The following is a 144,179-nucleotide window of genomic DNA, read 5'->3' as shown; positions in this document are numbered from 1 at the left end:
AGGATTCTAATTTCAGGCCAGTAAACATGGATTTTGTCAGCTGAAATGACCTATCAAGCCACTTCCATCCTACTAATGAAGCTAATATTAGCTTCGAGAGTTCTTTGGAAATTCTCCCCTTGGCCATCCAACTTGTTTTAAAAAGGGAATGGGTCTGCTCACAAGGACTTAATATATGGTATTATGCTAAAAGACTGAGGCTAAAAGGTAAGACCCAGTGGAAACCAACAAAGATGTGTCAATACTGGCAAGCCAGTGTGTAGCTTGCTCGCTAGTTAGCAGACAGAAATGAGTTACATAAAGTGTGACAATATATTTCCGAATGTTACATTAGCCAGTATCCATTCAGGTATCCAGTTCAGATTTTGGGTAGAAGAAAGGCATCCTACTGCACCACCTTTGATTAATTTAATGCAGTTTTTCTCCACCTCTTTCTCAAGCTGAGTTTGCTCCTCTGCACATTCCCCTCGTTCATCCATTGACCCTGTATTCCCTGAGACACTACTCTCGCACACCTGGCTACGTGCTCCTGTAAATGTGTGTGATCCACCTTTTTCTTGTCATTGATGATGACACTGCCCTTTTCCACAATGCTGCCCTAGTTTTGGACCTTAGCCTTCTCACCCTTGCACCTGCTAGGCAATATTCGTCTTTATGATGACAGTGCCAAAAGTCTCCACTTCCTGCTTTGTCATGCCTTTTTTTTTGCAAGTTAACCCATTTGCTATTTCTAGTTTAAAACCTTCTTTAGTTGAGCACATTTTACCTCTTGTTTCTAAATATGAGGCTTTGCAATTCATGGGAACTACAAACCCTGCATCAGGTGAAAATAGAAACGTACATTGCACACACACAATTACTTTGTTTCTGACGAACTGCGTGATTTGACTTTATTGTATCTGTATTGTTGCATACATGAATATAAGTTATAAGTCAGAAATACCTGTGTCAGTGTTTCAAATTAAAATGACCTAAATAATGAAGTCTTCTGTTGGATGCTTGCTAAACATTTCTCACAACATAAAGAATATCTAAGAAAAATAGTCAGGATCTTGTAATCTGTCATACTGATCATACAATAATGCCATTACAGTAGTACAAGTGTTTTTGAGTCTTCTCTCTGTCATTCAAGCTGGTTCTGTGTGCGTTTGGGCTTTGGCACGAGCGCATTTTGTGGCAGCGAGCGCGTGGGAGATGGAGAGACAGAGCAGGGGACTGTTGTTGTTAGCATCTGGTTAGCTAGCTTCGCCATTTGGCATTAGACGCTGTTTCTAGAACAAGGAGGAGGGAGAGTCCTCTTCTGAGAAGCTCTGCCTCAGATAACTACAGCTCAGGTGAGGTAAAGGACTCTGAGTGTTTAGCGTCTAAACACTAGTTTACTATCTAAAGTTACTAGTTTAGTTAACTTTAGAAAGTTACTGTTTGTCTCAGTTATCTTAGTGGGTCTCAAACGGTTTGGTCACCATTTATGTAAACACATATTTCCGAGGCACACCTTTATAATATTATTATAGTTGTAAAAATAAATAAAAACAGTTATGAAATCATTCCAAAGTATACTATAGGACAACAAAACAAAAACAGTTTAAAAGGGGAGTGATTAGTAAGATATGTATAATAAATTCTAACCACGTAATTTAAGATAAGGAAAACGTAAAAGTGGTTTATTACTGCTGCTTCACAAGCGCGGGAGAGAGGAGGGGGACAGGAGGGAGAGAGGGGGGAGAGAGGAGAGGCTGACATAGATTCAGGAACCCAAATAAAAATAACCAACATTTTTAATTATATGTTATTGGATGTGGTCACATTGTTATGCTTTTTTGATTGATGGAAAGTATACAGTTCGGTTTCTTATGGGTGATGTATGCATAGATCTAGTCTCTTAATTTGCCCTCAAAGTGCACCAGATAGCATTTAACTCCAAAACTATAAAAGACCATATATATATATATATATATATATATATATATATATATATATTCAAATGTACAATTGTCGGGCTGGGCTGAGCCCCCGATGTTACTACATCCAAGCAACGCCCCTGGAGGCAGTCATCAACAGAAACGTGTTTACTAGCCCTAAAATCTGTTTACTTCCCTAAATAGTGACCCCATGCAACTCTGTGATTAATGATGTTGGAATTTGTATTTTGCAGAAGTACGAAAATATTTAACTTCCACAAAAAGTCTGATAGAAAAGCTTAATTGTTGTTCATAGAATACAAATCATTTGAATAGTTCTTACTAAGGTTAATTTCCCAACAGCTAACATTGGTTTCTTCTTGAAGGCCATGCACATTTTTAGATAAACACTGCAAAAACTCTAAGAAAATGTGGGCAGCAGAAACAAGTTTTCAACACAACTTTTGACATATCTTCATCATCTAAGTTGATATGGCAATTGTTTTATTCTTATTTAAACATTTACCAGTAGCTGAGCAAAATTTCATTTAATTGAATTTATGTTTTTCTTTTGGTCTTCAAAAACAAGCCCCTGTTAGAAATATCTGAGTCTTTTTCGGCTATACCCTCCAACTTGTTCACCTCAAACTTTGTTTGCCAGATGTAAGGTTTCAAAGCTTTAGTAAAAACTGAAAAACATCAACGCTTATGTTACATTTTTAATTGAGTTCATTATTATGTAAATATAAATGAACACCTAGCAGATTAATAAATGATCACATTTATACAGTAGCTTGTTTTGGTAGGCACAGAAAATGGCCCATCTTGATTTGTATTTTTACATTATCATAGCACCAGATGCAGTAGAGGGGACTTATTGCAGAAGTCTGTCTGTATTTAGTTTAGTTTAGTTTTAGTGTATTTAAGTAGAGGTGTTGCTTTGCAGTAGTCCTTACTCTCCAGGATCATCAGAGACAATATTACACCTTACACTACACTCTCACCTCATACACTTTGATGCACTCAATTTCCTTTTACCTTCTCCAAACTTGTCTTGCATATTTTTCACCTCCTGCGATAAATATTTCATCTATAAATACATCAGCTCAGACAGGTTAAACAGAAAGAAAATTTTCAAATATGCCTGGACAGGAAGGGAAACACTCCTACTCATCCCATCGCTGTCATGTAAAAAGCTTTAAGCTAAATATAAGTGGAATGAAACGATGTCTACGAAGAGGGCAAAGTGGGTGAAGCAGAGCATCACGTGGGTCCTTTTGACAGCTGTGAACATGTCAGGTGCATTTAAAAAATGTATCCCTGTTAGTGCTTGAGACATAAATGTGAAGTCACACGTTACAGATTTAGCTTTCACTGTAATGTATGTGTTGCATTGGCATGTAGTAGTTATATATTATCTATCCACCCCTCAGGGATTTCAGGGGAATCTCAATGCTGATATTTCAAACCAAAACAGACTTACAGCCATTTACAATGATGATGAGGTTTTCTAACTAGTTTGAAATAGATTAAATTGACTGATGTGAGACATTGTGTTACCAGGTGATGTTATACTACAGTAGAAATCAATTTGACTTGGCTCATTGCCTTTGTCTAAATGTCCTATACATGTCGGAGCATTTATACACCACACATTTACGGACATTTTGTAAACTTGTGAGTGCACATTTACATTATGAATTATGCATTCTTCACAACAAAGCAACAAAGCAAGAATGACACATACAGTATTCTGACCCAACTACGTTACAGATATTAAATATGTCTAAAATAATAACCTTGACATTAAAGCTGGTCTACCAACCGGTATAAAAGGAGATATTAAACACGTATTATGATCACTCAGTGGTGGTGAAATGCAGTTGCCAGTGCCATTGACATTTTACATCAAGCTCATCACATGCATCCAACGAACCATGAGAGCATCAAATGAGGAGTGTTAAATGGTCCACGTCAATCACACCCTCCAGTTATTAACTGACTGTAAATATTTACTCAAAGAATTGCGCCTTAAGTAAACAAAGGGGAATTCTCAGAGCAAATGAAATAGCTATCAGTATACGTTATGCATGACACTTGCAGAGGTAATCTGCAGAAACACCCAGGCGCATGCAGAATGTCCCTGCAAGCCGTCTCCGAGCAGTATACGGTAAATATGACTGATACCAACATAAGCCAACTTTTTTTCATTTTTCCTTTTCATGTGGATTCACACTATAATGGTGAACAGACGCACGCTTCTGGGCCCCAGGGTGATTACGTATTTCCTTTGCCATTTGTTTATAGCTCATCTGAGTCCTTAATGTATTTCAGTTTAAATGATGCTTGATTACATTTGGTACATTGTTACAACCTTAGCATTATAGATTAGATGATGATTGAATCATGAAACAATAATTTGAACCATGTATAAATTGTGTTGCTGCAGTAATTAGGGATATGATACATTAGCAAAATGCACTACACTCAATATACACACTCTATAACAGCATCAGTACAATTCAATACAGAAAAACGCCGATACATACGTTGGTAATATATGTTATACAGTGGAGGAATAGAAACACACCATTCAGTATGTGCTTTCAAATTTATCATTTTCATTATCAGCTCTGTAGAAAGTCACACATATGAACAGAAGTTTTAAGGTGTGCAAGTGGTAAGGTTCAAAATAGACATTAATGATAGGTTTACTTTGACATTGTGTCTAAAATATTAAGCTACATTTAACAATCACTGACACATGATAGAGGCATATGACTTGTGTAGGCAGAGCTGTAAAGAGTAGCCCTGAGCATAAAGACAACATGATAGTCAGCATGTGCATGATTCCTGCTGCAGCCCCCTCTCGGCTGGCTGAGGCCAAGGCTAGTGGGGCAGGAAGCTCTGTACAGTCTGAAGTCTGATGGCTGTCGGCACAAAGGAGAGTCTGAAGTGCTCTGTGCAGCAGGCGGGTGGAAGGTGCTTTGTAGCTGGATCACACACACCAGGGGGTGGCAGGTGTGAAACAAGTGGTTCTGAACTCAGTGGTGATGACACACACTTCCCCCTGTGTACCTCTTGGCAGACTTTAAATAAAAGAGAAAAACAACTCTGGTGTTTCTGACATCAACATATTGGTCTGACCAGGGTTTTTACTGCAGGAGAGACACAGGATTTGGACTGGACACTACAACAAACAGTGTTCAGGATTTGTGAAGTAAAATGGGCTCTGTTACTCTCTAGATCCAGCTTTCCTCTCACACACAAAATAAGAAGAAGAAGAAGAAGAAGACTTTTGACTTTTACAAAAACACTTTATTACAGGTTTACATCAAGTACAACAAAAATCTATTTACCTAGAATAGGTAAATAAAAAGCTAAGCCTTAAAAACTTGTGTAAAGTGCAAATCATCATTAACCACAGAACATACAATGTCTTTATAACACCACCGTTGTTTAAAAGCTTCCAAGTCCCCGATGTGTTTATAAAAACGATGCTCTAGCCAGAGTCTGGCTCTGATGTTGCACAGCCAGATCGCTTTTGCTTCTTGTCCCTTTCTGTTTTCCACTCTGTTCTTCCTACTTAGGTATATAGCCATTTTAGCTTCACCAGAGAGGTAGTTTAGGAGCTGCCACTTTTCTTTGCTTGTCTTTCTGTATGGAGCCCCCATGATAAACACGCTCTCGGTAAAAGCTATACTAAAAAGACTAAAAACCAATGTTAAAAGAGAGAAGAAACCCGTGAGTCTCTGGCACTCTGTAAAAACATGGAAAACAGTCTCTCTAAAACCACAAAATGGACAGTTGTTACTGACAGCAGGATTGATGACAGAGATAAAAGAATTGGAGGCGATAGCGCCGTGTAAAATTCTCCACTGGAGGTCGGCAGTACGTTTCTTTAAGGGGGGTTTGTACAGAATCCTCCACTGTGGGCCTGGTCCGTTTCCGGCACCTAGTCTAGTGCTCCACACAGTGGAGGCCCTGTCCTTCAGTCCATTTTTGTTAATAGTTTTTACAATGTTCATGTAAATAGTCTTTTTGTCAGCTTTGTGTATGGTCATTTTCTCTGGGTTTGCAACCTTGAGCAGGGGGCCCGTCAGCTCTCCGAGCCCTGGGCTCAGGTATATCTCCGGGAAAGGGTCTGTTGGGTCTGGTTTGGCTCTGCCCTGTCCGTAGCTCCTTAACAGTCTCTGCTCCTCAGCGCAGAGGCTCCGGCTCCAGAGTTGCAGGATCCTCTGGGCCACCCGGACAGAGTGTAGACCCAGCAGAGAGCCCAAGGCCCGGGCATCGCTCAGCTCCGGCCCCGCTGCTTCCACCACCTGCTGAAGGCTCAGGGTCCCAGATCTGCGCAGCACCACCGCCAGTCCTGGTGTCTCGCTGCAGCTAACGTCCAGCCTGGCTCCATGAATCAGAGGCTCTTTTAACAACCAGTGCAGAGAGTCAGTCTTTGGACACCTTCTATGGTTAAAAAGGGCCCAAGACTTAAAAACACCTTGATAAAAGGGAGGTAACCCACTTAACTTTAAAATGGTTAAATCAGTTAAAAACAGAGCAGCATCCAGCCCCAGGTTACTCACGCGTCTTAGAATGCAGCTGCTCGCATCTCTCCACACCAAATCAGCCGGGCCGGTAAGATACCTTTGCAGAAACTGCACTCTAAAAGTGGCTGTTCGGCTGGCCAGGTGGACAAGGCCCTGTCCCCCCTCCTCTCTAGGTAAAAACAGCACCCCCTGTGGCACCCAGTGTAGCCCATCCCAAAAGAAATCTACCAATCTCTTTTGTATTTGGGCCAGTAGGCCTGAGGGAGGGTCTACACAGGTAAGGCGGTGCCACAGTTGGGATGCCACAAGGTTGTTTAAAACCAACACTCTACCTTTAAAAGACATCTGCGGGAGCAGCCACTTCCATTTGGACAGTTTTTCCTCAATCTTCTCTGTGACGTTCTCCCAGTTCTTCTGGACTATATTTGTGTTCCCTACAAACACCCCCAGGTACTTTATGCCATCTCTTTTCCATGTCATTCCCTGGGGAAGAACTGGGAGACCGCCACGCCACTCACCGACCGAGGGCCTCACTCTTCTTCCAATTGACCCTCGCTGCCGATGCTGAACCAAAATCTGTCACAATATTGGTTAAAATGTCTGCATCCCTCTGGTCACTAATAAAAACAACAATGTCGTCCGCATACGCAGATAAAACCGTGCTTCCATTAAAACCAGGTAAAAACAGCCCTTGCAATTTAGAGCGTATTTTGCAGAGGAGGGGTTCTAGGGAGAGTGCATAGAGCATCCCAGACAGAGCACAGCCCTGCCGGACCCCTCTACACACTCTAAAAGGAGCACACAGCCCACCGTTGAACTTCAGCACACTCTCAATCTTATTGTACAAGACTTTGATCTTAGCTATGAAACCAGCGCTGAACCCAAACTTCTTCATTACTTTCCAGAGGAAGCTGTGCTCAACGCGGTCAAAAGCCTTTTCCTGATCTAGAGAAATCAGACCAGTATCAATGCCCAATGAGCTGGAGACCTCCAAAACATCTCGAATCAGGTGAACATTGTCCACCATGGACCTGCCGGGCACACAGTAGGTCTGGTCCCGATGGATGACCTGCTCAATAGCTCTCCCCAACCTGGTGGCCAAAGCCTTGGACAGAAGCTTGTAATCCACACACAGCAAAGACACAGGGCGCCAGTTTTTGATGTCCTGCAAGTTCCCTTTTTTTGGCAGCAGCGTGATCACCGCTCTGCTGCAGGACATTGGCATAGAGCCAGAGGCCAGACTCTCATTAAAAACGTCTAACAGGTCATGAGACAAGATGTCCCAATACGCTTTAAAAAACTCAACCGAGAGGCCGTCGATACCAGGAGCCCGCCGTCCCTGCATGCCTTGCAGTGCGGCCTGCAACTCCTGCGTTGTCAACGGCCCTGCGAGCTGTGAGTTGGCCTCTTCAGAGACCTGAGGTAGTTCTGCACAAAACTCCTCTGAGAGCGTTTCGTCCTCATTATACTCACTCGTGTAAAGGGTAGAATAAAAACTCACAGCTCGCCTCCTGATCTGGCTTGGCTCTGTTAGTTCCTGCCCTGTGTCTGACAGCAGTGAGTGGATTACTCGCCTCTGTCCATTCTTTTTCTCCAGGCCGAAGAAGAAACTAGTGGGAGCATCCATCTCGTTTATGTTTAAAAACCGGGACCTGACCAGTGCACCCTGAACTTTAACGTCCAGCAGGCTGGCTAGAGCCATCTTTTTCTCTTTGAGGATTTCAATATATCCTCGATCTCCTGTGGACTCGCTTATTGTTTCTAGTTCCACTATATCACTCTCCAGGTCTTTCATAGATCTGATGTTGTCCTGTGTGACATTGAGGGTGTGCTGTTGACAGAGCATTCTTATCTCAGTCTTACCATGGTCCCACCACTGCCTAAGACTGCTAAACTCTCCCTTCCTCTGTCTAAAAACACTCCAGAAATAAGTGAGGGCCTCTTTAAAATGTTTATCAAATGTTAAAACCGAATTAAAATGCCAATAAGCACTTCTCGGTAAAACATTTCTAATAAAAACATTACATAGAAGCAAAGAGTGATCTGTAAAACCAGCAGGGAGTATACTGCACATTTTAAAAGTATTAAAATGATGCTTAAAGCAATAAATGCGATCTAGTCTGGCTGATGAAATCCTATTCTCTCGGATGTGGGACCAGGTGTACTGCCTATCGTCTGTGTGCATCTTTCTCCATACATCCACCAGGCCGTGGGAGTGGACCAGCTGCCTCAGAGCATGCTGGGATGCTGGATGCGGCTCTGCATGGTTGCGATCTAAAGATGCGTTCTCCGTACAATTAAAATCCACCCAAGAATAAAAAATCCTCCGTGGCACAGCCGTTTAAAACATCATTCACTTTTTGTAAAAACAGCTTCCTCTCTGCACCGTTTGTTGGAGCATACACATTTATAAAAACAGCCGTAAAAAGGTCAAACCGTGCTTTTATTAAAAGCAACCTCCCCTTGATAAACTGCTCGACCTCCAGTGAGACAGGATTAAAAGACTTGGAGAGAAGGAAGCCCACCCCTCCACTGAGAGAGGTGTTGTGGCTTAAAATGACTTCCCCCTCCCACTCTTTTTTCCAGTCATTCTCGTTACCAACGTCGCTGTGCGTCTCCTGTAAAAAAAGCACGTCGACATGTTTTATACTTGCTGTTTGATAAATTAAAGCCCTCTTTCTTAGCTCTCTGGCTCCATTGACGTTCAGGCTTCCCACTCTAAAAGTGTCCATTGTGAGTAAGGTAGTGCATACAATAATAAAAACAAATAAGTTAAATAAAACACACATAAGGGGTTTTAACTTCATTGCTGCTTATTTGTTTTCGTACTTTATGCACCAGTTTTTTTAGTCTCCAAGCTTCCTGTTCTGTGAAGACAGACTCCTCTTTTCGACTAAGATGGAACTTGGCCGAAGAACAAAAGACGACCAAATCAGGGAAATACTCTTCCACAACTACCCCATGCTGGTTCTTTGTCTGGAGTAGATAGTTTTTTATCATTTCCGCTGTGTACATTTTTTCCTTTTGACTGTCACTGAACCCTATCACGTCACTGCCGTCTGACACACACTCATCCCCACTCTCATCTGTCTGCCCTTGCTCTCTTCCTTTCTTTCCCTCGCTCACCACTTTGCTGCTCTTTCTAAGAGTAGGTGCGTTGTTCCTCGTGCTTCTGCGTTTATTAGCAGTCTTTTTTTTTGTTGCTATTGCTGTTGCCACCTCTTCATCCTCCATCTCAGCAATCTCCACCTGCTCACCCCATGTTTTCCTCTCCTCTCCTGTTTTCACCATATTTTCCTCCTGTGTTTGGCAGACTTCACCCGTCTCTACCATTTTTTCGATTATCTCAGTTTTTTCTTGTGTTTTTTTCACCATTTTAATTTTTTTTTTTCTTTTTCTCCCCCCACCTGATTTTCTTCACCTCTACACAAAACCACAACCTCCCTTTCGTGAACATCCTTACCATCACCCACAGCCTGTGCAACACCCCCGCATGCCCCGTCAGACACAGCAACAGCCGGCTGCTCCGGCGCAGCGGCGCTATCAGCAGCCGCGGCCGCCTCCGGAGGGGAGCCCCCCACCGCCACAGCGGCCACCGTCGCTGGAGACACCCCTCCCTCAGCAGCCGCCTCCGGAGGGGAGCCCCCCACCACCACAGCAGCCGCGTTAACGGCCACCGTCGCTGGAGACACCCCTCCCTCAGCAGCCGCCGCCGCCTCCGGAGGGGAGCCCTCAACCACCACAGCGGCCGCACCAGCGGACACCGCCGCTGGAGACACCCCACCTTCAGCAACAGCAGCCGCCCGCTGCTCCACTACAACCGGCCCGGCCGCAGCCGGCCCCGGCGCGGAGGCAGAAGTGACATCCGGACCAGGCGGAGCAGAGTCCCCGCGCCCCGGACAGGCACTCACGGTGTGCCCCTCTTCCCCGCAACCAAAACACTTCATAACCGATGAGGTTGCAAAAATCACGTAGTCATAATCATCTACTTTAACGTGAAAACGGAGGTTGAGCTCCGCGTTCCGATTGTTAAGTATCATATAGACTTGTCTGCGATGAGACACCACGTGCTTCAGTAACTGAGACTTACACCCAGACAGCATCTTCTTCACGGAGAAACAAGTTTCCCGTGTCTGGATAGCTCTCTACTGAGGAACTCATCAGTTATGAAGGGAGGGACGTTGGATAGAACCACTTTGGTTGCAGGGAGCGTCAGCGGCTGCACCCGCACAAACATTTCACTCACCGTGATGCCTGTCTCGATAACGCGGTTCACTTTCTCCACCTGGTCCAGAAAGATCACGACCGCACTGTTCATCCGCGCCAGGGACTTAATGCTGCTGTGTCCGACCTTCTCCCCCACAGCCAGCCCGATATCCTCCACAGTGCATGGGAAGCCGGCCGATATTTTGATGCCGTGCTTCCGCGTGAGTCTGGCAAAGTCTCCATTCACCATGGCGTCAGACGCCGGCCGGCGAGACACCGGCAGGAGAAGCCCACAAAACACCCCAAAAACAGCACCAAAAGACCCAAAAATTAAGCAAAGTAAACTATCACCGATGAACTATATTAAACTAACACCCATAAACAAGTACAAACGTAAACAATTTAACTCTTAAACGTCGCTCTTTTCTTTCGCTCACACTCCAAAATCTCCCAGCATGCACCGGAAGAAGAAGAAGAAGAAGAAAAGAAGAACATACATGAACAACCACAGAGGATACACATTAACAAACACAGAAGATATACATGTACAAACACATCTGTTGTTAAAATTCATTATTTTACTCAAAGAGTGTGTTGTGGTGAATTGGGATTGGTTCAAATTTGACTCATGATGAGCTGATCATATGCAGCTGCGGAGTTCATTAATGTATAGCCAGTCTTCCTGACTGAACTCACACTTTAGTTTTTTATAATGTTTTTATAATTGTATAACATTAATCCCTATCAATCAAAAAAATGCATTAATAAAACAATCATAACGTGTTTTTTTTTACACACACATCTTTCACAGTGAAACATGGCAGGGAGTAAAGGAAGAGTCATCAACATGTGGAGTACAGAACAATTTACTATCATTTAACACGCTAAAGGCAGCAGGTTAACATGAATAAACAATAACAATTACAATCAGTAAACACAAGTTTTCCAATGTCCATAATATAACCATCATAAGACATTAAACACCATCTATAGAAAACAAGGACGAGATCAATTATTATTTTCTAGCACAAATGAAAACATGTTTTTCGGACGATCAATGCAGGAATTGAAGTGTTTTTGTACCCACATTAAATTGAATGTGTTTGCAATATCAGTGAATGCATGTGAAAGGAGCCCTGTGCCCCTCGCCTCTTTTAAAGCACTGAGATGATACAAAGGAATGATTCTGCAACTGCATTCAAATAACATGTAGCCTTTCATTCACAGCTCCAAATGGAAAACTCTTATTGTTACAGTGTCATTTAATGCAAAAGTGCTTGGGCTTGTTTTTTTTTACCGATTCAATGCTTGACCTGACCTCTGATTTTTTTTTTTTTTTAAATAGGGAATTATTTCTGGATAATGTGTTGTGAATACTGAGAAATTACAACCTGTTATGAACTAAGGTGGTGGTTTTGAAAGGGATGGGAAAGAAAGAAATCCTCATCAGTGAGCTTGAATAAAGCACTTACTGATGCAGACAGATAGTATATTCATGGTCTTAGAAATTAGGAATACGGGATAGATCATATGCAGTGGTGTAAATGTACTAAAATACTATTTTGAGGGACTTGTACTTTAACATTTTTTCTTCTCTTGTCTCCCACTACAGTTTTCTGCTGAACTGTAGTGGGAGACCAGAGAAGAAAAACTGTATATGTGTATATTTCTTTTTACATATTTTTATTCTCTTGGATGGTGAGAAACATTATTTCGATCCCCCAGTCTGTATCACACAAATAACAGTAAGTAAATATGAGTAAATATTTTCACTCATTCTGTAGAAATGTTTAACAATGAAAAAATGCTCATCTAATAATAAACGGTGGATTATTATATGATATAAGAATAAGAATGATAATATTGGGAGTTTCTGGACACGGCAGCACAACATTAACATTTTTGGAATTGGTTTGACAAAGTTTCCTCGGCCTGATGCAGCTGCACATCACGTGAGTTGCTTTAATTATCAAATTATTCTCTCTACTCCTCTGAGTCCCGCTCACAACGGGGTCCCAAAGTCCCAGCTAGGCTGCTAGTCAGTCTGTATCTCTCTGTTCTTTAAAAAAGGATTTCTCTTCAATAAGGAAACAGTCCTTCATAGTGTACTGGGTATATCAGCCTTCTCCATCTTGCACACATCTATAGTAGTCATTCATTTTACATGTCTATAGGGTTATTTTATATGAAGTGTTGGAGCACCCGTCGATAACCTGGCTGTGGTTGGTGATTATTTTGTAATGCTCATATTTAAGTTTTCAAGAGCAGATCTAGGATTCAATATTGTGTGTGTGGCTTTAAAAAATGACCTTGTATTATTTATGTGAAGTCAAATGCATTTATTGAGACAGACAGACCTACAAATATATCATTTCTGCACAATTTTTTTCATCAACAAAACCTTCTCAAACCTGTTACATTGCATGTATCAGGACTCTGCATTACAGCTAGCTTTTGAAGCTTTATTTTCCATATAATTTCTAATTTCTAGAGTACACCACCTATGCTGTTCAAGGTTTACTACCTCTGTAACCTCTTTTAAGGTGAACGATAAATCAGCAACTAATGAATGTCTTTGAATGTACTGTATAGTATATAATCTTTAGGGAAATTACCAACAGAACTTTTAATTACCCTGTCATTCTCATTTATTCTTACGGGGAGCCAATTAATACATGTAATTGTACTTGTAAAGCTTCTTATTAAAAAGCTTTTAAAAGGCATCCTTCCGTAGAGGGTATAAGAGAGCTCTCCATATCGGCTGTAATTATATTCCTAAATAAAAGACTGTTTAAAGAAAACTCTTACATTAATACATCTTTGGCAGGGAAACTCATAAGGCCGGATAAATAATAAGCTAATCCTTCATGTTCATACCATCTTTTTGTAGTTGTTTTTTTATTAATTATACGGCAAAAAAAAAAAATCCTGTAATCATGTTTCAAATCTAATGGTTGTCATTTTTTAAAATTTTGTATTCACCCAACCTTAACTTGAGCAAAAACGTATGAAATAGGGATACAACCATGGATGTATAAAGAGAACTGGATACAGCGTCAGAGGTGGGGCCCTTTCAGAGGGTTGCTCAGTGGCTATAAAAGCGTTCGGACTTGGTAGTTGATTTAGCTCAAAAGGAAAATATACGCTTTTTTATGGACGTCTCTTTTCCAATGTAAGTCAATAGGAAAAAGTGTTCCTGAGGGGATGAACATCCAGTCTATGGGATATACAAGTAAGTCATCTATATTCTGTAGATTTAAGCAATGTGGGTTACAAAATGTGTAAAATTGTTGTTTATTCCGTTCTGCGTATATCCCTACACATATATCTTACATATACCCATTGCTACATTCAGACGCTGCATTATATGTGTTTTGGTTATACTTCACATCTTTATTTTCTCCTCACAGAAAGACATTTATTACAAATATTCTTCTAACTTTTTTTTGTTGATCTGCTGGTTCATTCTTGATTTAAGAACCCTTTTCAACAAGCCCAGGTCCCAGAATACATCTTGTTTTCAGTCCTACCTATTCAGCTGAATGTTCTGATTAGATGGTGAGAGTGGAAACCTGCAGAGTTTGGATGACCAGGAGTGGATCCTAAAACCTTTTCCACTCGTCCTTCAGGAAGTAATTTGGAGCAGAAAACATGGAGGAATTAAAAGCTAGAGAGGACAGAACAAGAGTAAGTCAAGGCAATTAGGCACATTTTCCACTCCATCATTAAACATGGATGTCAGTTATTGGTAAAGCGGCCCTATTGAATCTGTTGTAGCCCAAATCCACAATATGCCTCATAGCCCATCAAAACTATGCCCATTCAGTGGATAAATAAATAATTGCACTGTGCTGCTATGTGTGCAGCAGCAGCCTCCGTTTGGTTGATGCAGAATAAACATTGTTGTTACTCTTGCTAACAGAAACTAACGAGCTACATTTGAAGAAATGTTGCTTTTGCTTATTAAAGAAAGGGAAGGGGGCATGTGATTAGCTGAAGGTGAGAGGGCCATGAGTGTCAAAAAAAGACACAATATTAAATATAAACAGACAAGTACTGTAGATTTTGAAACAAAAAACAGTAAAGAATTAACTCCAAGATGCATTTATGATATTATAAAAAAAGTGAAGATGAAATATGTTTCATAATAATGTTTTCATTATGTTTTCAAAGCTTTTTCAAATCCTTTTACAAGATTTCCTTGATTAATTTCTTTAATTTATGATGTTATTGGTTCATATTATCCTCAAGGTTATTTTTTTCTAACCTTGGTTTGTCTGTCAGCTGGATTTTGGAAAAACTTGAGCTGCAAATAACTTAGTGGAATGATGAAGCAAGGGCCAAGAGGTAAGCCGCTACATTTTTGAGCACATCCAAATCACGGGGTGGATACACAAACTCAATTTTACCTTTTGGGCATTCCTGCTGCAGCATGTGGTATCGGAATAGTCCAAAAATGCGAAGTCCCTTCTCAAGTGGAAACAAAAACTCAGACCAGTTATCAGCGTTGATGTGTTTGAACGCTATATGCAATAAAACCCAATCCCTTCTGCTTTGTGGCACCCGTAATATATATAGAGTACATTAGGGCTTAAGGCTCATGAGGTCTAAGCAAAAGTCTTTGTTCTTCAAGTGCAGTTTTTATTTATTTATGCTAAAAGGAACACTTTGCACACTGTTTATGAAATGATGACATTGAAACATCTGCGGATCTAGTAGAACATATTAAGTGTTGCACTTAACATCACCTTATTTTTGAGCCTCTTTCAGTTGCGTCCGAAATGCAGTTTTTGTCTTTATATAATTACTATCCAAAGCTCCCTATCTTGACAAAATCAGTGCTCTTACGCCTCAGTTATCTGAAGAACAAAAAAAATCTGAATACAAAAATGAGTACACGGAGCAAAAGCCAAGGTGCCATAACCAAAAATGTCCTTGTGGAAGTACATACACTTAAGGTAAAAGAACACTGGCAGCCATTAAGTGCTGGGGAAAATACAAAAACATAAAAAGTCCTGCCAACTCTTTGAAAAAATAATGGAGCTATCAGCTGTAATGACATGGCCTCTGCAGTGGGAGACTGGGAATATTCAATCTGAAGGCTATAAAAGAGGATTGTCAACCCTGTTAACACCCGACCCCTAAAAGCAATGTCTGGTTACATGTTAGGACTTACCAGTGGAAGCACTTCCTCTGTGCACTCCATCTACCCCAAGGAGATCGAGTGTGAAGATAATGCACCAAGAAAGATGTCATAGTCACAGCTTAGCCTCCCCTCATACCAATGTAGTCGTACTCTTGAGGCATCAACAAGGTGTAGGGACACGAAAGCGATAAATCTAATACACCCTGACTGAAAGCTCACAAAGTCACATGCTGTTAGGGGATTTTTTCCCTATTTCTTCTTCTTTTTACAGCGGTTGAATAAGTGGTGCATGGTTCCGTCAGACTCAAGAAGAACAGATTTTCATAGTCTATGTTTTTTCCACCTTGAGCGTGATAAAAAGTCGCCTGGAAACTGTACTCACTGTCAATGATTATTGACGCTGTCAAAATTGCACCAAAGGCTCCCCGCGGTGGAGCACGCTTGCATCCCCATCCCCGACGACCTTGTGTGAATGAAGAGTGCAACATATCATAAGTATGGATTGTAATATGTATTAGACAGGGTTATTTCATGCGGTCACATGGGAAATGGAGATGTCATTCACTGTTGTCAGGCTTTGATGTAAACAGATATTTTACATGCCTGTCAGATTGGGGCAGATGTCAGATTGGGGAGGACGTCAGCAGGCTGCGAGGGTGCAGTCGCCTCAGGATCACATCTTTAATATGAATTTTCCTACAAATACATTCGCGTTTGTACGAAAGAGTCAGTCAGGAACAATGACATCAGTCAATAGCAATGACAAAATATTGTATCATAATTTAATTCAGCCATTTACTCCTCCATTGTTAAGCATGGATGAGGCTGGGTGTTGCTTGCATGGTGATTGTGTCCCTCACATTACCAATTAGGGCTATGTACTTTAAGGGTGACAGTAATGAATGACTTGCTCTTTATGGACAGCAGGGCACCCAGATAAGTGATGTCGTTCCCAATAAATGATTCTGTTTAAGATGTGCACTCTCACATCACCAGGGCACCAACAACCTCCTGCTGATTAACAACAGCCATCAGTTACAGCTAACACTTCTGTTCGTAACTTAAGATAATGAGTTGAATGTTCCTTTTTTTTGGGATAAATCACTTGGATGGACTTTTGTTGTTACATTAAAACCATTCTGAGAGTGACTGCTTGGCATCTCAGTTAACAAATCTTCAGAGGCATTTGTCGACTAGTCATTCACCACCTGCCCTTTTTAATGTTAAATGTAAAATACTAACGGGGGAATTCACGAAAAAGGGATTTCAGCCGCTGATGGCACCATCATTTGCAATCTGCACTGTCTCAAGGTCACAAGAAATATTGATAATAATTGTAGTTATGATATAACAGCCCAAGCTAGAGTGGCAGCCAGGTGCAATTTGCCCTTTTTTGTGTCTGATTACAATAATTCATGTGGCAAGAGAGACACCCTTTTTTCAGGAGTATAACCCAGCATAAATGTGCTTCAGTTACCACCAACTCTCTGAAGGCGCTAAATGTCTGGCTATTAGCACTATTTTACTGTTTGTGCTTTTTCAGTTGCAGTAGGGGTTGCGTTTGACAATTTTGTGGGTATTGTTTTTTTCCTATTTAAAAGGATTTAGCCCCACAGTACTTATGTGTATTTCCCTTTTTGTGTATTGAATACAAACATATTCTGTACCATATTATTGGTAATTATCTGAAGCCTCTGATAAATGTAAGAAAGTTCCTCCGTATGAGGAAAAGGTTTTTGTACTATTAAAAAACCTCCCCTTACTTATTACTTCTCGAGTGCTAAAGGGCTTTGTCACTTTAACCTAAACACATTTTGGGCTTTGCTGACATGGCAGATGCTGTCCTTCTTGGCGAGACTTTAAAAAGTATTAATATGATCTTTTAGCAACTTGAGGGCAGCAGATAAAGCTAACGTGTTAGCAAACATTTTCCTATGTATGTTATTTAAATTCAAGAATCTGACTTCTCTGTGATCGTAAGTTCAATATCCACTCTTCTTTTATATCTGAGAGCTATAAAGCTTTTACAGCCAACAGCGACTATAACAACACCCTCAACACTTTCCTCACCTCTGGAACTACACTTAAGAGCCAGTATGAGTACACACCCCACTGCACTGATTCCAGCCTCAGAGGCACACACACGGGAGTAACAGCCTCCTTCAAAATACACACTGGAGGTCATGAATATGGAAATTGAAGCCACCTTGGAGTTTAAATATGAAAACCTCGATCAGCCAACATCGGAATTTCTCACATGTTTTCCAACTGAAATCTGCATGTTAATAAATGCTGTTGAGAACATGCACAATATGATTTCACTTGTAAAATGTGCCATCCTTCAGCCTTGCAATTACTCTCCAATTCCTTGCATTTCCACTTTTCTAAAGCACTATTTTTATCACATTGTGATAGACAATAAAGTTTCCTGAATGTGAATTGACACAGTTTTGTCACACGTAGAGGTTTGATGAATTTGAACGTATCATCAAAAGAACAAGCACTATCAGGGCACACCGAGGGAGCCAAGAAATTATTTCAATGTGCAGAGTTTAATATTCATTGCACCCACATTGTACATGGATAGGGCTCGGTTCAGTGATGTGTGATGCCATGTTTCCTCTAAGCCGCTGGTGTCCAGTCCTGTGCCCCGGAAGATATGCGGGTTTAAATTCCAGCCAAATTCAACAGCAGCTGGATTGTTTCTCTCTGTCTGGTTGAAGGCATGTTGATTGGTAAAATTAGTGGGGGAAGTTTGATTGAAAACCTGCACATGGCACCACTGGCAGAATAGTGTGAATTATGTCCTGCATAGCAAACACTCTCCCATCAGCCAGACAGGGTGTCGGGGAATGTTGTTACATTACACTCATGTCCATCATTCTCAAGTGCTATGAAAACATGCAACACACAATATGTGTTGATGATAAATTTACCTATTAAGACAGTGTGACAAAAACCCAGATCTTTTTTAATTTATCTTGGTAGATGTCAGACTAACAGACTGCCATGTGAAATTAATAATGCATTTATTTGATTTAGTTTTTAGAAATGATGGGATATAAAAAGAAACCATATGTGTTTAACACAATCTGTAATGTTTTTGACAATTTACAATGTTTATACTTTGTATAATTTGTCATTTTAAGTTTTTCACTGCTGGTAGGCGTCAGGTCACGGTGGTTGTTCAATATAAATATTCATAAGTGTTGTGGTTTTTTATTACTTTAGTTTAGTTTTTGGCATTATATATATCTTAAACGTAATGGCACTCTTACTGTTGATCCAGTTACATTTCAAAAGTAACTGGTACTGTACTAAACCTGGACTGAACTCTGTCTGAACACCAGCCTGAATAATTGAGAGTGATTTGGACTGAAGGTCTTCTTCACTCAGAACATGTCTGACTGTAACGTAATAGTGTTTAAGGACTGATAGGATGTGATGGATGCTATCTTTAATTGAGAGTTTATCTGTGTCCTTCTTTGCTCCGCAGAATGACCTAGAAATGACAACTCCCTTCACTTCATTCAACCCCTGTGAATCCCAGAGAACTCAAAAGTATATTTTTTTTAAATGTTGTTCAGTTGAGCTTTCGATAAATATTTTCAGCAAAGTTCAATTCCTGTTGATTCACTCAATTTCGCACGACTATTAGATGACATAGTCATATACCTCATGTTTGATCAGTTTAATATAAACATTTGCTAACATTAAACTTAAAATTATGTAATCAGTTTGTGAGATTTATTCCATCCTGTGTTGTGACAACAATTTTCGTTTGAAGAACTAACATCATTATGATTATTTATTTTCAGCACTTTTCATGAACATACAACCAAAAGAGAACATTTCACGCACATTTTCAGGTAAATATTTCAGTCATGTCTCCATGCTTTAATGTTGAAAAAGCTCTTTATTTTTCTCATACAGCTGCTTAGATATGTGTCGTAAATGTTCGCCCCTTAGCCTATCCCATACAATGTGTTGGAGCACTAGCGAATAGGAATGTGATGTCAGTTGTGTCCCTTTGTTACAGCAGTAAACAAAGAGTCCATTCGGGGTGTGGGAGAGAAAGTCCCTCTGGAGGGAGATTTGGAATTTCAGCCTTTGTAGATCATTTACATGCACAAAAACCTATATAACACATTACAGGAAAGAGAAACCCCCCTAAGGCATAATAGGGACTCTCCAAGATTATTTACAAGAGGTTAATGACACATGAATCAGGGTAAAAGCCCCCATGTATACCGTTTTTTTAATTCTATTCATCCCGATTTAATTGAAAACAATGGATTTGAAGATGTTCTCTGAAGAACAGAAGATGTGTTGAAGAAGTCCTCCTTTAGCCAAAGAAGGCTTGTCAAGCTATTTAATATCTTTCTTAATATAACACAAAAACACTTTCAGATGTCCACACACAATAAGCACACAATGCATTGAGAAAGGACTTTTGTCCGAGTAATTAATAAACCGCTTATACATTTTAATTGCAGGATATTATTTTTCTGCTGATATGAAAACCAAGCCTTATTAATTTTGGCTTTACATTTTGGATTAGGTCATTTGAATTAACAGGGTATTGTTGTTGGGTATTGCTGTGATGCTAAGAGTCAAAGATAATGGAAAAACTTGACACATATAGCTCTGCCAAGATCTTTGGAGTTATGATTTCAATTGCTATGCACAACTTGATTTTCAAGGTCTGGAGTCTTTCTTGAATGAATGCTTGGAATCTGGCTCCGGGGGTTAACAAGGAGGCTCGAAACACTGTTTAACAATTCAGCCCATGCTCACCCCACGTGACGGCGCATGCAATAGGGCCTGCACTTGTTTATATCACTGGATAAAGCATCCCACTGGCCGCAAATTAAGCATTCAGGCTCAGCAGCCTTGTTGTGCTCCAATATGACGTGTTCAGAGTACTAAATCCGACTCTACGCCCTAGGTACACTACAATCTTGTTTGGGAGCTTCATCAGTTCTAAAGTTGTCATATCCTTTGAAATTACTTCAATACACTTACTATAATCTTGATATAGAAACAAAGTCATCCCTGTCTTTAAATGGAAACACTTTCTAGGGTTTTGTTTGAGAGTCATTACAATTTAAAGGCCGAGCTTTGGCACACAATAAGAAAAAAAAGTACAATAAAAATATCTTCTTCTAGAGTATTGTCAGCTTTTCAATTTGCAGAAAAAGACAAGGCCATTTTTTTTTTTAGTGTTGTACAAGGTTGAAACCTGTATAAACAAAAGTTGAGAAAAGTCAAGTTTGCCACATCCCCAGACATATGTATTACCTAACCCTGCTTTTACCAATAATCCTATTTCTGAGATTAAAATTGAACAAAACCCTGCAACTAATTCATAATATTTATATGAAATCTGCAGAATAACCACTTATCCACACTGAGCCCTAAAAGTCAGCTTGCCAGTGCGAACATGTCAGTGGAGTAAAGCAGATCAATAACATGAGAAGATTCACATTTCCGGCAGCCATTATTGCAACAAGCCAGAACTTAATTATTAGAGAACAATCAAAAGTCAAAAATCATCAGCTTTTGAGTTTGTTATATGAGCCAATTAACTTAAAGGGGCCCTTCTATGCTAATTGTCAGGTTTCATAATTGCATTTTTTACCTTTATGTGACATGTTTACATAAAGTTCAAAAAGTTCTTTATCTTTCTCATTCGTGGTGTGCTGCAGCATCTCTTTTCATCCTCTGTCTGCAACCAGAGCACAGTCTGCTCTGATTGGTTAGCTGGGCAGCACTGTTTTGATTGGTCAACTTCTTAGAGATGTCCCACCCCTTAGCCTATCACGTAAAATGTGTTGGAGTGCTACCCAATAGCAGCGAGACTGTGATGTACGTAAAGTGATGACATTATGTCGCAGAAGTAAACAAAGGAGTCCAGTGGATGTGTTTCAGGCAGATTGCAGGAGCGTTTGGGTGAGAAACTCCCTCTGGAGGGAACATTAAGATTGAGGCCTTCTTAGACAAGACACAAAAAGACATAAAAGGGCCTCCTTAAGCATCCTATAATATCTGTTGGAATGATAAACTATAAAGAATGTCTACTTCAAATACATTGAAAACATTTGCTTCAGTTTTGTATTGAGTCCACTGACTTCTGAATTCAAAGCGACATTGTATGACACAAAATGACCCTGCACATATGTCGGAGATGTTAGAGAGAGTTCTTATTAGAGCAATTATTAGATGTTATCTCGTAGTGACGGCAGGGGAAAAGCCGGATCACACACTTTCGAGACAATTCCTCTGACAACATATTACATGCATAATTAAGCACGAGATCTCAGTTGAGCACCGAGAGGTGAGTCTCTGAGGATGACATGCAAGAAAAGACACATGTCCTTATTTATATATTTTAAGCTCTCTCACTTATAGGCTATTTGGCACTGCGAGACGACGTGGATGGCGGACGACCAAACTGCCTTTCCTTTTTATAATGACTCCTTACTTCAATTAAAATGCCTACATTTTACACAGATCAATACAGAGGAGTCTATAGAAATGTCAATACCTGCTGCACAGACTGCAGCTGCAGAGGAGCTGAAGATAGTACAGCATCCCCCATGTGTGTTGGGTTAACAAGTTCCCCCCTTTGAACTCAATGCAGGCTTTCTTTTGTGAAATACCAAAGCATTGATTAATCCATCTGTACTGATCTGAATTTTCTCTGAGTTGTGATGCATCCCTTTGAAATATTCAAAGCAGAGCTCTTGGAATAACTATTATATGGATGTTTGCTCTCCTAGGGGCAAGCAATAAAAGTGGCTGCTTACAGATGAAGTATCAGCAAGGAAAAGTGAGAAGATTGATTGAAACCAATTCAATCATTCATTGAGATCAAAAATAGCAGAGTCATTCACTACAGAGTAGTTGCAGGTTGTTTAATTCTATCTTTATTTATTTATTTATTTAACCTTCATTTAACCATGAGAAGTCTTATTGAGAAACAGAAGAAATTCCTAGCTATGATAGACAGCAGCACAGTTACAGACAACAAATTCAAAGCAAGAACATATCATATCACAATCAGAAACGTCATCACACAAAGAATGTACACACAGAACTGCCTGCTTCACGTCATTAAGAAGCACTTTAAATCTCTTAAAAGAGACCAGCTTCATGAGTTTCAGCTCATATTGCAGCTGGTTCAAAGCTAATGGAGCAGCATCTAATGTCGTTTTCCCCAGAACAGTACTACGGACATTTGGGACAGTTAGTAAAAACAAGTCCTTAGAGCGAAGGTAATGAGTTCCTGTACATTTCCGAAAGGATATAAAACTTTGGTTAAACACCAAGAATAGTCTTATAAATAAGGATATGCCAATGCTTAAGTCTGATGGCCAGGGCACACCATCTAACCACAGCATAAGCACCACAATAAGGAACTGCACAGGTATATCTGAAACTGTATATCATGAAGGGATATTTTGAATTATTTTCAGATAAATAATCTCATACTCATAGGCTGAATGAGTTCTTCTTGCTTATATGTTGCAATCTAAAAGCCCATTGATAAATGCATTGTAACAAAAGATGGGATATAAACTAAACCTTGAACATAAAATGTTTACAGTGACAGAACTGTGTCTGCAGTTATGTTGTTGTTTAAAGGGGCCCTGTTGTGCTCATTTTCAAATTTGATATGTATATGTTCAAGAAGGTCTTTATTTTTCTCATACTGCCTGGGCTGCAGCACCTCTTTTCACCCTCTGTCTGAAACCAGAGCCAAGTCTGCTCTGATTGGTTAGCTTGCCGGCTCTGTTGTGTTTGGTCAACCGGTTAGAGATTTCCCACAACATAGCCTTTCACCGAAAATGTGTTCCAGTGCAAGCTAATAAAAGTGCGAGTGGTACATAGTGATGCCATTATGTTATAAAATTAAACAAAGAAGACCAATGGAGACATTTCAGGCAGGAGGAGAATGTGTTAGAAAGAAACTCCCTCTGGAGGGGACTTCTGTATATTAGCCATTGCAGACCTTTTACATGCACACAGAAAATCCTATAATACACTACAGGAAACAGGAAACCTTAAAAAATAATACTACGGCCCCATTTACAAAAGGACTACATTTAAATAAATGATCTTACCTGCAAAACACTACAGATGGTCTGTGTTTTAATTTCCATATTTGTTTTAATTCTATGCCAGTCATGGTCACTCATCTACATATAATTGCTGTAATCAGACAATATTATGTGCTAAGTTATATACAACAACAAGCAATGTTCTGTTTACATCCATACAACAATATCATATCCTGTGACTCATGCTGGGGAAATGTAATCATTATTCTAATAGGTCTGTTGCTTAAATTTATTATATCTGAAAATATATTAATTTACGAGGTATGGGGGTTTAATGAGCAACTATATCTTTATTTATTTGTCTCTCTTTGCTGTCACACTGGAAAGCAGAATGATATTTAAAGTAAAACACAAATTAATTGAAATACTCAGGATTAGGGGTGTTGTGTTTGTACGAAAAAGCATTATGTAAGCCTGCAGGGTGAAGAAATATTCAGAAAATATGTTTTAGAGGTAGCAGGCAGCTTGTGCTTGACAAGACAATGTTGTGACTCTGTTAAGGTACCAAAAACACACCCCGGAGATTAAGCTAAGATAAAGATGAAAGCTTGTATCTACTTCTTGTCAAAAAAACAGGCAGAAGATAAAAAAACGAAGCATGGAAACAAAAAGTCAGATTCTACCAGGCAAGGATTAAGCAAACACAGGAGTCCGAGGTTAAAGCAGAGAGCAGCAAAGAGGGAGTAGGAAGGTCTGCCATGACAGGAGAGTTAGAAAAGAGTATACATTTGTAAAATAATGGCATGAATCATTCAGTCATCATTAACTAAAAATACGCACACAGTCTTAAGAAGTTAAACTTTGGACGACCGTATGAACTAAACACCAGCCGTTTCTCTTACATGGTAATACAGATTGCAGTTTAGTTTTGTGGGAACATAATCTTGTAGGAGACACTACTCTGGCTACCAATACCAATCCATTTTCGTAAAAATATTTAAATTGGACCTATTTAGTGTTTTTCTAGACAAATTAGTTAGGTTTAGGTGTTTTTTTAAATGTCTCAAAAGATGAAATTTGCCCAAGTGCTCCAGTGCAAATGACGAACCTATATCACCAAACATTTTATGTCTATACGTCTCAGCATCTGAAGGAAAATGCTGCAGGTCAGAAATATCTCAGTGTCCGCGCTGCTGACCGGATCATTTGTAACCCTTGAGGGCAGAGCTACCTGCACCTCCTCACACCCCAGGCGTCCATGTCCTCAGCTGCTTTATTCTTTAATTTTGCTTTAAAATATGCAACAGTGTTAAAACCCTCAGCTGTTATCAGTCAGGCTGTGCAGAAATGTAAGGTGTGTTTGACTTTTCTGGAGAGATTCTGCAACAGGGGTGAGCGTGTCAGCTGGCCTCACAGTGTTATCTCTGGCACACTGCCAGCATGATACAGTGTTCTGCACTCGGCTGGTTTCATCACATTAGAGGCCGACACACTCGTGGCACGATAGGAGAAATTAGTGGTTCCACCCAGCACCCGACTGTCACACTGAGGACTACTCTGCTATTAGCAGTGGACACAATGCTGCTCAGTGACTTCAAGTAAACTCCTCACTATGAATTACACCTCTGAATCTTCTGCATTCGTTTATCCTCTTCAACAAACCCCCCGCTGTGAATAAGTCAGCATTCTGTTGGTGCTCCAGCTTGAATTCTTGCAGACTGGAGCATGTTGACCTCGCTCTTACGCTTCACTTCTTATCCATGGTAACTGTTATTCCTATGCTTTATGCATGGATTACAATGGGTCATTCTGACACTGCCACTGCCGATAAAAGAGGAAGAACAGGAATACAATTCACTGAATAGGATGTCGCTGACAAAGAGTTATAAAAGGGAATACAAAACAATTGGACATGATTTATGCACACACGTTTTCACAACCTCTTATTATAATAATAAATAGCAGAACTTATCTTGTTGTGTTTCTTTTACATACATTTGTACAAAACATAACATTTTTAGTTCAGTTTTCAAGGATTTGTCAAACTAATGAAAACCCATTCAGTTAAACCACAGATAGACAATCCACTGAAGACCCAACAAAAACACATAGATAACATTCTAAATAAATATTTAAGCATCAATAATATATAGTTTTTTGCAAGAATAAATTTAATGGAGCATTTTAATGGGGCGTTCAGATTATTGACATCAATCAATGCCATGATCAAATATTGTTTTACGTTTATTTTATACTGCATTTATATAACCAAATACCAAACAAAACATATGGCTTAGCAACTGTTTTAGTTTTCTTACTCAATGCAGACAAACTTATGGAGTCATGTTTCTGAATGTGTATGATTTTAAATGTCACCACTGTGATGATAAGTTTACACAGAGGGTTATAAGTGGATGTGATTGTTATATTGATGATGTAAAACTATAATCCAAGGATTCTAATTAAAAACTGTAATTAGGTTTTTTAATGAAGTCTCCGTTGACAAAGAGCAAATAATGAGTCTGTGTACTGCACCACCTTAAGAGCCTCAAGGGGCAGCATTGGTTGCAGTATGAAATGATAATGAACAGACTCATTCAAAGTCATGAACATAAGAGACAAAATAGGGAAAAAAATCAAGTGCATTTTGAGGACAGCAAGACCAATGCTAAAAATAAAACTGCACGTTATCCTCTGTAGTCCCACATTTCATCCGGTGACTATAAATGACAAAAAAATATATCAGTGATTTGTAAGTGAGAAACCTATTACAGGATTTAAGAGTTGATGCAGTATTACGTCAATCAATAACCTGGTGCCTCAAAATATAGAAATTGTCTTAAAATAATCCATACAATACAATATAAACTTACGTAGAAAAATATAAATTAAAGATATTCTTCCATTTAGTGCAGCAGTCTTCCCAGCAGCAGTAAAAATGCTCATACCAAGAGTTTTATAGTGTAATTTATTTAACAGTGTAATTTTCATTTCTACTGACCCAACAATAATCATTATCTAAACAGTAAAATGTGACAATCCCACAAAATCTGTTTCTTTTCTCTCCTCCAAATAGCATATTAAAGTTAAGCTTTCCAATTCCGGCGCAATCCCTAAATTTATTCTCATTATATTGTAGTCATTACTCTCTCAGCTGACACCACGACTTCTGCTATGAGACATGGTAGCACATTGAACTCTGTGCGGGTGGAATTTTCTCCATTTTCGAGCAAAAAGATGACAAAACAGATCACGAATGCTCAGCAGATAAATCTTCATATGTACATTGTTGTATGACTCAGACTTGAATTCATGCATATTGTTGCAGATAATGCACATTAAAACAACATTTCCAAAACACTACACTATGCAGGATGAATTCAACATTGCAGGTAATACAGCAGTAGAATTGTGAGCAATGTATTGAAACATGAATTTGATATAACGCTGCCTATCTCAAATGACAAAGTACATTTGCTGATTATCATGTGAATGTCATAATTCTCTGTAAAAACAAGAGAAACAAAGGTTAAAAAAGAAGAAAAGAGTAGTTCCCTTTGGGCAAAAACAATTCCAATATGGTATGCGCCACATCTGTTTCTCCGATTCCAGATGTACACCACAGATATATGAAACTATGCTTGTAAGACAACACAATAATAATCAGTACAGAAGGTGTCTGGGATCTCAACTTCTGCTCATCAACACCCTGTTAAGGATTCACTTGTGGCGACATCTGGTCTGCTAACGACAGAAGCTCTCTCATCATGGCAGTTCGCTGGGTGAACAATGGCAGGAAGCAATATAATACAGGAAGCAATTTGAGAACTATTTTGTTAGAGGCATCGCATGTGTGATGTTATTGAAGGTTACAGATTGTTTTCTTTGTTTTGTGGGTTTGTTAAACCAATGAAAACTCATCAAAAGTCAAACCTTTAAAGTTAGGTTTCAGTTGGACCAGTTTGTTGAATTTAATTGATAAGTGCATGAGGCAGAAAGCATATTTACAAGCTATTTATATGGTGGCTGAGGAGAAAACATGTTACAAAGCAAAAGACTCTTGATAAATGCAAATAAAATCAAATAAAAAAAACATGTGCAAAACAAATGCTAATTAAGAATCATCATCACCACCTTGATTACACATGCACAGCATTTACAAAACATTCACCAACTTGACGGAACATGAACAACATTATTAAAAAAAGATGCATAAACAAAACAATTCAAATTTAAACACTACAAGAAAACACAACTGAAACAAGGACACAAAACCGAGGCACACTGTTGTTTGGACGTTATTATTGGAGACACTTACAGTTATGAAACAGACTATCTCTGCGAGAGTGACATTTGGCCAACTTTATCCCAATTTAATCAACAATCGCTCCCTTCCCAGCTGTGGGAATCAGTTTTTAGTGTCACCGTTACTGTTGTCTTTTGAGATTCTTACCGATTTCTTTTATTTGCATATTTTTGTATTTGCAGCGTTTCGTTTATGCATCGCTTTTACTACACCTTGCACATGTTCCATCATGTTGGTAAATGTTTGTGAAATGCTGCGTATACCTATGTTGTCAAGTTAATGAAGATGTTTCTAAATTTGCATGTGTTTTGGCACATTTGTGTTTTTATATTTGCATAATTTTTGCAAGTGCAGTGCGTTTCTCCTAATAACATATTTTGCACAATGTATCCTACTCTAAATAGAGTGTATATGCATGTACATATATTTTGAATATATTTGGAAGTGACTTCACTTTTTTTCTGATTAGCTTAGTAAGCCTTGACATGATTAAAGGTGCATTATCAAAGGAGTTCACAGAGAGTTTCACATGACAAACTACAATTGCTGCAAAACGAATCAAGCGCCCCCTTTGCAACATGGGCTGTTTAAGCTGTCAGGAACTGGCCCACTCTTTTGGTCTGCTCCTTATGCTTACACTCAGGTGGCAATTCACAGAGAAGCTCTCCTTCAACAGTTCAATCACGTGGTTTCAGGAGGACTTTGAGGAAGTGTTGGTGAGCGGATGGATCTACTTTATGTTGAGTTTCCTTGTATCGCTGCTTCTTTTAAGTGTTTGCTGCTTGTGCTAACTTCTGAGTCTTTGGCCTGCTGAATGTTTGTTTGTTTGTTTGTTTGCTTAGCATCATGCTAACTACGCTGTTGGTGTTGCTTGCTGTTGTACTTCTTGCTTGCATATGCTTGCAGGTAAAATCCTTGTTGTCTGCCTGCTGTTAATATCCGCTCATGCTACTTCTATCCAACGCATGTGCCCGCTTTGCACTGCTTTATTGTGCTGTGTTTATTTTCCTTATGATGGTAGTTTTGGCATGTTCATTGTGCTGCTTTCATGCTGTTTACTGTCATAGTGGTGACAATTAATTATCATGTTTCAATGTTCTGAGGGTTCTGAGCTGGTTCTGTTTTGCAGCATATTGTGTTCTTGGTTGTTGTTTTTTATTGGGTTCATTCCTATAGAGACTGCCAGGTCTCTATTAATATTGTATGTTTGCTGTAGGGATGTGATCCTCACTGTGTTGTTTTGCCCAAATCCCTTTCACATATATTTTAATGTGAAACTCAAAGTAGCTTTTGTCATACATATATTCATTGACATTTACTTAATATTTCCTACATATCATCTCTTTCAACACAGGAAATTGTAAAATGTAAATCATTTTTTATCAATATTTCACTCACTCACTATTGTATTGCTTTGTAGTTTGGCTTTCTCTTCTCCCATGTCAGATCTGGTGCTTTGTTTGGGTAAAATCTAAGAACGGCCACCACCATCTCTTCCAGAGAAAGTATTTTATTGTTAAAAACCCAAGCTAATTTGAGCACCAGTATCCAGACTGCTTCATTTGAGGAAGGTATTTTGTTATTGTATCTTCTGTGTGGCATTTCATTACATACACAATGTGGGGAGAATTGCATGGAGTACAAACATATAAAGACACTTCTTTTGAATGATCATTAATTCAGAAAATGTTCTATAGGTTTTTATATTGCTGTCATGTAGGACTCAAACGGTAAAAGATCTTAAGCCATCTGGCAATGTATTTGCATAACAAAGTGTTATTTTAAATGGTGGTACAGTGATTACAGGCAGTGTGGCGGGTTTTGCATGTGCATGCACACCCACAAACGTGGGACTAACAGCTAATGGCTAACCCTGGTGATTATTACTGTAGGTCATCTCAGTCTAAACTGGTCAACATTGGAAATTCTCTCCATGTTTATGATCTTCAGTCATTGAAAGGCTTTTTTGTTGGAGATGGTATTAAAAAAACTCTTTTGTGGTAAAACAATAAGTAAGACAAGACATTCAGCTGTCATAGGAAGCATAGCTACAATAAGAACACCATTATGTCTTTCTTCTCATTATGAGACTCTCTCCTGCAGAGAAATGTAGTGGATGCCAGCCTTCCAGTCTGGGACATAAAGTGAGAGTAAAATGTTTAATTGAATACACCCTCCTGCTTCACTGATCACAGCAACGAGTCAACTTTAACTTGTCCTTATCACGCCATTTCTACATCAAATCTGACACCTCGGGAGACTGGGATTTAAAAGCTGTCTCTCTTAGACCTTTAGATGTGCTAAAATGTATGTATTGTAAGTCCTACTGTTCTTGACTATTTATAGTTTAAGAAGGAAATTACAAAAACGTTTAATCCTTTGGGTTCATCAGAGATGGGCATCCACTTATAGTTTGTTAATACATTAAACGCTTTTCCATTCTTTTTTTTATGGTAATAAATGTTTTTTTAATAATGAAAATGTCTGAAAATGCACGTTAACATGAATCCCACATATTATTAACCGAGATCAATCAGAATCACTGTCCCCTCACATGTGTGTTTAATGTTTAAACACGATAAATGTATGAATATGTCCATCATTTGTATTTCAACAGTTTGTAGTAGTTATAAAAAACAAAGTACATTTTAGGTCGTCCTATGCGTCAATGAATGCTCGGTTACATATGCAACTTAATTTATACATATTTAAGAGGCTGGGGGTCCTTGGATTGAAAAACTGTATAATGTATTTGTTTTTTATAGTTTATAGTTTTTTTGTTTTTTTTAAACACACAAAAGGTTATCTTGTAGCATATTAACAAATGATAAGTTGACTTTACTATAGCCAAACTGTACCTTGGCCATTATCACTGTCAATAGTCAAAAGATAATTGTCACATTTTAAGTTTGTCCGTGAAAGGTGATCTTTAAAAACCTTAATAAATGACTAAATAACTTGCATGTCTGTCTGGAGGATTGAGCACAATAATCAACCAATCTTCATAACCAGCTATTTCAAAATAAATCATTGATAAAGATTAATAATGAGATTACTCAATGTCGCTTCAAGTGACTCATTCCATCAGTAATATTGAAGTTGTCACGAAATGTTAGTGACCTACAAAAAAGTAAAATAAGACCTTTTTAACAATGTGTCAATCATGACTCTGTATAGAGAACTACATGTAGCCAGTTTCAAATTTTAGCCTTCATATAATGTTGTATTCCTCTTGACGTGAGCATTTTAATTATGTTTAACTTATTTGAATTCCTCCAATGTACCCAAAGCCCTCGAAGTGTGGGCTGCATGACAATGTTAGCATGACTAGTACAATAGTTTTAAAACCATTAGATTATATAAACCTATACAATGTTTAATGGTGAAGTTCCCAACATATCTATGAGCAGGCTGTGGAAAACAGCCCTTCCCATCCCTGTACCAGGGATCTGTTGCCCTTAGGCTGTTAGAGTATCTGTCGATGCAACAAACTGGATGGCTGACACCATTTATCTGAAAGACAAAATCGAAAGGGGAGAAAGAAATGAAAGAATGTGAACGTCTCCAACCTGCCATTGTGCATACTGATAATTCACATTTTACTGAAAATATTGCCTTAATTATTCCAGCATTTGGCTGACCGAAGAAAAACCAAGCAGTTGGTTACTGCCATTAAATCAACACAAACATTAAGATAAAAACTGGTTTATTTATCAGGTCTGACCTGCTTCTCTCACATCATTTATTTATTTAAATATGTGTTGTGATTAATGGCCTAGAGAACACATACACAAAATCATAGATCACAAAGCAAATAGGAAACTCCACTCAGGGAATTGGAAATAATAGTTCTGTTTACTATAAATAACTAAATATAGAATGCAAGCACACAATGAAATTAACTGAGAATTATAATTGAATGCTGTTGTTATTGTGTAGGGCGTCTTGTCTATTAGTGCATTAATTGTTTTGTTTATTTGTGTATTTACATAAGGTTCAACTCAAACGTGCCATTGGATACACTGAGCTACTCGTTTGTGAGGAAAACTAAATGCAGAGCTTAGCTTAAATTCAGTGCAGGTACTACACTGTGAAGCTCCTGCATGCATTTCTGAGTTTCTGCCCTATAAAATAGTGAAATCTTTTTGGTCTTCTCACTTGGGTCTGGTTGTCCTGAAGACAAGGTTATAACTCAAAGGGGATTGCACATTTGCCATCTGTGCTCTAGAACAACCTCTCCCTTGATATTAAACTGATAACACTAGCTTTGTATATGTTTTGCTTTTACTCTGACAGTCTTTGGTGAAGCATTTCGCAATCTTGCACAATAACGGGAGGTTCTATGAAGGCTAGCATTTGTCTAACAGGGCTAAAATCCTGTTATTGTGGTGTAATTGACCATACAAACAAAACATGTATCGTATCAATTTTGTACTGCACAATTTTGTACTGCACAATTTTGTACTGCACAAATTGTTACAGAGGTGCATAGGGCAACACAAATGTAGATTAAACCAATGCAGAAAAGGGAATTGTAAAGTTCTCATTTAAAGTCTATGCTTTGGTCATTCTCATGGTAATACAGCAATATGCAAACATGCACACACCACAATGACTCTCTTAAATCCCAATACAAAAAACCTAAAAGGTAATACCCAAATTGCATTCCCCCTATGAAGCAGAAATCCAGGACTTGTGAGGCAGGTGTAAGTTGCATTATGATTCACATATACGTATGGGAGATTCTTAAGCTAAATTAGAACACATGTTAAAACATTTTATTGGAAAGGTGAAAAGCATCCATCTCCACAATACATCATCCTTTTGATCAATTGTTTGGAAATTGAGCGAGAATTAATATCTTTTACAAATCATGTTTTCTTGATAGGCCTTTTTAATGAAAAAATCATGTCAACCTTTAAACGATCATATACAGTGGGGCAAAAAAGTATTTAGTCAGCCAACAATTGTGCAAGTTCTCCCATTTAAAAAGATGAGAGAGGCCTGTCATTTTTATCATAGGTATACCTCAACTATGAGAGACAAAATGAGAAAAAGAAATCCAGAAAATCACATTGTAGGATTTTTAATGAATTAATTGGTAAATTATTGTGGAAAATTAGTATTTGGTCAATAACAAAAGTTCATCTCAATACTTTGTTATATACCCTTTGTTGGCAATGACAGAGGTCAAACGTTTTCTGTAAGTCTTCACAAGGTTTTCACACACTGTTGCTGGTATTTTGGCCCATTCCTCCATGCAGATCTCCTCTAAAGCAGTGATGTTTTGGGGCTGTCGCTGGGCAACACGGACTTTCAACTCCCTCCAAAGATTTTCTATGGGGTTGAGATCTGGAGACTGGCTAGGCCACTCCCGGACCTTGAAATGCTTCTTACGAAGCCACTCCTTCGTTGCCCTGGCGGTGTGTTTGGGATCATTGTCATGCTGAAAGACCCAGCCACGCTTCATCTTCAGTGCCCTTGCTGATGGAAGGAGGTTTTCACTCAAAATCTCACGATACATGGCCCCATTCATTCTTTCCTTTACACGGATCAGTCGTCCTGGTCCCTTTGCAGAAAAACAGCCCCAAAGCATGATGTTTCCACCCCCATGCTTCACAGTAGGTATGGTGTTCTTTGGATGCAACTCTGCATTCTTTCTCCTCCAAACACGACGAGTTGAGTTTTTACCAAAAAGTTCTATTTTGGTTTCATCTGACCATATGACATTCTCCCAATCCTCTTCTGGATCATCCAAATGCCCTCTAGCAAACTTCAGACGGGCCTGGACATGTACTGGCTTAAGCAGGGGGACACGTCTGGAACTGCAGGATTTAAGTCCCTGGCGGCGTAGTGTGTTACTGATGGTAGCCTCTGTTACTTTGGTCCCAGCTCTCTGCAGGTCATTCACTAGGTCCCCCCGTGTGGTTCTGGATTTTTGCTCACCGTTCTTGTGATCATTTTGACCCCACGGGGTGAGATCTTGCATGGAGCCCCAGATCGAGGGAGATTAGCAGTGGTCTTGTATGTCTTCCATTTTCTAATAATTGCTCCACAGTTGATTTCTTCACACCAAGCTGCTTACCTATTGCAGATTCAGTTTTCCCAGCCTGGTGCAGGTCTACAATTTTGTCTCTGGTCTCCTTTGACAGCTCTTTGGTCTTGGCCATAGTAGAGTTTGGAGTATGACTGTTTGAGGTTGTGGACAGGTGTCTTTTATACTGATAACGAGTTCAAAAAGGTGCCATTAATACAGGTAACAAGTGGAGGACAGATGAGCCTCTTAAAGAAGAAGTTACAGGTCTGTGAGAGCCAGAAATCTTGCTTGTTTGTAGGTGACCAAATACTTATTTTACCGAGGAATTTACCAATTAATTCATTAAAAATCCTACAGTGTGATTTTCTGGATTTTTTTTCTCATTTTGTCTCTCATAGTTGAAGTGTACCTATGATAAAAATGACAGGCCTCTCTCATCTTTTTAAATGGGAGAACTTGCACAATTGGTGGCTGACTAAATACTTTTTTGCCCCACTGTATATATATATCCTGTAATACCCATAAATAAATAATAAATACCCACTCATTATTATATATATATATCCTGTAATACCCATAAAGTTAGGAATGTAACCAGAGTAAAGTATATATATGTATATTTTTTATTTTTATTATTATATATATGTATATCCTGTAATACCCATAAAGTTATGAATGTACAGAGTAACCGTCTACCCCCCCCCCCCCTACACAGGCGTATAGCTATTCAGCTTTTGTCAGTAAAGAATTGTCTCAGTTACTTTGTACAGTATGAATAGCTGTCTAGCCGTGGTACTGGTTGACATAATTTTCTTGGTTTTTTAAATATATATATCCTGTACACTATATTATGTTGTGCTGAAATCGGCGTGAAAAAACAATATACCACCCTCCTAATGTTCTTCAAAAGGTTAAAAATAACATAGAAATGATGGCTGGCTTCCTGCCAGAGTCTGTGTCTGCGTGTCAGTTTTTCCTGTCACTGCCAAAGATCCCTCAGCATTTGATTTGCCTTGTGGCAAGTTTTAATTTGCCACCACATACGCTCACATGAAATACGGCTCTTCAAGTCAGGGAAAGCGACTTATTGCAAAGGACTAAGTCTTCTGAATTTGGCAAACAGGACCAGCCTCGTTGGTGATGACTGATGGATGAGAGTGCTAATGAAAAGGGTCATCATAAATCATGACATTCATTTATATAAATCTTACTGTAAAACACAGAAATCTACAAATTGTTATTAAAAAATGAAGTTTGGTATTAGTTGTTTTTTAATTAAATAAGAACTCAAGTATTGAGTTAAAGTTGAGAGGCGGCTTCTACAGCCAGATTATTTTAGGTCGCAAGTAGCATAATAGCCTCGCTAGTAACATTTGTGGTCAGACTAAAGTTAACCAGTACAGAGATATCGTACAATGCGTTACGCCTCTTTTATGCACATAGTCTAACGGTTAAACAGAACTTCACCCATGCAGAAATCTTCTCCCGCTGTCAATGGTTTCTGCATTCGTATCCTTATATCCTATCCTGATCAACTCTTTTCAATTCAACTCTTTTCAGAAATAAAGCTACAATGTATAACCTTGATTTGATTTCAACGTCAGAATAACACAAGACTGTTACCTTGAGTATGCCTTTGTTTTGCCGATCACAAAGACTCTATCTTTCTTTTTGTGTTCAAGTTTTCTCTTGCCATCTCAGTAAGCCCGGTTTGGGACTGCAAACCATATTTTGAACAGAGAAGTGCATGCATAAGCCAGTTTTTTTAACTTAGGATGGATGTGTCAGTGTACAACAGGAACTCAGTTATCTTTATATTGGGAATAAGAGCTTTGTTCAGTATTTCCTTTTTAAAATCTGTCTTATCACAAACACATCCTGGCAAGAACTCTCTTTGGTGCATCTTAATTGGACTCATGGATTTACAGTGGATTTTACATTTCCGTCTCTGTAGAGCAGGGTTTAGGCTCGGTATCAACACAGGCAGCTGGACATATTCTCTCAATTTAACGTAACAAACCATCACAGTGCCTACGGGAAATGATTTTGACAGCATTGACTGTTGGCCTGATGTTGCATTGCCAAAAGTATTAGGTGACCTCTTCTGATGGAAAAACATTGTCCGAAGCTGCAAATGCTGCGTACCTGATCAACTCCTTCATTAGGACACTTATCCTTATTGTGAACTCCCCCTAGCTATAAACTGATAAGCATCTGTTGGGAAACGACAATCCTAGAGATAAAAAAATAGCCATTAAATATTTTGTTTTCTATTTTCTGTGGTTTTGTATAAACCAATTTGGCAAACTCCTTTTTCATTTAACCTTTATTTTCAGTTTTATTTTGAATATTCTTGTTTAAATAAGTAAAGACAAAATCTTCCTTGTCCTTGCTGGAACGAATGACTTTTATCTCTGGATAGTATGCCTTTGTCCAATGTCTTCAAGTTGTATTTAATAAAGGTCAGTAGTGCAGAGCAATGTGAGAAACAACACCCGAGCTGTACGGAGTCAGAGCAGAAACTCTTCCCCGTCAGCAGGTCAATGGAGCAGAGCCACAGTGTGCAAGAAAAAGGAAAACTCAGTTATAATAAATTAGTGATGAACATAGTACAATACTCAACGTTAAGCAAGAAACTCTTCCTTTGTCCCATTGTTTTTCTGAAGCACGGTCTGAAAGCAGGCAGGCAAACAACCATTTTATTTTTATTTCATTTTTAGTGTTGAAAATATTTCTTCCTCAATCATAGCTGCACTAATTAAAGACCAAAATGATGCTGAAAATGTCGTTTATCAAATAATAATTGGACATCTTTCTTATGGAATATGCATGCAGTAGTGTTCCCAAAATATACAAATTAAAATAATTATAAAAACATCCTCATTTACTCCACAATTTACACTTGTTTTTTTGCGTAGTTGCCATGCTTTACATTATGGCAAATAATTATTTTAACGTGCCGTACAGAGAATATTGCAAGGAGTTGCAATCAAATATGATGACTTAATTAAATTCTTTAAATAAAAATACAATTGTCCTTGACAGTTCATCCTCAAATTAAAGGTAGTTTGCACCTATTTCATATAAAATGCAATGGATTACAGTAGTGTCCGAAAGCATGTGTGTTTTAATAGTTTAAGCTTTTTACTTTTTAATATTTTGCATAGTTCTTTATATCCCATGGCCGACGTGCAAACACGCTACAACTGCTAAAAATACATCCTTCAGGAGAAACGAAGTTGGCCAGCTGTCACTGGAACCGTATACATGATAGTGCTCCGATGTGCCTCGTATTTTGGGGTCCCTGTTTTCGTTGTTTTAAGCTTACATTTTTTATTTGCAACATTTTGTTTATGCAGCGCTTTCCGTAAACCCTGCGCATATTTTGTGAAGTTGGTGAATGTTTTCTAAATGCTGCGCATTTTGGAAATGTTTTTGATTGCACCTGTCGGCCACAGTACTTATACAGCATCAAAGTTGTCTCCTCCTCTGTGTGACTAGGCAATCAGATACACTTCATAAATACTTTTATACTCATTACTACTGCTGACTTTCAGCCTGGGTCATGTACTTTACAGAGGGTGGGTAGGAAGCAGTGCTGTGAGCGTTCAATATGGTGCTACTGTTATTTTGGTTTAGCAGGCGAAGGCTTATGATGCATTGTACACTGGAAAAAAATGGGGCACAGGCTCCTTCCTCTTGCTTTCACCCATATAAAAATGCCATGGTGTTGACAACCCAGCTCTCAAGAAGGGAAATGATCAGACGCATAAAAACAATGAACATCAAAGACCAACACGCTGCCAACTGATGACAAGCCGTATATGTCCTTGTGTAAACTCTGCAATCACTAAAAAACGCTGGGGAGAACACTTCAGGCCAGGATGTTCTTTCAACAAACACAAACCTCATTCACTGTGCAGTTTTTTCCAATACTCTTACGCTTTAATACAATGAGACTATTAGGTTAACTTATTTAAAGTTTTCCATCGTTGTAAGGTTGCTAGGGTGACACAAAGACATCCAAATACTGAATGGAGTGTTGCATACAGCAATATACACACACTGGTTGTTTCTGGGTGCTCTCTCCCTAGCTATTAGAATATCCGCCCCTACCGCTGCAGGGAATGAGTTCATTCTTTTTCAAGGAGGTCAATATGAAGACAATTTTAGCCAATGATATATCCTCTGTGGCGCAGCCCAGCATTTCTCAACTGTCATCACCATCCCTGCTCAATAACTTTGAAAGATTGTCTGGGACAAGGTCGGTCCTCAGTCACCGTGTCCCACTAGTTTCCAGGCGATCTTCCTGCAGTCACAGGGAGCCGTAAGGAGGTAGAAACAATCAAACACATGCTCGACATGTTGTTGTGGCAGGCAAACTAGATTTGGATAAACAGAGCAGTTCCCTGCAGCGTGTGGAGCGACAAAGACATCACACTCATAGAGGGGGAAGGATAAGCAGTATGTTGAGGCTTATGATATCTATATTTGATTATAGATTTATTTTTTAACTGTCCTCATTTCAGAACTTTCTTTAAAGAGGCCCTTTCATGCTGTTTGGGGTTTTTCCTTTCCTGTAGTGTGTAATGTTGGTTTTAGTGCATGTAAATGGTCTGCAAAGACTAAAATCCCAAAGTTAACGGCACAGGGAGTTTCTGTCTTACACAGTGCTCCAACACAATGTGACAGGCTAAGGGGCGGGGCATTTCCGACACATCATCAATCACAACAGAGGCAGGACGTATGAGAAAAGTAAAGCAATATAGAAGGGAAATAGAGATATGAACTTGAACATTAGCATGTCCTCTTTTAAGATTTTTTTAACTTTCATTTCCTCTTATAATGTTCAGATACTGTGATCTGTGTGGAAAAATAGGAAACTTTATCCATGACACGCATATTTCCCCTCTTCCTAATACAAGCTCTATTTGTGACCTAACATGAAACTGTCAGCAAAGCTTCTGACAGGAGATATGACTGTGAATACATATCTGATATACTGCAACTCAAAAGATATATTTATGCTGAGTTTAAATGAAGGAAACACCAATGACGTTCTGCTCACACTTAACATTAAACTGTGTCATTACTTTGCTGGATACAATATATCGTCTGATTCAGTAAACAGACAGCTCTGTCTCCATTTAGCAGGGACTAAAAGGACTTGGAAAGGATTGTCAAAAGTGTGACTATAGAAAACGGTAGCAAACTTCAGTTTTGTCATTTCCAGAATGCACTCTTCTACCGAAGGCAGTGAAGTGTATCAGTGCATCATACAGTACAACAAGACTCAAGAGAGTTTATTAAAGTTCTGCAGATTTCAAGTGTGTGTGTGTGTGTGTGTGTGTGTGTGTGTGTGTGTGTGTGTGTGTGTGTGTGTGTGTGTGTGTGTGTGTGTGTGTGTGTGTGTGTGTGTGTGTGTGTGTGTGTGTGTGTGTGTGTGTGTGTGTGTGTGTGTGTGTGTGTGTGTGTGTGTGTGTGTGTGTGTGTGTGTGTGTGTGTGTGTGTGTGTGTGTGTGCGTGCGTGCGTGCGTGCGTGCGTGCGTGCGTGCGTGCGTGCGTGCGTGCGTGCGTGCGTGCGTGCGTGCGTGCGTGTTGACTCAAATCAGAAAACCCTGACATGAAGTATTCACCATATTCCCAATTTAACACCCCTACAGTAGGACTTCAGCAACTCATAGACTAAGATTCTGACCATGGTGTTTACCTCTGTATTTCAATGTATTACTATGCAAATATTCAATATGCTTTATCACATTTTGCTTATCTGTAAGTGACTCTGCATTATGAAGAATGATGCTGCATTTGTATGTGTTAATGTATTTATCTTAGAGTTGTACTTAATATTGTCCATAGTATCATTTCTCTTGAACTCTTTTTCAAAATTGTATTTGTTCTCTATCACCTTGCAGTACTTCCCTCATCATGCAAACTCTATAATTGTGACAGCTCTTTGTAGAAGTTCTGGTGGCTAGACTATCCTTTCACTGCTGGTGTTTACATTTTATTTCTTGTTATCATATTCTTTATTTTTGTGTGTGTCATTGTTTGTTTTGGCAACATGGGGGTACTGAAGGAAAAATATGGATATGACTAAGGGATTTGTTAACTGGTAGCCGGTGATATCTGCAAAAATGTCTATAGTAATCCATAAAGTAGATATTTCAGTCTGAACCAAAGTGACCTTGACATTAATATTCCTCATGCTGGCAGCAATGGCTTAGAGGGGCGATGAACTATTTTTGCATATCATCATATTTGTTTTCCTTTTGAATGGTTTATGAACATGTTCTAAAAGATCCACTCATACGCTTTTGATTTTGGTTTACAATGCAACAATAGCAGATGGTGAACATGCCCTTCACACGGCTAAAAAACAATTTCCACCACCGAGCCACAAACACCTCATGAATGTTCCCTCGGCAACACGGGTTTGTTTTTTTTAATTACCAACACTCCCCGTTTCTTTTTTTTTTCATACCAACCATATTAAAATTATTTGCATTTTAAAAGATCATTGTGAAATGGTAGAATAGAAATACCATTTCACAGCATGAAAGACTGGCAAGGATATGAGCAATTGTGAATCCATTATCAGGGGAATTTCTTTTAATCCTACAACAAAACTCAAAACAGGCCCGTCACTCCACTCTGGTTTTAACAAACATGGATTAGCCACAATATAAAAGGGAATAAAAGAGGTTAGATTGAAAGAAAATATTTCAATGATTTAAATCAATGGGACTGTGGACCCGAATAGCACAGTGAGTACAAAGCAAAACATCCAATTTCTCAGAGGTGGCTTGATGTGGCCAGTGTGTAGCGAGGACTGTACTCGGGGATAATGATGCCGCCTTTAACTCTATTAGACTGATCCATAGGAACATAGCTTGCATATAGTGATTTTTCTTCAGCATGATATATGTGTGTTCATTCCAAATGATACTGCAAAATGTTCACAGGAGGCCTTAAAACGTCCATATTGTATCTTGTAATCACATTATAATTGCGGATGTGTCTGGAAATGTATAGAAATACCCATTGATTTTAAAAAGCAGTGATTCGGCTCTTCAGTTCATATGCTGGTGGTTGAATAATTGCTATTGGATCGTTAATAGTTTTCTCGCTGCAACCGCAAAGAATAGTGTACACACAGGTAGGTGGTAATTGTAAAGATTTGGAGTTGGTGTTGTAGTATAAAAATATAAATCATAGAAAGTGTGTTGCTTTTTATGGAGGAACATTGACAGGAAAGAAATACACACACACACACACACACACACACACACACACACACACACACACACACACACACACACACACACACACACACACACACACTCTTTATATCCCTGTCTATAAACTGCCTCATTCTTGTGATAAGGAATGGCAGGCCTGTGATATTAGCCTCAGCTGTTTGATGTTTTATTGGAAAAGACTTGTAAAGACTCACACATTATAAAGGATTTTTTTATCTTTTAATGTTCATCCTCGGTTCATGGTTCATCATACTTTAAAAATAAATAAATATATAATTATATTTAATAATAAAATAATATGTGTTTAACAATTAATACTGTTATTGGAGTAGAGCCATATTATCTTAAAGGCGCTCTATGATGCTCATTTTCATTTTCAGGTTCATATTTGTATTTTGAACCCCTACTGTGACATGTTTACATGTTTTAATGTTCAAAACGGTCTTTATTTTTCTCATACTGCCTGTGCTGCAGCACTTCTTATCACCCTCTGACTGAAACCAGACTGAAAAACTGAAACGTTGACTGTAAATAAATGTTTTGTCAAGAAATTTCACATAACTGTATTAGGCTAGTTGAAAGCAACAATAATATAAGTTGAACCTAATGTGTTTTTATTCAAACGCAATATTATTGCTTTGAACTACCTACTGTAATTCTGTTATGTAAGCTCTATAGAGCTCCTGCAGATGATGTCATATATGCTGGTCACGTGACGAGATACGACAGGGGCAGCCATTTTGGCAGTCATCGCGGCAGTAAATTGACAGGCACTGGCAGACTGTCAAGGATGGTGGATAACTGCTGTGCACCAGGTTGCACAAATAGGCGTGGGAAAAAGAAAGGTGTATCGTATTATCGCATTCCTAAAGACGCGGAGAGGAGGGAGAAGTGGATTGGAGCGATTAAAAGAGCCAGGAGCCTTCAGAAAAAGACTGAAAGATGGGACCCCCCGGCCGTTGGCTTTCGCTTATGCAGTGATCACTTCATATCAGGTGGGTGAAGGAATACAGTACAATGCTACAAAAAGTTTCTGGTCAGTTTAATTAAATTTAATTAGTTTAATTTAAGAAGTAGCACCCAGTTATTATAGCTAACGGACACTGTGATGTCCCTGTCCCCGGATGACACTTCCGTAGCTAGCCAAGCTAATAAACAAACAATGCTAACGTGACACTGCCTATCAAACTGGAATAATTTAATACTTACCCTTGCAGTGATGATGCCGAAGTTTTTGGATGTAAGACTCCACAGTTGAATGTTGTTTACGAAGCCGGACTGACACCATTTGTAAGCCTCCAAGCTTTTGTACGCTCTGAGGGAGTCTCCTGAGTACACTGATGGAAAGCTTACAAGATAGCTGTGGATGTCTGCGTAGCGCAAGTCGGGTACATCGTCTTCAGAGCAGGAGGTTATGCTCTTGAAAAGCACACCGGGTGAATTATATGGGTCGCTTATATTTAATCTCTCTAATTTTGTACTATAAAGCCGAATTTCACTTGAATTAAAATGAGAAGTATACTCGCTCGGTAAGAAAACACTGGCACCGGTGGTCATGTTGACTGCCAAAATGGTGGCTCCCAACCAAAAGTCACGTGACCGCAGGAGCTCTAATACATTCGATTAAAGTCAACGTTTTATTTTTTTCTGTGCAGTGCCCAGTCTGCTCTGATTGGTTAGCTGGCTGTCTCTGTTGTGATTGGTTAAAGACTTAAAGATGTCCTGCACCATAGCATATCACTTACAGTTAAGTAAACAAAGGAGTCCAATCCAGGGAGAGAAACTCCCTCTTGAGGGAACTTTGGGATTTTAGCCTTTGCAGACCATTTACCTTCACAGACAACCTGTACAACACACTACAGGAAAGGGAAAACCCCAAAAGCACAATAGGGCCTATTTAAAAAGAAAGATTGGTAAAATATCCATTTTATATTAAATGCGTACCTGATGCCTTCATTTCTCATGAGATTTTATGTTCTATAATAAAGAAAACCAAGGTACGTGATCTGGCTGTATTTCTACTAATGTATTTATGTCACATGGTTTCACATGAGTTCGATTTATTATTGTTTTTTATTAGATGAGTAAAACCTGGGAGTTTGTTTATGTTAGACATAAGAGCAGTGATGTATGGATTCAGGATGTTTGTTAAATTCAGATACCCGCACACCCAGAGGTCTCTGCGCTTAAATAAAACCAGATACCTTTGTCGATATGGTTTTATTGTTCCTGTTTATATTTCCTACAGTCCCTGTTGCACACTTTCTGGTCACCCTTTGGCAATCAAAACTCAATACTGCAAAAGCTAATTGTTAAATATAACATGGGTGTGGCAAAACATAAAAAATACTGTTACGACAGACCACTGCCCAGCTGAGGTTTACTGAAACGCAACCTAAAGCACAAGCCTTCCTCCAACATAATGGAAATCTGCGTTTTTTTCCCTGACATTGTGGGCAAAATGCAGGTGCATTCATTATCCTGTAATTACCCTGCTGTTAGTCTTCTGGTATATTATTCATTACATGCATTCCCCACACAGCGCAGTGACAGGAAAGGTAAAAAGAATGAGCTCCATAGATAGGATCAAGTACACCAACCTGCACTGCCACCATTAATGATACAGCCAGGAAGTAACCTGCTCTCAAGGCCACTGCTCACACACACACACACACACACACACACACACACACACACACACACACACACACACACACACACACACACACACACACACACACACACACATTGAAACTTGGCAAAAATAATCCTCATGTAGGCTTGTCTAATATCAGACGTGACAAAAAAGAAGAATCTCTAAAATCCTTTGTTCCCATCACCCTGAGAATATAAAATTCCAGTCCATTATCGTGGGTACAGGTGGCACTTCATCCTTCGACGTTTTTCATTTTGGTGCGGGAAAGCGCGAACAGCTGTAAAATGTAATGTTTCCGTAAATGATGTTTCGCGCTTGATAGTGAACCCGACGCTTGTTGACTGATAATGTTTCAGGGGGGTTGAAAGCAGGCCAACTTAGAGGGATTTGGGAGGATGTAGGGGGGGAGACGGGACAGTGAATCACTCTGCAGGGATCGCTGCACAAGAGGAGCAGCTTCACCTAAATGCAAGCAAAGCTGGGGGAGCTGGATACCCGTGAATAAGGCAAGAATACGGCGACGTTGCATTGATCCACCAGTCATCCCCGCAGAGAGCAAAGCACACATCACCCAGAAGTCTCATGGCGATATGACACATCATTACATTGAACGGAAGAAAATGAGATTAAGGGTCCAATTGGAAAATGTGAAGAGCCATAGCGAGATGTGATATATATGCGATGGGTAAAGATTTCCATAACATGTATGTATAATGCAGAGTAGTCCTCCCTTATATAGGCAGATGGAAGGTAAAGCTGTTGAGGATGGGGTGGTGATTTGCTTAACTGGAGTCTTTTTTCACTTTTTTATTTCATTTTATTATATTAGAAATATGCTGCCTATTTACACATCCAGCAACACGAAACAACATCAACATTAATTTGGACTCATGTTTGTGTCCATCTGATTAATGTCAGTCCATTTCATTAACTCTGTCTCTGGCGTCCACCATCTCCAGTGCGAAATGTCTTATTTGAGATTACATTTTTTGAATTTTCCCAAAAACATAACATTTGGGCAGTGAGATGCAATACAAAGAATGGAGTAGCAAAAAAAAACATGACTGTAAGAACATCCTAATTAAATTTCAGCAAGTCATGGCAGTCATAAAACCCAAGGAGAAAACAAAACAACAATTATTCTTGCAAAAACAAATTAAGAAAAAAAATAAGGTGTGTGGAATGATTAATACAAATGGATACAGGGGTCATCATCGTCATAGACAGAGTTTGCATCTCAATGCATCCATAAAATGATACCACTCAGGCATTTATGTCTGACTTTCTTCATCTTGATCAGCTTCCCATCTTGAATGTGTGTGGGGGAAGGGCAACTTTCCAGTAACTTTATTATAGTCACCTGACTGAAAAGTCTTACAAAGGCATACAAGTTTTCTTTGTAGGCAGGCAGTTAGGGGTCTGGTTAGGGAAGATCGAATAAAACTGCAATACGTGAGGGCTTAAAAAGCTTACAACTACTTAGAATACAGTGTTTCCTTTACCAATTTCCTAAAATAAGTAAGAAAGGGGCAGGACAAGAACATGTGTGAGAACATTACTGCCTCTATGGTAAATGTTTTTCTCTAGCCTGTTGCTTAATGTATATCAGAGGGTTATTGCTTAAAACTCCCTGCTACATCTGGATTTGATGCAAAGGAGAGAGGTGAGACCAAAACATCACAGGCTCAAGCTGTAAAACCAAAATAAGGAGCTTAAAGAAGCTAGATTAGAAGATTTGGCAAAGTTGGATGATATTTATTTTTGGAATCATCATTATAACATGTATCACTTCCACCCATTGTCCACATACAGTGGGGCAAAAAAGTATTTAGTCAGCCACCAATTGTGCAAGTTCTCCCATTTACAAAGATGAGAGAGGCCTGTAATTTTTATCATAGGTATACCTCAACTATGAGAGACAAAATGAGAAAAAAAAATCCAGGAAATCACATTGTCTGATTTTTAAAGAATTTATTTTCAAATGATTGTGGAAAATAAGTATTTGGTCAATAACAAAAGTTCATCTCAATACTTTGTTATATACCCTTTGTTGGCAATGACAGAGGTCAAACGTTTTCTGTAAGTCTTCACAAGGTTTTCACACACTGTTGCTGGTATTTTGGCCCATTCCTCCATGCAGATCTCCTCTAAAGCAGTGATGTTTTGGGGCTGTCGCTGGGCAACACAGACTTTCAACTCCCTCCAAAGATTTTCTATGGGGTTGAGATCTGGAGACTGGCTAGGCCACTCCAGGACCTTGAAATGCTTCTTACGAAGCCACTCCTTCGTTGCCCTGGCGGTGTGTTTGGGATCATTGTCATGCTGAAAGACCCAGCCACGCTTCATCTTCAGTGCCCTTGCTGATGGAAGGAGGTTTTCACTCAAAATCTCACGATACATGGCCCCATTCATTCTTTCCTTTACACGGATCAGTCGTCCTGGTCCCTTTGCAGAAAAACAGCCCCAAAGCATGATGTTTCCACCCCCATGCTTCACAGTAGGTATGGTGTTCTTTGGATGCAACTCTGCATTCTTTCTCCTCCAAACACGACAAGTTGAGTTTTTACCAAAAAGTTCTATTTTGGTTTCATCTGACCATATGACATTCTCCCAATCCTCTTCTGGATCATCCAAATGCCCTCTAGCAAACTTCAGACGGGCCTGGACATGTACTGGCTTAAGCAGGGGGACACGTCTGGAACTGCAGGATTTAAGTCCCTGGCGGCGTAGTGTGTTACTGATGGTAGCCTCTGTTACTTTGGTCCCAGCTCTCTGCAGGTCATTCACTAGGTCCCCCCATGTGGTTCTGGGATTTTTGCTCACCGTTCTTGTGATCATTTTGACCCCACGGGGTGAGATCTTGCGTGGAGCCCCAGATCGAGGGAGATTAGCAGTGGTCTTGTATGTCTTCCATTTTCTAATAATTGCTCCCACAGTTGATTTCTTCACACCAAGCTGCTTACCTATTGCAGATTCAGTTTTCCCAGCCTGGTGCAGGTCTACAATTTTGTCTCTGGTCTCCTTTGACAGCTCTTTGGTCTTGGCCATAGTGGAGTTTGGAGTATGACTGTTTGAGGTTGTGGACAGGTGTTTTTTATACTGATAACGAGTTCAAAAAGGTGCCATTAATACAGGTAACGAGTGGAGGACAGAGGAGCCTCTTAAAGAAGAAGTTACAGGTCTGTGAGAGCCAGAAATCTTGCTTGTTTGTAGGTGACCAAATACTTATTTTACCGAGGAGTTTACCAATTAATTCATTAAAAATCCTACAATGTGATTTCCTGGATTTTTTTTTTCTCATTTCGTCTCTCATTGTTGAGGTATACCTATGATAAAAATTACAGGCCTCTCTCATCTTTTTAAATGGGAGAATTTGCACAATTGGTGGCTGACTAAATACTTTTTTGCCCCACTGTATATATTTCTTTATTTGCCATAGCTATGATTTGTCCCTCAAATAAATAATTCAAGACATGTTCATGGAAGGCTATCGTCCAATATCATTATTACGGTATGTTACATGTGTCAAAAGCCGTAGTATATATTCTCTAATTGCAGTCCCTCCAATAATGCATTATTCTTAAACCAGAGAGAAATGGTGATGCCTTTAGCTTTTTCATACTGCGTTTTTTCCTGTTCATATCCCTGTTAAACTGCAAAAGTTTCACAATTTTGTTCCCTGCTTTGTCCACAGCAAGTCTTTGGTCTGACAAAATAATTCAGACTGCTCATCAGAACATCCCAGTATTGAAAAGATTAATACATCACATTCCACTTTTCAATGCATTTTGTATGAAGTACTGCTTTGGGTTTAATATCTTAGCAGTTCTTGGTGTTTTCACTTACTTGAGATCTTTCGCAAAGCATACTCCGAACGAGAACAATGTTCCACATAATGACCAATTAAATGGCCATCTTTGTTTACCCCTTCCAAGCTTGTCTCAGGATTACATTCAGAATTGATTTTGCTGCAGGCGATCCTGAGCTGTCCAAAGCAGTCCTCGGCTGTACCTTTCCCCTTCAACCTGAGGTCCCACTTGGGGTTTGATTCTGGCCCTCATCTTGTACCTCGCTCTAGCAGAATTTCTGCAATACAGCAACATTTATATTTCAACGGCTGAATATGAATTATGCACAATAAGCAGTGAGAAGGAATTTAATGATGCCTCGCTGCTACAGGCTTCCTCGACAAACGAAGAGTGATTCCCCCTGTCTTAGGTGTGGAATGGAGGTGCTGATTTGAACAAATCTTTGACCTCATCCTTCTTGTTGCTCTAGGTTTGCAGTCAGAGCACAGGTTTAGAGGAGGGAGAGATGGGAATGAGGGTACCTCACCCTGTCAGAATATTGATCCGCTCTGACTTCTAATGTAATGATTCTTTGTCAGTAAAGAAATGATCGGACAAGCTGAATTTCAGACGTATCGCCAGCGAATTTAATTAAGACTCGTCTGTCATCTCCTTTTGACCTCGTCATTTATAGCCCGCTGCAGCCAATGAGAGTTTTCTTTTTTTCTTTCATCCAAAGAGCAAAACCCTTCTTCCACAGAAATTGAATGAGTTATCCTCTGTCGCTCTGTATAACCTTGATTTCTTAGGCAGATAAAATGTCTGCTTTGAAATCAAATATTATTCTGTAACGGCAACAGGATAAACAAGTTATCGTATGCACAGAACGATTCCCCGAGTCTTGAAAAGCTCTGCACTTTCATCTGTAAGCCTCGTAAACAACAAGCAGACGGTTTGGGCTGCCTGCACAAACATTTGATTTAAGCTTCGGGACAAATTTACGCTTTAAAACATTCATGAAACTCCCTTCCATTGGATACAGTAGTGTTGATCATAACAGAGGGATGCTGTGCCTCAACATAAGTAATTATATCCCAGATGAATCTTTTGCAAAAGCATTTTCTATTTGAACTTGTAATCTCAAATTAGTTGTTATTCTATCTCTAAACCTCATTGTGGGATGTATCAATATCTCTGATTGCATATCTCAGGGTCATTATAAATCTAAGTCATCTAGCAAAAGCTTGCTTTTCATCTGCATTGATATTTGCATTGAAGTAGTTAAATAACGTATATTTTCATTTCTTTTGTTGTTCACTTATGAAATAACAAATGGTTTTGGGATGTAAATGGCAATATTGTTTGTGGACTTTCTCTGCCAAGTAAATTATTTGGACCACTAAGTAAGTCCTTTGTTACAAAACCTTGAAAGAAGGACTAAGTAACTTTAGTTAAATAAACTAGACTGCTGCTACAGATAGTTCCACTTCTTCCAGTGTAAAATCATTTGAAGCTTGCAAAGGTTTGCTTTCAAAGGCACTTATATTGTAATTGATTATTTCCATATAATGTAATGAATAATTATTATCTATGTTGATTGACCGTTACCCCTTTTTTTTACTTTTCTTTCTCCAACCGATTTCAAATAAAAAATACACATGAATAAGTCCCATACATGCATACAAATACAACAAAAGATGACTATGTTAGAAATAGTTGAAAAATGCAAAGATTAATGGCAAAGGCCATTTCTGGTTGACAATACTTAGCTGAATGACCACATAATATGAATTGCACCGCGGCTGCTCACAAGTGTCTTCTTCTGAGTTTATCCTCAGCTTTAATTTCCTGTTGAACCGTAAAAGTGAATTGTTCCTGCTGTGTTGAATAAACATACATGTTAACCCCTTGAAAGACCTGGCAACCTTGTTTTGCGTTTTTTAGCTCTCCTGCCAACATGATCATTTCAGTGTTTCACAGTTAATCAAACGCTGACATGATCCATGCAGATTAAAGCAAACGTCTTCTCCATATTACTCATCAATCTTACATATTCCGAGGTTAACACGGCAAGGGAGGGCGTCCTCGTTGTGAACCGTTGCTACACGCTAAGAGGTTAACATGGTATCATTCCTGCATGAGCCATTTTCAGATACAGTATATTATTAACTATGATGACACAAATATGCAGGACCAAACAGCAGGAAATGGATATCTGTTGGAGGATTCATGGGGTTTGATTCCCTGCCAAATCGAAGACTTAAAATTAGAAGCCCCTGCCGGTGAGTCAGTGCTAAAATAGAAAGGTGAAATGTTGGCCCGGTGTCCTGCTTGGGGTGTGTTGGTTCAACTGTGGTGCCACAGAGATGGATATTAATTTCTGGTCATGTCATTGGAGAGCTATTATTTACAATTATATATCATGCCCTACAGGGTGAATACATGCATAAAAAAGGCATTTTTATCTCTGACAATACCACTGTCCTTGTTCCACAGACTTCAAGTGTTGCTATTTTCAAAAAGTAGGTCAGAAAATAAAAAAAATTGAAGGTGTGATGTTGAAGTGTCCTTTATTTTTTCAGGAGCTGAAATGGTTTTCAAAATGTTTTCGTTTGTCTGTGCATTGCCTCCGGCATTTAAGGCTTCCATTGGATTCAAGTCACAACACTGTAAATGCCTTTGGACACCCGCTCAGTGGTGAGCTATATTCAGTCCACTGCAGACTGACTTTCTCAAAATGAATCTTGTCTAAATTAAGTGAAAGATTCTCTTCGCTGTATATCTTGTTTGCAAATCACTCAAACAACTGCAGAATATTTAGCCTGCTGGATTATTCATAGAACGTATTCCATATATATCTGTAGTGGAGTTTTTACCAGCTATTGAGCATAAAACTTCATTCCGTACAGTGACTGCTCTGTCTTTCTTTTCATGGCATGCTGTTATTTTGTCTCTTCTGCACAGCCTCCTCATCTTACTATCTGCTGTGATTTCATATGCTGTCAATTTCCTATTCAATTAAATGATAAGCCTTTTTTCACTATTCAAATGAAGGTAGAGTGTCCAAACAATTTTCAGGAACAGAGGTTACTCTACTACAGTTTAAGGTCTTTTGTTCAAAAAGATTTAACTTTAAAGCCCTCTAAAAATGTCCCAGTTGCTTTTGCCTTTCTTTCAAACTGTATGCCTGCACAATGTGTGTGCACCTGAGGTAATATGGATCCACTTCTTCCTTCTTGATTGCAAACAAAGTCTTTGAGAGCTGGTTTCTGCTGTACGAAACACAAATTGGTGTTTCCAGCAGACGAGAGATGGTCTGATTTGTTAAAGAAATTAACATATTGCTTGTTGTTTGACAGCTCGCTGAAAATACCTGCATACAGCAGTAATCCCAAGAAGGTTCATTACTGTAAACTAGCTCAAACCTTATCCCCAATGGGACACGTGTCAGAAATGCACACAACTGCTTGATATTTGTAGCTGTACTGTCTTTATATTTCTTTCACTAGCAGTTTTTTGACCGTTTTTTCTCACTGTTCACATCTGCGCTGCAACATATGATCCTAAATAATGAAAGCCATACTCTTAGTATGACCAAGCATGAACCGTATGAGTCCTCCTCCTGTAAGACACTAATGATGTTTTCAAGCACTCACCATAGTTTTCACATTAGCATTGGTCCGCACTGTTTTGCTTAGGAGTTGGATTGCTCAGGGCGAAAACCTGACAGGACTTTGAGTCCTGCATCATTTATGTATTGTCAGCATCAGGATGCAATGTTTGCAACTGACTCAGTCCGCTGAACACACATATTGACATGATGCCACACACTAAAAGATTGAATCAGTGCAAGCGCCCGTTCCATGTCGTTTCAATGAAAACAAATCAGTTTTTTTGCATTTTTAATTAAAGGTGCATTTCAAATTGAAGTCTTACAACGTCAGCTGAGACTGAAAACAAAGAAATTAGGTTAATTGGGGGGCAGTGATGTTAGTGTTGTGCACATTCAGGAAACACAGTATGTTCTGTTGGCCAGGAAGCTTTTTCAGTGTGCATCCCTGTACATTTATGTTTGCGAAAGCCAGTTTGAGCTGCAGGCCATGAGAGTCTAAACATCTGTTTTTAAAATAAAATGATTTTCAACATCTTCTTCATCTAAGGCTGGAAGTCAGATTTAGATTTTTGGAAGGGATTAGGTCAAAGGATGCAACAGCAATGACATCAAGGATCTGTCCTGCATTTCATCTTAGTCTGCAGTACGTTTGAGTTTAAATTAAGCCTGATCTAAATATGTGAACTTATTCAGCCTTTGTTATGACTTCATCTTTACATCATATGGTAATTGATCATTTATACAAAATATACTTGTTCCTTTGCACCATATTTGCTGTATTTCACAATCTCTACGTTTTGCAAATCTTTTTTTTAAATCTAGAAATACAATCCACTTTCAATGGTAATTTCAAGTTTGTAAAATGCATGGTTGAATAAATGGTTGAATAAAGTGGAATATCGTTGTGTTATACTGTTGTGTCCCTCATACAGGGCAATTAATAATATAGCAATTCAGGATAAATTAATTTCCAGTAGAGGATCCCAATAGGAATTGACAAACATATGTTGAGGATTATTTTCTAGATCTGAGAGCAGAATAGTAAGTCTTTATCCACCAATGTTTAAACTATAAAACATTCAACAATTCCACATTTAAGATGGAGAAATAAAAATGTCAGACCATGTCTGGTGTGAGAAATACTGTGTGTCAGATGTCGAGTTTTTAAACCTCCCGCAGCCTAAAATCATGATTTGATCTTATTTGCATTCAAGCCCAAAATACTTTTCTTCCCTCTTTGATTTATGCCTGCCACATGCAGGGTCAAGTGTACTCCCTCAAATATTATCTCCAGGCTGACAGAGGTAGTGATGCTGCCGAAGTGGATAGTTTATCATTTAATAAAATTAAGGTGTGGGATTATTGTCAAAAGGAAATTGGAACCGTTTTCCCGACCAAGTGAAAAAGTGAACACAACTCAACTCAAACCTGATGAAAATACCCAGCTGTCAGCATTCTTGACCAGCTTAGATTTAATATGAGGCATATAATAATAATAATAATAATAATAATAATAATAATAATAATAATAATAATAATTATGAATACAAAAATGATGGTATGATGATAATAATGATAAGAATAATAATTAAATCAGTAAAAATAATAAATTCCAAGTAATATTCACCATTTCAAACAATTGTGTCTCTTAACAATCTCAATATTGTAACCCACTATGCTTCTCCTTGCTATGCACCTGTAACATGATTTTGTTTTGCACATTTTAAACTAAAAAAGTTTCAAACATACTGTCACTTCAATGTAAAATACGTCTGACTTACATCACTGGCCAATGACAACTGAAATCTACATTTTATATTTTGCCAATACTTTATTTACTGTGCTGCACATTTTGGATGCCTTGCCTCTTGATGCCCTGCAATTAGCAAAAAATTATCTTGGAATGCACACACTTATGACACATTTCCCCACACACAATGCCCTCATTAGTGCCAGACAGTGGGCCACTGGCTGCTGATTCCCTCAAGTGTGAAAGTTTCTTTCCTTTGTAAAGCAACACACTCTCTTCTTTATTCTACCTACGCAGTAAGTGTTCTTCCTCCGCCCATACACTGTCTTTTGATTCCTTTTAAGCTATAATACCTACTCTTAGAAATACACTATGTTTAAATCTCTTCAAAAAGTAGCACTTTGTTTGAAGAATTTAATTGTTCTCAATCATGACATGACTTCTCTCTTCCACATACAACCAGCATACTTTATTCACCAACATCTACTGACAGCAAGCCTTACCATTCTGAGCACATACTTTATGCCACTTTCTTCCAGGTGTCTTGTTTCTGTAAATCTCTCAGTTTGGTAAAGGATTTACTGTTGTAGGTGCTTTTCAGAGCAGTCAGTTAAAGTGAATGAGTGTGGAAACCCATGAACTGAGGCAGGCTCACTGCAAGCAGAATCAGTAAGCATTTTATCCACTATCCTAATGCTGGTTGGAGGAAAAGAGCACAGAACCAACCTTTACAACAGGATCAATTAGGTTTATTATACAGTGAATGGAGTTGTCACAGAAAAATACTTTAGTGACTGGCAACTGTGTCTTGCCCCTTTTAGTCACTTTAAACCCATGCAGTTGTAGTGACAGTAAGTGTACAGCACAATTTGATGGAACTTAAGGGCAAAACTCTCTATGGTGAATAACAGCAGGAAGCTAGTGCTAGTGATGGAGATTTTATTTTTATTTTTAGTGATCGATAGGCCTCTAAATGTCCTGCATCGCCCACTTACTATGTTTCAGTTAATATCAAATACAATGGTAGATGGACCCTTATAATAAGTGTCTTTTTAAAAGTAAGCCATTTATGTAAGAAAAAAAAAATCTCTGTTAACACAAATGTGGCCAGAGGGGGACTGAAACTAAAGATTATTCTCTTTATTGAATACTCAACAGATTACCTTCTTGGTTAATCATATAAAATAAACTGCGATTTTTTTTGAAATTCTTGATTTTGTCACTCCAAGCTGTGTGTGTGTGTGTTTTGCCATTATTGCATAAAAAAGCGTTTGAGGGATTTATCAGAATATAATTCATAATGTTCTTGTCACTCCAATACTCAACATATTTAGTTAAATATGGTGTAAAATAGAGATTAACAAATGCAAGCCATCACAACAATACTTAAGACAATAACTCAGACCTTATTTCAGTGTCATTTCAAACAAGCCTAATAAAAAATCCATAATGATCGTCCTTTGTCATTGCCAATATCCAGTGCTGCTCACTTAAAGTTTTTCAATTTATGATTATCTTTTGTAATTTCACTGTGGTTTTTGAAGTTGTTCGACATTTCTCAGCCACCTTTTTAACAAGAGGCACTTTTCAGAACCATAAAAAGTTAATTCAAACCTTTAAACTTCTTTAATTATTAATAAAAGTGCCGTTAGTACAGTGAAGTTAGTCTGAGGCTGACATAGAAGCAGGGGCCAGGTGCTGTACAGTAATCCCTCATTCCCCACTGCAAAGCTATGAGTATTCAGAGCATGATAATTGTCCTCAAAATTCATGCATGACTTCACATCATAACACAAACAATCCCCAGCGTCACTTCTTGGGCAAACACGCTCCTTGTGAGGTGAGAGATTAGAGCAGTTGTGTCGGTGGCTTGTGGGGGGGAGGAGGTCGATAAATTGATCATTTGAGTGTAAGGAGTCAGCTGAACATCGTGAAGGACCTCTAGCGTCGGGAGCCTATTAATTGTTTTGTTTATGTAGCTCCAATCACAACATACCACACCTCTCCCACAGAAAATTAATGATTACTGGCAAAAGGTTAATATCCACTCAGCTGAAAATGAATCAACAGCGAATTAATGAGATCATTACCTGCATGGATTGATAACAAAATTAGTCTTCTTTCAATGCAGGACTGTCTTGGATGTGGAGGTATTGACTTGAGGAATAATGTATGCGTTGGTGAAGCCCTTGACCAGATGGCCTTTGCTGACTGCTGGAGGTCGCAGGCAATGGAAGACCTTTTAAGGGGGAAATTAAACGTCCTTCAGACTCCTTTAAACCAACTATCATGCTGTGGTCTTTGGTATTAAAGAGGCCTTGTTATCCTTTTTGGGATTTTCCCTTTCCTGTAGTGTGTTATATAGATGTTTGTGCATGTAAATTGTCTTTAAAGGCTAAAATCCCGAAGTTGACGCCAGAGGGAGTTTCTCTCCCACAGCCAACCACCCTCCCCCCAACACTGCATGAAACACTTCCATTAAACTCCTTTGTTTACATCTGAAACATATTAACCTCACTTGTTAACACTGGTGCTTCTATCAAATAGTGTTCCAGCACATTTTAAATGATAGGGTAAGGGGCGGGACGACTCTAATCAGTTGACCAATCAGAGCAGACTCTGCTCTGGTTTCAGACAGAGGGCGAAAGAGATGCTGCAGCACAGGCAGCAGGAAAACAATTCTGCACATTAAAGCATGTAAACAAGTCAAAGTAGAGGCACAACATACAAATATTAACCTAAACATGTTTTTTAAGCTCTACTGTAAATAACATGTTCGATTAGTATTGACGAAGAAATCAAGATTTTTTCTTCCTGTCTTGAAGAGCTAAACTATCAGCAGGTCCCCACAGTAATTTCAGGAGTGATTCACACGCATGAAATATGTCTCTGCTGAAATATGTTGCTGGGTTATTAATTGGCAGGGAGTCAGACAGTACTTAGAGAAGACTCCAGAGATGAGTTGATTCATCTTTCAATTCTTCATTTGAGCAGCACTTCAAAGTTAACCAGTCAAAGTGAGTCTGCAACAGAACTGCAAAAAAAAAATCAATATAAGTACCAGTCTGTAGCTTGAGAGAGCTTTGCAGTTTTCACAAAATCATAAACATAAACTAAATGTTTGCAAAGGGACAGCTGGATACCTGTGTTGTTATATAAACATCCCAATTAGGAATGTGGGTTATTTTTAGAGACACTGGGTGGTTTACATTAAATGTAATAGGCAAAAAGACTTCTAACATAGCTGCTACAACCAGATCCTGTAGACACACTCTCCTCAACATCAGGAAGATACGTCCCCCACTGTCCCAGGAGGCAACGCAGGTCCTGGTCCGGGCTCTAGTCATCTCACGCCTCGACTACTGCAACATCATCCCGGCTGGTCTACCTGCAAATGCCATCCGACTTCTGCGGCTAATTCAGAATGCTGAGTTCCTGACTGTTCTTTAACCTCCCCAAGTTCTCACACACCACACCTCTCCTTCGCTCCCTTCACTGGCTGCCAGTGGCTTCAAGACACTGGTACTGGCCTACCGAGATGTGGAGGACCAAATGAAATGTAATATAAAAACAAAAATCATTTCTGTGTTGATTTTGGGGAAAGAAATGCTCCATTTTTGTTTATTATTCTGTTAATTTTTTATTATTTTCCTACAACTTAGTGCTGATAAGTTCAGTTTACTGTATTTTAAAGTATCATAAAAGTTGGGAGGGACTTTGAAATCGACATGTTTTGGATACAGCTGCGCTACATTGTTTAATGTTTCATATTTAGACAACCACATTTAGTGAACTTTGTTTTTTAGCAGTGCACTCCAAATTAAAATGCAATGAGAAATAGATGTCCAATATAATCCAAAGTTACAAAGTTAAACAAACTGAGCTTTTATCATTTGAAAGATTTATGTGCAATATAAATTGTGTACTCTGTTGACTGCAAGCATTGATCTCTAGGTAAAACACAGTGGCTTATCATAGTAAACAGCCTTCAAAGAAAGAAAAGCTTGCGTATCAAATGCAATTAAAGTTAAATAAAAATGTTTTTCTATAAAGTTAAAAAGAAAAATCAAACTGGGTGAGAGCTTCAATAACCCTCCATTATATAACCTTTTTTTTTTCTTTCTCTTGCAAAAGTAGATTTTGTCTTCAAGGAAATCTACTGTCTTTGTTATGGTAATAACTATATTTATGGAAACCTTGTTTTTAGAAAGCAACTGCTTCTATAACTTATTTTTGATCTAGCTTTTTCATTAAAAAATATATATAGCACCACCAATATAAAGCCTGACTCAAACTCCATGTTAACTATTGGAAGCTGCATTAGCCAGAAACTTCATTACAATGTGATGGCATTCCTTTCACATTTTGGATTGGTTCATTCTCCGATATTTGCCACAAAGAGACACAAAGATAATTAAAGCTGTCCTCGATAATTTTTCCACTATTATTTTCGGCCAATAATGCTCAAATTAATCGAGTTGATGAAGTTAATTCCACTAATAATACATTCGGTTCATTGAGGATTTGTTTTGAAGGATTCCATTTATGCAAATGTTCACATTTCTTTCAGTATTCAGCGAATGCCTGCTGAGATCCTCATTTCTTAGAGGAAATGTCCCAATTCTTTCTTCACAGACTGCTGATGTTTTTGCAAATCAATAATCACTCATTAACTCACTGATCCCCGGAACTGCTCAGCTTCCATACCACTGATCATACTCAGTTTGTTTATCAACACATGCACCTCAATGTTAATGCTGCATTTGGGCTGTTTTTGTCCTTTTCTTTGACACTGAGGATGCTTGTTTGTCCTCTGGCTTGGATTTTCCTACTCTGCAGCTCATAAATACACCACCGTCCTTCAGCCAAACCTGAGCGTCTTCATTAACATCGAGGTTTGGCTTCTGAATCCGACTAAATCTAACTGAGACTTAGTTGCCCCAGACCAACACGTATCGCCCTCTGAGGGCTCACCATTATCAGATTTAAAATAAACAAGAAGAAACATATTTTACGTTTTTCAGTCCTGCAATTATTCTCTAAATGTTTCTAATTTCCCTTTTTACAATAGTTTCCACATTCAGCACACACTAAAACTCCATGGCTGGTGCCAAGCTTTCTCAGTTCACCAGAGTTTCTGTTTCTGCAGTGTTTTTCTCAAGACCTTGAAAAAAAGAAAAAAAAAACTAAGTACACTCATGCTTTCTATTCTGCAGTATGAAGGCCTTCCACTCAACGTGACAGAGGACCACCTTTTAGAAGAGCTCTTCTGCCGGTCGAGTGCTGGGCTTTATGACAAGCCCCAGTTATGGCCTGCAGCCAAAAACACTAAATTCTTCTCCTTGAGGCCTTGTGTCTTCCAGGTTTCTGCTGATCCTCCTTCTCATCCTCCTTCATAGCCTATGTGCGCCACTTGGTGCCAAGTACGGTAGATACATACCAGGTATGGATTCTTAGCTGTCAAAAAGGATCAAACATTTGCAGGACACTGTCTCAGAGGAACAGACTAAGGTACCTAGGAGCTATAGCAGTAGGAATGATGCATTCCTCCCTACAGAGAATAGGGGAAACATGTCTTTGGAAAGCTTTAGATGCCTGTTTCTAAGTCACATTCATCTATATTCAAAGGTAAGAATTACCTCAAGACTTCTTGAGAGGATAAGGAACTGAATTGTCATCTTCTTCCTAGAGAGACATTTCTTTTCAGTGGGCTGAATTAGGGCTGGGCGATAAATCGATTTGATCGATTAACACGAGTGTGTAGTTTACGTCGACTTGTTTGAATGAAAACCGGTTTTCTCTTCAACATCCGCCAACGCTCCCCTCTGGCTCCCGTAATTCCTAATAGGCTCAGCCCTCCCCCTGCGCCACGCGTGCGTTTGCCATAGAGATACACTAAACAACATAGCAGCGAGTAGGGAAGAACTCGTTCCCAAGAAAGGCAAAGTGTCATCCGTAATTTGGAATTGGTTTGCGTTTACGGCGACAGACTTAGATCAAACAACACCCCGCTGCAAAGTGCAGGATTTCCCACACATAGACTTTACTTGGGCGGGCCGCCCAGGTATATTAACGGCCGCCCAAGTATATTTCGGGACCCATTTATTTATTTTATTTTTTTATCCGTCTGCGAGCATGACGCCATCCGCGATCGATTAACTAGTGGACAATGATTTCTTCGCTCTATGCCTCCTGTCTATACCTGTTTGCTCTGCTATCGTGTGATGGGTCTACTAACAAGCGACAAAACAGAAAGACTCCCGTCATGCGCTGCCACCCGCCGTAAGTATATTTCAGATCTGTGGGAAACACTGAAGTGTGTTTGAAGTCTGTTGCTAGCAAAGGCAGCAGTAGGCAAATTTACTGCAGCACCTCAAACAGAGGCATCCTACCAAATGGGAGAAATGTTGTGCCCAACGGAATGAAAAATACGGCGGCACCACAAGCAAGATTTAAATCGTAAATCGGGATTTTTTTTAGGCCATATCGCCCAGCCCTGAATCTTAATCCATGGATAAAATAATGAACATCCAACAAAGGATTTATTTTCTCTGCACTGCAGCTTTTACAACATGTAGTTATCTGTTTGTTTTCTTCCTCATGAGTGTCAAATTCATCTTATTTTCAAGCAGTCGCCTAAAAACAATGATCATGAATTAAATCACGTAGACGAGTGATGGGACGACATAAAAATTGTGTTTTGTTATTCCTTGCTAAGGCTATGAATCCATTTGGTGTAGTGAACAGTGGTTTGAAAGTGTTCCCTTTTTTTATACGTATCTGTTTCTTTCACTACCACTAAAGTCTCAATGATGAAACTATGCCAAAAGTTCGACAAAAAGTGCCATCTTTAACCATTTGTCAGTAGTGAAAAGTAACTAAGTACATTTTCTCAAGTACTTTTTTGAGTTACTTTTACTTTCCTTAAACATTTCGATTTGATGCTATTTTATACTTCTACTCAAATATTGTAATTTTCTTTTACTACAATAATGTCACACGATTACATTGTTGTTATTGTTAAACTCAACAAATCAATTATGACATACTTTTAGATTAAGATATCTGGCAGTATTAAAAGTAGTTACAAGTTAAAATCAGCTTCAACATTAAAATGATTGAAACACTATTTGGACAGAATAATCAGGATAAAGTGATATATTATTTGGAAAATTGAGTTATTTTACTTTTGATACTTAAGTATACTTATGTTTTTGTATAGTTTTGTACATTTACTTAAGTAACATTATACACTGTCTGGCCAAAATACAGGTCACACACTGATATTTCATTGGACCGCCTTTAGCATTGATCACGGCAGGCATTCGCTGTGGCATCGTTTCCACGAGCTTCTGCAATGTAACAACATTTATATCTGTCTTGCATTAATTTTTCACCAAGATCTTGTATTGATGACGGGAGATTCGGACCACTGCGCAAAGTCTTCTCCAGCACATCCCAAAGATTCTCTATCGGGTTCAGGTCTGGACTCTGTGGGGGCCCATCCATGTGTGAAAATGATGTCTCGTGCTCCCTGAACCACTCTTTCACAATTTGAGCCCGATGGATCCTGGTATTGTCATCTTGGAACATGCCCGTGCCATCAGGGAAGAACAAATCCATTGATGGAATACCCTGGTCATTCAGTATATTCAGGTAGTCAGCTGACCGCATTCTTTGGGCACATAACGTTGCTGAACCTAGACCAGACCAACTGCAGCAACCCCAGATCATAGCACTACCCCCCACAGGCTTGTGACCTTTTTTTTGGCCGGGCAGTGTAGATGCTAAACTTTTACTTGTAACAGAGAATTTTTCACTGGGGTAATGTTACTTTAAAATAACTGAGTATTTCTTTCAGTCATCTATGTCTATTATGCATGAACTGAACTCAAAGTGTGTGTGTGTGTGTGTGTGTGTGTGTGTGTGTGTGTGTGTGTGTGTGTGTGTGTGTGTGTGTGTGTGTGTGTGTGTGTGTGTGTGTGTGTGTGTGTGTGTGTGTGTGTGTGTGTGTGTGTGTGTGTTGGTGTGTCATGTTGTTGTTGTTGTGAGTATGAATAAGGAAGGAGGAGACTACTGGGTTAATATTATTCAGATGCAACCGGATTACAGCACATTATCATAGCACAGTTTGAGGAGCCAATACGATTTTCTGCTGATTTCATTATTATACATTAATTATGTATGTCTAATTTATTGGTCTACATTATCAACAGGTTTATCTTTCAGTGATTAGTGTTTAATTGGTGATTAAAAACTGTGGCGCTGCATGCAAACCATTCTTTGCTTTTAAAATTATGTTTGCTCAAGCAGGCCTCTCTTTTATAACATCCCAAAGTCCAAGCACTAACTGAACACACAGCAAGTCATTATTTAAAAGAACAGAGGGAAGTGAATTTATAGTAAACAACACAAGAAGGGTAAACATACCGTAGGAGGGAATTCTAAGTGTGCTGGACTTCTGCAATCTGTATTTCTGCAAAATTGCTGGTAATCAAGTTAATATTTGTACAATGCCCACACGCAAAAACGTACTACCACTACCCATTTTCACCAACAGGGTTTACTAGGCAATGCATGAGCAAAAGGCTGCAAAAACAAAACCCAGCAAATAAAATTAAAAAAAAAACGCTGCAGGGAGCTCTAAACACAAAGGAAGCCGGGACACCAAAAAGTGATGCACACAGCTGGGACAGGAGTGCTTGTTGTAGTTGTTGGAGTTGGCCCACTGTCACTGTTACCAGAGTTAGTCTGTTTCATAATTATGAGAGTTTTGTCAGTTTATTTGAATGTATTAATACCATAACTCCTATAACATTAGGTTAGCTACATTAGCTAGCCAACTTAAAGCAGATCTGTATTAATATTGACAGGAATCATACACTACCACTGTTAAAATAAGCCAATACATCTTGGCTAGCTTTATAATCCCATCAACAAGTGCTGCGGTCCCAGCTGTATGCAGTTGGGGAACCATTTTCTAACATTTGTTGTCAAGTTGGTGAAGTTGTTTTTTGCATGTGTTTGTTTTGGTACATTTGTATTCTTATATTTGCATAATTCTTTTGCCCCTGTCGGCCACCATACATTTTTGTTATTTCTGGACACATTTCTAATTGTAAATGATTCTGATCAAGGAGTTCAAATATTTTTGTTAGAGCATTGAAGGCAATTGTTAATAACACTAAATTAAACTAATTTGAGTTGCTGTAAAGCCTTTACGCAGGCCTGTGACTGAGACAAGGCAGGAGTTGGAGAGCAGAGTTGGGCAGTGATGGAAAATCCTACCAACAGAGGAGAGAATAGCTTTAGAGGGAAGATGTATGGCAGGATGCTCTTCCTCTCCTGAGGTGGTTGAAGAGGACTACACTGATTCAGGAAGCAGCAGATGAAATGATTACTTCTGGTACTGACTCTTGTCTGTGGAAATTGCAGGAACTGTTGTTCTGAGGATAAAGGAAACACTTGGTGATTGAAGACACTCCGAAATATAATTTCAGTTCAGTTGTTGTGGATAGCAGCTGCACACCTAGTTTACTCATCAGCTTCAGATAAGCAATATGGTGGAATAGCATGTATATCCACCAAGCAAGACATTTGATGGTAGAGGGATGAGGAGACTTGTCTGGGTTGTAAATCTAATTATCTTCAGTCCCAAATGTGATTGTGCTTAGCAACCATTAAATACATTGTGCTCACTTCCTGACCCCCATTAACACCCATACAACTGAACACAAAGATTGAAAAATAAAGAAAATACAAAACTTTAGAGAGCAATGCAAGGATTGTCCTTAATCCTTATTGTGTTGATCCATAACATGTTGGTGCATGGGTAAGAGCTAAATTCAATGAGTGACTAAGCCACCTTGGGAAAATTTCCATGCAGATACAATAGCGGAAATGAATGATTTCATTATGGAGGAGAAAGAGGTGCGCGGTGGGAGAGTGTACAGTTGCATCTTGTTTCCGGCTTATTTCATTATGTGGATATTTGTTTTGCAATGATTCACAGCTGTTGTTTTTGTTATCTTAATGAATTTTTAAAACAGGATTCTGTGTTTTAGGATTTTGGATGGCATTTAATAATGCACATTAAGGGCTAATTCTGAGTGGATTAGAGGAAAGTTGCTCCTCAGATTTAAGATTTAAAGACAAACCGATTAGTCGCGTATAATACCGCTGTCAGAATATAACATTTTTAGTATAGCATTATCCTGACCACAACAAAAGCAATGTATCAATGTGATATCCATAGAACAAAAGCATTTCAATCAAATGTATCTTTCACTTTTTTGTTGTGTGTTTTATCTCTTTTTTTTGGCAAGCTTATCAACCCTTTGCTTAGCCCAAAGTGCTAATCATAGCATAGCATCAGCCAAGGTCTGACAACGTTAACATCCTGCTCCATATACTGTCATTTATAGGTTATTTGTTTTTAGTTTATTTCCAGGCTGATTTTGAACTAGTCATTGATATGCATTTTGCCTTAAGTGATACTCATTGCCTTTTTCTACATAAAAACCCGTGGAGCTAACACTTGCAGGGTTTTTCACATCAATAATTAGCATTAGCAATTCTATGCTACACCAGCTTTCAAAAGGAATACTGCATTTATGAGAAGAACCTTAAAAACGCTAAGTTATACTGAGTTATTTTGAGTGTAGATCTATCTGTTCCCATTTTATAGCCAAACCATACCCAATTGTTTGGTGCAAACCGAGCACATTTGCTGTACCCTTTCATTATGCCCCACAGTGGCATAGAATTGTAGATCATATAACAGAAAAGTGCACTTTAAAACACCTTTCATACACAGATCACAGGCTTTCAACCAAGAATAAACACATGCTGCAAACTGCCAACCTTTTCACGGTGCATTCAGGTAGGTTTTTTTCACGCCATAAATAACTGTTTCAGCTCTTTTCCAAATTGCCTGTAATGACTAACAAACACAAATTTGTACTTCATGTTCACTCGATGGCACTTAAGTAGCGACAGTTTGATGAGCAGGCGATGCTCATCTATCATTACAATCTTTTTTACTTGATGCTGATGAACCACATAGACCCGCACCGGGAGGAACACATGAAGGACAGCTTAGCATGCCTTTCATGCGTCACAAGATGCATCACAGTGCTCCGCCTGTACCTAAAACAAGCAAAAGAAAAAGGTATGTGTGTGCGTGTGTATTTCTGTTAATGAGAGGTTGGATCCAAGTTTGAGCTTCAGAGAGGAATTCCCTCCCGCGTGTGATCGTGGAAATGCAAATGACAGCAGGAGTGCATATTCATATGAAAATGGAGTCCTCATCTGTCCTAATAACTCTGTAGGGTGCTTTCTGTGAATGTCTTTGAGCATCTCTACACTGAGTAGGAGGGACTGTCTGGTTTTGAAGGTGGATTATACATGTTACAAAGCTTGGGGGATAAAATGTGAATAAATAAATAATGATAAAGGCATTTCCTTAATGTTTGATTAGCATGTCTTGCTTGCAGTTATGTTTATATGCCTCTCCATATCTGCTGAGAGGGTGTGTAGAGAAAAAAGGGAGCAGGTAGAACGGCTGTCAAGAAATCACCAGAAACTGCTGCACATAAAAGCCTTAAAGTGGAAGTTGTGACTCTGGGATAGTGAGACTCAGAGGTAAGTGTTCAGGCTTGGCGCTACAAAGGGCAGTATAGTGCTTACTTTGATTGAATCAGTTGCTCTGTGTAAGTAGCTGCTGGTGCCGGCCTCCCCAGGGTGACAGAGAGGTCCGCGGAGAGTGAACCAATCCAGCCATCCGTGGCCAGAGAACAGGGAGGATTAACAGAGCAATGCATCATAGCTGTAGCAACCAGTGATGTGTAGCAGACTGTATTTATTGACTCATTGGCTGTATTGATTGTCTCAATTGATGAAAAGTCCAGAGACAACACACAGATGCACAGCGAGTTATGCAAAATATAATGAATAAAGAAAAATATAATGGGTCATGTGATTATTTTCCATTGCATGAGTAAAGGAGCATTTCACAGCAAAACCCTGTTATTTTCCACACACATCTGCCCAGTTAGTCCAAGTAAACCTCTGATTACAGCACATTTCCCTGCCACACATCATCTCATTAACTACATACAGTAATGGCTTGGTAATTTACCGGGGCATGTATGTAGCTATTCTTTTCTCTGACATTGACATTGTTCCAACAGCAGCGGTTCATTTAACACCCCATTAATCTCTACCGACAGAAGACCGTGTCACAGCAGATGTTTGTTAACAAACTTCTGCTCGATCCCCTTCGTGTTGTTCTTCACCCTCATTGACATGTATGACTGCGTCAAGAGGGTCACGACTCAAACGGTCGAGGACTTTGAATGTTAACTGTTATTTCGGGTACCTTTTGGCAACAGGAATTTGTTTTTGTCAAGATGCAGGATTGTTTAATCCACAGCCAACACTTTGCTATTTGCACGACATGGATTCATTTGTCGAATTATGCCAAAATCACTGATACTGCACCACATCTGAGTGCGTGGTCATCAGTATGCTAATGTTCAACGCTGTAGAGAAACAATCCAATTATTGAATGAGGGCCACTGTCCATCAGCTCTCTTATTGAATCTCTGTGCAATTAATGAGTGCAGAGCAACTAGAACACTGACACTGAGTAAATTAACACTTTGGTAAACTTATACAGACAAAAACACGATTGTCTCCACTCAGAAAACTAAAAAGATGAGCAAAAGTCAGAGGATTATTGTACTATACGTCTATCACTTTCCTCTTTACTCTCTCTTCTGAAGCAGCAGAACAGTGTGAAAAGACATTATACAGAGCACTGCATGGCCTTAGCCGCTTAAATAGAATATCTTCTTGTACCGAATGCTGGTGAGTGGGTGTGAGGGAAACAAATGGAAGGAAAGTAAAGGGAGAAGAAACAGGCAGATTTCAGCCTTAGGGCTCATGAGGTAAGGACACTTAACTTATCGCATGCATTGCCATAGTCAACGTGATTTCAGCTCTATGCCTTTAAAAACAAAAGGAATAAATCATCTCCTTTTCACAAATATAAATATATTTTATGTTTAGTATGTACAATAATGATTTGCCATCATCAACGACATTAGTATTGAAGGGAAAAGCATGTCAGTAAACTCTTGCTAATGGATACAGACACTGCAAAGACAGCCATGATTGATTGGCGTTGCTCAAGCACTCTCTCTGAAGAACGAAAGCGAGACAATAGAAGTTTTATCGAAGAAGGCTGGTGGTGTGGCTGCGCCGTGCCATGCCGTAGTCTACTAGTCCTGAGAGCTACGAGACCCACTGTCCTCCTCCAGCTCCCATTCAAAATTCTGTCCGGTCATTTGGTAGAACATCATGTTAAAGGGTTTGTAGAACTTGTGCAGCCGGCGAATCACGTCCGGGTCTATTTTAGGGTGAGTTCTCCCTTTCGACTTGCCGAGGCATCGGGGAGTGCTGCTGTCCTCTGGCTTCTTCAGACACGGAAATCCTTTAGTTTTATTGAAGTAAAAGTGTTTGTCTGTGACGATGCGTTTGAGTCCCAGGAAGTCCTGCACTTTGCCCATCTCACCTGCAGGATCCACGATGAGTCTTTCCCCGCTGACAAAGTGCATTTGGGAGAGAGGGAAATACTGCATCCAGCTCTCCAAGTGGAGTGCATATATTCCGATACGCAGTGCACTCCACGAAGCGTCTATGAGACCCAGCGTCCGGTTCTTAAAAGCCAGAACCTCGAAGTTGGAGATCTCGGGTTTCTTGGACAAAGTCTGTGTGTAGTCCGAAATGGCTCTGGTGACGGGATTACGCACCACTATAATAAGCTTGATGTCCCTGGCCATGGTGTGGATGCGCTTGGGGGCATGGTTAGTCACAAAGTAACTGGGTGTCTTCTCCATAGTGATCTGGCCCTCCAGTGTTGAAGGCATCAGGTCTCTGGGAACACAAACAGGAGAATAGAGAGAAAGAAAAATCAGCTTAGCAAAGTATTATCCTCAACACCTCTCCCAGCGCAAATGAAATACCCAAGGACATGGCACAAGCAAATTTGGTACATTTATTAAGCAGTACATTATTTGAAATTCCAAGTGAAAATAGCTTTTATTATCACTGGACATTATGTTGCAGGGGAAAACATACAGCTAATTACACCCATGGAGTAATATGCAAGAGATAAAAGAAAGAAGATGAAACGGCAGGCAAGCAAGTATGCTCATTGCTTAATTGACTCCATCTGTGTTACTCCAGGAGCTGTTTTGGAACTTTAATAATGAGTTCGCTGCATATCATTAATACTGGGGTGCCTGGGGTATTGTTTTGTCATACATTTATTATGTATGCAAGGCTCACACTCTGTGCAGGCAGTTTTATTTCTTATGCACTTCCCCCTGCACTGGATAAAGGCTCCTCTCTGTGATATGTTTAAGGTTAGGGGGCTGTTCATTGAAGGAAGCAGTGATTAATTATCAGATTCACGGTTACAATTTGTAGTACAATAGAAATGTCCCCGACTTGGGAAATGTATATCAGGAGGAAAGGAAAGCAATTTGACATCGCCACAAATATAGTGTTCATTTTTTGGGTTTGTGGGGATGAGTTGCAGGATACAATGCAAAGTATATCATAGGCACAGAAGAAGCAAGTCTTGTTTCAACTCTCTATTTCTGTATCAATAATAAAGGATAGCATTCGCTTCAAGCAAATCCTTATCAAATGTTTACACTCATGTTAATTCCAATCCGTGCTGTTTTCTTTGTTTGTAGGCTATGTGATTCAGTGCTAAATTGGTACATTAAATCCTCTGCGAGACACGTTGTTTGTTTCACTCCACACAAATACGAGCGCAGGAGCTTCACAATAAAATATAAAGTGAAACTATAATCCGAGCTAGACATCGTTTTTTGCTCCCCAAATTAGGTGATGTTTGCATGGAAATTAATGTATAATCAGCAAAGCCAAAAATCCAAATGGTTCAACGTGGAGACTTACAGAGTTAGATCAGAAGAATTCTGTATAATTTCTGGGATAAAAGCTTTTTTCCTTCTCGCTGCAATATTTTTTTTCCATTACGCTGCCCTGCACCACAAACCTACAGTTGTAACGATATAGTCACATCAATCATTTGCATCTTGGACATATTCTAAATTAACTGTTCTCCAGCAGAGAATCCAATTTACTCTGCAAAACATAAGAGCTGTTATGCACATATCGACCACCCTCTCACACACACACACACCCACATACACCCATGGATACTGGGCTGAAAGTCTCACAAGTGGCCTGGTAATTGCATCTCAGTAACAGCATTGCCTTCCTGATGGGTAATTTCCCTCTGGATTATGTTTGTCTCTTGACAGCATAGAACTGTGGTTACTTCTGGGCCTGTAATGGGATATTAAACATATCAACTGATAGCTCAGTCACGAAAAAGAGTATTCGTTTTCATTATATTTCACACTTCTTCCCTTACGGTAATGAATGGCTAAAGATTTTTGTAACCTTTCAAGGACTTTACCATCTAACTCAACTCCAAAGACAGTAGATGGTCCAAGAATGCAGCACCATGATGTATAGTTGTAAAAAAAATATAATCCACAGGAAATCACCTTGGAACAAACAATATCCCTTTGTATGGACCTGAGCTGCAGCATCTCACCGGTAAATGTGTTGTGCATCTTTGGAGCATATCCAATCGACAGGACAGATGTACAATGTTCAAGGTTACCTTTTCCAAGGCGTGCACATAACAAGCTATCGTCCTCTTGGGCGCAAACGCTAATCATAATGCATTCAATTATAAGACAAAGGAAACTGCACAGGCCAAATACTTTGTTGTTTGATGTTACAAAGGCTCCATTTTGATTGGGAATCAGTCATGGATCATGTACGTCTCAAATGTCAGTGGGACGATGAGGCGGGACGGAAATCAAAATGCTGATAAACAAGCTAATTTCGCCGTGCGTGGCAAATGACTCCTCTGGCCTTGCAGTCTAGTGGAACTAGAGTAAACAAGAGCAAACCGTTAACACTCTCTTCTTCTTTTTTTCTCATCAGCGGCACAGCTCAGCACAGGTCATTCAGGTGGGTAGGTAAATAAAATCCATAGCGCTAAAGAGGCCCTGCGAAACCATCTGCTGTTTACTGCCTCAGACCGAGGACATAGCACATAACATTAAACTGTCCAAGGCTTTATTTATATAGAGGTGCGAAGATAAAGGCACATATACTTTATGCATGCAGACCTTTAATGATCTCTACATCGGGATACATGTGAGAATTATCTATGTGGCTTTCCAATATATAGTTGATGTAAGAAAATAATACGGACAGACTATAGCTGCTCATAAATCTGGGATATTTAACTCAACAAAATGACTGTCATTTATCTCTGATACTGAGTCTCAATACTGTTCTTAACAGAGGAAAAAAAAATCCTTGCGACCCCAATACATTTAATATATCATCAACCATACACTAGCTGGATTAATAAAAACTATATAGGAGAAAGTTAATCAGAATCTGATCTGGTTTATGGCCAGGTAGATAACATATAAGAGGATTTTGCTTCTGGTGTAAATGGTGCTTACACAGACACAGCGAGAGGTAAAGGTTATAGAAAGTAGCATATAATAGAACAATAATGCAATTATAAACACTATTTAAAAGACTACTATATATACACACAAATAGAACTAAGCACAATTATGACAAATACTATAATTTAAAGTGGATAGCCCTGCTGAATAAAAATAAATAAAAGGGGTAGACGATGAAAACATTTTTTAAGCTACATGTATTCTAGTTGTTCTTGGGTTGTGTACATGAAATTCATCTGGAAGATACCCAGTTGCCTCTTAAGGTGTATTCATCATTCATAACATGCAGTATTGCAAATCCCAGCTAATCTTCATGTTTTTAATGACCGAAACTTGTCTTTGTAGATAATCACAACTCTTACTGCCTTTACACCCACAATGCAACAGCGCTTTGGAACATGGCCCAACATTTAACTCCATGTTTCATTATGTTCCGTCAAGCTAGTGTACAGGGAATATTCCGAGTCATGATGAGGTGAGGGATCATGTTAATTCACATTTGCAGATACTAATAGGTCCAAGCTGTTTCTGGAGATGGAGAGTTTCTCCAGAGAAGCCGAGTTGTTTCTAATAAACTCTGGCACAGAAATAAAAGCTCCCCCAGACTCTCATTTGGATTGATCAGGGCTCTGCTGCAGAGTATCAATCCGCCAAGCTTCCTCCATGTCATGTCAAATACAATCAATTATTCTAAAATAGTCCACTCATAATAAGCTCCGTAATCCTCGGAGAGCATGTTTGGGAGACGGTGCAAGTGATGTGGGCAGACTAATGCGATCCATTAAATAACTCACCAAAAAAATTAAATAATATTATGATTTTGAGGTGTGAATTATACACTTGAAAGTTCTTATTTTTCTGTGTTTTCTGTCAATATAGGGCCAGAGAGTAATCTCTCTGTTGGGACAGTGCAGGAATCCTTGCCCTTTGCAAAACGTTTTATATAAACGAGCAGATGACGGAGAACTACAGTCAATTTTATCTGGCATTTCCTCAGTAAACCAGCACCTTAACTGTCAGTGCAGGCAGACAATAGAACGGATAACGAAAAAGGCAATTATATTGAGGTGTTTCTCAGAGCCGATTTCAAATATCAATCGAGGGTTTGAGCGTCTATTCATCAACAACAGTCAGTCAGGACATTTCAAGTGAGAGATACTGTGGTCAGTTTTCAATGAATAATCCCATTATTACACCCTGAGTGACATGATTGTGATTACAGCAAAAAGAACAAAGGCATCGGTTTACTGAGAGGTGGAGAAAAGAAAAAAATGATTGGTCAAATGAGTCATTCTTCACTCGGCTCTCAACAAGTGAATGCGTACATGTTTGGCACACACAAAAAAACAAGCCTACAGGCCGGAGCAAAGGGTCTTAGTGGGTCTGTTATGGAGTGGGAGGCTTTGTTTTGTCATGGTGAAGGTGCAGCTTTAAGGAGAAAAAACAAATACAGAGTATGCTGCCATTCTCAGCGATTGCATCAGGCTCAAGTAATGGTGGAGAGTTTGGTTTGTTTTTGTTTTTCTCATCCTGAATCCGACCTTTCCACCTGAGAGTAGAGGAAGGAGCCTTCGCTTGCCTTGAAGCTATCCACAGGATCTCGTTATGTAATAATACATAGACCTACTGCAGGAAGAATTTATTTTTTCATGAATATTCTCTTGTATGTAGAGCAATACATACTTCATGCATTTGATAAAATCATATGTCTGTAGTGGAGTCCTGAAGGGGCAGTATGCAGAAACGTGTCTCCGTCTTCACTTTATGTAATGAAGTAATGAATCACTTCAATGATTTTAAAACCCTTTTATCCAATTAGTGTATTTCATGACACATTTATTCCTTTACCAGAAAACTATTTATTTTATGATTCCTGCTTAATCATTTATGATGCTCTATTCCTTTCTTTGCTCGCATCCAATCTGATATGTTTTCCAAAGTAAACAACAAAATACCCTCTGACGCCAATTTATTCACATATAGCTAAAACCAGTGCATCAGTAAACAATCCCACATTGATCACATTACTTCTGGAATTGCTTCTATGATCCGACACAAATATAATTTCCACAAGAGGTTAGCGTCAGGCAAATGTAAACACAGGTTGTTTTAGAGGCTGAAAAATGTAAATTTCCAATCCCTTTTTTACTATGAGTGAGGGGATCCTTTATAAACGCTATTTTTTATGTCAAAGCTAGAAGTTATGATTTCTCTTGAGGGATTTTTCTTTCTCTTTTGGCTCTTCTCACTGGTGTAGAGTGGGCGGGCTGAATTGGACAAATGCGATGTCACTTTTTACCACTCATGATTAAGAAAATATATGAATCAGATCTCAGTTGGTGAGTGAGTGTGGTAATTGTTCATTAAATCAGAAAAAGGTACATCAGAATGAGTCCTGATTAAACATATTTTGTGAGTTTTGAGCAATAAACTCTAAAGGTTGGTAATTATTATTGTTTAAAGAAAAACTTTTGGGGGGTTTTTACCTTTCCTGTAGTGTGTTACATACAGTAGGATTTGGTGTATGTAAATGGACTGCAAAGGCTGAAATCCCAAAGCTCAGGGCCAAGGGAGGTTCTCTCCAAAACGCTCACACCCTGTTCGAAAGTAACATCACTGTGTAACACTTTCGCTTCTATTGGCTAGGTAACACATTGGGTTTGAACTCTCTAAATGGTCGACAAATCACAACAGAGCTGGCCAGCTAACCAATCAGAGCAGACTGCACTCTGGTTTCAGACAGAGGGTGAAAAGATGTGGAGAAAAAAACAACTTTTTAAACATTTAAGCATGTAAACATGTCACAGTAGAGGCACAAAATACAAATATGAACCTGAAAATGGGCATAATTTGTCCTTACCACTAGCTTCAATGGAACAGACAGAAAGGCTTTTCAGATCATTTAAATGATATCCCTACTGTTTAGCACATTATCTAACATGCTGATTCCTGCTGTCGTTCAGTGTGCCACAGAGTGCTGTGCTTTCTACCACCTCCAGCGTAGAGTTCCTTGATGGATCACAAATTACACATTAATTAAATTCATTTTTCTAAAGCTAAATGGATATGAAAAAAATCATCTACAGTATTATTACTTCTTAGTTTCTCCTCAGCAAAGCTAGTTTTAGCCATTTGTAAATCATATTTGTTTAAGGGCAGGAAGATTAATACATGAGACTAATTAAAACACAACACATCCTCCCCACTATAAATAAGCCCATTATAATTGTCCTTCTGCAGGACTCTTCAACAGAAGAATTGAGGACACATGGCAGCTGGTCCTGATCAAAACCTTATTCGCTGCTCTCTTCTGAGATTCCCCAAAGACCGTCCCACTACCAACAGTGGGCTAGCCAGGTACTGAGATCTGATGCTGTTTCAGATGCCCTTTGGACAAAAACATCATGAAATAAAGCATGGAGACAAGGGAAATTATGGCGATGTTTTGGATGCTGTACCAGCCTGTATAATTGATCCATAACAGTTTATATGAACGCAAAGTTAGTCTGTTTTTAACTGTATTAAAATCCGGAGAGAAGATGGAAACGATCTTATCTCACATCACAAACTCGGAGGATATTGCTTTTTCAACTTCTTGTTTTAGCATGTTTGACTGTAAAAAAGAAAGGCACAGATGTCTGTTCACAGGCCTAGAAATAAATACCTAATATTATCTAAACCCGAAAATAAAATTATTACATAAAGGCTCATTTGCACTGTAATAACACCGCCTGCCACTCGTCTGAAGAATGATTTTCTTCTTTTATTCTACTTTGCTTGTTTGTTTATTTGCCTTTTTGATGAGCTGATGAGAGCTTATTCAATTTGATCACAATTGCCCTCAATATTCAGTGTTATTGATGTTGCCACTACAAGATGAAGCATTGTGGATGTGCTAGTCCCGTCTATGCAGCTGCAGCGAACACCCTCAGAAGACATGTCAGTGTAATTTATTGATTTGAGTTAAACACACAGAGAAAACAGAACATATCGGCCAGTATGTTAAATGCATATGCAGAATAATAACATGCTGGTCTATAGAAAAATGGCATCTTAATCGTTTACAGTTTTTTTTTAAATGACAATTACCATCAATATCTTATGATTTTAATGATGTTCACTGTCACCTGTAATAAACCCACAATAATTTATCATTCCTCCTTTTTATTCATCTTCAAACAGCCCTCTCACAATGTGTTTTTAGCTCAAAGAAAATCACAAAACGGCCAACTGTAATTGGAAGTCACACCTGAATACGTCAGAGTCAAAGGCTAGAATTTACATCCTGGAAATGTTGCAGATCCGGTTCAGTTAAGCAGAACCAATTAATATGACACTTTGAATATGATAGATTTCCTTGTCTGAGAAAAAACTGCTACAACTTCAGGATCCAATCATTTCACTGGAGTTGACCACAGAGGAAACTTTGCTCTTTCTCTTGTACTTTTCTTTTCAGGCTCATTTACTACATGACTATGTTAAAAAAAGAGGTATCTTTCTCCCTTTTCACTATATAAAGTGTGAGCATTACAAAGTGATGTCACTATGTTACTACAATAAACAAAATATTCCAACTGGGTGTTTCAGGCAGGGGTGGAGTGTGTTGGAGAGAAACTCCCTCTGGTGATGAAATTGAGATTTTAGACTTTGAGGACCATTTACATGCAAATAAACCTAATACACACTACAGGAAAGGGAAAACCCCCCAAAGCATAATCAGGCCTCTTTCAAAGTATGTTTATTATTCTGTGTAATTGCTTTAAGTTCTCCTCATCTGCACTTTTCATGTAGTGGCAGGAATGCAGACATATTCATGAGGCATATTTTATGAAGTGGGTTCAGCTGAGGTGATTGGCTAAAGCTAAGTGTGACAAATTATTAAGTGTAATCTCAGTATGAAAGCGTTCCTGGCAATTTCCGAATCGCACAATGTGCACCAAGCCTGCAGTGATACAGCATCTGACAAGATGACATGTTTGAAGGGCATCAATTACTGTGGGGATAAACAAGTAGCTGCAGAAGATAAAAACTGCCTTCCATCGCAGCAAAGCCATATGGCTGAAGCCATCATCAAGAACAAATGGAATAAAACCCGTCATTAAAGACACAGCATCTGTGTCTGATTTCATTATGTGCAACAGAGAGCAGAACATATTTTTTTGTTTAATTTTGAATATGGTATAATATAGGATACCTGATTCTGCCTGTATTCTGCCCTCAGGTAAAGCAAAGAAAGGTTACCTGTCTTTTTACCTTTTTTTTTTTTATATATCTGAGAGGTTATTTGTTGGCAGCACTATCAGTTAAACACCTGAACATGAACCTTTCCAGGAAATCACCTCTCAGACTCTCTTTTTTTCTCAGTTTTCTTTCATTTCATTTTGGAGCTGTAGGTCAGTGTGACACTACGAAGGAGGAGGCTGCACAAACTCTTTTCGTTCCCTGCGCCAGACATTTGATCATATATCCAGTAATACAGACATAACTTGATTCAGAGAATTCGGCACTTTCCCCTTTTGTAGAAATGTGAGGTAACTCACAAAATGTCAAGATGAATATCAGGGAAATTTATGCCAGGCAAACGAGGTACTTTTGCCATTTCTCATATTGCAAAAATGGGTAATGTGTGCCATAAAACTTGGTGGGAAATGTCAGCGTCGGACTCTTTCTGCCAAGAGAATAGCAATACTACTGCTGGGTCTACATATTTTATCAACCATAAAGCATTTCCACTCTCCACACAGGAAGGCTACCTGTTAAGTTGACCATTTACTGATCATTCTTATTTGTTCCTTTTGCTACCAACAGTATTTTAAAATATAGCAGTATAAATTATCAATGCAAAATGTAGCTACAAACTGCCATAAATGCACAAAAATATATCCAATGAACACAAAATGCAAAAGTTACACAAATATATAACTGTACCAAATGGGCTATAAATATTCCAGGGCTTTTTTTTTTTATAATACAGGATGCTTTCAGTTTATTAGGGAAGTGGTAGCAGTGAGTCGAAGCCTTCTCATGGGAGAATTTCAACCTGAGTTCACTCTGTCTACTCGTGTTTGTCTCAATGCTGCAGTCAAAAAGTAAAAAGAGCTGCTCAGTGTACATTAGCATCCATTTCTGAGCAGCTATGAGCCACAAAAGCATGTTTGCGTGATGATTCTTCTCCCGTGCCACAGAGTGATTAGATTAGATTTGGAACAGAAGTATGTAAGAAAAGTTTGACGTTCCATTGTGTTCCAAACAAAGTAACCCAATATCCCCAAATTCTAAATTAAAGTAAACAAATCTGCAGGGTATTAAAAACGTTTTTTTATTACAGTCATGAAAGCACACGACATAGGAAGGCCATTTTGTTGCCAGTCTTTTAATTTCAGTCTTGTAAATATTCCTTGATTATGAACCATAACATCCCTTTCCACAACGAAATCTCGCAAATTAAATTACCAAGCTTGTTTGATAGTTTGGAGAACAATTAATAGTCTTGCTCTCTCACAGACTTGTAATTCACCATTCTCCATGCTCAGCAGGAATCTTACATGATGTGAGTGTCTTGTGCTTTGTCAGGAATACAAATGAGCAAGGAAATAAAGATGACAATGACAAATTTCATTCACAGCACTGAAATATGTATATAATGATCATGAGTAAAGGCTTGGCAGTCTTAGCTTACCTTCCAGGATGTCCTTTTGAATTCCAGCTAATGTGGAAGATATTTAAGAGTCTATCTGGAAAGTCTCTAACCTATAGTATTATGTTTGAATACCCCAATGGATGAACATCCAGCCTCAACAGTGCGTCTCTAGCATGTAACCCTCTTTAATCCTCAGCATGTGACGTCAATGTTAGGTTTTCATCACATTGTGTATCTGAGAAAATACCTTGAACAATGTGTTTAATACCTAGTTGGCCATTATAATTACATCCCTGCCCTTTTTCCTTTCAAAAAAAGTTCTGTGATCATTTATTATTTTCTAAACATAATCATTGAGTTGCTTTATTAAAGAACAGTATTGAAGTCACAACAGAAGACTGATGTCATTAAATTAAAATAGCTCTGTTTTTCCAACACGATTGCAATGCCTTGATTTAAATAGTAAAATGGAAGTTCACATAGGAAGTTTCTATCCCACAAACTCTCCCCTGTCTGAAACGCCTCCATTGGACTCAAATGCATTGCACAGGATGTGATAGGCTAAGGGGCAGGAAATATCTAAGCGTTCGACCAATCACAACAGAGATGACCAGCTAACCAGTCAGAGCAGAGTAGTCTCTGGTTTCAGGTGGAGGGTGAAAAGAGGTGCTGAAATTTAAAGACCTTTTTGAACATTAAAGCATGTAAACATGTCACAGTAGAAGCAAAAATACTAATATGATCCATTGCGTATTGTGCTTTAATTTGTGCTTTAAAGTGTGTTTTAAAATAAGCTGAATGTGTTCAGCCATTTCCAGCTGCAACTGGTCAGCAACAGAATATGACAACCGTAAATGATTTCCTCTCTCAATGGGGACTTTGGGAGACAGTGCTAGTGGGTGAGTGTGGCAGCCTGCTGCTGTGTTTGATTTTAGATCACCATAATATTTATGATACTATGCCGATAGCTCCTTGTAAACACTGTGTATCATTTTGAACATGGTGTGAATTGTGTGTGATAAGTTGCAGTACATCATGTTGATACTGTCAGTAAATTGTCAGACTGTTATTCCTCGTAATATCTTCCTCACCGCGCACTAGAGCTATGTGTTAAGCCTTTAAAATATTATCCAGGCCCCGTATTTACTGTGGATGTAATATTTATACTCGGGAGTTTCTCCCACATGTGAGTGCTTGCTAATATGTCGTACTTTTGTTTTTTGAACTCTTTTCCTGCCTTTTCAAAAGCCTCTATGACTTTTGCTCCCAAATCTCAATAGAGCAAAAGCGAAAAGGCATGGGTTAATCTATTACTTCTGTATGAGAGTTCTACATTTCCCTTTCTCTATTTCCTTACGTAAAGATCTTTCAAATATGTTTTGTACACACACAATGCACACTGGTGCGTAGAGAGCCCAAGGCCCCTTAAATACCAATCAAACACTGTAGCACCAGTTAAATGATTTTCCGCAGCTGTGGCAGGTTGTATGGGCAGGTTGGCCCACATCGCTCCTCACTGTAAAATATTAATATTTGCTTTTGCAATAGAGGGGAGAGAAGACATGGATATGGGTCTATGTCTGGTGAAGCTAACATTCCAAGAGCTTCTTGAATTCAGGATTCATTATTGTTTAGGACGGATCCACCTCACTGAATTTCATTTTTGCCTTCTTTTATACTGCTAATATATTTAAATAAAACTAACAAAAACAGCAACGCTGAAGCCCACAGCACCTAATTTATAACACTATGAACATAATATATCTGGCCTCAAAGGTTTACCATGTCCTTCTCCATTCTTTTGAATTTTTGGGCTAGATATTTGAGAGTGACAGTGCTGAAAGGGGGAGACAGATGGGATGACATGCCTGAATGGTCCCAGGCTGGATTTGAACATGGGACCCTCGCATAGGAATTGAGTCCCAATGCATGGGTCGCCAGCTCTACCAGGTGAGCTATTTGGCGGCCCTCAATCTTCATTAGAGTTGACCATTAATTGTGACCATTAAACTAGGACTGCCAGGAAATGTATAAGCCCTTAAGCCAACAATGATGTATCTGATGTTTTCTGAAGCCAATAGGGTGCTTAAATGAATGACGCAAGATTTCTGCTTATTAATACCTTTAAATGGTCATGGTCATACAGACAGCATCCCCATGTTATACGTTATTGCCATATATTGTGGTGGAATACTTGATTCTGATTGGTCAATTTTGACATTTCAGAGGTTGTTAATTCTCGCTAACAGACCGCTGCTAAGGATCAATGGACTCTATGCAGACATATCAATCTCCAGAATGACGTCTGGTAAATTTGACATCAGATGTCGACAACAAAGATGACTTTTCTTTTCTAAAAACAACATGTCATTAATGACCACCACAAGGTCATCTATTAATCTCACTTTATTCCAAAATAACTTAATGTGTTTAGAATCATGGTTGAGGGGTGGAGGTTAACGCTGGAGGTACTATTGTTAAGCAGATGTTACTGTATTACTTACAATGTCTTATAGTTATGCTTCTTGTACATTGATAACATAGCTGGAAATGCATCAATCAGGCAATCAATCAATGGAGCTCTTCGTACTGTATTTGTAGATAGCATAGCACGCACTGTTTTAAAACAAAAGAAATCAATATTTCTGGGAAAAACCCTCTACAGTTTGTACCCTGCAGCAATCTGCTGGGAACAGTGTTTCTGCTGAGCATGCTGCTCATGATATTTCAAACAATGCACAAATTGTTGTATAACAATAAATAAACCCATTCACAGCAACTTTGTTTGTGTGTTGACTAAAGTAAAGGTATAGGGGCGTTCATGTTTTATACGCGTAGTTGTTAAATTGGATTGTTTGCATCGAAACGTTTGATCTAAAAGAGCTTGGGATTGAATTTAAGCCTGACTAAAAGAAATGTACTAAACCACACAACAGTTTACTCATACATTTTGACTGTCATTGGCAAGAAGAAACAATTGATTTTCTGGTAATTTCCTTTTCAACTGATTTCCATCATTGACAACACCACTTATGGACCTTTAAAACCTTTAACCTTGTCTTGGCCTGTTGTGCTTGTGTATCGATTGTGCGGAAATTGCTGAGCATCACTATCACTATGTATGATTATTAACTGCACACCCTTGAATCCTCACTGTAGGTGAGAGCCTTGAAGTTTACACACACACACACACACACACACACACACACACACACACACACACACACACACACACACACACACACACACACACACACACACACACACACACACACACACACACACATGCGGTGACATGAGGGATAATTCACTTCATCATCAGCATGTTTCATCAGAACAGCTGGAACGGTCTGAAGGGAGCTGTTGAAAATAAATTGCAAGGGAAAGGTTGGTGGAATTTAGTTTTTGAACAAGGATTCATGGCAATTTAAAACCAAAGTGCGAACCAAATGACTGAGCTGCAAAATGTAAATTATCGAGAAGACATTCTTCATACGCCAGCATTTCCAAATAAAGTGTCACAGCTGAGATGTCTGTTGTACCTAAAGTAGTTAACATGTTGCTAAAGTTATGCTTCTTTTATGAACAAAATCGTGTCCAAGATAATAAATGTGATGTGGCAAATAAATGATCAGATGATTAAAAAGAGGATTTTGGCGTTTACTTGAAACAGCAGCGCAGTTACAATGAGGTCTCTTGTCAGAACACATCATATAGAGATATTTTCAAAGTGCATAATTTCATGTCCCTGTGATCTGAAACTGTGTCGGGCTTAAAGGGAGGCAGAGATGTTTGTAATGTAACATCTGGATGCATGGGAATAGGCCGCTAAGAATGTTATAATCATGCAGACAAGGCCTAAGCTGCTCCATTACGGGCTAAGCTGACCTATCAGTGGGGCTTTTGCTAATCCAAATTGTGCTTTAGCTGGCAGAGATTGCTCAATTCAGATGGTCTGCTGGGGGAAAAAAAACAAACTAAATAGTTCACCTGGCATTTGAGCTACTTTGATTTATAAGATATTTATCCCTCCATATCATATGTGCACAAATGCTAAGTTTTTCTTCTTTTTTTTTTCAGAAAAGCTCATTTTCATGGTGGATTTTCTATTTGGTTACCGTATAAATGCCAGCTATGACCAGTCCGGAGTGCCTTAAGCGTGCTTTCATTTGACACAAGCTTAACAGCCTGCCACACTTACATCATACAAATGCACTGATTGACAGTTGTAATTACCACAGCAGACAGGGGCAAGCAGGGAAACAAAAGTTATGTTATGTAAAATCGACTGTGTTCACTTGTGGAAGCACACAAATATTGTTGTTTCAAATAACTCTTTAACGCTTTTAAGGAGGTATATACCAGGAAAGTTTTATCCTTTTAGTGTTACTTTTGTACATTGCTACACACCAGGTTAGCTGTTTTATTCTGAAGCTGGTATGACTACAGCTAATTTGAGCAGCTCACTGTGTGCTCTATAGATATGCTGTGTAAGCCCAGGAGGACATGACACAGGGGAAATTAATTTGCTACAGCCATATAATGGTCTGTTATTTAATCACTGTAAGATTTAATCTAACGCCTTAATCGCAACGGGCTGCTTATCCTCATGAAGTTTCATACCTACACAAGAACTGAAGGGATTAGAGACACTGTGAAAAGGATCTTACTGTCAGCACATGAAAAATGGCGACAAAACAACCGTTCAATTAAACGTCGCTCTTTCTGTAATGTATATTTAATATTTCTCAGGATCAAAGCATGGCAAGTCTTTGCAAGCCTCTGCAGGACCTCTAACCTGGTTATCACACATCTGTTCCGCATTATTTCTGCTGCAGTTATCCTCTATCTTTGCGCAAAAATGGACAGACAAACGCCTCGGCTGTGAAATGGCTGTTGCAAGTCATTGAACATCTTGCATGGTTTTCAATACTCCAGATGGGAGGAGATATGAGGATGTAATCCTTCAATGGATCTTGGTGTAGCCCTCACCCCTTGAGCGTCTTCTTTGAGCACTTCCAGTAAACCCCCGTACACAGCCCTAATCTCCCCAGCAGAGGTAGTGAGGTAGTGTGACACGTGAAGTGAATCTGCCATACACACACACATCCCAAATGCTGGATGATGTTTTAAAGATACACAGATTAACTTCTGTAATCCACGCTGACAAAGGGAGAGCTTAAAGAGAAATGTGTCAAATGTTTATAGATAGAATAAAACTAAATGTTGTACCTTAATCTTCAAAGGCTTTTATCTGTTGTTATCCCTACTATACATGTAATGCTCTATTCTGGGAGTATATAGGAACACATTACAGAATGACGGAATTAAATAACAGTTTGTTCCTAAATCAAATGTAAGATTTTCCTGCAAATGTTTTTGAGCTTTGTATTGATTAAATCAGATAAAAAATTACGGTTATAATCCTAATTGTATGTAATTATTGTAGCAAATGCGCTACAACGGTACAACACATTTCCAATTGGAGAAATGTGCTGGAGTTAAAAAAAAATGCAAATATAAAAATGTAAATGTGCAAAAACACATGCAAAAGAAGAAACAGCTTCACGAACTTGACAACACATGCACATGCGATCTGCTGTAAGCTAACTATCTTAACCTAGTCATGTCAAATATACTGACGATCACTTACAATCATGAAACAGGCTTACAGTGCCAAGAGTGACAGTTGGTCAACTTCAAAATCTCCGAACGTCAACAATCCCCGTTTCAGTTTTGTTTTGAGCTTCTGGCAACATTTTTCATTTAGAGCATTTTGTAGTAGCAGTGTTCTTTTAGTAAACGTTGTTGGCAAGTTTGTCAGGTATGTTCTTAATTTGCATTTATTGTGGCACATTTGTGTTTCTATATTTGCTGAATTTCTAAAGCTTCAGTGCATTCCTCCTAATTCCTCCTGGAAATGTGTTTGGTGGTTGTGCCGTTTTTGCACTTGTCGTACAAACCATCATACAAAACACTTGCTGGAATAAATGTCAACTACGAAAAATCAATTTTTCTAAATCGTAATTCAGTTCATTATAATAAGTCATCTTCATCCAAAAGTAATTTCATGAGTGCTTCAGTGTCACAGAGCAATTTTCAATTAATTTAAAAGACAAGGGTGTTGAACACAGAAAGATGGCTGCTGCCCTCGACAAATAAATAGAAGTTATTCTGTTGGGAGATGTGCATCCACTTTACTGCTGTGTCATCTGGACAAGTGCAGAGGGATACCAATTGCAGTTTTAATTATAATGTTGGAGCAGAGAATAACCTTAATAAATGGTAGACCTGTTGTTACAGATAAATACAATTTTGGTTTTATTCCTAAACTATTTTTTAATTGGAAAACAATGTCTGTTATTCAGAACGCTAATGTGTGTTTGTGGGATTTACATAATCACATGGTTTCATGAGTTTAGGTTTTGTTATTCTGCGTACACCATTTGGGAGAAGGCATGGGGGGGAGGAGGGGAGAATGAATTTCAAAATATATCCAGTGATTAACTCCTTAGCTGCAGCAGTCACACTTGAGCGCTTCCACAGACTGCTTTGAGCGTGATGAGGTCACATTTTCTCTGACGGCAGGGCAAAAGAATAAAACTAAAACAACCGCTGTGTTTCTGGTGATGTTTTATCTGAACGCTGCACTGATATATGGGAACAGACACAATTCTGGTCTAAATGATAGCCTGGTGAGCCACATTGGTTGCTTTTCTGGCTTACAAATGGCATGGATTAACACATGTGGGCCATCAACATGTATGTTTCACCATTCCTTTATACTCTGAGGCATTACACAGCCCAGATACGAGGCATTACACAGCCCAGATACGAGGTATTACACAGCCTAGATATGAAGCATTAAACAGCCTGGCTAAGAACTAGCAGCTGAAAGCCATACAGTATACAGTGTGCCTATAGCACCATGGGAACCATTTGGTTTCGGGTAACATATGCTTGGAAATCCACGCAGCCTGATGCAGATGCCACATTTGTGGCAATTCAGACGGCATTTAAACCTGCTCTACGATGCCACCTGCCTCTATCCAAACAGTATTGGAACCTTAATACAGGGGCATTGCTCTGGCAATTTAATGCTAACACTTACTAGTCTGGGACCTGAAGCAGGAGAACTGTTGCTATGGCTGCTGAAAAAACAGGGGTTATCCATTCCTTTTTGTTATCAATTTAAACTTTATATCCATTGGCACACATTGCTTTTAGTGTTTTTATTGTAGTCCCTAAAGAGAGCCCAATTATGCTTTTTGTGGATTTCCTGTAGTGTGTTACAGGTTTGTTTGCAAGTAAATGGTCTGCAAAGGTTTACTTCCGTGACATCACTCTGTAACACTTTTGTACACATTGTACGTGATAGACTAAGGCGCAGGACTTCTCAAAGTGGTTGACCAATAACAACAGAGTTGGCCAGCTAACCAATCAGAGAAGACTGGGCTCTGGTTTCAGACAGAGGGTGAAAATAGGTGCTGCAGCACAGGCAGTTTGAGAAAAATAAAGAGCTTTTTTAACATTAGAGCATGGAGACATGTCACAGTAGAGACACAAAATACAAATATGAACCTAAACATTAGCATAACATGTCCTGTTGTGGAAAGGCCCATGTAAGTCAGGCTTAAATGAGTTACCTAAAGGGAAGCTTTATGCAACTGGTACATTGCAGTGTCTATAGAAAGTCAGAGTTAAACTTTTAATTACGAACAAGATGAGGTCTACATTTAGGCAACTGGCCCCTGCTATAAGCCACATTAGGTTTTCCCAGCTGTCAGTGTTTGCCAACATTCCCAACCAATTCTGTGCCACAGCTTGGAAGTTTAGTTGGCTCTTATCTCTGCCAAAGAAAACGTGCTGACTGGATAATACAGTGAGAGACATACTGTGTACCACACTCTCCCCATGCACATGCTTATTAACTGATAAATGCTTATTTGCAAAGCAATATGTAGACTCTATGGTCTGTTGAGTCCCAGTTCCTGTCGTCCTTGTATCATGGTTGTCTGTATAATGTGATAAAAAGTATTTATTTCTGCACTACCAAACACATTCACATGTACTGTATCTAATTAATTCCTGTAGCAAGAGGGAAATGGCTACAGTACCTTGTTTCTGGTGTAGGATATCTTAGAAGTCTAAATTATAAAGCTGGATAAACTTTATTACTGCGTAGTACACTGTATGTTGACAGCTGAACATTTGTTTCCTGCAAAAATATGCTGACCCTAAAAATCTCTTATCAATAACCAACACTTAAGCAGGTATGCTTCCAACACAGAGGATACATGAGCTAAACTAAATGATCCATATTGGCTGAGTAGCAGGTTTTAATTACTTAGAGGAATCTTCTCTGCTATCTCTAGCTGTCTGCATTTCACATCAGTATTCAATTAAGCACAGTGATCAAATGATTTCGGAGAGCTAACTGCATTGCGGCTTTTTCCCTCGCTGTAACGCAAGGGAATCTGGCACTAAGGGCATATTACTAAGACAGCCCTTTTTCCCAAACGTTGCGGTAAGTGGTTGTTTACACCTAAAGAAGTCAGTGTTATTGTGAGATTCTGTGTATCAGACAGACGTCAACTGGCTTAAAAGTCGTCTCTTCTTCAGTGCCAAGATTTCCTTCATGACCAGGTTTGGGGAAAAAGGGCATACATGTATTGGGTTTAAATCAGGTACAAAAAAAGGTAACTATATTCCCCAGTTACATAAAAAAAGACAATACCAGATTACTGTTACAAGCAGGATTACAATGTTATTAAAACTAAAAAGATCACAACGTTTGTTTTTGGGAAAAGGAGCAGATTTTATTTCTTTGTAAACTGAACAGTGTAGGCTAATACCTTAAGTGTGAATCTATGCACCTGCTGCCTGAATTTGCTTAATTATTTTCACTTTCTTGGGTTAATTTGTTCTTTTTTTTATTCAGTAGGTAAGCTTTCTGTCTGCTGCCGTCTGGCAGTCGGTACCGCAGCATCAGGACAAAAACCACCAGACTCAGAGACAGTTTCATTCCTCAGGCCATAAGACTATTAAACACCTGAGTTCTGTGAAGTTGCTCCATATGCATTCATCTGTTTGCATCTTGTAATTCAGTTATCTTAATAGTTATCTCATACATACAGCTCCGGAAAAAATTAAGAGACAACTCCACATTTTTCTTAAATCTTTATCTCTATGTGTGTGGCAGCCATTCCAGTGTGTGTTGAATTTCAACTGAGAGAAACATTGTCAGTAGTTTATAGAATACAAAAATAATAATATAATAATAATCATTTAATTCAAAGACATACCTATACATAATAAAACAAGAGAAAATGATAATGCTGAAGTGGTCTCTTAATGTTTTTCCGCAGCTGTATATCATACTTTACATGTGTTTGGTCTTCGCCTGGCACTATATTTATTTTATTTGCATTTACTTGCACATTTTGCAACATTGTCTTGCTCTATTTTATTTCTAGTATGTTATTTATTTCACTATTTGTATTGGTTTTATTTGTTTTATGTCCTATACTAATATTGCATTGTTGGAGGAGCCGGGGACTTTCATTGCCATATCTACACTGTAGCTGCTGTGCACATGACAATTAATCTTGATTTGTATATGTTCAGTCTGTGTTGTGTGTGTGAGCTTAACTGTATCTAACTAAAATAGAGCACTTGCTGTGAGCTCAGATTTTAATGTAGCTTTTTAAACTGTATGCTCATGTGTTACATTGTCAGTGCATTGCTTGCATATGCTCAATGAAACACAGGTTTATCTATTAATACAATCTCTGAGCAGAGGACACATTCTTGGTACTTAGATGAGGGTTCTGGTTAGATTTTCTACAGGTACTGAAATTATTAATTGTATCGTAATACATTTTTAAAGTAACCCTCCCAACCCTGTTCATGAGGCAGTGAGTTCTGTGTTACTATACATAATTAACCATGCTCTTTCCTGATTTATCATCCAAGAAAAAGGAAGCCTCTCTTGTGAACACCATTGATCTGACCAATCCTTGAACTCTCCATGTCCCATGGCAGTAGACATGGACTCTCCCCTTACACAAACAAAATGCTGTGGTCATTTGGATATTATAAATTCCCTCTCAACCCGCTACCATAAATTGAATTATACATTGGGGTGTAGTAAAAGTTGCCTAATGACTCTTGCGCATACAAGCAATATATTCTCATGATAGCAATGATAGAATAAAAGGATTTCTGAAAGGCTTATGCTTTAGTTGAGAGCTTACAAAAGCAGTGAACGGGAGCTCTTTGTAGCTCCCTGTTAGCTGGCGTGTCTTGTAATCTTGTAATGGGGGTTTGGATATCATTCACAACACAATGTGACTTCATACTTTCTTCAATAAGGATCTGTTTAGGCAATACATGTGTGAAGGAAAGCTCAAAACAACTTTGCCAAAGGCTCACCCAAGAGACTTTTTCAGCTCATTCAAATGCCAGAAATGTGTTAACAGTTTATTGAAGTGGTGTATGATTATCTCCAACGGTCAGAAATGTGGTGTAAACGGGCTCTGAGGTGCAACTGAGGGTAGGCAAGTACAAATGCTATTTCATTTAGTTCAGGTGCTTTTCAAAACAAACTTACCAGCGAGGTGGCAGCTTGTTTTATTTTTTTATAATTGTGAGAATACTAGCATTCAGAGAAAATTGTATGCATTTTTCAAAACACATTATTTGACAATATTGCTTTGAGGTTATTTCTTTGTGTTTGATTTTTCTCATGTAAAAACTGATGCAGTTCACCTTGTTCCCAGTGCATGCACAGTGCAACATCACTACCTTGTCTTCAGAAAGCTTGTTATTATTTTATTTTGTAAATTACAACATGCAAATGTTGGACTTAGGCCTTTAGCCATGGCAAATATGTGTTTCTGTACAGAACTGGTACTTGTTTTGTGTTCACTTGGTCTTGGTTGTTTTTTCATAGTTTAGGTACTTTGTTATAATCAAGAAAAAAGGGAATGCTAAAGCATATAAACATATCTTAAAAACATTAATAATAATGGTAATAATTATATTGTTTCCTTTCATTCAAGGATGTAGTCCAATGCTTAACAAATTCAACAGAAACAAAAAGCATATTCAAAATAAATAAATTATAATAAAACAATAAAAACAATACAAAAGAAAACACCAGGATACAATATCAAACATTTTGACTTGACTACCACAGATCTGGGTCATAAAAACAAACGGCCTCACCATCTTTCTTATGCGAAAGTATGTTAGTGGTATTAGTAAGATTTGGAAGATCTGAGATTTGTATTAAAAACATACAATTTAAGGAGTTGTACAATATATATTATGCTTCCTGCTTTGTGGCAACAGTTTGGTAAACATTTCCCTGTTTCAACATTTTCCCAGTTTGGTGTGGAAGAATATTATTGGCCCATCCAACACCTTTGGGATGAACTAGAACTCTGACTGCTAAACAGATTTATCCCCACCATCTGTTGTGGTCCTCACTACTGCTGCTGTGGCCGATTGGGAGCAAATCCCTTCAGCCAGTTTTCACACACCTTGTGAAAAGCCTTTTTCCAGAAGAGAAAAGGCATGTAAGAGCAGCAGATTAACACACATGGTTTTGAAATGGCAGGTTCAACAATCACATGGATGTAATGTCCAAGTCTACAAATACTCTTGGCCTTGAAACTTTACAGACAGAAACATGTTCTTCATACTGTCATTATGCAAAACTAAAAAATGTCTGTTTTTCTTCCGTTAGTATAATTCCATTCACAATTCATTCTTTTTTTTTTTGGTAATATCCGGCAGTTCCTCTGAGCAGATGTTTTTTTATATTATCATTGCGCAACACAGTCATCTTTCACACAACACAGATTTATGCTGGATGGTTTAAACTGGAAACATCAAACTGTTGGCCTCTCACTCTATTTGTAGCTTGAGGAAATTATGAAACTAAGAGTGGTTTCAACATGGTTAATCTGAGATGAGCTAGGAGTCATTAATGCTTTTAATGGACAGTTTTTATATGTGGGTGTACCGGTTAAAAGCCTGAGGGAGAGAGCCTTCTTTTCAATTAATCCTCTGCTTACTTGTTCACATGATCACATTTCAAATATATGTTTTCAAGCCACTACTAATCTTTAAAACACAGCTAAATGTTGTGTGTAAAGCCTGTTAGCAAAGTGCATGATTCATATATTCACACACAATACAGTACCATGTAATATGTTGTTGTTTTTCCACCTGTAACAAACTCATCAAGAGTTCTGCTGCTTGTCTGGGGGGGAAAGGTCTGCGAGCTGGGAGAATTTCAGGGCATATTATAGAGAGACAATATTATCACAAGGTCCACCTGATGATTGCCTCATTATAAATGGTCTCAACATTGACTTACCTCAGCGAGGCAGAAGGCTGTTAAAAGATGCTTTATTCTCCTTGTGGATGTTCATTATTTCTCACAGCTAAGGATGCTAACATCTCAAACAAAAGCCCAGACGTGACCTGCTACAGGCCTGCCAGGAGGGAGGGAAGATAAGCCTCAAATGCATTCCTCTTGTTTGTGTTTTGTTTAAATGAAGAAATGAATACGGAGATAACGTAATTTTTCATATAGTTCTTGTACACATCTCTTAAATTCATCCGTATCTAACCTGGTAGCGAAGCAGAGGAAACAAAGCGCTCCTCGGCTGCGTCAGACATTTCTGGGACAGAATGATGAAGTCTGAGAGATGGACTATATTATTGATAAAGATATAGTACAAGTCCCATTTGGACAGCTCCATGTTCGTGATGACTTAATGCGCAGCTTGTGACAAGCACAACCAATCTTTTGACCACGTTGTCAGACGTTCCAAATAAAGCCTGTAATTATTCATGTTGCTTAAGTGCTCCAAAGCAGAGAAAGTGTTCGCTTAGACTTGATCTACTAAGAAAAACAGCTTGCTGAGAAAGGCTTGTTTTCTCCTCAGTAGTGTTGGAATCCTTATACATTTTAAAATCAAAAGCACTGCCAGCACCCAAGAGGTCCTAAAAGGATGAGGTGTAGACAAAGGTTAATTTTTCAAATGTTTTTTGATGTCCCTGACATGCGGGTAATCAAGTCAGACATTTGTTATGTTGATTCTAAGTATTTAGTGCACCCATGATATTTCCCTGTTATTCTCAGAGCAGATGTTCAGTGCAAATTCATGGAGCACAGGTGAGTAAAAAAAAAAAAAGCTGTCAAAACAAATATGAATGTGTTATTGTATGCACTTCATATTTGCAGATGTAAAATGTAGGTACAATAAATGGGTATGCAATTGATTTAGAAATAATTATCATACAGAATATTAAATCAATTTTGCTCCTGAAAAATGATATTTGTTTAACCTACATGTAACTTGATGGCTAAATACAGTACATGATATCATACTATTGTAATTAAAATGTTGGTTTTAATGTAACTATTGTCTGGTTTGGATGCTAACATAAACGTGCCTTTTTATGCTCATTCTCAGGTTAATATTTGTATTCTGTGCTTCTACTGTGACATGTTTATTTGCTTAAATGGTAAAAAAAAAAAAACATAATTTCTCTAAAGCTGGACGGCTCCATTGTGAATGTTCAACCGCATAGAGACTTCTGGCCCCCGTACAATGTGTTGGAGCGCTAGCCAATCGAAGGGGGAGTGCTACATAGTGATGTCATTATGAAATTTTCAAAAAATCTAATCGAGGCCATTCAGGCAGAGGGGGAACTGTGTGGGAGAGACCTTTGGGATTTTAGTCCTTAATCATAGTAAAGTAAAACTGTTCCTTTATTGTTCAATAAATGACTGTCTTTTCCCTTTTAACTTACTTCCATTATTCAACACTAAACACAACTATCCTTCTCCATAATTAGATGATTTAAGTTCTGCCCAGGGTTTCTTCAACTGGCAGCAGGAGCTGTTTTGACGATATGACACCCCCTCTTGCTGTGTTTTCTTACATGCGTCTTGGCCCCCAGACAATCCTCCACCTCACGCTGTGAACTGAGTGACAGAATGTCCCGTCTGGCTGTCGTTTGGCCTGACCATGACAGAGAGGCATATGGCTGCAGGCTGCATACACATTCCTCTGCGCCAAATCTGCCTATGCTATGACATTGAGACTCTTTCTCTGCTGGAATGAGCCGTGTTCAGACCGTGAGAGCCAACGTACTGTCTGTAGCAGAAATAATATTAAAAAGGTTGCTCTGAATACCTGTCAGGACACATCATTGTTGTTCCTTTTTAGTAATTTTAACAAAAGCAGCAACAAAAGCAACTCAATGGAAACTCATACAACCTAGCAAGACCCCCTGACGTGCAGATCATGTTTTTATTAGCTAGTAGTTCATAAAGACAAAAGAAGCCCTTTTAAATCATGTTCACAGTTGAAAACAAACATAACAAATAGTTGTCTTGGAAACTTTAAAGCATATTATCTGATATTCCCTGGCTTTGCAAAAAATGTCATTGGACCACATTGTAAGTGCATAAAATGATGATGGTTACCATTTTTTAAGTTGTTCTAGTGACTTCTAAATTGGATTTGAATTCAATACATCACTTGCCAACTCACTCACTGTTGTTGGCAGGAAAGTAGCATTAAGGAAGTTGTCACTGTTTTGTTTCAATTAACATAAGCTGTCCTCAAAATGCTGAACACGAGTCTTCTTCAACACCACCCTAGGGGTAATGCCTTGGAGAACAAAATAATTAACAGATGTGCTGACACTTAAATCTGTGTCATTTTATTTTCTCATTATCTGTGTCAAAACCATTTAGCTGTGTCATCATGAAAGGGAACAAACAGGACTTTGTCAACAATTAACCATTTTTAAATGGCATACGTCATTGAGACAACGTGGTTGAACAATGACATCACAGCATGAGTATGTGATTGTACATGGGTTTTGTCTCATGGAAAAAACAAAAACAAAACATTACCCATGTAGACACATCGACCAAGCTGAAAAATGATGCAGTTTCCCTGCCACACCCGTTAGTTTGGGGAATACACTTACTCATTGATCTTCAAACGACAATTCTGCCTCTAGGGGGCAGGGGTATCCTGGACTTCTTCTTCCATGAGTCAGTCATTATTTACTTTCCAAGTTAGAAACTAAAGATTGGAGAGTACAGTTTGAAAGGAGAAAGGAGGTGTACCACCAGTAGCTAATTCTCCTGATCTAACTCAGCAAATATGCATATATTCAGAAGTTGAATTGAAAGACATGAAGGCCTAAACATAAAACTGTTAAAACCTCTCCTTTTCCTATTGGTGACAGAATGTTTGGTGTTAAATCTACTGACTGGGCTGTCATTCTTTGTCAACTGTATCTATATTAACCGTTTCACAATTTAAACCACCAGACCAATTGCAGTTGTACTCATCAACCAAGGCCTCAGAGGTGTATCTTCTTTTGTCGACAGCATAGGTGATTGTTGCTGTGCCACATTGCTTCCCACATTTAATTTGTACAGCGAGTTAACTGATATGGTCTCATTAAAACAGCAGTCAGCAGAGACTGATCAGGATATCTATAGGGAATAGCACTGCTTGACATAAATAGATTTTCTGATATAGCCTGCTTTTTCTGCATAGCAATTGCAAATTCAGAGGTATTTTTAAATCTGTCAAGACATATTAAGAAAAAAAGATAAATGCTTCTGTTTTATAAGTGTATTTAGCATAGTGTCATTCTGCCTCTCGTGGGCCTCCAAGGGAACAATTCTGACTTCATGTCTTTATTTATACAAGGTTATCCTGCGAGTCTGTTCTTCCTTGCACTTGCATGAACTACTTGCGGTACTTTAACATTAGGATAAATCTTGTCTAAACGGCTGTCATTCCTCCAGAGTGCAGAGCTATTTTAAAGGTTGCACAAAGGGATGGTGAGGCTATTAATGGCATACACAAAAGTGTTTTGATAGCTGTTTTGATAGGGTGGTCTTGTGAAATCTTGTGAAAAAAAATAGGAAGGAAATGTCAGTCAAAGCAGTTAAATGTCATCTCAAATACAGGATGGACCAAGGCCCAAATCTTCATTGCGGTCTTAAAAAGATAAATATTCCAGATTCAACAGATGTTGGGTTATCAGGTCACTTTTATTTCAGAGCAATTAGACTGCTGTACAGTCAGAGTTTTTGCGAAGGCTGAGATGCTCGGCACAGTGTGAGGAGCTCTACAGATCTGGCACATGCCATCAGTTAGCTCGCATCAAAGCCCCTGACCTTTGCCGCCTCAGAGATTGTTGAGGTTTTTGTACAGTGCTTCCTACAATTGCAGCGTGTACGTATCACAGAGAGGGCAGATCCAGTGACCTCGTGGCCACTTTGTACCCTGCACTTGTTGATGCCCTTCATGTTTACAACTCGGGGTCTTTGTAAGGTTGAAAAATAAAGAAATGCCTTCTATGACCTTTTGAATGTTCTTCCAAAGCCATTAAAATTGACTGGTGGTTCCAATTATTTCTCTCAAATGTCTTTCAGTAACGGCAGGAAATATGAAAGGGCATAAAACACCACACTGGGGAGATATTGTTTCAAGTAATGCACCATTAGCACAGCAGTTAATTCCCTTATTAAAAAAACCAACAAACTCAAATGCGCTTCTACGATTTCATTGGCTTGAACAGATATATATATATATATAATCATGAGTATCATGATTATCAGGGATGGACATGTAGGCCAAGCAGAACATTCAGTTTTTCGTTGTGCCTGTTCTTTCCTCTGCACTCGATTAACCTTTGCTAAAATACAATGCTAACATCGCTTGTATAGACACAGTGGCGGATAATGAAATTTGTACAATTTGTACAATTTGTAGGGAGCACGAACGCCAACACGATGTGAAGCCTCTGTTCCCCCATATCAAAAATGTTGGTGCTTGAAGAGATTGCATTTTCTGGGGTGAAAGCAACACCTGGTGTGGAAACAGCTGGAATACAAAATCTATCCGATTGCTATTGAAGGGGCCCTATTATGCTCATTCTATTTTCCATTTTTGTATGTTGTGTCTCTACAGTGACATTTACATGCTTTAATGTTCAAAAAGGTCTTTATGTTTCTCATACTACCTGTGCTGCAACACCTCTTTTCACCCTCTGTCTGTAAGCATAGCCAAGTCTGCTCTGATTAGTTAGCTGGCCTGCTCTGTTGTGATTGCTGAATTACTTTGAGATGCCCCGCCCCTTAGCCTATCATGTACAATGTGCTGGAGCACAAACCAATAGAAGCAAGAGCGTTACGCGGTGATCTAACTATGCCACTGAAGTAAACAAAGGAGTTGTTGAATGGAGGCGTTTCAGGCAGGGTTAGATTCTGTGGGAGAGAAACTCCCTCTGGAGGAAACTTAGCCTTTGCAGACCATTTACATGTACAAAACCCGATATAACATACTACAAAGAAACTCCCAAAAAGCATTCAGGGGCCTCTGCAGTTCTCCCGTGGATTGTGAAAGAAGATAAGCAGACTGGATGGTTTAAACTGAAGGGATGCAGCCTGTATTTAAACTGATTGGATACTAAGTAGCAAATGCATGGTGAATAAAGAGGTAAATCTTGATTGACTACTCAGGATGTGACGGTTATTTAAATGAAGTGTTTTTATTGATTGAACCCGCGTTAGGACTAATTTGACAGTTCTGCTGAATTGCACTGACCTACACACAACAGACTCTGTTTCTGTGCCTGATTGCCCTTTTTAAGCTACTACTCTCTGTGAGTACTAACATCTAAACATGTTGTAAAGTATACTATCTGAATATTATATTCCTCATTGTCTTGCCCTCGGCTCCTACAAAAAAACATCATATTTTTTGAGGACCTTGATGCTCCAGAGGCTATTTTGTCATAAAACCTAATATCCCCAGTGCCATAACAGAGTTTATGTACTGTAGTAGCTACAACTAAACAAATAATGCAACATTAATCTCCAGACTGTAGCATTCAGCGCACCAGACGCTGAATTATTGATGCCTTTTGCCAGTTTTGCAAGGCAGTCATCCCATTCTGCCTGGAGTTTAACAGGTTAATGACTCACCCATTTACACAGGTTGATGCAATAAAAGAAAAGAAAAGAAAACACTGAAATCTGGATGATCTGATTCCCTACAGTATATAGCATCCGCAGTACACTAACCAGGAAGGCCCTCTGGAGAAAAAAGAGAGTCGGAAACAAACAATGTCATTAAATATGAATGTTTATCTTCTCTTCCAAAACAACGTATTTGACCGAGTAATGGATTGTTCACATAGCGATTGAGACACAAAGGCCATTCAAGCAAAACAATGCGGCCCTTTGAGAGGATATGATCGCGGTTAAAAAACTGTGAATGTCTTAAACTTCACTCAGCGGAGAAACAGTGGAAGAAAACTTCGGAAAACTGCAACTTACTCACAGGGTTTTTACATTTTTTTTTACAAGGGTTGGCTTCAGCTGTTATATGACGTTCAAGTCTGCTTCTTAAAACTGTCTTTCACAGTCCTTGAGCTGTACTCTGTTAGATGTGCTTTTCTCTGAAGGGCTCCTTCCATTATCCTTTCCACTAATTGCCGTAAGTGAATGATCCGCTGCAGCATTGACACAAATAGATGTGAATATCGATTTTCCACTTACAGTGATGACAGTAAAAGGTTTGAATATCTGAATATCGAAAAGTTGACGCATTTGAGGTGTAAGATAAAACATATTGACTATCCCTCTAACTAATAAGGTATCCTGGGCACTGTCACAATGCAGCCTTTCTTCAGTTCACTTAAGGTGAGCCATTCGAAGTGCAATACCACCCACATGGGGTCAAATGTCCGTGACATCAATATAGATTTTATCTGCTTTGAGTTATTGCCACCATCTTTCTTGTTTATGAGGTGTGATATTTGTCTTCCGTGTTGCTTTTTACAATAACACCTCCCCCCAATAAGATTATCTATAAATATCCTTCCTTTTATTTAATCTCTTGTGAAAAACAAAAGAAAATCCTTCTTTGAATTTCTTAATTTCATGAGCAAAAAGAGTTTTATGCAATACTTGAGGGTATAATCTTTTTCATCTCCGGAGCAAGACGTAAACCTCTGTTCATTTTTACTTTGAGAGTCGACTGACTCTCAAAGTAATGAAGGGTGTAGCCGTAGAGCTTAATCACGCCTCTTGTCCATCATCTACAAGTCAAATACAATTTTACTCTTATCACTTCATCTGGGAAAAGCGAAATAAAACGGCAAAAATGATTAGAAAAATAAGATATGCCTCATAAAGACAGCCACACAAAAAAAGGTGAGACAAGTGTTCAGAGAAAGAGCAATTTATGTACATATCCTGTCCACATAAACCTGCTCAGACCTCATATCCACCGAGGCCTGGGTGAGGGATAAGTTTGCACCTGCACGGTGTGGTAGCCATGGTAACAATAAGAAAGGATCATACCAGGGCCATCTGTTTATTGGAAGGAAAATAAGATATGAAGAAAAAAGAAAAGAAGGACACAAATACACATGTGTTTCTATCCCCATGAACATTTCAGCAGATGTAGGGTTCAAACATAGGCCAATGTATGTATTTCACTAGAAAACCAGCAAAAGTTGAGGCATAAGTTAAAAGATAAATAATAATTTCAGTTTAGTGTTCTAAAAAATCATATATAATATTCTGGATTTAATTATTCAATGGTGGTATGCTCACTATAAAGTGTAGTGTCAACAGACACTTTGCATTATATGTCAATTAAATAATAAATATGTATTTATTATTTCATGTAAACAAGTAAACGTTTCAGCAAGGGCTATTCATCATTTCTCTACAGGAAGTTTATGACGTGCATTGAAAGCTGCAGCAGTGCATTAGATATATTAACCCATTAGGATTATTAGATCAAATACATTTTAGTTCAACAAAATTATCAATCAAACTTTTAGAAGTTACAGTAGGTCCAAGTAGGTTTGAATGAATGTGTTGCTTTTTTTATTGTTACATTTCCACTTTAGTGCCTTGCTGCTTAAACTCATAACTAAACAAATGCAAATCAGTGAGAAAAAATAAAAATAAAAAATGCATATACAAGATGCAAAGGTTTCATTGTCATATGCACAGAAACTGCAGTGTAGTAAAGGCAATTAAAAACATAATGCCATAACAAATTGGCTAAGAGAAATAAGAGATTATTATAGTTGTTTGGGTAAAAATAAACTGTAATACAGATTACAGTGATGATGCTCTGGACCTGAACTTCCGTAACATAATGACAGCACTACTTAACTCTTGCGCTTCTATTGGCTAGCACTTGAACACAGGGTTCGTGATAGACCAAGAGGTGACACAACTCTAATCTGTTGACCAATTACAACAGATCCTGCCAGCTAACCAATCAGAGCATTCTCGGCTCTGGTTTAAGGCAGAGGGGGAAAATAGGTGCTGCTAAACAGACAGTATGTGAAAAATAAAGACTTTTTTCGAACATTAAAGCATGGAGACATGTCACAATAGAGACACAAAATATCAATGTGAACCTGAAAATGTCCTCTTTAAGCAATTTTGTATGCTGTATATCAAATGAATACCTTTTTTTAATCAATTTGTCACGAAATACTACAGGAATATCTGTGAAAATGTTTGTATTAATTAACCCAACTTGAATTTTCATTGATTAGACTAAAGCCACATCTCATAGCTTTCATAGCCTCAAGCTTATTGTCAGTGTCTGTCCCTACGTTCCCCTTAATTGCTAACTGCAGCTTAAATGCTAACACTGTGACTTTGTCATCAACCGTTAATAAGCAGTTGCTTAGAGAGAAAGTATTTAATGGATGGTTTTTCAAAGTTTATGAAATGTTTTTACATTTTCTCAGGGAATGGTTTTATCAGGCCCACAGGGAACACATTGTAATTTCTTTCATGGTGAATTATAATGGGAATATTCTCGTTTCTCTGTGAAAGAAATGAGTAGCTGAGTCACAGAATGATGCCTCACCCTTTCAGACACAATCACCTGTGAGTGTTTTGTTAATTTTAGATATATTGTTTGTCTGAACACATAACAGTGATAATCTTTTCCCTTTTACAGGATCTGTTTGACAATGACATGTTTTATTTTCCAGGCATTGTTAATCATGTTTGGGAGTGGATTTTTGCCCCTGATACGTAACCTGAATAAAGTAACACCACGTTTTAAAGGGCTGTAAACATGAACCACAACAAACAAAAAATCTAGAAATTGTAGGGCATTACTGAGCACTGCGCTGCCTGGTAATCCTTTAAAACCCGACAAATGCAGGGAATTTAGGAAACTAATGCCATGCTCGACCGCTCCGATATGCCTATGCTGCTTTAGCACGGCAGCCTAGTGAACAGAGCCGGTTTTGACATCTAAATCTCTGTTTGTCAGCACGTGTGGTGTCAGTGCTAATGTGCAGCTACAACAGCCTATGGGTGAATGTCACTGGCGATCATCAGTTTGCGCTGTATGAGCGATGATTATTTCGTTTGAGAATGAAGCAAAGAAAGATCATTATTAAAATGAATGGCAAAAACACACCAACTAATTGAGCATGTTAAGTGTCCTCAAACCAAATTATGTATGACTAAATGCATCCCTTTAGGTTTTTTTTGAAAACAAAGAGTCTTTGCATTCTCACCAAACACCGGAGCATGCAGAGTCAAATGGTTGCGTGCCAGATATGAAAAATCAGCAATCAGGGAAACTGCATGCCAAGGAACCACCCCATGATTTCCAAATGTTCTGTGACTATGATGGAAATCCTAAATAAGCTTTGTGCTGTGTTTGCCTGTCTTTTTCATTACACTGTGATGTGCTGTCTGTTGAGCTCCCGCAAAGTGCTGAAGGCAGTCAGATGCAAGAAACAGAGATTCCCCAAAAAAACTATCACTAATTTACTGCAGTGATGTCAAACATCTGAGCCTGAGATCCACTTTTTCCTCCAGATTTCCATACTACAAAATACTGGTCTTTATATGTCTTCTATTAGTTTTACTTCTTGGTGACAATGAAAGACTGTAAAAATAGACACAGTGATCAAAGGCACATCTGGGAGTGGGGAGAAGAAAAGGAATTCATCAGCAGCCGCACAAAGTGGGTCTGTTGCTCACGTCTGTCTAAAAGCAAAGTAGCGAGTACGGAGGCGCTCCCCTCACGTCTCCTCTGAGAGCCAGGTGCTCAAAATCACCTGCGGTCACCAACTCTCCTACTCCCGCGTGGGCTCCCATGCCCTCTGCAGGCGCTATCAATGTTTAAAAGCTTTATAAGCGAGGACAGACGGAGAGGCAGAGAAGGGGCTTGTCATTGGCTACAAGCCTAAAAGCAAGAGGAAAAAAATCTATTAGAGTGAAGGGGAAAGCAGGTCTTTGGGAATAGAAAGTGTATAGAGAAGAGACGGTCATTTTTGTTCACTTTTCACCTTCAAAATATTCATAAAACATCTTATTTATGAGGTCTCAAAATGCCTGAAATGGCCCCATTGGAATCCGTTTTCTACTGTAACCACGTAACATTTCTATGTAAAATTAGTGCTTATATTGGCTGACCCTCTAACGCATTGTACTTGATAAGCAAAGGGGCTGGACATATCTAAACTGTTGCAATCACATCATAACATGTCAGCTAACCAATCACAGCAGACTGAGCTCTGGTTTAAGATAGAGGGTTAAGAGAGATGCTGCAGCACAGGCAGTATGAGAAAAATACAGAGCTTTTTGAACATTAAAGCATGGAGACATGTCTCAGTAGAGGTAAAAAATACAAATATGAAACTGAAAATGAGCATAATGTTTCCAATAAATTGTTTGTTGCACTGAGACTTTTCTTCACCAAAACTACTCCGTAGCTATTGTGCAAGTAACAATAAATTGAATTGAATCTTAAACACAATGTAATAGCTGCATAATAATGACAACATGAGCATCCAGAATGGGGTAAGGTCACAATCTCACTTTCACTATAAATGCCAAAGACATATACCATCTATACAGCTAACCACAGTTAGTCCTTCATAACGCAATGATTTGAGCAATGTTCAAGTTTATACTAACGGCCAAAGAAGATGTTTGGACTGCAGCTCTGATTTTTTCAACACACAAGTTCAGTTTGCCTTTCCTGCACCAAACCTTGAAGCAAAGCTATTTTACCAAGTTCCTGCTGCCTGCAGTCTCCTGCTTTGGGCCCACCTGCTCCACTATCCATGAAAACAACTTGGCTAATTCCCCAAGCAGAAAAGGACAAAAATATTAAAACAAAAGGAATAATTGGGCAAGAAAAGACTTAAAAATAAACCAAAGTTTCTGCTAAACACTGGACATAGGGGCTATTTTTATTTGTAACACCAACACAGCCAGAAGAAGCAGTGCCTCGCAGTATACAGCTCATGTAATTAAACACTTTGTCTCCACATACGCAGCAGCTTTAATTATTCTCCAAAGCTGTAGGTGAAGAGTAGGGGGGTTTTTTTGGTAGCAAAGATGACGTATAGTTTTGGTTTTGTGCCCAGTCACCATGTAACACAGTGCAGTCGTATGTGTGTGTTTCATACAGAGAGCCACTTTCAGCATAACTAAGATCCAAAAACCTGGGGTGTAAATTACAACAACCAGATCCGTCAGCTAGAAGTTGCCCGGGTGAGAAAGTCATTACTGGAGATGTTACAAGTCATGACTAAGTGTGAGGGTATTCTTGGTAGTGAGCAGCATGTGAGTAAATAACTGCTAAAGAACTGCTTCAGATGTAGGAAAAGCAAAACCGAGAGATTGGAGGGTTAAAGCTTGTTGTGTATGTTCTTTGACCGAGGCTGAATCACTGCTTTGCCTCAACAAAAGACCTATTACCTCCAGTATTCGTCCTTCAGAGGAAAGTGTCAGGATATAACTTCACAATATATTTTTTTGCGCAATATGAAGTTGGAATGTCAAACAGCCGTTGAGATCTGGAGCTGATGAACTTGTCCTGCCACGTGCCTTACAGTACACCACAGATCACTGAACACTGAGTCAAGTGTCTTTGAAATTCTTCAAGGATGTCATACCCTCTTCAAACCTCTGTTTGACTTCAAGGGGTTGCTTCATCCAATATTCCCAAAACATATTTTCTTACTACAGATAGTGTTGTTTTGTATTATATTCATCTCTGGGATGTTTGTCTCTCCCCAAATACAAGGGGAAGTACCTCAATGCGAACAGATTTCATAATAGTCTTTCAGATAAATAAGGAAGCTTCGCTCTGGATTATCCACATTAACAGTCACATTGTTTCTGGAAAGATGTGTTGCTTGTTTGTAATTTGGTCGATGCTCTAAACATCAGCAATTATATTTCATTCTAATTTTATTTTCTTGGCTTTCTAAAATGAGGTTTATCGCTAGATACCAAAAAAGGTTGTAAGAAAAAAACATATTTGGAATGCGAACCTTCACATGAAGCCTTTTTTTTAACTATACAGGGGCCCTATGATGCTTATTTGTTTATCACTTCCTGTATTGGGTTATATGGAGTTTTTTTGCATGTAAATGGTCTGCATAGGCTAAAATCCTGAAGTTACCTCCAAAGAGAGTTTCTCTCCCAGACACTCCCCCCTTCCTGAAACGCCTCCATTGTACGGCTTTTTTTCAGAGTTGTCCTCTTTAACAAATCTGAGAATGCTGGAATGGACAACTCTAACTGAAACCTACTGTTTAGCTATGAGATAACATGTTTTGAAGCTTTGTTTTGATATTATTGATAAAAGCATCCTTCCATTACGCATTTCCACGCCAGATCCCTGAACATATTGTATGAATTGTATGTGCTCATTCAGTGGATGTTAAATGGCGTGTGATCAAACTGTGCCTCATTAACAGCAGCATCATTGTGCTGAAAGCTTTGGGAGCAGCAATCAGACGTGTGCTAACATTGTCAGAAATGTGAGGTGTGTTCTCAGAAAAAATCCTATACTTGGCGGGACGGAATTCCAGCTTTCGCTTCGTTTAATGTGCAATTCGACTTGTCAGTGTTAGCCATGTCACATTGTCGAGCATAGCGCTGTGAAAGCAACACACTGTGCTGTAAACGAGATGAGACGAATCCTGTTGAGAGAGGGCTGCACAATCCGTCTCTTTGTGTGTGCCTCTGACCTTCTAATGATCCAGTCACAGGCCCAGGATGGCAACCTTGTCGACAAAACTGCAACTCACGCCGGATTGTGAGAAGGCAGATATGATTGGTTAAGACTATGGTGCCCTGAGACTCATTTCATAACACCTTGCGAAGCTGATAACGAAATCCCTCTGACATTAGGGAGGAAGCTGCCCTCCCATTTTAATTACAAGGGAAACTTCACGCCAAACAGTAATAATAAAGCTTTGAGATTCTTTGATGGCGTTTGTCATTTTAGGGTGATAGGGAAAACTGTCAAGTAGGGCTAACCCCTCTTTAAACTGCCAGATAGCTTTTCAGTTAATCCGGCTGGGAGAGGCGGGCGGGATGGATAAACACTGAATAGAACTGAGCAAGCAAACAATTTTACCTGCTGCTCAGAGCATGTCTTAAAGTAAACAACCCTGTCAAGGAGATGTTCCTAAGTTGTCATAAGGGGTGGGGTGGGGGGGGGGGGGGTAAACTGCGAACCAGTATGTGCTTTTATTTATTTATTGCGCTGTTTTAGTTGTTATAGGGCATTTTTACAGAAGACTCTTCTTCCCGGAGTGGCTCAAAATATCTCTTGAATAAGACAGGGGATAGAAATACTGCATTCTGCCATTGTAAGCAATAAGCCCCGGGTGAAAAGCCTCTAAAAGCCTAGGTCCTGCTCAAAGCTCCAGTCTGAGCCACAGTATGCTTAATGGCATGGAAACTCAGGCCTGGTGTTTCTTTATGTTTGTGGTGGTAATGGTGAAGCCCTCCACTGATTTGTGCTTGAGTAATTAAGGAGGTCACAGGATCGAAGCGCTTTCTTTTACTGGCGTGAGTGAGTTTTTGAAAGTCTCAAAATACAGGAAAACACGTATTTGTATCGCATTAATGTCTTTGGAAGTGTCACATTTTTGCACTTTAAAAAATGTAACATTTTCAGGGACATGACTTTAAAAAATAAATGCGCTTAAAAAACACTTTCTAAATGTACCTAACAACATTGGCTCAACGTATGTAGATTTTCTTTTTTGATTGATTGAAGAATTGAAAATAAATAATTAAATATAATTATCTGTATAATCTTGATAAAAACTTTTCTCATATACTGATTTTATAAATAAATAACATTTATCAAAAATATATATCATTCTCTGTCTTTTATTGATACAAGTTTCTCTCATATACTGATTTAAAGAAAACCAATGAATTGTTTTATTCTAAAATAATGTATTTGAGCTTTGATGTTCTTTAGACATAAAAAAGAAACACTGCAATACGCCTTACATTGTGATGCAGCTGAACCAGGTTGATGTGTTTCTTTTTCCCTGGTTTGTAATGGAGAAATGAAAAAGATTTGAGATAAACAGATACAATCATTTAATTACTCTGGTCAATGAGAAAGCAGGTTTCAAACAACGTTATTCCAAACAGTAATGAGGGTCCTTTAGAGCGCTGTGGAGTTTTTAGTTGCACAGTGAGGTGATGATGAACGACTCTGAATGCGGTTCCTATTTTTCTCCTTGATCAATGTTATCTCTCTATTTTCTGCCATGTTTTTCTGCTCTCTGTTCTTGTCCACTTGTAATAACTCTCTCTTGAGATAGTGTCAGCAGAAGGGTATGCTGAGCTCTTAAAGATCCCCTCTGTTCTTGAGACACTCTTTGTCTCTCATCAAGTATCCAAGCAGACACTAAAGGGCATAGCGAAAGGTTATCGGTGGTCATCACATTCCAACAACACATCCTAAGCACACATCAGTAGCTGAGTGGCGTTACACGAAATACAACACAATATATAAACCCCTTTTAGTTTCAGTTTGAAAATACAATTGTTTCATAATCAGTTTCCTCCAAAGCAGTGTTTCTCCTCCAGTAAACAACACCCTGAAACCCTGACTAAACTGAAACAAAATGTGTCTCAGGAGAGGTGGAAAAAGTGAAGGGTGCTCATTTGATTTACTGCAGAGTGCAAATAAGAAACTTGAAAGACATAGGTTTAGCAAGGCTTCCCTCCGGCATACATTAAATGATCCTTTTCACTTTGAAAGTTAGAAGCTTGACTAGGACTAGGAAAACAGCCCTTGGGTGGCAGGCAAAGATGGACATCTGTAAGCAGTGAAATATTCTCGTAGAATAATCATTATCTGTTTACATGTGAATCTCTTCAGCACCTCTCCATGATCATTTATCATCTCATAGTTCTTGATGTTGGCTTTGTTATTTTCTATTTAGTGAGTTCAATTTAATTAATTCTGCTTTGGAATTGGGATCCAGTCACCAAACTGAATATATTTACACTTTATATTACTTACACATCTAAATTGAATAGAACGGAAGAGGAATAGTGCCAGGAAAAAGGTCTTAATCCTCACTTTATTATCAGAATTCTGACTTTAATCTCCAAACTAAATGATTTTTGACATTTTAAAAATCACATGTGGCCCCTAATCTCTTATCTATCTTATTTGATCTATCTGTAGGTACTGATTATTATACAGAAACATATCGAGCGAAATACAACTATAATTCACCAACACATACCCTTTAATCTTATTTATCTACAATAGGTAGAACAATAAACACATTAGGAGGGAGAACAATGGTAAAAATATCATGCATTTCAGAGTAGAATAACTTTATAGAATAACTTTATCTTGTCTTATCTTTAATTACAATTTTGAAGTACAGTTGCCTCATTAGTTCTAACATTAAGTAAGTTTCTAAGCACATTGCCACCTTCCCCAGCTCTGTCATTAGATGCATGAGAAAATCTTAAGGGGTCTGCAGCTAAAGTGTGCACTCGGGGCCATTTGTGTGCAAATGCTAGTACTTTTTTCTCCAATACTATTTAACTTGCCCGGTTAATTAGGCACAGCATAAATGTAGGAAACTGTGAGTGATGTTGAAGACTTTATCCAGTCCAAAAACTATCTGAGCATAAAAGTAACATTTACCAAGAAAGAAATGATTTATACTCTCCTCAAATATCTTGTTATAAAGTCCCAGTTCTGTAATATCCCTTCAGCGGCTGATAAAGAGGTGAACAGGCCTTCCTTTCCTGTGATAAATTAAGATTCCTCTCTCTACTCCTGACATGTGGTGGCAAACGCTCTCTATATTTAACACTTTACACGGACCGTGCTTTCCAATAGGTTTGCGAGGAGTAGGAGGCATTTGAAAAAGGAAAACCAGCCGAGCATTAACTTGCTAGAGCAAAAGTCTTTATCCCTCAGGACAGCTGTGAATGTATGTACACAGAGAGGAGCAGGATAAGAGTGTGAATGCTCCTGCGTTGTTCCATCTGATACTTATTCAAATTGAATCAATGTAAGCTTGTTTGGCTCAGAAAGTAATTATATACCTGGTACATATTGCTAAAACTTATGGTAAGCTTTACACCTTAATTCTTTACTTGATTAGTTTTCACTTGCAAGCCAATAGTTTACCAATACCATTGCAATAGAACTCATATTGTTCAGCTTTGTCGTCATATTTATTATGAGTGTTACACTGTGCTACTGTTACTTTTACTTATAGGGCCCTATTATGCTATTTCTCAGCTTAATATTCGTATTAAATGCCTCTACTGTGACATGTTTACATGCTTTAATGTTATGAATGAATATCTTAACTTTTCTCATACTGCCTGGGCTGCAGCACCTCTTTTCACTCTCTGTCTGAAACCAGAGCACAGTCTGCTCTGATTGGTTAACTGACCGGCTCTGTTGTGATTGGTCTACCTCTTAGAGATGTCCCGCCCCTTAGCCTAACACGTACAATGTGTTGGAGCACTAGCAAACAGAAGTGCAAGTTTTGCATAGAGACATCATTATGTTACAGAAATAAAAAAAGAGTCCAATGCAGGCGTTTTAGGCAGGGGTGGGGGGTTGGAGAGGTGGGAGAGAAACTTCCTCTAGAGGGAACTTTGGAATTTTAGCCTTTGCAGACCATTTACATGCACAAAAACCTATATAACACACTACAGGAGAGGTAACACTCCAAAAAGCAAAATAGGGCCCCTTTTATATGAAAGATCTTCTCTCACCACTGATCTTCTCCAGTGTTATTGCTGATGTATTCATACTGTGTTTCAGTTATGCCTTACAGTTTACTTGATTTAATGAGCAGCATGTGCATATAATTAATTTAATTGATGAGACATTTTGATGAGATTTAATAGGATGCAATTCAATATAAATATTCAGTAAATGTAAATGTGCTTCCACAAGCTGATTAAATGACTGCAGTGGGTTATTCTGGGTACAAATTGGTCTTCACTGCCCAGACTGTAACAATGACGATGATGGGGAACAAGGGTTGCTGAAAAGAGACATAATGCTTGGGGTCGGCTTGAAGTTTTAAAAGTAGTGTGCCTTTGACCAGAAAGTAATCTGGGTGTTCACCTCTGTTTGCTCTCATTGCGACGGTCCTGAACACAGGTCTACTTCGCCTATTGAAAGCCTAATGGTGGTTTAAGGCACTTGGTCATTAGGGTGGAAAAGCAGAGATAGTTAATTTTTAACTTATCTCTTCATTTATTTATTTTTATGCATGCAGGGCCTCTTTGTGTGGTCCATCCCAAGCTTGAAAAGAGCTTTCTTATGCACAGGCAAAGGGAGCCAGTCATGCAGTGTAATGTTAGAGCATGCAGCAAGAGCATGTTCAGGCAGGAGAGACAGCGCAGTATCTGTGAGACACAGGATTTCTGGTTCTACACATGGGAATTGCTTTATTTCATATTGTTTCACCACACAACAGATATTCAACCCATGTCTATATGTTTCAAGGTTTCAAGGTTTCAAGGTTTTATTTGTCATATGCACAGCAGATACAGCGTATATGTTGGCAATGAAAATCTTATGTCGCGTGCTCCTCCAACAACTCAACATACATGGTGCAAATAACATAAATAAAATAGTGCAAAAAGAGAGAAGAATATTTACAGTAACAACAATAAAGATTTGAGGATGTGAAATATATACATATGTGGAATACATTGAAAGTATTTAAACACTTTACACTGTTGAATGAGGAGGTATGGACAGATGCATATATTATGTATAGCAGATGTATATGGCAGATACAATATATAGATATGTATACTATAAACAGATATGTATGGCAGATGTGTATAATATACAGTATATATATGTATGTGTGTACTATAAACAGATGTGAGTAGACATTCACACAGCTCAGGAGTTCAGTAGTCTTTTAGCCTGTGGTATAAAACTGTCTCTGAGTCTGGTGGTCTTGGTCCGGATGCTGCGGTACCGTCTGCCAGACGGCAGCAGACAGAACAGATTGTTGCTGGGGTGATGGGGGTCCTTTAATATCCTACCGGCCTTCTTCCTACACCGCTGGGTGTAGAGGTCCTCCATGGATGGCAGCTCCGTCCTGGTGATGTGCTGAGCAGTTTTCACCACCCTCTGTAGAGTCTTACGGTTGAGGGCGGTGCAACTGCCATACCAGGCGGTGATGCAGCCAGTCAGGATACTCTCGATGGTGCACCTGTAGAAGTTGCAGAGTATCCTGGAGTCCATGTTGAACTTCCGCAGCCTGCGGAGGAAGAAGAGCCGCTGTCGAGCCGTCTTGGATATGACCCTGGTGTGATGTGTCCATGTCAGGTCCTCACTGATGTTTACCCCGAGGAACCTGAAGCTGCTGACTCTCTCCACAGGAGTCCCGTCGATGGTGATGGGTGTGTGTGCCTCTCTCTGCCTCTTCCTGTAGTCCACAATCAGCTCCTTTGTTTTGCTGACGTTGAGATGGAGGTTGTTGTCCTGGCACCAAGATGTCAGGGCTCTGTATGTATTTTACATGTGTGAAATGAACCTGGTTAAAAAGTATTTGAAAGCATGACAGGGAGGGAAAAGCCTACATTAATTGTGATCTTGGCCTTTCTGTCATTATAATGAACAGATCATATACACTCAAGCCACCGGGATAATTGTGAGGTACAGAAAAAACCCCTCACACTGTGGTTACAACTTTTATTTTCTGTCATTACTCACCTAAGCATTTGGAATTTTAACCAACTTGCTCAAATGTCACACCTGAAGAAATCATGACATTCTATGTTGGAGAAAATACAACAGTACAGCCATTTAAAGTCACATCAAAGCCAGCACACGTTGATGTTGAGGCAATATATCAGACTGCGTGTTGTGTTAGGCTGTAATGAATTGTCACAGAATACAAACTTGTGTGCCTTCGACACAGAAAAAGAGGCAAAACACAAAGGGATAACAGAGCTAGTTGCCTCCTATATTGGATATTACACACTATGCCTGCAGAATTGCTAATGAACTTCATCCAGTTTCATGCTAATGGTGATCGGGCTGATTTCATTCCCCCGGCCTTTGTGTGTAATTATTGATTGTCCCCGGAAAGGTGGGCTGTACAAAGCCCAGTTAACAGCAGGTGGACCTTTGGCACAAGCATGTTGCTTTTATTTATATGCATGAAAGCACAGAATTACAAAATATTTTCACATACCAAGTCAACTAAAGCTAACGAGCTGCTACCTGGAGCTGAGTTTTATCTTCTTTCTTTAACAATCAGAAAAAAACGAAAGAACATCTTCAGGTTTTCAATTAAACCCAGTAAGATAAATAATTTGCTAAGAATCATTTATTCCATGATAATGGGAACGGTTGCATTGAAGGAATATTGCCTGAAAAGGAATACTATTACATGTTATTCCAATATGCCGACATTATTCTCATTATCATGATTTATCTGAAGCTCTTGAAGAAAATACAATGTGTGGATTCTTCTTCTCCCGGAGGATAAATGGCACAAATTAAGTAAAATCGTGGCTTTCATATTCATGGAGTGTCTCAGCTTGAGGACCCAGTGGTGCTTTGTGGTACAAGTGACGCAGGCGATTACCCCAGGGCACCAGTGAGTGGTGATTGTGGGGGGGGGGACACAGCTAAGTCAAATGTGAATAGTGTCATCTCCAATGTGGATAAATATCCATACATTTACTTCATCATGAAAGAATGATGCTGCTCATAACTTCCGATCTCGTCTCATAATCATTATAATGACATGTTTTCTTCAGTCTGCTGCACTGCTGAACATTGTCATTATTGATAATGCTGCTAGACAGTGAGAAGTAGCCATTATAATTTCCCAGAGCCCGAGATGACCCCTCTGTCTTGTTTTGTTTTAGCAACCGTCGAAAATCCAAAGATATTCAGGGGTGAGTTCACAAAAGCTATCTGCGGCATTTGCAGACGATTAACTTGCAAAGATAAGACAGAGAAAAAAAAGTGTAACTCTCAAAGCACACAGACAGTGAAACACAGGCCTGCTGCGATGCCACACAAATGGCTCTGTTTGAATAAGGATATACGTTTCAAAGACTTTCTATGCTGAAGAGCCACATTGCTACATTCAAATTCACTAAGCTAAAAGTACACACTTTATGGGCATGTTTGCTCTTATATTAGCAATATATTTTGTAAATCCATTTGATGAAGAAATGGAATCAGAATCACGACTGAAATGTTGAATCAATCATCAGAATGTGTGAAGTCTTTTTCCGTTACAGAACAAATTGAAAGCTTTAGTTGTCTGTAATTGCTTGTGAAGCATGACTTTCCACAGTGCAAATTTGCAAAACTCTAAACAAATTTAGACTCAAAAAATAATTTCAATAAGGGGGCTTCACACAGTTCCAGGGGAGGCTCAAAGGATGGAAGTTTTGGACCGAAGTCATGTCAAACTGCAAAGTGGCCTGTCTTTTTAATTGTTGGAACAAATAACATAATTAGATACTACAGGGTTCCAGGAATTGAATACAAATAAGCAGGCGAACTAAGATGAGTCCTTAGCCCCCCATACTTTAAAACTCATTTGAGAATTGCTGACTCATTGTTAAAAAAAAAAAACGGTCATTTTTAAGATCATATTAACTCTCCTTTTCAAGAGGAACAGAGGGAGCACAATATCGTCTGGTTTCATATTTATTAAACTCCATTTAATAGCTCCCGTTCTCCCAGTCCTAAGCACTGATTACAAAACACTCTGCAGGTGGGCTGCACAGTGTAGACTTTGCACAAGCAGACGATTAGTTCACCGTCATGGCAATGTGAGGCTATTACCATGTGTTTGTTGCTCATACAAGTGGAAGTATTGCTTGTATTTCCGTCATGGCAGGCCGCCACTTGTCAACTGGAAAACCATTTTTTAAACTTCTTTAATGCAGAGTGAAATGGAAAGCTGATTTGTGCAGCATGGTGAAGCATCACCTCTGCTGGCATGGCTGGCCTGACCTGTTTTGGGTTCTGGAAGAATACAACAGACTCGCATGAAACGCAACACACCATTAATGGACATTTGTTGTGGATCACTCACTCCAAAATGTCAACGCGGTTACAGGCTGCCACTTTTCTTCTCCTTGCAGGCCTGGGAGCGAGGCGACGCAGGGTCAGTGTGAGAAAGCCCCTGCAGCTCTTCATGTGCATGCATCATTCATAGGCTGGCAACAGCATACACACACAGCAACAACAGGAACGTTATTTCAGTTTGTTTAAAAAAGCCTGTGTGCTTGAACTTAAAAGAATTTGTTTTCCAAAAAATCTAGGATTATTTGATCCAGCAGCCTTGTGTTACAGTCTATCGTGGACTCTTGAGGTAGAAGCAATTACTGATTCCAACAACAGTTTTGTCTCTCTTTAATTTGTGCCAACATTCAGAAGAAATATGAACAAACACCCACACAGTTAAAACCTCTTTTTGTCAACACAGGTGGCAGAAATCCATGCATGCTTTAAACAATTAACAAACGAAATACATGATGAAAAACTGGGGAATTGTGACTTAGCTTAACGTTGTGAGATTAAAATGTATGTAAGTGTCACAGATCAATTCATTTCTACAAAAGATTAGGGACAAAATGGAAACATTTTCGAGACCAAAAGTCTGTTCTGAAAGTTCTGACCAAAAGTGTTTTTTTTTTAGAAAAAAGGTCAGAATTCTGACATCAGATCTCCACATATTTTTTAAAATTTGACTGTAATCCTCTTCTTTTCCTTACAATTCTTAAATCACTCATATCATAGCCATTTATTTACAGCAAATTCACCAGAACCATGAATAATTGTTCAGAAGTGACTGAAGTAAGTGAACGTTTGAAAAGGACCAAAGTTGAACCAAAGATTTTATTTTTGTTTATTTTGATCATATATTAAAGGCTATTCCCTTGTCAACAAAAAACAATAGCTTTTTGCAAAAAAAACATGTCGAAACGCCATTACATTTGTACAACATCGTTATTACATGCCAGGCATGTTGTACGTGTGGTGTGTTTTCCTTCCTGCTCTTTTCTCTTCTCCCCCTCTCTTCAATGCAGCTAATCAGCAGCTGATCGGTACCTGCTGGTGCACCTGAGACTGATGGCTGATTGGATCCCCTCATCCTCAGCAGGCCAATCAGCAGGCAGGGCTGATCATGAATGAAGCAACCAGGAAGCTTTCTGCCCCCTCTGACCTGGGCCTGCTGCTGTCACAATAGCCTGCATGACCATTTGTGTACTGTCTGATTCTAGAGAGAATCGTATTTATCTGGTTAGTTTGAATGTGTATATGGGTGGGAGGTGGAGGCGTTAGGTAAGTTTGGGGTACCCTCTATATTTCATCACGTAGGTAAAACCCCGTTAGACACACTAGATTGGTGGATTGTTGCCACCCCTGTATTTTGGTTTGTTCCATCCTTAGAAGTGCAGTGAGGGTTTTAGTTTGAGTATTTGTTTTAAGGATAGATTTGGAGATAGGCCTTGTTTTGTTATATTCATTTCTTTTATTTGGCATAATCTCCCTCATCTCCTCCTCCTCCTCCTCCTCCTCATTCAAAAGCCTAATAAACATATGTTAACTGTTACTCTGACTCCCTCCATTATTGGTTGGTGTGTGTTGTTGTCCCCTGGTCCCCTAGACCTTGGTGGGGACATAACAGTCTTAGCCTGACTTGTTTAGGACTCTGTAACTCTAAGTTAACCACTTTGGAGATCAATTTGAGTTTTTTGGGTGCAAAAAAACTTATAAGACAATAACCAATAACAAAAACCTTGTGTTTCTTTTCAGTTTTGGGAAAATGATTTCTATAAATGTATTACAACATGGCAAGTAAACAGTCATAAAAAAGCAATATTTTTTGGGCAGTGTTACATTTCACAGCTGCACCTACAAGATCTTTATATATGTGTTTGTATAATTCTGACAAAATCAAGAGGGAATTTTAATGGATTTAGTTTTATGGACTGTTGGGTAGTTTCATAACAAACACCACCTGCAATGGCATATGCTACCTCCATCCGCCTGCAAGAATAAATCAAGTGCAATGATCTCAGAATAAATCCAAAATGAGTGCAGGACTTTTACTGAACATTCTCTGCACTGTAACAATGTCTATGAAGACAATAAATCCCCCCAGAAAGGGTTGGGTGATTATAGCTTTGTGGGACTTCAGATGACATTTTTTGTTTTTCTCCGTTTGTTGTTGCTCTTTGAATTTTTCATTTTGCTTCTGAACTCGATCTCACCTTGTTGATGCTTTGTAATAGCACCCGTGTCCTAGTTGAACCCCGTATAAACTGTGAATTACTAAAACTGATTTTTGCGTGAGTTTCCCGGGAAGTAGGTTGAAATGGTTCTGATTTAAAAAAAAAACGATGTAAAAGCTTCGGAGCAAGCCCTTAAATCTTTCAGAGATGTTTGCAAATGCTCTGAGTGGGGACACAAAAACCTACTCTCCTCTGTGTACCTGATGCATTATTTAGCCACCTTCGAACGACACTAAACGGTCTGAAAATTGAATAAACTTCAAGGAGGCGGCGACTAATTAAAACAACCTTTTCATTTATGCGCATGTGGAGGCAGTGCAGGTATAGTTCTGTGTCCTGGGACGGCTGCCACGCTCCCTGATGGACGGACAGGCGGCCCCCGGGCTCGGCTGTCTCTCTCTGGCACCAGATGACCTGATTGATTACAGCTTCTGCCAGACTTCCTGAGAACTGCCAATATCCAATGTCTTGCCAAAATAAAGGCATCAAATGTGCATCTACAATTACAAAGCTGTGAAGCTGTGCACCTGGACTGCAGGCTTATTCCCAACTGTTGTGTGGAATTTCATATGCTCCGGGCTCCTGCATGTTTTTCTTGAATTTTTAGGGAACATTAAAGTCATCAGCAGCTTGATGCTGCTTTTGGTGAGGTTAAAAGAGAGCATGATAAGCTGGAATCATGATGATAAGGAGCGATCCGTTCGAACGCAACAAGAAATTCTTTTTAGCTTTACAAGGTATGGGATAATTACTCCCCTACTTTTATCCACTGCGGTGTTAGATGTTGCCGGTGACAGGATATGCAGTCCAATACATCATAAAAGGACCCGCGTCCCTGAAGAACTTTGGGAGTGTTATTAAAGGTGAAAAACACACTTCATTAAAAAAGACAAATTCGAGGAGTGGCGAGATGTGAACATAGTACAGGAGTGTGTATCAAGACAACACTCCTCTTTTCTTTTATTAATTCTGCCACACAGCTTTTGCTATAGTATCTCAGATTACAGACAGCAAATTGCTATGTAATTACATGCTAAAAGTGAGACAATTACAGCTATCCTCTCCCTTCTACAGTAACAGCTGCATAATCACATGTAAATTAGTTTTGGGGGGCTGATATCACTTACCTATGTTGAATGGCATGCTGAAATCACTGAGGGGCAATTTGACTCTCTAAATCACTTATTCTGCCATTAGGAATGAGAGAGACTCGTGTACGCAGAATGATAAAGTGTTGGGATTTTAATGCGCCAAACACTTCTTAAGGTTAAAACACATCTGGGGTGTGATTACACCGATGGTAACATCTTGTTCTCTAAATAATGCATATGTAATATTAGCAGTGGTTTGGGTATTTGCTTAGTTTAGCTCCCTAGGCGTTTCACTGGGAAGTATATGTAATGAGACTGAGGTTAATATTTTTTGTACGGAAACGGGAGGCATCCAGCCGCCCTGCTTCTTTTCAGCTTCTCCACTGTGGTACCTCCCAGCGATCACTTATCAGCAGGCAAATCAGCCCAGTCATTGACCTGGCGCCCTCTGGCACTCATTAGTGCGCCGTGTGACAGTGATGGAAGGGTGGGCTTGTCCCGGAGTATGCTGCTCACAAGGGGACTACATGGGTTACAACTAGTGGGTGGCCGGATTAGTGTGTACCACAAAGAGCTCTCTGGTTTGCTCCAGACAAGCAACACCCCATCCCCCGTCAAAAACCTGTATTCCACCTTTTCCTCTTCTCGTTATTCTCTATGTTGTTACCCTGGATATCGGAGGAGAATTGGAGAGCCAGCCCGGTTGAGTGATGTCATGTTGCTCAGGCAAGCACTCAAGGCATTATGGGCCCAACGTGCTGAGTGTTGAGAAAGGATCAGCTGCAGCGCTCTGGCTCTTTCTAAAGCTTCATGGTGCCATGCATAGTGTGGCTTATTTGGAGAACCCCTGAGGTCACTGTGGCAGTGCTACATTGTGAGGGTTATTGACTAAAACCAGATATATAGGACGGTGTTCCTTTAAAGCATCAAGCTGTGGAAACAGTGACAGCTTTAAATGAAATCCAATACAGCAATGTGGGAAGCCTTTAATGTTTGTGTCAAATTCATATAAAATATGTGCTTCCTGTTTGGGGTTATCGAAATGTACTCATTTATTGAATAATAATATTATTTTGCACTTAAAGCAACTCCTATTAAAATAGAATCTAGGATTATGGTACTGAATTAAAAACAAGTATCTCATATCAAGCTTTTCAGACATTTATATATTGACTGCCACTTTTTCACCTGCTGTAAATATAAAATGATCTCTAACTCCAGCAATCCCAGCTCAAAAATATGATCTGGACCGTCACACACCATAAAGGAAAGACACATACGTCGAGTGAGTCATTTACATTGTCTGTTTTTTTTGTGTCTTTTCTTTCACCTGGTTTATTTTCAGATCAACACATCTCCTTCCACTTTTTAACAGTTTCACCGGGAGACTGAATTTCAAATGCTGATACTACTGTAAGTGCAGGCGCTGACACATTATCAGGATTCTTCCTTTATTTTGAGGTGTCTGTTGGCTGTGTTTTTACTCAAAAGACAAACTGCAATGAAAGCAATTGATATAATTACTGCGTGTGGCGGCAAATATGTAAAGAAATTGCAGCAAACGAGAGGACTTGAGTGTGTGGGATGTGTGGCTGATTTCATTCTTTAGTATAGGCGGGTGTGAACACTATGGAATAGTGTTCTCCCACGTACTGTATTGTCCAGATTAGGCTGGTTGGACCGAAGCTCCCCGTGGTATTTAATCAGCTTCCCCAGACCATTACCCCACTATGGGGGAGTACAAACACCCAGTATTGTCATTCTCTAATTTTATCCTATCTTTTATTAAACCAGCACGACAACAGCAGACGTGGGAGTGGCTGTAATGGTGTGTGTGTGTGTGTGTGTGTGTGTGTGTGTGTGTGTGTGTGTGTGTGTGTGTGTGTGTGTGTGTGTGTGTGTGTGTGTGTGTGTGTGTGTGTGTGTGTGTGTGCAGACGATTGGAAAAAGCTTTAAGGAATGACAAGAGCAAAAAAGGTCCACAGAGAGAGAGAGTAAATAAAGGAATATCTCATCCTCTAAAAACGATTTTAATTGGCTATTCAACGATATAATTACACAGAGCTTGAGTCACAATTACCACAAAATATATGACCTCAAATGCTTTTAACAGTATTTAAATTGGCATTGCAACTCTAAAGCTGTGGTGACCTTAGAAAGAAATAATTCATTAATATAATTATAATCCATTTAACATTATAAAAGGGACAGTGAGGCAGGTTTTTTTTCTTTCAATTTGCACCTCTTTGACTTTGGTCAAACGCCAATAAACTGACCTACAGTACAGTCCCTTGGTGCCCTGGTTTATTCAGCTTATATGGGGTTTTTGTTCACTGTGTGATAAAAGAGGAAATCATAATGAAGATACGTTTTTTTTTTTAAAGCAGAAATAAATAAGCGAGAGATATGTGTGGAGTTTTAGTACAGAGCGATGTGGCCTCTCTGGAATGGAGATGACTAAGCACAATACCGGGCAGAGTCTCTAACTGAAAAGGCATTTACATCATTATGTGCCACTTTAAAACAGATGAAAATTGAGGCGCGCAATTTTATACAAAGGTTCAAGTGTTAAAATTGTCATTGTAAGTACATTTTGAAAGTGAAAACAAGCTAGAATGAAGTGTGCACCATCAACAAATTACCACTATCAATCATGATCTGACTGAGCTAATAAATGTTTGTTTTTTACTTTCACTAATGAATCGGATAGCAGATGTTAATCTAGGCATGACATGATTGAATTTACATCAATTAGAATAGTGATGAACATTAGCTGTTTTTGTTAGTGACAGTCACACATATTTGTAGTACAAGGCTTTTAGATCGTCTTTTGTTCCTTTGAAAACAATTTGAGCTACAGAGAGGAGAAAAATCTGAAATATTTAAAGAGAGCCTTATATGTTTTTGCGGTTCTTACTTTTCTATAGTGTGTTCTTTTGTTTTTTTGTGCATGTAAAACGTCTGCAAACACTTGCGCTTCTCCTGGCTAAAGCTCCATCAAATCGTACATGATAGGCTGAAGCGGCTTTCATGATACATGATTTGCTCTTTGCTCACCGCGAGGGTGAAAAAAGCCAGTGATGTATGGTTTCTATGGTTACCTTCTCTGCTTCACACAGCTGTTATATGATTGGTTGCACTTTGAAAAGTCAATGGTAACTAGTCCAAAGTTGCAATAATTCTAAACACAACGGCAACTCCAGTGCAGAGCCGTTTTACCTCGTATCATGTAAATGCAAATTAATGAGCGAGACAGCTCTGAGAAGTTTACCAATCACAACAGAGGTAGCTGTTACGAAGAGCGAAGCTGACAGGACCCAAATGCAGGGAAGACACAGGGTTAAACTGGAAATATCTTTATTTCAAGGGCTAGAGAACTAAACAAACAGGTCGGAACTCTCTTCCTGGATAGGACATCCAAAATCAACAGAGGATCTAACAACAAGTGAGGGAAAAACAGAACTTAAATACAAGATCAGTGATCACAAAGACAAGACACAGGTGGGGAGGAAGCACCAGGTGAACACAGTCAGGTAATCAAAAAAGAGGGGAACACACAGACAGGAAGTAGAACCGGAAATAAGTAGGGGAGTGCACACTTTTCAAAATAAAACCCAGACAAACAGACAAATCGTGACAGTAGCCAGCTAACCAATCAGAGCAGACTGGGCTCTGGTTTCAGACACAGGGTGAAATGAGGTGCGCAAGCACATGCAGTATGAAAAAGATAAAGAACTTTTTGAAGATTAAAGCATGGAAATATGTCACAGTAGAGGCACAAAATACAAATATGAACCTAACAATGAGCACATTAGAGCCCCTTTAACACATTTTACCAGACTTCACTCAACAGTTCAAAGTATTAGGCTTCCGGTATCAGCCTGTGGGAATGGGGCTTAAAACTTGCAGACTCAGCTGTTTTCTTCAGCATTGGGTTAATGCAGTTGTGCCACTAAACCTGTCAGAGCCTGTAACAGCAGGGCAGATGTACAGCTGCAAACTCTAAAGCGCCATTACTGGTGCTACAGTAAACAGCTGTACAGAGATAGCTACGGGTGCAAGCATGTGATAAACCTGGTGGTTAAAAAGAATCCAATTAATATTACACTATTTTTCATTATGGACAATTTCCCCAGCTGACAGATTAGATTATTTGTTAAATGATGTGTATTATTTTTGGGCATATTTCAGATCAATCATGTATGTTTTGGCCATGGCAATGATTTTAGAGAGTTTCAGAATTACGGTGTGCTAATTATGTAGGTAAGGTTTGTTGTTACATTTAAAGACTGTCAGATTTACCGCAGACAGTAAACTTCAGCGTTGCGGCCTGATGTGTCTTTGTTCCAAAGATGAGACGATTTGAAAGCTATGTCACGCTTTCATCTCAGACTGACTGACTTCACAGGCCGGTCTCCAGAAATACCGCTACAATTTAAGTGATTTACCGTGTGGATCTATCTCCAAGTCTAAAAAAAGCACACACTAAGATGTCATTATAATGCAGACACAAGCTACAGCAAGAGGACACCGTACCCAAGAGCATTTTTTCCTCCTCCAAAACCATTTCTTTTTGTATCTATTTAGTTTCTGATTCCGATGCCCTCAGAGGGAAAGACAAAGAAGATTTACTTTGTGCAATACAATGTAGGCCATAAGCCCTAAAGCAAGGGTCAAGCCCCGAAGGAGATTCTCTGACCAGCTCTGGAAGCAAATCAAAGAGACTAAACCCACTCCTGTCTCCTGGGCTTTTTTCAAACTGTTAAGTTATTACACACAGTACTAAAACAAATAAATCAATGAGTGAACACAAATAATTAAATTTGGCTGCTATGTAAGAAAGGTTTCCCCTTTTTGGTGGCCCTATTCAATCTGAAGTTATTTTTGTAAATGAAACAAATTATGTTTAGGTATTAAAGCGGATTTCAGCTTTCTCTCGATGCAACTTAATTATAAACAAAGCTTGATTAAACCTGCTAAACATTACATTGTGTAATATTTATTAAAAGCTATATCTGTGTGCTTACAGAGAACTGAATGTGACCTTTTACAGTCTAATGTTTACAGCTGCAATCATGCAGGCTGGTTCATTCTGATCCATATATCTGATTTATAATAACAATTAATGACCATCAAACCTCAACACAAGCATCAAAACCAACATCACAGTAGGCTATCGTAAAAATCAATTCAAGCAGAGTCCTGCAGAGTGATATTCTCTAGTTTATCTGCATAGTAGTTATTCAAGAGGTTATATATCAACACATTTTTCAGCGTTATATTTAAATCTGTATTAAAAATAAGAACATGTGAGGCTTCTTTCCTCTTATCAACATTGGTTAAAGTAACCCATGACGGTGCAGAAAGAATTAAAGGTTTTTGTCAGTATTGTACACACAGTATTCCATAAAGCTCATGTCTTATTAACAGCCCCCCCTCCCCCCACGGCTACTTGGTAGTTTGCACCCTGAGCTATATGCTCACAACACCAGGATTTATTGGGGGTTTCAGGGCTTTATGAAACCCGTACAAAAAAGTGAGAAAAGTATAATGTCATACAATCACACTTGATTATTTGAAAGTAATCAACAACATGGAGGTGTTGACACATTGTCTTAATGAATACCGTAAATCCTGTTTCTGATAACATGGTAATCCTGCACAGATTAATGTTCAATGAATAATCTGTCAGCCATTGTTTACACTTGCACATCACTGAAAGCTGGCGAAAAAGAACTCCTGCATCAAGAAACTGCATTAAATATAGAGCATAGCCCGTTGATAGATTTATTAAATCCCAATTTGTAAGTTACTGTCAGAATATTACAGTCCTGCAGTCTAGTTTCAATTCCTTGTAATGTTGGATGAGAGGTATGTGGTTTAATGATGCAAATGTAATGTAAGCCACTTAAATACACCTTGTATGTTTCTGTTTACTCATTGGACACTTTATTGATCACATTATCTCAAGGAAATGTAGATTATACTATGAGTGTGCTGTACACATTCTGCCTACACATTAAGCAATGCTTACAGCCTTAAAGTGTATTATGCTTTTTGGAGTTTTCCATTTCCTGTATTGTGTTATATAGATTTTTGTGCATGTACATGGTCTGCCAAAGTTTAAAACCCCAAAGTTAACACCAGAGGGAATTTTTCTCCCACACAGCACCCTGAAACGACTTGATAGCAGTCCTTTGTTTACTACCACGATATATGACATCCTTATGTAACACTTGCTCCTGTACTGGCAAGCGTTCCAACACATTTTATGTGCTAGGCTAAGGGACAGGATATTTCCGACACACTTCTAAGTGGTTGACTAATCACAGGGGGGGCATTCGAGGGCCGTGCCCCCCCTAGCGGTCATTGATGCCTCTACTACCAGCTGTGAAGCATATTCTCGACCTGTCACAATCGACTATAATTGAAGCTGAGTTCGAAGTTGCTAAAGAGTTTTTAATGTCACAAAAGCAAGCAATGGATACCCCCCACCGCCAATGACCCAATGCCCCTCCAGTAGATCTGCTCTGGTGCCGACTCTGTAGTAGAGGCACATCATACTATGATGAAACTTAAAAATAAGGCAGATAAAACAAGAAGATGAACCGTTCAAAAGTGTGAACACTGAAGAAAACAGTCATCAAATTATTTTAGATGTGTTTCTAGTTTATTGTGAGGAATGGCTATTAAGCAAATACCCAACTGCGCACTACACTCTCCTCTGACTCCCACCATCTACTCAATTAGGAGTGCAATAGAAGAGATTCCTGGGATTTAAAGCACATTTTGCATTCAGCTCCATTTACCCACCATCACATTACATGGATGTTCTTCAACAAAATGCTGCAACCAGCGAGACTCATTACTTTCCTTGGATCAAGGATAGGTCTTTGAGTAATCTGTTGTGCAGTGTCAAGAGCTGGTTTTGATTAGGTGGGTAGCTGAGCGGAATAGATGGTTTAGATGGCCATGGAAAACAGTGTGGCACACACTGATCATCTCCTCATTTCAAAAGAGGATTTTGCTCCAGTAAAGTTCTAACGAAACTCGATCAAAGTCATTGCAATTATCAAAAGATTCATAAACCGGATGCCCTGTGTTAAAAAAGGAAACGTGTGTGCTCACACTTGCCTTTGTTACTAGTGTTGTTGATGTGTTCGTTAAGATTTAACAGGCAGAAACATGATATTTCAGATTCCTCTAATGAAGTTTTGTGATCTACAATAAGTGTGCTCTTTACACTTAAAATAATCAGCAACCCACACTCACAGCTTACTGTAGAAATACAATTGTCCCTTTACGTTGCAAGTACAGAAAAAGAGTTTAAATAAACATTAGAAAACTGAACCAGATGCAGAACATAAAATACCAGTACAATCCCTCTGAATGGAACTTTGGGATTAGAGCCTTTGCAGATTTACATTATTTACATAGATTTATATAGATTACAAAATCTATACAACAGACTACAGGAAAGGGAAAAGCACGAAAAGCTTAATAGGGCCTCTTTAAATCAAAACTAGAAATCTGATGCAGAACATTTATATGTTTTAAATGTAAAGATATTTTAGCATACTTTGTGCTACGATACGGGGCTAAATAATTAGTAGTCTCACAATGAGTGGTTTGTATGATTACACACCAATATGTGGTATTACATTTATTCAAGTCTGTGAAAGGGTTAAGTCCCGCCTGTGGCTTGTGCCTGACAGCGTTACTGTTAACATTGGCAGGCATCACCATAGCCACGATAAATGAGGACAAAAGTGAAGGTGGATATTAACATATCCCCTCATTAACAGCCAGTCAGTTTGACTGAAAATGTTGCACAAGCACTTCAATAAAACTACAGTTGAAAGCCAGGGTCAATAATACATTAACTTTGATTCTTAAAAAAAAAGTCAGAATAAATCAGTTTTTCAAAGCAGAATCTGTGATTCATACTCACTATGAAAAAGCAGGGTCAACAATGTGAGGGGTTTATTTTATCAGCTAGGTTCGTACTGTAAGTATTTTTGTGTGAGCGCGAGGGTGTTTGTTGTATTTCATAATTATTTTCTCATGCGTTGTACTGAGAGCAGAGATCATTTTCCTGAACATCATTTCTGAATTATTCACCAAAAATGTAACAAAATAATGAAGATGGGATAAATGGCACATGAGGATTGCCTTATTATCAGGGATGTAACAATTAAACGAATATTGTTGAAGTCTGTCGGTATTGCAGACATATTTGTTCCCTTCACTGTTTTGAAGAGTGGAGTTTGACAGATGGGAAGGACTGAGCAGAGCGTAGGTTAACATACGCTGAGGCAGGATGCTAATTCCCATATCGCTACAGAGGCACAGTGTTTACATAATATTCTGAGGGGAGTTGTGAACCACGTACTGCATGCTACTGAATATCAACGCTCCATAATTTCCACATAACTGGGCATCCAAACGGCTCATTTTCATCAGTGAGTCACATAGAACTGTATATAAATACAGCATTTCTGTTAAACATAGAGGCGGGGTCAAAAGGTTTATCAACTGCTCATCTAGACGCTCACACATGAAGGACGCGTGATCTCTACATTTAACATGCCCTTTGTATCAATTTACCATCAGATCAGCACTGCTGCTGGATGCCTCTCTGAGAGGCCAAAGTGCAGCGGTGTGATATGGTAGCTAAAGATGAAGCTGCTGATATCAACGTTTCACATCTCATAGCTATTCTTACACCAGAAAAATAAAGCTCAATCACTTATAATTTCTTTTTTTTCGTCTTACTTTGTGGAGATGTGTGTTCTCTCTGCCATGCTCAGCTCCATGTGTTTATGGATGTATATGTGCGTGAACCAGGCCCCAGTACTTGTTTCTGGCTAATACTTTGATTATGTGACAGTTTAGCAGTGGAGTGCATACAATCTATAAAGTCAAAACACTGTTCAGATCTTCAGCCCTGTAATGGTAACGTTTGCCCTGCACCAAAATAATCAACTTCTTAAATACACAGTAGACTGATGTTTACGGAAGACATGAAATGTAAATTCCGAATTTGTTTGGTTGTTCCTTGTCACTTGATGAGCTGTGCGCACTACTGCGTTCCAAAACTTAAACTAGGCCGCTTTCAACTAAGGATGCAGCTGTAGTGAGCGACAACATTGGCAACAGTGGATTGGAGCATGTGATCTGTGCCTCTTGCGGACTGCAAATATTATTTTTCCTCAGAAAGCAAGTGCAGGTCTAGTGCTCACTCCGGCAGCAGTACACTACTGAATACACAAAGACAGAAAGAAAGAAAGAAAGAAAGGTCTACAGCAGTTGTAGACTCCTTCTAATTGTTGTAAACAGTATGCAAATACCCCTTACAACATAACTCCTTTGTTTTAAATATTTGTAACGTAAAATCACACATTTTTGGACCTTTTGAAACGTCAGGCTGTCAGGGTGAGGAGCGCCTCGTCATGCCCATAGGCAGTGTGAATTGAGTTGCACAGCTGGAGTTATGTTCAACGTAAGGCGAAGTGACAGAAATGCTAATCAAGCATCAAAACTGACAACGCTCTCCCATCGACGCACATCAGACCTTCAATGATTTATTAGTCCGAAAAAAGCATGTGTCACTGTGTTGAGTGCTCATGGGTAAACACGGCTCCCGCCAAGGTGCACCACTTAGCCGCCATCCCCCCTCCGCCTCCCCTCGAGCATGAACAGCACTCTCCGAGAGGGCCGCTGATAGCGCAGTTGAAGAGTAACTTTCAAAACAGGTAAGCCACACGCATTATATCTGAGCAAGTCACTTAAGAGTGTACTAAAGGGGCTATTATAAGAGCAGAAGGTAGAAGGGGGATGTGTGTCCCTACTTCAAATGGGTTCTTCTGCTGAATAAGCCCTGCCACCCTCCTCCTTTCCCGACTCCCATTTCCCTTCCTGTCCCCAGATCAGAGAAAGGATGGAGAACTGCAGCAGACCCCAATTATCAGACCGTCATTCACAATCCTAAATCTACCTCCTCAATCGCTCCTCACTACTGCATTCATTTGAGTCAGGCGATTCTTGCCAGAGCCGTAGGGAACCAGGGGCGGAGAGGTTAAAGACTCCACACAGCAACTTAGTTTTGGCATGAGAACCAAGGGGCCGAGACACAAAAGAAAGCAAGCTTTGCTTTCCACCCATACTGGATATTGTTTGCATCATGGACAGAGGAAGAAAGTTGTCTGTTTGCTGTGTCTTCACTGTGGTGTTGCCAATTAATTCTGGATTTCTTTTGTGAGTGGATGGTTGGAACAGGGCCTGGTTTGATGGATAAACAATGCTCCAGTGCATAATTTAGTTGAGCATGGAAGTGAAAACACAAGATCCATTCACTCTCACCCTCCCTGTTGAATTCTTAGCATCCACTTAAACTGACTGCGCGTTGTAATGAGATTATTGTGATTGAACAACAGCAAAAACTGATAATTGTCACTTTTCTTCAATTGTACTTCAACTGTAGGCTAATTGGGAGATATAAACACGTGATCACGCCTGCTTTCTTCTATGCAATAAAAAATATTACATACAGTGATAAATATTGGAATAGCTGCTCTCTGCATTATTTATACATCTTAACATCTGAGAGAATGCCTGCCCCCGCCAACACATTTCATTGGCTGTCTTGCAAATCTAGACAGTCCCTTCTGCCTCGTTGGGATGCTGTAGTGGGTTTGTTCATTTTTTAATAGCAATGGGGGAAAAATAGAATGGCTAATGATGTGATTATTGAGCTGGGCATACCAACATGTTTGGATTCTCTTGAGAAAAGCATGAATAATTACAGAATTATGGACTTCCCATATAGAAAATGCTGTCCTCATGCCAGCGGCACATTCACAGACAATTATTGTCTAAGGATCCCATTGCATTAACTTCATTTAGGAGTGTGTCAGTGTTTATAGTCATTAAAAATCCTTTTTTCATTTTGTTAATTCATGCAGAGATGACTTCAGAAGAGAAAAAAAGTTTAAATTCATATTCTACTTCAGGCCAAATGTATTTCCACATCATCATATGTACTATAGAATCCCCCCGATGATTAGCAGTCATGTCCTGTGTTGTCTTTTATTTTCCTCCTGTACTGATTCTGTTACTCTGGGGGAGTGAATACGGTGCCTGCTCTCATCTGTTACAGTATGGACAGTACGAGCCGTTGTTGCATGAGAGTAGCCTGGAGCAATTTAAGCTTTCATGTGAAAAGTGAAGGGGGAGAATACCGAGGGAGATTAATGGTACGTAAACAATATAGATGACTGTGTAAGCATAGAACCAGTGTCCTGTGCGTGGTTTTTCTTTATCTTTATGCATTAATTTATTTATCTAGTCCCAGGCATTCTGTGAAGCATATGCGTGGACGGAAACCTTGCTGAGAGGTTTACACCCCGATGTATATAGAACTGAATTTGTCATTTATCTTGCACTTCCACATGTAGACTTCAGTGATTCAACATTTGCTATAAATACCTAAAAACTCCCTTTTTGGAGAGGATGTTAGGGTTTTACGACCACAGATAGAACTCATCCAAACACCATCTTCCTGGCCAAGTATGACTGACTCAGATGAAGTGAGGGAAATGTTGAACATCTTGCACCATTAAGCCATTTCCTCATGTTGTTGTCTGGTGGCCCTTTTCAGTAATTTCACATTTGAAAGAGACAGCAGGACATAGTATATTTCATAGTTTGCAACTGTGCTACAAACAATCAGACCGTTACGGGCAAAACACAAGGAGGTGTTTGGCATTATTCAAAGTTTTATCTCAAAAGGCACATGCCGGGTTTTGATGACACATTTGTGCTTGAGTGAAATGAAAGGTGCTTGCTGGCTAAAGTTGATTATACAGGGCCAAATCAAGATAAACACATGCCCAAACACATGCTGACAACATTAATAAGTCTTCTGTCTGACCACATCCATCTCATCGAATCATGAAACTAAAGCTGGTATGTGCAGACAAACAGACTGCAGCAAAGGGAAATCACTGGCACTGTGTAATGCTTACAGAGACTGGCTCATTTTGCCCTTTGTTGCATCTTAAGCAGGTTAGTTACACATACTGGGCTACACATGGGCACATTACTGATATTATGTTGGTTTATTTTTAAGAAATATACACCAAATCCTTGAAATGGAGTATATTTATTTGTAGTTTTTCATGAAATCACCTCCAACAAAGAACCCTTGAAAATTGGTCTTGAAAATAATTGAATCTTGCACACATCAATTTGAGGCCCTCTGAGGGTTTCCAACGGAATGCAAATGTAAGCATCCCCAAGGGAATTGTACTTTTAATTAATTTGGACATGGACCACGCATTTATGGGCTCGGGATTGAGGTAAACAGATGAGTGTTTGCCAGTTTACCTCCTCTATGCAATAAAGATGTCCCCATAGCACCACCAAATTGCTCTAATATGCAAGTGCGGAAATGCACAGTGTGCCCTGATTTATTTGCTGTTATTAATGGGGCGGTGTTGAAGGAAGTGGTCTGTGGCTGCCAGCACAATATCTGACCTCTGAGAGTGCATTAAATCAAAGCATTAGGGAATGCAGTAATAAAGAGGCCAGCTAAGGCACTGAACCTGCTCCAAAACAAACAAACCACAACACTAGCATAGAGTTGGCTGAAATCACACCCAGAGGCTCCTTTCATACAGAGAAAGCCAACATGGAAGTCCACCATCATGTATCAGTACAATGGCAGCAGCTGTTAACTGTGTGTCCTCAAATGCTGTATGGTTAGGCTCATTAAACACAAAGCCTCTCTTTTTTCCTTGTGGTGGTTAAGATTTTTTTTAAAGCGCCTCATTGAGGCTGCTTGTTCTTTATTGTAGCAGTGGAATTGCATTTTGAGTTCTCCACTTAACTGTTCTTGGCATTTATTTGTTTTAATAAGACTAAGAGTCATGGTCATAAAAGCGGCTATGTCATGCTGCTAAGATGGTGCTTTGACCTAAACATCATTATCATCATTGCCTACACTTACAATGCTAAGCTGCTTTTGCGGATGGTTATGGCCACTGTCTTAATGAGCACTAAACACACAATGCAGCCGATGGAGATGTCATTAGTTTTGGAAATATTTGGTTGTTGTATATAATCCTGATTATATACAAAAGTCAAGGGATCATCAAAGTTATAGCAATACAATTTGTAGCGAATATAAATGGCAATCCAAACAACTTTTAAGAAATTTCACTCAAAATAACCAGTGTAAACCTGATGGTGGAGCTAAACTTAATTTTACACAATCACATCATTATGGTTCATCCCCTACAAACCATGAATGTCTCTATAAAATGTTGTGCCAGTCCATCATGTAGAACTTGTGATATTTTATTTGATAAGTTTTGACATGATGATTGCACTAAAAGAAAGATTTGGATGAATTTGCAAAATCCTAAGGGCGTTGGAACAATATTGTCTGCAACAAGTTGTACTGTTCTCATTCAAACATGGAATGTAGAACGTAAAACTGTAGAGCATCCAACCTGCCGGAAGCATTGCTTGTGTTATACTGAGCAGAGGCAGCAATTTCCCAGTGGTGACATAACCAACAATCACAGATATAACACAGAATCATTGTAATGTCTTTGTTATGTATTGATAACACTTGGCAGCCTTAATGAGTTTACATCATTTTGATTTTTAGACACATTTCCCCAAAGATCACACAAATCCCTTAAAATTAGATTTTCAGTGAAGACTTCACAGTCACGTTGTTTTAATTTCCCTAACATGCAAACTGTAATGGGCATACACCTGGCAACCATCTGCACTACTACTTTCCTCTCACATACTCGATAGTTTTTATGGCCAAGACTCTGTGTTTGTTCCCTAGAGCTGACACTATAGATAATGTTTAGATGCGGCCTCCACATAGCCAGACGTCCTTTTGTATCATCTCATGTATATATGCTTAGTATATTTGAATGCATATGTTTCAGCAGTCATATACCAGGTTTGTGTGACACCAGTTAGCTGTTTTATTTTTATTTTTTTCCTTGGGTGAATTTTCAAATTATGCTGCTCTGGGGATTTCCCATACATTCTGGAAGGTATATGCTAAATGTCAAAGCTGTGAGCAAGGCATGTTGTAGGAAGTTCAGATATATTGTATAAAAACTTTATGAAGAAAGATGTCAAATGTGGCTTGGAGCTGTGTGTGGAGCTGTGAAACATGGGGAAATGTGCTCTATTACTTCACCACCCATGCTAAATATGCACATAGAATTTACATTACATGATTTAAAGATGTTGGTGGTCAATTACTGACTTTCTATTTAGAAAGGGGTGTGTTCAATATGTATTAGTTTTATTAAACTTTGCTGGAAAACTGGTGGGAATCTAGTTCAGCATACATGCCAGAAATAATTGTTAACATGTCCCACGTGCCACCCCTCTTTCATAAAGATGAGATCTCCTCACTGCTGTTAAAGAGGCTCTTTCCTGTGGTGGTTTGTGTAGGTCTTTGTGCATGTGAATGGTCCGCAAAGGGTAAAATCCCAAAGTTCCCTCCAGAGGGAGTCTTTCTCCCACACACTCCCTCCCTGCCTGAAACACCTCCATTGGACTCATTTGTTTACCTCTATAATATAGTAACATCAATAAGTAACACTGCCCATTCTATTGGCCAGAGCTCCAACACACTTTATGTGACCTAGAAACGGCCAGCTAACCAATCAGAGCAGACTGGGCTCTGGTTTCAGACGGAGGGTGAAAAGAGGTGTTGCAGCACAGGCAGTATGAGAACAATAAAGAGCTTTTTGAACATTAGTGCATTGTTCATTAAACATGACAGATAAAAGGCACACAATAAGAACCTGATAATTAGCATAATATGGCCACTTTAAAACAATTCTTATTATTTACTCCAGTCACAGATATAGTGGGCAGAGAGGGATCTTTCACATGCGCATAGCCCCAAGACCTGACATTCCTTTTTCATGTAATTGAAAAAACAACAGGAGGCTGCATGATTGCATTTAAATTCCCTGCACAATGTCTTTGGCAACTTTCAGAATTTGACAGAACATGTGGAGGACATTGTTGTGCCTTCACATTTTGAGCTTTTATAAGTGAAAAATAAAGGCTTGAAATACAAAAAGGAACGACGTCATGGAGGAAAAGAGCTGTATCCGACTCTGTGGGTTAGCACTTATCTAAGGCAGGGGGGATAGCCTAGGGGGCATAGCCTCTGTATGTCACTGTCTCATTATACGTCAGAATCGTTTTCCACCACACCTACAGTATGCAGACATACTCTGAGTGGCAAGCCTCGTGAAATATACAGCTCCGGAAAATTGTTCTTAAATCTTTATCTCTTTATCTATGGGATATAAGATTTTCATTGCCAACATATACGTTGTATATGCTGTGCATATGACCAATAAAACCTTGAATCCTTTATATGTAAGGCAGCCATAGTTTATAGAATACAATGAAAAAAGACAATAATAATTTAACTCAAAGACATACCTATAAATAGTAAAACAAGAGAAAATGAAAATGCTGAAGTGGTCTCTTAATTTTTTCCAGGGCTGTATATGACATTGTTATGGCTGTATGTGGGAAAGAAGGAAAAAACTAAATGATGTTTTTTGAGAGACAACATTTGATGAACTGATGGAGAGCTATTAGAGTAGGTGGGTTTGGAAGTAGATGAGTGTTTAAGGCTGTATTTTCCATTCCAAGCCCTCTGGACCTGACGACCTGCTGCTTTTCAGTTTGAGCATGTAATCAGGAAGTGGTTTACACCTGGGACGCCAGGTGAAGGCAATTACTTGCAATCAAGTACCTGGCAGGATATAAGGAAGCGTGGCACAGTGTCCTCAAGACCAGAGTAATGAGTGGTTTTGGTGCATTAAACATCTTGTTGTAAGGTGTTTGCTGTTCAGAAGGAGCCATCATTTAATGTTTTTGATGTGTTTTTGAAGAACTCTCAGAAAGCATTAACCCACTCTCAGATTCAGATCAACTTTATAATCCCATATGGGGAAATGTGTTTAGTCTTTGGAAAAGCTTGAAAGTGTAAATATCCTGTAAACAACATAATAACTCTAACACTCCCGGCATAAGAAATCCATACAAACGTGTTGCAATATCGTCACAAATAAAGGAATTTACAAATATGTGGCTGCCATTGTGCCAAAATGAGATGATCCATCTGTTCAGATGTGTCAGTATAGCACTAGAACCATGAAATCACATGAAGAAACATATGCCCATTACAGCTGAGGTAAATTACACTATATATTATTAAACTCAAGGTGTGAAATTCCTTCCTCGAGCGTTGCTCTGTTGCTTCACTAATTATCATGGCACATTAATTTTTCCAGACCATGAAGCGATTGTTGAGTTTACCTAATGTGCAGAGCGTACGTGTCTGTTCCTGTAAAAATAAGGTGTATTGCAAAACAAATTTAAGAGAAAGCTCATCAGTCTGAGCTGAGACAACGGAGCCAGCAGCCGCTGCTGAGACACCTTCATTTGTATTCCACAGATTGCATCAGAAATTTGGAAAATGTTAATTGGAGACAATATGTTAAGAGGCAGATATGGCCTGACATGTAGCCAACATAATAGTATTAAGGATGAATTAATTATTACAATATGCTGAGGGGGGAAAACAGAATGCCATCCTCAATCCGTAGAAACACATAATAGATGATAAAGATAGCAATGAATGCTAAATATTTGCTTGGGTAAACATGGCGGAGTGCCTTTCGGCTGACACATTGAAATCAAGACACTGGTTCCCTCCATCCAACAGTGGACATGTTGACAAAGCACTCATTTATTACAGATCCCCAGTCTGGTGAGCACTGCCCCAGTGTGACGCTGATTAGGAGGCTTGTACGAAATAAGCTTGAGAGCCCCATTTCACCAGAAACCTATATTCATTTAGTTCTGCAGATTTATACATCCCGCTATCTAGGCACGAAAATACAGCATGACATGAGAGTGTATTCTGCCCTTTTGAGAAGGGGGTTAATCTCTCTTTCTTTCATGAAGAAACCTCAATCTTGCAGTGACCAGCATGTCTCATATGATGCAGCGGCTGAAGCAATAAATTGAATTAAATAAACCCATTAGTTACAGCAGCTACCTTCTCACCTCGGCCCAGATACACTTTCATGGTGAGTCGGTCCTTTATGAAGACTAGAGGACACAGCTTTAGAGTGGGATAGCAGGGTGACCTTGAGTCAAAAGAAAGAAAGCAGGTCCTTGTTCATTACTGAAATCAATTAAGAAAGCCTGTTTGCTGCGCAGTCTTCTGCGGGTGTTTAAAAGTAAATGTATGCTCATTCAAAAATCAATTCATACTGAGGATTCTGCCTCCTTCTGTCTTGTAGACATGAAACAAACCAGAGGTCGATTAGAGTAGAGAGTGACTGTTGGGAGATTGTCCATGAGCGTACTTAACATGCATGGAATGAATAACCAAGCGCAGTTCGCATACCTCATGAAAAAAGATCCAGAAAGAAGTTAAGGATCCATATCCTGCAACAGCCTGAAAGCATGTTTACACACCACATTCTCAAATGAAATGCTTAATGAATTCAGTTTTTAAAGTGAAGTGTCAAATGTGTGGCAAATGCTAGACTGGAAAAAAACAAACATCAGAGATCAAGGAGGTTCCCATATAGGAATGAACTTCTGATTAACTTGCATGTGTAAACAGATCTATAGAAACAAGGCGTAATGGTTTGGATTAGATTTAAGGCCATGATAAACACTGACCTAAATCCGTTGTCCACAAAATGTAAACATTTAAAACGTTTGAACAAACAACCATTTTGTTACATTTGTTGTATCTTCAGACAACAAATTCTAATACATAAAGAAAAGTCTTTGATGGACCTCTATCCTACGTGAATATTAAAGAAATTGTAAATGTATAACTAGAATGTAAGTGAATGGGAAGCCAAGGTTAATGTCATGAATGTATGGACATGCCCTTACATGAAAAAATACCATTGAATAAGATATCACCCTATTCTTAAATACTATGCAAATATGGCAGTAGAGTAGGTTTTATATTTTCGCTAATGCTTTGTTGTAATTTTTTCACAACAACAGAAAGAAAAAAGCATTGGAATGGACATTAAACTCCTCTATTAGCCCTGGGGTACACAACACTGCATAATGAGCACTATTTGAACTAAAGGTGTTATTATTTTTCCATTTGTCTGAATCACAATTCATTGCTGATTTTGTGAAGGAGACAATGGATATAAAAAAAACATATCAAAGGAGTTTCATGGTTGAGAGCAGGTTACACTCTTATTAGGAAGGCAGAACACGTCAACTCTTTCATAAATCTCTAATGTCAATAATCCAAATTATCTTGAAAAAACAATCACTTCCTCATACATTCATTAGCAATTAGCATAATCCCTAATAGCGCCCTTTTGCTTTTCATTGTCATAATCCAGGTCCCAAGGGAGTTTAGCAAAAGCTGCAGCTTGTGTTAATGACTTCCAACATATGCATATAGAGTGCTGGTGGTTGAGATGTCTGCAATATGATTTATCAAAGATGCATTGAATCGCGTTTTTGACTTATCGAAGCGTTTGTCAATCGGACGTCCCTACTGTACAGAATGTACCATGTGTTGAGTGCAGTTAACACGTTTAATACTCGGCTCATACATTGTTTCACACTGTGCTAAAATTATTCCAACGGAACACCCCATGGTGATTTGAGGGGAAAAAAACGAGCATGAATAAGTAAACAACATAAAGCGATGAGAAGCTTCAAAGGCGATGGGACAATCACAGCAAACAAGATCCTGGAAGCCAATGAATGTGTTTGTCTTTGTTTGTGACAGTGACTCAGGGGTGTAAACAGAGGAATTAGCTCACACCTCCGGAGTCTCAACACATCACACAGCCATAATTGAATTAAGTCTGTCAGGTTGTTGCTGAACTGTAGATGCTACAAAGAGCACTAGATTCATTTGGCCCTGAAGATCACCTCTATAAATGCTCCTAATTTTTCATTTTCTTAAATCCTTGAGAAAAAAATGTAATTGCAGGAAAATGACCACCCTGAAAAATGAGCTGATATGCTAAGCAGCCAGCGTTAGATGCTAATTTATGTGCTTTCTCAAAATGGCCAAGGCTTCCTTGATGGAAAAAAAGCCATATGCTGCATATTGCTGCATACGTCTACTGCATAATGGTTATATGATAATGCTGCCTATACTAGTGGGAGAAGCCAGAATTTTTATTCCCCCATCCCTCAGCATAACACACTACAGAGGCACCTATCAGCTCATGGACACACATTTGAAACAGACTCCCAGCAGTCCCTGTATCTTGGCTCCATGACCATTCCTGTCAGGGATTTCCCTTTGACTGAACAAATGCATCAGCTTGTGTCATGAGACCACATCCCTCCCAGCCAATAAGGAAGCATGGGCAGCCCAAGTGCTCCAGGAGATGTGGAAGGAAAATTGGAATCTTGACAAGTGTGATTGACATGCGTATTTTTCCCAAGGTAGTCTTATTTGCAGAGATTTAAAGACGTATGTAAACCAGCGCCTAACAGAATCATTGTTCCTGCAGACTGGTGGCTCATCACGGCAATTCTGTTGCATGTAAATAATGTTTTAGGAGAGACGAATCCCTTTGGGCATAAAATGACTTCAGCTTATACTTTATTTTGGGTCCAATATAAATGATTTAACAGATGAAGCTATGTCTTTCATTTGCAGACAATCTGTCCATGTCGTGGGCAAAAACACAAGCCGAAGTCTTCACTTCTATTTCTGTGACAACGGAGGAGAACGGCTACTTTGAATTTTCTCCGCTTCTTTTGATAGGCACAAAAATAAAGTGGATATGAGCCGTGATGGTGAACCATAACCCACGGCCACTTCATAGCAATGGAAGGGGAAAAAAACGATGAATTAAATTCTAACCATAAGTAAAATAGACTTCCACTTGAAAGCATCGGAGTGTAGCTAGAGCATGGCAGAAGAAAGAGATGAATGTGTGTGTCAGAGGGGAGGAATGCACATGAATTTTGAGCAGGACTGAAGGCAGGATGAAATTGGCTATACCCATTATCTTCTCAAGAGGTCTTTTTTCTCTCCATATGCAAAAAGGATGGAGCAGTATTACTCCTTCCATAATTCCCATGTTACAATACAGATCTCTACAATAAGATCCAACCAATCTGTAATCCTGGAATGGAATGAAAAAGTAGCGTCTATTCAGCGCGAACAAAAACCGGTGAAAGGAAAAACCTCCTGAAAGGTAATTCACCAATGGGCCTCCTACTGTAGCTGTTGATCCACCTATAAGGGTATTTGCAGCAAATCCAAAACTTAAGGAAGAGTCTTATTATGGCTGTACTAATTAGCTGTGCTGAAATAGCTGAAGCTTTGTGTTTTTTAGTGTTGAAATTCAAATCTACAGTGTATTACACAGAGGGGGAGTTTTCATCTGAGATTTCAATCGCACAAATGATGTCTAGTCATTCTATTAAACCTGTGATGGTCCACCTGCAGAAAAGGGTATTTAACTGAAAAGTCCTTTGAGTGCAAGCTGATATTTTTTCACCTGTTTAGCTACATATTTTAATGAGGGAACCGTTTTAATGAGCATGAGGCAAAATGTTTATACTGCAAGTGTCTGAAAAACATTGAGTAATGATGCATGTCATTTGTTTACCCTCCGATATCCACTCGTGGCAATTACACCACATGATTTGGCCTTGGTTAGATATTGGAAAAAGGAACATTTAATGAAACCATGACACAATATATTTTTACTTTTGCCATGTTTATCCAAAGCCATGAACTATCCTTTTACTTGAAACCCTTGTAACCTTCTTGCTGTAAGTAAGAGGACCCAAATGACAGCCTGTGATCAACCTGTCAATCAAAAGGTAGCCCCGTCCTAACACATATTCAGCTTTATCTTCTATTTAATTGTGAATGGGACCATAATTTGCAAGTAAACATCGTGCTGTTTGACTTAATCATATTGTTGACGCAACAATATAAAGGCTTTACTGTTTACTTCATTGATTAATATGGCAAGGTAGTGCAGCCTGCTCTTTCAGGAAGTGTGATATAATGAGTCATTTTCTTGTGCTATGCTTCATCTAAAGAGATCCTCAAACAAGAAATAAACATGATTGCTCCTGTGGTAACTAGATGCTCCGAGATGCTTGGGAGTTTAATCAAGTGAAAAGAGGCTGGGCGATGAGAAAGACTGAACTGAAGCGGGCCACTCTCTTGACAGCGCAGGGGTATGCTGCTAATTAAAAAGTTTAATTCCACAACTGCAGCATTGGCATCAGAGCACTCAGAGGTGCGTCCTTGTGAGTCTTGGCGCCCTCTTATCAGGCGTAGGCAGATTCTGCCATGTTGGGAAGACGCGGCACGGGGAGACACTGCAGCAGCACACAGGCCCAGCTGGAGGGGATGGCATGCTGCCTACTCGGGGATCTGGCCCACCTTGCTCTTTCCCATCTCCCCACCGAGTGGAGTCGCGGGCTCCCAGAAGGGGTGGCAGGAGTCAGGGGCTAAGCTGCCCACGGAGCAGCTGAGAGAGGGAAAGCAGGGCTAAACAAGGGATAAAGGCAGGATTTAGACTTTTTTTTTGTGACTCTACTCTGCAGTGGATCCATGTCTCCATTACACACCTCCTGTCACCAGGTCTTTTCTTATGACCGGAGGTTGCATGTACACAAAGCCCGTGCTGCAGTACACATTGTTCCTTCAAAGTCCCACAGCAGCTGAATCAGACACAACACAATGCCACCACCTCCATGAATAGACTGTAATATATCTATTTTTCTTTGAGAGAGAGAGAGATTTTTTCCACATTGCAAAGAAGGGGAGCCCATTTCTTTGGTAAGTTGAGGAGGGCGCGCTCTATTGTGTGACTTTGGTTGGAGTAAAAGTTAGCTGTGTGGGATGTATTGATTAGAGCACAATGAGAAATGTCCTTGGAAATGGCACGGATAATTCTGAGACATGCTCTTAAAAGGCCACGTCTCACAAAGTATCAAGAGAAGATTGAAACATCCAGCAACAAGAAAAATGCTGGGATAAAAAACAATATCTACTTGGACTAATCAGCATGGAGCTGGAAGCTACTGCTGACTCGCTTCTCAGCACAGCAGAGCTGAAAGGGTGAGAACACGCACTAAAGATTTATAGGCACATCCTCTCAGCTTTTATTACACAGGGGGGTTAAAATGTCATTTTAATAACACAGATGTATTAGAGTTTGCAAACCTCAGTAAAGCTTTGGTTCTGCTTCACAGTTATCTGATATTTCTTATGTATACAGACACTGCAGGCGAGACAAAGGACACACACACTAAGGCCTTTGCATGTTGACCATAAAGATCTTAATGTCAAGTGACTATCGTAATCTTCTTTATTCATTAGACGGTAAATCAGATTTAGGATTGTGTGCGATGAAAGTCATGAAACTGCTTCGAACTAAAGTTGTTTAGATCGTGACCTAATGTTACTTCGTCTTTTTCTCCCCTTAAAATATGCTTTTAATTTACTGCTGCCAAGCACCGACTGTGGGACTATGATTTTGATAAATGATGTATTCGCCTCATAAACAGGTGAGCTCGGCAATAAATTTGTTCAGACTGGGTCAAATCCAGACTTCCTGGTGTAACAAAATGTGGCAGCTATGGAGTACTGGCATCAGGTTTACACAGAGATAAGTTATTTGTTGTTATTAATGCACAATCCACACTGCTACAACAAAGAGGGACAAATGTTCCTTACATAACTGTGTTGTCATTTCTTCTGGTGTTAACTATACTCGTAGTGGCAGTTATTTGATGAAGTACAGCGTATAAATCAGGTTTATTTCCTGTTAAGTCTTATACTGCAAAACTTTATGAGAGAAGTATAAATGATGGCTTTTGGCCTTTTATTGTAGGAATGGAAGTGATGGTAAAACTATAAACAGGCTTGTTCATACACACAGGCTAAATGGACAGCTCATTTTAGTGGATTGTATATGAACGCATTAATGTGGATTTGAAAAGGCTTGTTAAAGAAGAATATATGTTTTATGTGGCGAAAATATTAAGAATGTACATCTGGCCATATATCAAATTACTTGATATATCATTATCTGCATCATCTGATAACTCATATCTACTTTAATGGGATTCAAATCAGATTCAAGAGGATTCTATATATTAATTGTTCCATCATTGCCCTATTTTTCTGTGTTATGCCACCTTTTTTAAACCATAATTAGTTCACGTGCTTTTGCAAACAGGGTTTTTCCACCTTCACTCTCAAAATAAATATCCTCCAACAAGACCTGTTTTCACAAATGTCCACAAAGTAAAAGAATATTAAAGAATGTCATGGCCAGCGGGCAGGTTGGGCCACACACACAAGTGACGTTCTGTGCGCGGGGGGTCTACATGACTCATGGGTGTCTGATAATGTAGTAGTGAGCTCTGTAACTCTGTACTCTGTAGCACAGCCTTACCCCTCAGTCCTCCTACAGTGGAAGAGATGTAACATTTGTGTGTAAATATGTTAAAAGTCGAGTCACTATGTCTATGAGCCAATTTTCTGTCTTTTATTGTATTTATGCTAGTGTTGCACAAAATGTCGCCTTATTTCTAACACCTCACAAAAGAAATAAAACGCTTGTTTTTAGTATTTAGTCAACACTCAAAACTGAGTCAAAAGCTTTGATTTCAGTTGTGTAAAAATGCATTTTGGGTTTGGAAGGGGCCAAAAAGCATAGAAAAGGCTACCTTTCCCAAAAAATACCCAACATATGTGGACTACATGTGACAAACCCAATGCCACAGGTATATTTTATTTTACATTTAAGATGCATTTTTTGCAGTTTCTCAGTTGAGATTTCAGCAACCATCGTAAATTAGGGAGTCTTTGGGGACATGGGTGTATTGCACGCGCACACACATTCATCCTGAGCAGAAGCACAAGGACAGAGACAGAGTTACTTGTAATGTTAACATCTTTGTTTCACAGACATATTGATTTTTGATAAATTCACACACCATTTGTTGTGCATCTGTGGTTCTGTGTCAATGTAGCTATGTCTCTGACTCTTGTATCGATTTTTTGATAAGGATCAGTTTAACTTTTGCACCTCTGGCAGATACAGATGCTCATAAATATACCTGAAGTTAGAGCACCAGCACATAGACATTTTCACCAACTCAGTACCACAAATATTAGCTTTTGCTCATACTTTCAACAAACATTTTAGATCAAATTCCTTAAAAAATAAATATATTTCACAATTCCATGAATGCATACCATATTTCTGAGCATAATTTCTCCATACCAGGTTATTTGAATGAGAAAACATTTCCAGTCTTTGTGCAAAGGCCGACTGTCCAAGTCACACATCTATGCAGAGCAGGATTCCATCGCACATTATTAGATGAGAAAACTCATTTCTCCTGCTCAATTATTTGATCTGGTCACACACACTTAACAAATGGAATTAATCTAAATCGGACAATCTGACACTTTTCAAAAAGGTGATTTTTTTTTTAACAATGTGGTAGAGTGACACATCCACTGTTAATCTGCCAGTTACCTCAACCACTACTCTAGTAAAGTACCTGAAAGGATATACAGCTTGTTTCCATTTTGTCATTTTGATTACAGTTTGACAGAAATCTAAGTTCTCTTATAACAAACTATCATTACTTTTTTATACCTGTTAGCAGACAGCAGTTCAACATTTTAATTTTGCATTTTTTTGCTCTAGCAGTTGGTCCTTTAATGACCTATTTGTTAGCACTAATTTAAACACTATTTGTTGGCATTTGAGAAAAATGCCTGACTAATAAGCCCTCATTAGGCCGTTCCCTAACTAGTGTGCTGTGCATGCTCACCCTCAGCAAGGCATAAATCCTCATGTATGATCGATAATCAATGACATTCTGCAGGACAATTTACGAGGCACATTATCTTTTCCATGAACGCTGGCAGAGGGCTTGAGTAATATTTGCTATATTGGTCTTCATGCATCAAATGTTTCCTATTCTAGGATTGGCGTTTGCAGCAGGTTTGGGGGAATGCTCGAGAGGACAAATAAAGTGAAATCCTCGCGGTGGTGGCTCATCCTCTTTACTCAGAAATAGAGGCAACATTCGAAAGCGCCAATTGGCTGATGAAGATCCTTTGTGTACGGTAATGATGGCACTACATTGCTAATTGCTTGTTCAAGTAAGCCCAACACACACTGAAGAAACTGTCCAAGGGTGCTAAAAACAGGAAAGCTGCACCAATCCCCAATCTGGCACATCTAATGAGGCTCATATCAGACTCAGACTAGACTAAGAGTCCTGATGTGAATGTTAGATGTGTGCTGGATTTGTTATTGACATGGAAATGTTTGGTTTTACAGAAGGCTAACATCTTCTTTACGCTACATCCAGGACTCATCACTGTAATTAATAATTGACAGACTGAATTAAATCTTCGAACCAAATTCTACAAAATAAATTACAAGAGCTCTTAAATCATCGTAATAAATGTTGCCAAATTGAAATGATTCCCCATATGCTTAGAATACTGGGATTCAGTAAAAGGCCAGCTTTTTCAAATAAATACTGCAGAATATATAAAAACAAAATGATAAAAAATCAAAGCAATTTTAATAATTACTCCGGTACAAACAGTAGCACACTTACAGCTTTACGTTATAAACTGGCAGGTGTCTGCTGTATATCCTTTACCCCCCCCCCCAAAAAAAAAATCCATCTGAAAATTGGCAGAGAGACGAGTTTACCGGAGGGCCTCGGCTACAGCATAGGGGCCCAGCATGTGCAAGGGCATTATTTATATTTATTGAATTCACTTCAGAACAAACCTTGATGCTTATTACAGAAGGAACATTTTAAATAAAAAATAGGAGCAGAACTGGGACCAGGCAAATTGAATAAATCCATACATGATTTCAGTTTTGGAAAGTAAGTATTGTCCTTGAGTACAATTTCAAATTACTTTTGCTTTATTATCTACATTTTATGTTACTTTATACTGATCTAGCTTTGGAGGCAAATATTGTACTCCCTATTTCACTACATTTATGACAGCTTCACTTAATCAGCAGATTAATTTCATTAATACAAAGTCTAATCATTATTGTATCATTATCAGTGAAGTTATGTACTGTATAAAGCTTTTCAAATGAACCATATTATTTAATATATATGATTCTTAAAAGGACCAAACAGCAAAATAGTTACTTCTACTTTTGGAACTTTATGTATCTTTTCATACTTATACTTTATTACTTTTATTTGAGCAAAATCTTGAATGTGATACTTCTTCTACCTCTGCATGATTTCAATACATGGATTCAAGTGTTTTTAATTCACAGCACGGAACTCGATGGATCATTCCCTCATCCTGCTCTCTTTCCTCCAGAGCATTACGCAAAGTGAAAGAAAAATAATCCCCTAAAGGCAGATGGAGAACAACAACCCAGACACAGACAAACAATCCCAATTCTTTCTAAAGATCACTAAAGCTGAATATGTGAAAGGACAAATATCACCAGCCAACAAAAAGGCTCTAGAGCGATAACACAGATACATCAATAGATCTGCTGTGTCAGGTATAGACTGGAGGAGAATTTGAGTATATGTAAACACTTTACAAGATAACTTTGGGCTACATTCCCTCACACAAAATGAGGAGCAGGTGTTACTGTGACAGGTTCACATTTATGAATCACAATGCTATGAAACTAATGTTCTTATTCAACTACAGAAATGTCAAATGGTTGCGAACATCTGTAACTGATCAAAATTTCACTTCCATTAAGTCCACATTAGCCAGGGCAGCACAGACAGAGAAGAGAGATGCAGTATGATGCATCATTTAGAGGCCAACAAACAAACAAACAAACAAACGTGGCCTGAATACATTTTTATTTTAAGTATGTGGAAAAGTGGCACCACTGGTGATTATTTTTTAACCATTCAATTTTGAGAATGTGTGTGTTTGTTTCTCCTGACGCATCACTCTGAGGATGAGAGGTCTGGGACCGTGGCAGATATTGACTCAAAGCTCCTTCAGGGGTTAGTTTGGCTCAGAGGGCCCTAAAACACATGAGCACACTTATTATTATTTATGTAAGCATGTCATCCTCCTGTCTAATGAGCCTTTCACCGTGAGCATAATGAAACAGCTTGCGTTAACACAGGCTAAATGAACAGCCAAGAGCTCCCATGTCTATGCAGCAAGATGAAAGCAGATGCTCCACAAACCCAAACACCAGCGTAACGGACCTACGCAGAAACAGAAGGGACATTGAATGCAGCGTCATTCTCACCAGCTCATTGACTCCATCAGAAAGATCTTGAATTCCCCCCCTTGGTCAAATATCATTATGTGAGAACTACGCCTAGCTGAGCCATGACCAACTGACCATGAATGAACCTTTAAATTGATTTGGTTCTCCTATAAACACGCCAATGATAAACAGGTTTTTCTCTGGCTAATAAACCCGGACTCTAAGTGAGGTGGTGTAAACACATTCCTCTGAGAGCGTCAGCAAAAGCAGCATTTAATACATGTTAGATTATATGCAATTTGGCCTGGTAATTGATGGCTTGTGTTGTGTTGAGAGAATGAAGGTTGACTTCAAAGATAAAAAAATGGAATTGAACTCCTAGGAAATTGTTCTTTCCTTTTGTTTTACGGTAAACCTAGAGCATGACACACAATGTGTACTGTATGTCTGAGTGTGTATAAGACTTTAGGGGTAACTTAAAACTGAACAATAAATAACTTGATTTTTCAAAATATGTCTTTTAAAAATTACTCACATTATTGTCATGAACTAATATTAACATGGTTTGCTAATTCTCTCACAGTTGTGTATTTCATTTTTACCATTGGACACAGGGTTGGGTCACCTTATGCTTACAATCATGTTGTGTTTGCATGACAGACCACCTACTGTTATTCATTAAGTCGCATTATATGCACTGCATCAGTTCAGGAACATGTTTGATTTCAAAAACACAAGTGGCTTATTCAAATACTAATGTTAAGTGTACAAAAAAAATATGATTTTGCTAGACAAAGCCAATTTTATCTGATATTTAAGTGTTGTTTAAGTGTGTGTGTGTGTGTGTGTGTGTGTGTGTGTGTGTGTGTGTGTGTGTGTGTGTGTGTGTGTGTGTGTGTGTGTGTGTGTGTGTGTGTGTGTGTGTGTGTGTGTGTGTGTGTGTGTGTGTGTGTGTGTGTGTGTGTGTGTGTGTGTGTGTGTGTGTGTGTGTGTGTGTGTGTGTGTGTGTGTGTGTGTGTGTGTGTGTGTGTGTGTGTGTGTGTCATACATAACATAGTCCTGTTCAGTATGCAGTTCAGTATGTAATAATAAACCTTATGATTCATGAGAAAATTGCTGCAGTAAATCCATATGCAAATGTTAAGCTGGCATACTCAACATAAGATAATAAAATTCACTTTTTGTACTTGTCAGTTTTTCCAACTTCTAATATCTGTGCATTGATAACCATATCAACTTGTTCAAGATTGTTTGAATTGTTTTTCCTGCAATTTCAAGCAGCCATGTCACTATGTTTTTAATAAAACGAACCTGCAGAGGTTGTGTTGGGATCACACATATTCAAATGTGCAGTGAAAAAAGAAGTTGTTTAATTGTGCTATAACAATTTGCTCAAAATACTGTTTTGTGGCTGGAAGTACAGAGAGTGGAAAGTGTGCATTAACTCGCAACAATTCATTTAGTTTGACCATGTAGCAGAAAACATTGTTACTCTCTTGCAGATTGATATCCTTACCTCCAAGAAGCGAAATCAAGACTTGTGACTACGTGAAAGCAATATAAATGCATTCAGAAATAAACAAATCTCCTGGAAGTTGGATTAAAGCAGCTTTAAGCATGAATAATTAGTAATAAATCAGGCCAATAAAAACAACAACACATTGGCGCTGGATTAAGAGTGAAAGGGAAACTTACCGGTACCAGTCCAGCCCTTTCTCGTAGTTCCTGTCAAAGAAATGTGGCTCATTCCCAACGGCTCTGACGTCCGGGTGCACCCTGAGCGCCTCCAGCAGGGCTCTGGTCCCCCCTTTCTTCACCCCGATGATGATGGCTTGTGGAAGTTTCTTCACTCCGTAATCCATGGTGCAGTTCACCCTGAGTTCGCTGTCCGTGGTGCTGAGCTCCTGGTGCTCCCTCTCCAGCGCGGTGGTGTGATACGCCGCGGCAGATTTAGTCGGAGACGCCTGACTCCTAATCCACTCCACTGTCCTCTGCTCGGCCTCAGCATGATCCCTCGCTGGGGAAACCGCGGTGGTTCTCTCGGCCTCGGTGAATTCGCTCAAGCCCTGGGAAGTCGAGTAAAGTTTCTCCCTCAATGTCACAAAAGTTGTCTCCTCTGTCACCAGCCTCCCCTGATACGCGTAGTTCTCTTGCAGAGGGAACTGCAGCGAGTTGTAGCAGCTCATCAAGCTATAGAACAAGTAGGTGACAGAGAGGGAGAGGGTGAACATGAATAAGATTTTCCGGGGCACTTTAGAGGTGAAAACCGAAGTGCTGGACCAAAATGCCATCTCTGATAGCAGTGATCCTCTCAGAGAAGTGGCCAGACATGTTTCCACCCCGAGTCTTGCATGGACAAAATCAACAGCAATAATCAGTCACTATCAGCGCAGCTCCAGCTTTAAAAGCGTGAAGCTGGACCGAACCAACCTAATCCAACTAAATCGCATATTTATAAGGATAACGAGGAAATGGATCGTTAAAATTCCGGGAGAATATCGCGTCCCTCTTTTCTTGAGTATCGATTTCTTATTCCAAGGCTGACAGACAATGTCACAATTTATTGGACTGAACTTGCAGATTTGAGAGGCTGGACATCTGGCGTCCTTCCAAATGAGCAGCCTGGCTTGAACTGGACAATGTATGATGGGCAAAATCCTGGCATTTTATAAAGAAGGAGGAAAAGAGAAAAAAGAAAACGAGTGTTCAAAGTCTTCTTCTCATCAGCAGCCCGAAGTCCACATCAGAGTGCGATACAACCAAAACACCATTGTATGTTTCCAAAAAAAAAACGGATCCTTTTTTTATTCTTTGACTTTGTGTGGCAGAAAGTCCGCAGGTTTTGCACAAAAGCATCCACTCTTCTGACAATAGCAGGCTGCTGTCGCCGTCCTTTGCGCCTCCTCAGATTGGCAGGATCCTGCGATGTGCGCATCGGCTGAGTGAGCTCATTTTACTGGAGCACTGTAGAGCCACACAGCACAACTAGTGTGTGTATACACCCACTTTGTCCTCTATCCATGCGCATGTAGGGCTATAAACGTCAGATTTCCTCATGAAATAGTTGCGTGGAAAGCTGCTCTTGCTCATTCCTGCACCTGCTTGCAGAGATGGGAATTACAGTGCTGGAATATTTTAGGGCTCATTACGTTGTTGAATTGTTTCATACTGTTTAAAGTTCACTATAAAACTCCTTCTCAGAAAGATTTTTTGATAGATATTATATTTTACAGAAAGCTCATGTCTGCACCCTGCTGGTTTTCTGAGGAGCAATGCATAATAATTTACAATCAAAAGACAGAAAATGAATATTTTGATAGATATAAAAGCAGCATTTATAAATCAAAATGGATAATGAGCATCCCTGTGTTTTCAATTAAAACCATGAGTCACAGTTCTCCCATATTTTTCTATAAGTACAAGAGAACAATCCTGAGTTATACTGAGGATGGTTCGCTGCTTAGGCGTATTATAAACTGAATTTATTATACATGGGTGCAGACTATAATTACCAATGAGGATATTCACCAGACCTTAACTTGTACTCTTTGTTGCTGCAATATGAGGATTTA

General features: G+C 39.1%; 1 protein-coding gene across 1 annotated transcript; it reads right to left on the bottom strand.

Moving 5' to 3' along the window:
- Positions 1-65,257: 65,257 nt before the first annotated feature.
- Positions 65,258-143,544, bottom strand: hs3st4 (heparan sulfate (glucosamine) 3-O-sulfotransferase 4). Its single transcript, XM_063904200.1, has 2 exons — positions 142,303-143,544; positions 65,258-67,210 (listed from the first exon to the last, which is right to left on the bottom strand). The coding sequence occupies exons 1-2, from the start codon at positions 142,896-142,898 to the stop codon at positions 66,556-66,558; spliced, it is 1,251 nt and encodes a 416-aa protein (XP_063760270.1). The 5' UTR covers positions 142,899-143,544; the 3' UTR covers positions 65,258-66,555.
- Between the last annotated feature and the right edge of the window lie 635 nt (positions 143,545-144,179).

Source organism: Eleginops maclovinus, chromosome 16 (genome assembly GCF_036324505.1).
Source record: "Eleginops maclovinus isolate JMC-PN-2008 ecotype Puerto Natales chromosome 16, JC_Emac_rtc_rv5, whole genome shotgun sequence".
In the NCBI taxonomy this organism is placed as follows: Eukaryota; Metazoa; Chordata; class Actinopteri; order Perciformes; family Eleginopidae; genus Eleginops; species Eleginops maclovinus.
Note: the sequence above shows the minus strand (reverse complement) of the source record. Positions and strands in the feature narration are given on the sequence as shown.

Coding starts and splice junctions, on each gene's coding strand:
- hs3st4 (XM_063904200.1), bottom strand. CDS start 142,898: ATGGCATTTTGGTCCAGCACTTCGGTTTTCACCTCTAAAGTGCCCCGG. Junction 67,211..142,302: donor AAAGGGCTGGACTGGTACCG/GTAAGTTTCCCT, acceptor TTGTGTTCCCAG/AGACCTGATGCCTTCAACAC.